Genomic DNA, 144,179 nt, shown 5'->3' with positions numbered 1-144,179 from the left:
TTGTACAGCTATAACATACGTAGATAGCTGCAAACATACACCAGTGTATTCCGTTCAAGCCATGCGCTAGATTAATAATGAGCAAACTGTTTTAGAAGAGGGCGGAAAAAAGAAATGGAAGTGGTAGCTCATCTAGTTCTTCTCCCTCTAATTGAACTTACTTTTCTTTTGTCCCTACGCTTCTTATTTAAGCTATCATCTCTTAATCCTTCCAATCATCCATTACATTTAACACACTCTTCATCCATACATCCAATCTCCTCAATAATTCCCTACTCTATTGGCTTGTAATTTCATTCACGTTTACTTTCAGCATTTTACTTTCATCTTAACAACCGCATTTTTTTATTTCACACTTATATGATCACACATTCACTACTTGCCCTCATTCATTTTTTGCAAGATTTCCCTTAGATATTTGCACTCGTTCAAATTTTCGTTCCGTTTTCTTGTCACACTACAGCACATTGTCCTTGTTAATTCTTTTCGTACCATCAGCCAACTTATACAGTTAAGAATATTGTGTCCTTGATCCTTTGCCTTGAATATGAATTCAAAGACTTTAGTTTTTTGCCGATATTTCCTTTTCCCATAGGTTCTTGAGACGAAAGTTACTGATTTTTTTTAAAGAATCTTATTCATAGCAAGAACTAAAGAAAAATGATTAGTATTTAAGAAAGCCATCACATTAGTTATCTATTATTGTATTTTTTTGATAATGGAATCACCTTCTGCTTCTTTTAATTTCAGTCCAACTAAGAGCCATGAAGTAATATGTTGTTAATGAAGAAGAGGTGTGGCATCTATTGCTATTTATCTTTTGGTCAACTTACATTTAAAAAAAAAGAAGAGAATAGCAAGTTAAAGCACTTCCTTTCTCTGTTTTTGGCTTGTCTGAATGTTGCCATAACCTGCAAATCAGGTTATTCTGAAGGAAGGTCAGGGCAAGAAGGCAGATGGCAAATACAAAGATACTTCTCTTTATAATATACATATTTGACGAGTCTTGTTTCTTTGTCCAAATGAGGATAAGTAAGTTTTTTGGTGTTATATGTTTACAATAGACACGTTGTAATATCAACTGTCTGTTTAATACATGTATTATTATATGTCCCAAAAGAAAATGCATGTTTCTCGCGGGATAGTATCTTTTGTCCCTTACTATGAGAACGAAGTTGGTACGAACACCTTTCTACTATCTCGCGACTTAATTAAATGTTTTAAAGGCCCGACCTCTAACAAAATTGATAAATGAGTTATCTTTCTTTACAGTTCACACAAGACACTATAAAACTATCATGAAACTCAATAAAAAGAAGAAAATAAAACAACGTTCTTTCACAGCTTGTCACATATTTACAGAGTACATAAGCTGTGATACATGTTATTTCGTGGCTCATTGGATTTGTATAGGACTCTGTTCGAATCTTCGTCGCGCTTTGAGCTTTTGTTTTTCATATTTATCATTAAGACAACGGCAAAAAGAAAAATATGACTACAGGAAAGTGACTCTTTCCTTTCCTTGAGTATATCATATATATACATACATATATATATATATATATATATATAATAAAACACAGTTCTGACCAGAGCAGAATGAAATATATTAAAAACTATACTTACAATGTGTTACAGTTTCAAGGACCTAACGTCCTCTTCATCAGACACACACATTCACTGACTTACTGAAACTGTAACACATTGTAAGTATAGTTTTTAATATATTTCATTCTGCTCTGGTCAGAACTGTGTTTTATTTGTTACTCTACTTATCCAGAGCCATGGAGTTTGTTCATATATATATATATATATATATATATATATATATATATATATCTTGTGATGTTATACTGTATATCCGTTAAGGTGGGCCGTATACTTCGAAAGGTTAGAAAACACTAGTTTCAAGGACAGAAGTATTAAAATATTAAAATAATTGTGACTGTTATGGCACTGCTTTAAAATTTATTACGTCACTATCACTAAATGTATGTCATCATTTTGTTAAAAGAAACATTATAATGCTCATGTTTGCGCATCTCCATTCACATTTACGTTTCTATAACATTAATGATACGACTACGAATTTTCTACAACGATTACAACTCAAGTGTGTACATAAGACAGTTATAAATGTTTGTGTGAACGATTTTTTTGGCATTTTTTTTTTTTGACTTGCTCAAAATATTTTTAAAAAATAAAACAAATTCTTCGCTACCATTATAGGAAATGGGAAAGTTCGCAAGAGGAGAAAAATTCAGAAAAGTCATTACGATATTGAATAAAGTAATACTTATGTGGAAATAAAATGATCAGCAGAGAGTCATAGTGGTAGGGGCCACAAGTGAAATTGACACTAATCAACATATATCAAATTAGTCCCGAAACCAACAACGAGTTGTAGAGTCTCGGTAGGTAAAATATTTTTCGCCAATTTGTCGTGTACATCCAATATAATATCTGTAAATTGTCTTTCACCAAATGTCTTGATAACTTCTTTGTCCTGTTCACGTGAACCATTGAATCTGGAGTCGAATGTTAAGGACAGTCAGATGAAGTTTTGCATGTCATCCATAAAAGGAAGAAAAAAGAGAAGGAAGATCAATTCATCAAAAGGCACCGCCAGATGGATTAACAATTACCTCAAGATAATTTGTCATTGACAATGGTGCTTTCTTTTTGTTCTTGTCTTTCTCAAGCCTGATTCTTTGCATCATTGGTACTCGAGATTAGTTAATCTTCTTTACATTAAAGAAAAAGATAAAGTTGATGATGATAATGATGATGGAAAAAAGAAATTATTGTGCAAATCAAAGGAGACATTAGCCATTTCACTTTTTTTCTTTCTTTCTTTTTCTACAACTTTCGGATTACTGAAGAAAAGACCTGAAAATTACCTCACCGTTACAGCTGTTGCATTTTTACTCAGTTGCCCTTGATGATTTGAGACGTGACTGCGCTGCCTCGCCCCTCAATTACGTCACGTGACAGGAAGTGTTTCCTAGTTCCGGACGTGACTGTCACCATAGATCGTTACGTCACATGAACATTTTTGATCGTTTACGGATCAGTGATAGTTCACATTAGAATGATAAAGATAGAAATGTTATTGCGGGGCTACGGGGGGAGAGCGAAGAATGTTATAAGTTGCCCTGCTGTCCATTTTTATCAGTCATCAGGATGATGATCAGAGATTATTATATATTGCATAGCTGTACTTCTACACAGTTCACGCATTCAGTAATTCAGTAACACACTTCTAGCTGCAGCGTATTTTAAATTAAATCTACGATAAGAAAAATGATGAAGTAATTATTATTATTGTTGTTATTATTATTTTATATAATTCCTTTAAAAATACGAAACTATCAAAGAATTCGTGAATCCCTTAATTAAGCAATTATGGCTCAGTATGAAAATACATAATTGACGGCTCGGGTGAACATAACGGTATGTATGTATTTTCTAACTTTCGATTAAACTGAAAAAGAAGATTGAAAATTTCCATGCAATGCAATACATGACACATACATTGCCTCCTGCAGGTATACAGTGTGTTACATATTCCCCACATCAGAAAAGAAAGTTCGTATGGACCTGTGCTCAAAAGTGGATAGTTTCGGCGTTATAAGTTGCCAAAAACGTCAAATAAGTGAACATTAAAAGTTAATACTTATTAATAGCTCCAGTACTATGAGACCTATCGTAGTCGAGTCAAGACATCACTGAAGAACTGGTATATGAAGTATCCAAATATTCATGTTTAAGAATGATCCAGTTCTTGCATACCAACTTTTAGAGGTAGGTGGAGAGTGATCAAATGCTCCCAAACAGCCTCTCTATAAAGATTGTGCAACTACCGAAAGTTCTGAGAGATGAATATTTGGATAGTTCATATACCAGATCCTTAGTGATATCTTGATCCGACTACAATAGGTCCCATAGTAGTGGAACTACGAACTCTTAAAGTTCACTTATTTCACGTTTTCGGTACCCTGTAACTCAGAAACTATCCACTTTTGAGCACAGGTTCATATGAACTTTTTTTCTTGTTTTGATGTGAGGATTCTGTTCCCGAAATATTGTGAGACATTTATGTAACACCCTGTATTTCCAAATTTAAATTTCCTGCATACTCTTCCGTGGATCAATCACAATCCATTCCCTATAAATAGCCCAATTTCACCAGATGTGATGCCATTATTTTAGCTCAAGTTGCTCAATTATTGTATATCTATTTAATCAGATACCATTCTTTCTATTACCTTTACTCAATGAAAGACTGTTATCCTTTGAATTTGTTAATAACGAAAACATAAAATAGATGAAAGCGTTGATGGAATCAATGTCTTCCTTTCTAAATACAGCAAGTCCTCTTTAATCCTGCACGTTCGGAACCACAGTCGTGCCGAATTAGCGATTTTGCCGGATTATTATCGATCGTCAATATAGGTTTAACGGGAAAAGCAAAGGATAATATACATATTCACATACAAAAGCAATTTTTCAACGTAATCTACGTAAAAATTGTTCGATTTTAATAAAACAAATTGTGTGTGTATATACCGTATATTATTATTATTATTATTATTATTATTATTATTATTATTATTATTATTATTATTATTATTATTATTATTAAGGAATCTGAATTCTTTCCCATTGGTCACGGTTGGAATCGGACAAGGATATGCGGGTAAAAGGAGATAAGTTTCCCCAAACTTCATTTTCTTATTTATACAATGTGATTAGAAAATAATTTTCCTCGATAACTCATCAAAATTATTTGTTTTTTATACAATTGCTTGATGTTTGTCAAGAAGGAAAGGATGAATTCCCTCATTAAAAATATGATCTATATTAATTTTCGTGAATGTGTATATGTAATTTATTTTAAAACAGTATGGTGTATACTATATACTCCGTATCATCCCAGCTAAAAATAAAAAAAAAGACTCAAAATATTCTATTTTGGGGGAATAACTCGTATATTTTTATGAGACTTCCAAACAACCTCCACTGCTTGCGTTTAAAAGCAGTCTAGATTAAGTGAGTGAATTCACCGTTAAACATTTTTGATTTCTTAATAACATATTTAGTATATGTTCTATGAAGCTTTCCCACAGTCCCCTGCTTGGGGTACAAATCCGTCAATAATAAGGGAGTGAATTTACCTCCACTGATTTATGATACTGAAAGTTTTTTTTTTTTGTTTTTTATTTTATTTATATATTTGCTTTTGCAATGTGCAATATCACCAGTACTCAGTGGCGTATTTATGATTTTGTTTCGGGGGGAGGACTTTGCTAACTTTCGGGGGGCTTTGCCTGGAAATGTGAAAATTCTGCAAGATATTTCATTTATTTTACTATAGTAAGATTTCGGGGGGGTTTAAGCCCGGAAGCCCCCCTTATATACGCCACTGCCAGTACTATACGATTAGAATGCTATAGGTAGATCGTTCATAACATTCACTTCCGAGTTCATAAAAAATTTATGCACAATTATAAAAGTTTTACAGAAATGTTATTTACTTTGAGATTTAGAATCAAAACATTAAATAACTGACTCCTTTCCTCCAAAATGGCCGAAATATCCGCGTCTAACGTGATAGGGGTGGGCACGATTCCTAGTAGAATCTCATTAGTTAAGATTCCACATTTTTATATTACCTCGATATTGGAAAGAAATCGTAAACTCAGCTCTAAAATGCTTTATTATAACTCCAAGTTGTGTTCAAGTTTGGCAATTTGAATCAGCGGTTGGAAAAGTATCCTTTAAAAATTTATCAGTAACTACGTAATTATATTGTAGTGTCTTTTGTGACAGAGTAATAAATGTGGTGTTGTAAGTTTCCGTTTAATAGGTACTTTGAAATATGTAATAATCTGATGTAGTGTCATTTGAAGAATAGAATTTTTTTTAAGTTGGATTGGCAATACTGTTAATCTGGTGGTATTCCAAGGTATGGTATACGATTTCCCCTTGTCAATATTTAGTCAATTGATAAATGACTCAAGAGTTTCTATCTAATAGTTACGTTAGAAGGATATTTCAAGGTAAATAATCCACTTTTTATATTTTAAAAAGGAAATCGACATTGTCTGACTAATCATTAAGGGAAAATGGCTGAACATGAAAAAAAAAGTGTATCTTAGGGGCTTCTCATATTAAAAACATGAAACTCAATATAACGGGAAGGAAAAGAGAGCAATTTCTATTCTTCTTCTCTCCACGTTCAAATCAAAGTTGTCTGTTTGATGGAAAAACGGCTAAAAGAATGAAATTCATTTTAACACAAAGTTAGCACTGTTATAGAGTCTAACTTTTACCACATTGCTTACAATGAAAAGTGTATCGTAAGAAGACAGGGTTTAAAATATATGCCAAAAATGTCACTAACTCCTTATGTTAGGCTGAGATTAACTTGGTATTTAAACTTTTTATTAAAAGCAATTAGTCATGTGTCCCAACATTTTAGAAAATTCAAATTCTAAGAGGTGAAGGGATCCATGTCTATAATATATTATAGTGGTCCCGCGTAGCGTAATCCCTAAGGCTTTGATTTTTTGTGCAAGCGGTCCAGAGTTCACTGGAGGATGTCGAAAAGGTGTAATAGTTTTTTCAAGCCAGCCATCCTGATTGAGGTTTTCCTGGGTTTTCCTCATTCACACCAAGCAAATGCCGGGATGGTACCTAACATAATAGTTCCATGCCACTTCCTTCCTTCCCTATTTCTTTCTTCCTCTCCTGGACAGTATGATCACCGAGGGACGTCATCCCTCATATATGGATGGCTAACATGGCCTTAGATGCCGAAAGCCCAAAACTGTAATTCTTAATCCCTTAATAATTACAATATATTCTATGCTATCTGTCTCATTATCACAAGAAAACTGCTCAACCGTTTGAAATGAATATCGGAATACTATTATCTCTTGGCATGAGCCGGTATTCTATAAATATAATGTTAATTTCACTAAAATGTGTATCCTAAGGGAAAGGGCTTCAAATATAGCTTTCAAGTATGTTCTATAAACCTATTTCTTTGTTGTGAAAAGCGCGTTGTTATTTCATCTAGCTTTTCGAAGAGCGCGTTTCAGCTGTTTAATAGTATTAGAAATTCTCATTGTAGTTCACTTTTTTTCTGTTCCAGAGCAACATCAAAATGTATGGAGATGTGCAGTAAACACAACAGAGTAACATTTGGTATCATCTGTTTTTTTAATTATAATTCCATTATAACCGATATAAAATATCCTAAATCAGTAGTTCTCAAAGTGAGGTCCTAGTCAGGGGGTCTGCGACACCTAAAAATTGAAATGTGTTGTAATAAAATGGAACTCACAGCTGCTATGCAAGAAGTATTTTTTGTTACTAAAAAGAGGGCGATTAGAAATTATACCTAGTTTGTAAATTTAAATACTTTCCTACTTTACTAAATTTCTACCGTGTGAGTGTGAAGAGTTATCTAAAAAGGCATTGCAACATTTGGTGCCTTCCCCTACCACTTACTTATGTGAGCAGACCTTTTCTGCTCTTTGCAGGATTAAAATCTTAAAGCGAAATCGTCTTAATGTGGAACCGGACCTAAGATTGATGGTGACAAAACTTCCTGCTTTCAACACAATTATGGAAAGACACAAAGAATTTCATTCCTCACATTAGTGACCCTACATTTGAGAATGTATATATTCATTTTCAGTCTTGAAAGTTACGGTATTTTCAATTGAAATTTCGTTCCCTAGAAGACAATCATGTATCTTTAGAATAAATAACTTATTGCATTATTTTTCTTAATCTTTTTCTTATCAGTGGTAATTCTAATTAGTATATTTTTAATACCGTGTGAAATTTCAGATAGCATTGCAAGGGGGTCCACAAATCACGAATGAATAGGGAGTCCGCGTTATCGGAAAGTTTGAGAACCATTGTCCTAACTTTTCATCTAGGATTAGATATCTAGATTTTTCCAGATGTTAAAGTTCTTTGACTTATATTTAAGCAAACTCTTTATAATTCTTTTTCGTTAATTTCCTTAATCTTTTATAAGACTTATACAAAGTGGACCATTTATCTTGATACAACTTTGTATTTTTTAAACTAATAAACAAGAAACAATTAAATGTTGTACCATGATAATATCGGTAGGGAGACATTGTTTGGTGTACTCTATAATACACAAGGTTAACAATGTTGCCAACTGAACATATGTTTTTTCTTAAAAATAGCGCTATGTCAGGTTATTATTGTCTCAAATTTAGACGTTAAACGATTACTTACAATGTTACATTTAATATTCACTGTTGCAAATTAAGGACGCTAAAGTATCATAAACCTAGAAAAATAATAAAATTTTTAGAGGATTCTACAATACTAATATCGTAAGTCAGATGCACGGGTAATCCACATTCAAAGTACCTTTTAAATATTATGTGGATCATGTGACAAGGAGAAAGAATTACAAAAAATTTAAAATTTGACTTTTTTTTCAAAGAATTTTACTTTGAAAAACTGTTTAGATAAGTATCATATCGAATTACGTACGTGATGTTTCAATAAACATAATAATACTGTTTGTAGCAATTTAATATCTTAAACCTTCAGAAGTGTTAAGTTTTAATTTATATTTTATACAAAGCAAGGTATTATTTTAATTAACTTCCCAAATCTACTACAGTTTATCAATGAATTACAATACTACTTTCTTTACATTGTCAACCTTTAATTGACTTATACCACTACACTCAATTAAACAGGAACCTTCCTGTATCCCCCAAATTGTTACAATAACTATGACCACACTTGGCATTACCATAAACCACTAAAACATCAAATAAAAAAAAAACTCTTGGCTCATCAACCTAATATAAAAATATCCCCATTTGTCTCTTCAACCTAATTATCAACAGCCACATTTGGCTCTAACTCTCCTTAACATACAAAAGACTTCAGCCACTTATGGTTCTATTCCTACATCAACACGATTACACATTATTTACTTCTACATGTAACATCCTTCATTTGTTGTTACAATTTTCCAACACTTTGTCCGATTATTCCAAATTAACACCTTGACCGACTAATCAACATAACCCAACATTCTCCCGGGTATTGTCCGAAAACAAATTGACAAAATCATAGTACAAACCCAACATTCTCACGGGAATTACCGAAATAAAACAGCAAAAGAATTCAAGCTCTACTTAAATACAACAAAAGACCATCACTAATTCACGACCACATTTTTATTTTTTTTACAGTTCGTCGTTAGATTTCTTCCTTCTTTTTTAGGTTTCTCAAGCTTTTCCCCAGTTCATTAATCTTGTCACTCATCTTCTGTATCTTTCGATCTCTACACAATCACACACTATTTATAATAGATAGTAATGCTCTTCTTTTGTTGTTACAATGTTCCATCACTTTCTCCGGTTATTCCTAATCTCCGGTTATTCCATCACCTTGTCCGACTAATTAATCAACATAACCCATCAAGAAGGTATGAAAAAATTGGTAAAATTTGATATATTGCTTAAAATGGCATATTTGTAGGAACTTTTTAAAACAATTTTTGTTTTACTTTGCATCTATAGTATTTAAACTATTTAAACAATACTTTTTGGTAGGGGTAGTCACAGTAAGTTCTTGGAATTAAATAATTTTGTGCAGTGTTGCAAACTAATAAATGAAATTAAATGAAATCTTAAGTTTTAAGTCGCACTGTTATGCCGGTTAGGCTAAAGAAGACGGTGATGATGAGAGATGAGTGAAATAATAGAATGAAGAAAGTGGGAAGAAACGGGAGAACCCCGAGAAAACCCAGGAGCACGGTGTTTGTCCACCACAAAGTCTACACGGCGCGAGCTGGGATCGAACCAGGGACCCCAGACATCGGAGGTGGACGCTCTACTACTGAGCCACCGCGCCCCCATTGTAAACTTTAATAGATTTACCATATTTCTAGAATGATTTGAGATATCAAAGTAATATAAACGGTATTGTGATCTTCACATCTATTGAAAATCATCTATTCAATTGGATGAGGTACTTATCTGAGCAGTTTTTTTTTTCAAATAAAGGCTTTTTAAAAAGTCAAATTTTCATTCCCTGGTCACTTTGTTCGAATTCACTCGAAATCCGTCATATCATGATCATAATATTAGATACTAAAGTACTTTGAATGTGCATTGTCCCGGCCGTATCATTTAAGTTATTACTGCTGTAGAGGCCACAAAAATTTAGATATTTGTGATAAGGTAAAGTCCTTAGTTAGCAACACTGTATAACAAGTGTGATGTTGTATGTTTGCCTTTTAGATGTTGATTTGAAATTTGTAATAACTTAACGTTTCGTCATTTGAAAGAATGTAACTTTTTGTTGAGCTGGCAACACTGTTAACCTCGTGGTATAACAGAGTACAATAAATAATGTCCCTTGCCGATGTTTCTATGCTACAAAATCTCAGCGTTTTTTGTCCATTGGTATAAAAGTTACAAGGGCGTATCAAGATAACGGTCCACCCTGTATATGCGAGCTCTTCAGTGTTATCGATTTTTTTTCTTTTGAGCATAATTTTCCTCAAGTCTAACGTCCTGTGTAAAAATAACTCTGCTTCTAGATACACCTGATTCTAAGATAAAAATCGTGAAAATTCTTACTTTACGCCATCCCATGAAAGTAAACTAAGACTCTAACCCAAGCACATGCTTCTGTTTATGTTGCTGTATATCCTAAGTGAAGACAGAATATAGCAGTGGCGTTGTTAACATGATATGGATTCCTCACAAGCTCAATTGAGTCTTTATAACATTATACTGGTAGATCAGAGTTTCTTGATTTATTATTATTATTATTATTATTATTATTATTATTATTATTATTATTATTATTATTATTATTATTATTATTATTATTATTATTATTATTTGAGACTCACCTCGAAGTATGTTAATGTTCACAGGGACTACGTCTGATGCCAGGTTCAATTTCCGGTAGAAGTGTTTTGAAATTTAAATGCATTACGTTGATTTGGACTACACCGTGAACTGTAGGTCGATGTCTCATAGAGCCTCTGTTCCGAAAAGGGGCACTAAACCTTAATAAACAAAAAGCCCAGAAATGTAAACAAAATGTATCTGTTATTGCATAAACTAAATTTCTTTAATTAACCATGCTATAGTTTAAGATTAAATATCATTGCGCTTACTAACGAGTGGAATTGTTGAAATTCTTTGTTCCTTTTCGACTTTTAATAGATAAAGCTAATACTTTTTTTTGATCAGTGGAAGATCAACTCTTAAGTTTGACAATGTGCTCGCCTTTTTCTGTATTTGAATTTAACTTGAATCCAGAACACTTTATCTTGTTCCATCGAAACATGTCATGAAGAGTCACATGATCTGCTTAATGTTTCATCCGGAAATTCTCATTTATCTCCTAATGCCATCATAAAAGTTCTTAAACTTAACTATGGGAGTTTATTATTAAGAAAACTTCACACCCATCAAATATTGCCTCAAATTTCAGACCAGTGGGTCCAGATCGTAGATTGAGAATCAGTGCTATAGATGAATGTATTGCTTCTTCGTGCAGAGATTATTTTATGCTTCTTAACATATTGTCATAATAATCTAAATTGTAATTTACTTACCAACAAACAATATCTCACTATGACTTGCTCGCTGGCATAATTTAAAACTAAAGTTTAAAAAATAGTATTAAATAGCCATTATATAATCAAATGTAGAAGATATTAGGTAGACTAACTAAAGTGAACATTCTTCGCAAGGGGAAAATAGGCTTGTAAAAAGTTTCTGAACCCCTTCCTCCTTAGGGTACGTATGGAGAATGTATTTGAACTAAAACGTCATTAAAAGAGTAACTATTAACCTTAGTGAGCCCGAAAACTATGAATTGGAGATAGTAATATCGGTTATTTTCGATTATTTTTACATGTTACTCCCTTCTTCTTAGACGAGACTAACTAAAGTGAACATTCTTCGCAAGGGGAAAATAGGCTTGTAAAAAGTTTCTGAACCCCTTCCTCCTTAGGGTACGTATGGAGAATGTATTTGAACTAAAACGTCATTAAAAGAGTAACTATTAACCTTAGTGAGACCGAAAACTATGAATTGGAGATAGTAATATCGGTTATTTTCGATTATTTTTACATGTTACTCCCTTCTTCTTAGACGAAAATGTACTAACAATCAAAGTTAAGCAAGGGTCCACTTATGTACCAAAAACACCAAAATCGATGCAGTGTTAAATGTCAAACAATGTTACATGGATTTTTATTCATAGACAAACTGTTCCAAATAAATATCAACGCAATGTGCTTTGTTCTTTTATAAATTCAATTTTTTTAAAGTACTTCAGACATCAAGTCATTGCAGACGAACTATACTAAACCCTGCATTTTATTGTAGTGTTATTATACGCTAGTGACTAGACTGTAATTAAGCCAAAATTGCGAACATTTTAAAAACATTTTTGTTTCTTATATACACACTGTATTATACAACGCCTTTTTAATACTTAATCTACTTATTCAATGTCCACTTAAAACAGTGAGCAAGGCCACTCATGTAGATTAATATTGTGATTTTTTTGCAATAACAATAATAACACAAATTTTAATCATAATAGATTAAAGTTAGGGGATTACCAGCGCCATTATGTCTAGTTAGTCCACATTTCCTCGTACACGTTTCTTTTTTTTATTATTTTTTTTACATCCACAGTGCACCTGGAAAATAATATAAGAAAGAAGAAGAAGAAAGTATATTATGTTTGATGCGTGAGCCATTTTATGATTCCTTATTGAATGAGATTATCCCCTCCCCCCTTTCCCCCTCAGAACCTTTCTTACGAAATACAAAACTCACGGAAGGAGTTGGTTATACATATATACATATTATTATTCGTTCGTTCTATTTCGTTTTCTTCCTATGTAAACCGAGGTAAGAGAACACCTGCGAAGTGTTTGCTTGCTGGTCCGGGGCGGAGCAAAAACTTTCATTCAATTGGTAGACAGTAACCGAGCACCCAACAACACTACCAACAGAAGACTTGAATTGAAGGTCAGTCAGATTAATTCAAAAGAACGAAATTAAAAGGGAAAAAAAATCGTATCAACCTCTTGCGATCTAAATTGCATTCAGAGAAAGGTGTCAGCCAGAGATAATACCTAATTACTACTATTAGGTATTGTGTTAACAGGGTTGCACCTTCCATGAGCATATTTTCATTGATGCTTAATTAAAACTGCTGTTCTACTTGTTTCTTTGGATGAAAGAACAGGTGTTGGCATTAAAAACCAACAAAATGTAAGCCTTGTAATATTACTTAAGAAGCTGTTCATAAATTTGTAATTATTTATTAACACGTATACTGCATGTCTTATATCGACTTAAGATAATAAATGACGATGAGTGACCTTTGACCTCTCTTGACGTTCTGTGACAACTCAATCCTAAAATCAAGATACAACACACGTGTATGGAAGTGAATTCTCTGTGATTAGGCAGTTCTTCTTGGTGCACGGTATTGCACAAATTTTTCGAAGGATTAGATCATTGATAATCTCTGTAATCTATGACTTATTAAAGGGGAGCAGAAAGTGCTGAAATTGCGCAAATTTCCACCGCGACGTTGCCAACAACAGGATTCAGGAAATTGAGCGAAATTTTGCATCGAAATAAAAAGTATAAATGCCAATCCTTTCTGGGATATACTTGTATAGCATTCTAATATTTACAAAGCAAAATATATATTTATAGAACATTTCACGTTTACAGCTTAAAACCTTGGAATTCAAATAATACAACTTTTAAAAATGCCATACGCGTACGTGGCTTCTCATGATTTATCTGCGAATCCCTAAACTCAGCACATTTCCTCATGACGAACTCGCTACTTTTGACTTCTGCTGGTCTTTGGACCTTCTTAATTTACTATTTAAAGAAAAATGTGTATAGGTTTATTTCACTGGCAAAAATGTTATTATGGCTTACCTCATTTCTTAACAAAGTATAGGCCCAATTGAGTAACATAAATACCAATGAAGACATACACTTACGAAAGTATAGGAAAAATTGAGTAACATAAATATTAAAATAGGACCTAGCCACATATTTTAACAAAATATAGGCCCAACTGACCGACAAAACTACTAATATAACCTTATATTACTTAACAAAGTATAGAAGCAACTGAATGCCATAAATATGAATATAGGCTTACATCACATAACAAAATATAGGCCCAACTTCCTGACATAAATACTAATAGAGCCTTACATCTTTTAACAAAGTAGAGATCCTGTTGATTAGCATAAGTACTAATATAGGCTTACATTACTTACTAAAATATAGGTCACACTGACTTCTAAAAGTACTAAGTAGGCTTTGCATCACTTAATAAGATATAGGCCTACATACACACAAAAATTATGTACTACAGTAATTTACCTCCAATTTGAGGCTTTTTTACTTGACAATAAGGCTGTTGCTACCTCTTCGCCAAGTCGAGTTTTCCCCTATCTAATAACATTGCAACTTTTTTCGAATTTTTCTCAGTAAGCAATGAACAAATCCCTACAAAAATTTGCATGGAGTCAGGTCAATAATAAAGAATTCCTTATATGAGCTTATAATTTTACTAAAAGCCTCCAATTAAGTTATTCATTCCCCCCTTTTTTATCATGTGAAAATTAGCAACAACGCATTGACGACATTCGGTTCTCTCTTCTAGCAGGTTGCGGAGGGTTACTTTGAGGTTGAACATTGTCCACAGCTGCGAGGGGACCCTTTTCAAGAATGACATATTTATGGCATTTCAGTGAGGAGGCGTTGGAGTACGTTTTCTTTGCTGAAAGCAGAAAAAAAGAAATAAAAACAATGAGAACAAATCCATTCTTCTTTTACATTAGCTTTTCCCCCGTTCATGGATAGACAGTTGTAAGCAATTAGAAGCGAACTGTCTCTATTGAATAAAGATACTTTTAGTGTATACCAAAGCGAATATCACTTTATTATTATTATTATTATTATTATTATAACTTTTTTTCGAAACATGAATAGATATAACTTTCTTGATTCGAAATAATAGCATGCTAATAACCTTGTAACTTGCCCAGTCTATCTATATATGAGGTATTTATTAGTGAACTTTTAAAGTGGTAAAAGAAAAATTACTTCTATAGTAACGTATCTTGCTAGACAAACTATTTACATTTTATTTTATTTATTCGTTATATTTTATTGCATTTATTTACTTTATTTTATTCATTTTATTTATTATATTTCAATTTACAATAAATTGCAGGTTTTTAACAACGAATAGTGCTCAAAATAGTACAAAATAAAACCTATTACCATTCAACTTTAGATTTAGATCGAACATAATAATGAACGATAACGTCAATATATATTGTATACATTTATTTTTTATACTTTTATATTGTTTGCATTTTTTAATAAGCTGTTCAGCTTAGACTTATCCGAAGCCCAAATTTTCATCCAAACTTCCTATCAGCTTTCGGCTCCAACAAGTAGGAAAATAGCGAAGCTCCCTTCAAACTCAATGAGACAAAAGGACTTCAAAAGACTGAGCCTCTTTGTGCCATGCAGCCAATCACCGACATTCCCTCCAGTTAACTGGAATCTGGCTATTGTTTGTTAAAAATTTTACTCATTCTTCACTTAGAAGAAAAGCTGTATAGAGCAACTGGATTTTCGTGCAGTAGATAGTTTAGTTGATTTTTAATTGATAGTTTATCTATTTTATTTGATGTTGGAAGATGAATTCTGAGGAAGAAAAAATATCAAGAAGAAAGCGGAAAGCGACATACTCGATTCTTCCATTGAAGAAATCCCGCTCAAGTAGAAATCTTCAGAGGTACTGGAAAAAAAGAAGAGAATCTGAAGCAAGCCGGTAAGTAGTATATTTTTGTTTTAATTGTGTGCACTTTACGTTCTATAAACTAGGGATGGGGAGTCCGCAGTATTATGGATGTGCATGAGACGAGACAAGAAGAGATCGAGAAAATGTCTTGTCTCGAGGCGAGACAAAAATAATACTAGGTAAAATACGTAACAAAAATTTTAGTGTGGGGAAATTTGAAATATTCTGATAAACTTACCAAAGAACTGATAATTAGATGTGACAAAGACGATGACGAGGCAATATTTTTCTGACCCTTTAGGCTGGATTTTTTTCTTGTAAAATTCTGTTCTTTGGATACTATGAATGGTGTGACCACTTTTCCCATGTTTGAAAATATTGCGAAGGTAAAATTTCAGTAAAATATTTCTAAGTAATTATTTAGTACTTAGAAAATATCGTTTAGCGGAATTATTTGTGTTGCAAATATAGATAGAAGTTATATATATAGTTCTGGAAACATGGCCCTACGATTTCAATGTTTTAGATAATGAACAAAATAAGCACATAAACCATCTTAGAAACAGTGGGTTAGTTTAGTATTTTGTGTTCTCTAGCAGTGTCGTACCGTGGAAAATTAGCGCCCGGGGCGAGAATATACGATGGTGCCCACGTACATATAAGTGAAGTCGACAGACCAGCCGCGAAGCGCCATCATGCTTAGCACGAAGCGTAAGAAAATTTTCAAAATTAAACTCTGCTTTTCCTTGATTTTGAGCACATTTTATTACTTTTTTCCTTCCATTTTATATATGTGCACATGCAGTTTCTTGACATGAGTAACATTATAGGACACTTCCTAAAGCAGGATGAGGATTTAAGAACATACTCGTAACATTCCAAGTAATTTTTCGTCTCTTTTTTTCTATTTTTCTTTTCTTTTTTCCTCACGAATTTATTTTGCGCCCCCTTACTTGGGCGCCCGGGGCCGTCGCCCCGCTCGCCCCCTACGGCACGCCACTGTTCTCTAGAAAATTACAAAATGAAATTATATTATTCTTTCATTTCTGAACTATTTTGAAAAAAATGAAAGTTTTGGTTCACACCTAAGTTCGAATACGCAATCCGTATTTTACTACTAAGACACTGTTTTATACAAGTAAGTTCGATGTGACTATGCTTACTATGTCGCAAGTAGGTGTTTTGCACTACCATACACATAATCAATACATATAATGTAATGACATACATAGAGCTGTCTCAGGGCTATATGACTAGCATATTATGACCCGGATTCGATTCTCACTGTTAGTTCATATGGATTCTGGGATTCCACGTTACGCTGTAGGCTGTAGGCTTATATAGCATGAGTGTTGAGAGAAACGTTAAACTACAAAGTAATGTAACTAATATCGTCATTTAAATGTCTCGTGTAAATGGAATTTACAGTCATACTATACTCTGTATACCAATGTCAACAGAATTTCACCAAGGGTGTTCAAAGGCCGAAGATCATATCGCTTATATTTTAAACAGTAATAAAGTATTATTATGCATATATCAGGTATAATGTACCTGCACGTTATTATTTTTACATAATAAGTAATAAATATTTTCGAAATGTTAACTATTACGATTAAGATATTCTCTGCCATTTTAAAGTAATGGCTGGTGCTACTCGTTCCAATACAAATAGCTCTTTCTGTATAAATACTTCTTTCAAAATAATTTTAAAGATTAGAGTATTTAGAAACATTCAAGTCGAGACGATACATTTCACGAGCCGTCTTATCTGTATCGAAAGTTCAAGAGTCTCGAATTCCACAAAGGAGCCTTCTTGAATACCATCTAGTAGATGACATTAGACTCTAGGCATTCTCGTCTCGTGCATATCCGTACGTGGCATAGTCACGAAAGAAAGTATTCTTCAGTTGACAAAATTTCTTTCCCTAATAACTCAACAATAAATTAACCTATTAGAGTACCGACTTTGGCAAGTTGTCAACTTTTAACTATTCTAAGGATAACAATAAATACATCCAAATTAATTCATTTGTTCCCGAGATATTCGCAAAAGAAAAATGTCAAATACTTTCTTTCCCGTGTGTACAATACGTGCGACATTTTCTATTTCATCTTCTCGTAACTGTGTCTAATGATATAATCATTGTATGGCCCACAGTAATGAGAAGCAGGTGCGAAAGAAATTAGGAAAATTATTTTTACCTATGTACAGAATATTTTGTTGGCCGATTCGTACTGCATTGTTTTCCTTTGTTGTGATAGTTATTTTTCAAGTGTAAAATATTGATGTCTAATTTGGGGATTCTACTAACTGAATGTCCGAATGGCACTGGTGATGCGTGCGTGGATTGGCCATTCCTGTTCTTGGTTAGTGGCGAATTTCATCTTCAGAATGTTCCTAATCATTTGTATGAACGGAGATGAAAATGATGTTTCAAATATGAGATAATGATTCAGTTAGGTCTCAGTTTTAGGAAAATTTCTTACGGGGCTGTAATAATACAGGTATTTATTAAATTGAGTGGGTGTAAGGAAACGTGGTCCAGGGAAAACTTAACCTTTTAGGTGTTTTATACACAATACAAATAAGTATTTGAAGTGAAAGCAGTTTCATTTATTGTTTTTTCTTCAAAAGCTAAAGCGTAAAAAGAAAACGGGTACAGTGGACCCACATCTCATAAACCCCTTTCTTCAAAACAAATAGATGCATGCTCAAATTTTACGAAGAATTTTCCCCTTGGTTCACAAACGATGTTTCAAGGGTATGAACGTACACATATATTTGTATCCATAATCCCAAGCGCTCAATAATGCTGTAACACGTTCGCCATATATATTATTTGTTAGAGTGCTATATTCAAAATTTTTAATTTTTTAGACAGTCTCTTATGAAGTCAAATAGACAGTTGTGAAACTGTTACACGTTAATATTTTTTACAATAAATGTATTGTTTTGCTCAGCGAGTAGTTTAAATCAGATTTTAGATTTTGTTCCTTTTGCACTTTTTGTTGTTTTAGTACTCATTATGCCTAATTAAAGATAATTAAACTAATCAAGGATAATTTTATTTTTATTCTAATAACCTTCATCGCAAAAGAGAAAACATTAAAAAGGTAATAATAATAATAATAATAATAATAATAATAATAATAATAATAATAATAATAATAATAGTAGTAAATGTTTCTCTGTTAAAACAGATTAATTGTATTTATATTAAAATGAATGAAACAAATAATTTTAGTTCACGATCAGTCTTACGGAACGGAAGTTTGTAACTCGAGAGCAGGGACGTAGTGTCCATTGAGGCTATAAGGCGTAGCCTATCCATTTATTTATACATCAGCCTCAAATGTTGCTTTTGTATATTGCTACAATTAATTTTATTAAAATGGATTTATTTTTTAATACGCTGTTTAAACATCAAGCGAGTTGAAGCGAAGCTTCTGCAAGAACGCATTGAAGGCTATCGGCGGCTAAACTTCCACTTCTCTCGTGGAATTAGGAGAATGGGGCGGTGACAATCACTTTCCCGCCACCCTCAGCAGACGAAAACTTCTTGAGCTGTACACAAATTCATGGTGCAACGAAGGTGGATGAATGTTGACGAAAGGCTAGCCTATCGGGTGTTTGGCGAAACAAAAGCGATAGGATGCGGTCTTAGAAGAAAGTATAGAACAGAGACTATAAAAAATTTAGAACTCACATTCAGTAACGAGTTTTGACCAAGAAAGAAAAAAAAGAGAGAGACAGAGAGAATAAAAATGTTATGTTATTATGAATAGTATTCAGGGACCTTATTGCGCACTGGTTTGCGTTATCACAGCGTAAAATTTACATTTTAGTTTTCGATAATTGACATAGCAGTTATGTTGTATTTTTTGCGTTGCGTTGCTATCCGCAAGTTTTTCGAAGATCGATACTGAAGAAGACCTCAGATGATTTATAGTTTTCTTTTTTTATACTTTCAATCTAAAAATAGCTTTTTCTGTAAAAATCATCAATTGATTGTGAGCTACTGCTCCACTGTTTTCCATTAGTATGCTGATATGTGGTGTTGTGGGTGAAGTGCTTACGTTTGTCTATGATTTGGGGAAGTTACACTTAAGATCGTCCTATAGCTATCCGTTTTTATTTGTTTCTTTGAAACAGTAATATAGTGTATGTGTGATATGCGAGTATTGCATATGTAAGGAAACCGTATGTGTAAGGGAAATATGAAGCAGAACCACTCTTATACTTTTTCTTGCATTGTATGAAAAATAAATTGCATGAATTAGCATTTTTCTATCAAGTATTGCAGCGTAGTCAGAACACTAAGACGTGATCGTTTAAATAAGGGCGGGATAGTTTTTATTTGGGGGGGGGTTAACTTAAATTCACTTTACACTCATATATACATACAACAAAAATTGCAAGTTTCAGGGGATTGGGCCCTGTAACGAGAAACACCCTTAATCCCCCTTCTTCTTCAGAATGATCACCCCGGGCCAAAATCCATACCTGAATAGAATGAAAAAGAATAGCACACATCTAAACATTCAAATACAGACCCGCCCACCGGGGAAATAATCCTGAAAAAAAGCGAGGAGAGCTTTCGCCGGTACTGTATTAAAAGGCCGCGTAGCGCACCCAGAATATGTATAGGTATAACTCTCACCTTTAATTTACGAAAAATGGAAGCAAAAATTCTCAGTTGTTTTAAGGAATTAATTAGCAATGACAAAACCTACTATTTCAATTTTAACAAGGATAAACAATTTATTATAACAAAAAAAAGTAATAATAATAAAAAATAAAAAAAACAAATAGTACACAAAATATTAATAGTTCGATATTAATAGTAATAAGAAGAATAAACAATCTTACTGTTTCTGATGGAAAAACAGCCTAGCACACATTAAAAAAAAAAAAAAAAAGTCGCCATTCCAACATGGCTTACACCAACCACTATGTTTCGTCTTTTCAGTAATCTAACTTTTCAATCAGCAATATTTTACACTTGCTCGTGATTAAATATGACAATTCAGAAGTATTTATCATTTTTCAAATACCTTTATGAGTATACTCACGAAATTTCTGATGATAAATTTCACACCAATTTTCACAAAAAACAATAATTTAATTTAACAGATTTGAAAAAGAAACACTACGTACCTCGAAGAGTGACCAACTGACGATCTACGTCAGTTGATCCATGGCTTCCCTTCCGGGTTCAAAACCAACCAATCACAATCCGGATTTTACATCACGAGGACCTCGTCATATTACCTTACCAGCTGGTACCAGATCTTCATATATATTTTCTTACTATGACACAAACCTGATTTTGAGACCAAAAGGGTTGGATAGAAAAGGGTGAAGGGAGAATAAGGTCGTAAGTCTCCATAAAAATAAAAGATGGCGCCATCTATTTCTAAATAAATCCATAATAATAAGTGACCCACATATTTGTGACGATCCACGTCGTCACACATCCCCCTCCGTAGATGAAAAATTTTACCCAAAGAAATTTTTCATTACTGACCAATTTTCAATAAAATGAACAAATTAAATCATCTTAACCAAATTTGAGGAGTACTTTACACATTTTTCAATGAAGATGAAATGAAATGACGATGGAAAAAGTGTTAGTAGATGATTGATTGATTATGAAAGTGAACAATAACAACAAAATATACACACAAAACCGGTACCCTCACTTCTCATTATGCTTTTCAATTATCACTGATGTTATTAACATTTCTATGTTCTCTATATAATTTTGCTAAACTTGTATGGGTAACAACCATTTTACCATCTTCAGTCTTACATTGAAGTGTGTTAGCAGTAGGTTTAGATACGACTGTCATTGGCCCCCACCACTGTGGCATCAATGACTTTGTTATGTTATCTTTCAAGGAAGATTTTAACTGAGACTTAACCAACACCCTGTCTCCGACAGCAAACGTGACTGGAAGCATCCGCTTATTATACAACCGACGCCTTGCTTCCCATGCTTTGTCCATATTAACAAAAGCTTGCTCCCATATTTGGGCATTATTAGGTCCCTCCAAATCCTCAGGTGTAATACTCCACTTTACCATTAACGTATCCACCGGTTCTCTCCCAAAAAACAGACGAAATGGACTAAACTTAAGCTCCGCATGTTCCGCAGCATTAAGACAAAATTGAAGCTCATTCAGGAAACGCACCCATTTCTCCTGCTTACCATCCAGGTATGCCCGAAGGCTCGTTTTAACCAGTCTCACATATTTTTCAACTGCGTTCCCTCCTGGAAAATACGGAGAACAGCGTATGTGCTTTATCCCATTACCAAACAAAAATTGTCTGAAATATGCCGATGAAAAACAAGGGCCCCGATCCGTGGAGATAGCTCTAATAAATCCATATTTACAGAAAATATCATGTAACGCCTTAACTACTAACTTACTAGTAGCATTGCGTAACGGAACTAAATGTAGATAACGACTCGCATTATCTAAGCACAGAAGGACATACTGATACCCGAAACTAGAAGGCAACGGCCCCGCTAAATCTGCGTAATAGTGGGCGTTAACTTCCTTACAATATTCCGAAATTAGTTGTCCTTGCGGAAGAGTATTTCGTGCCTTTACTAATTGACACTCATGGCACGAACGAACGAAGTCCCGCACTTCGTTGAATATATTTGGCCAAGAAAAATATCTACAAATCTTTTTGTATACCTTCAACAAACCTAAGTGCCCGCCATTAGGCAATAAAGTATGATAATAACTTAGTAGTAGAGGTCTCAAAATACGTGGGACAAGTATTTTATAAGGAGACACCTTGGCCTTAGTTTTTATGTATAAAGTATCTCTCATTAACTTATATTGTTGATGCTCTCCGCCATGGCTCTTTACCATCTCATAAATATCCTTAGTATCTGCCTCTGATTGCTGATACTGTTTAATGTCCTCATGTGCTAGCGGTAAATTCCACAGACTATACATATATCCCTCTGAGTCATTAAAAGGACAAGGATCAACATCAATATCGTTCGGATTTATCTCATAAATCCTTGAAAGAAAATCTACCTGATAGTTCTTATAAGACGAGACATGCACTATTTTAAATCTGAACTCAAATAAGTTCTGCACAATATTGGCATATCTTCCTAAGTTCTTAGGGTTTCGCAGCATATTAACCAAGGCACTATTATCCGTGAAAATAGTAAACTCCGAACACAAGAACGGGCGAAATCTCATTACCGCATTATATATAGCAAGAAGTTCAAGTTGAAAAATAGTGCGATTAAAATCGGCTGGTTTCAAAGTTTTACTGTAGAACCATACAGGACGCAATAAACCATGCTCATCCTTTTGTGACAAAATAGCCGCTTGGCAACGTAAAGTTGCATCAGTATGCAAGTAAAAGCGCTTACTCATGTCTGGAATTCGCAAAATAATTTTTTCAGCAAAGGCCTCTTTTATTTGCGCAAGACTCGCATCCTGTAACGGACCCCACTCAAACTTCACCTTCGGAGATCTTAATCGATTCATCGGTTCTACGATACCTGCATAATTATCGCAGAATTTAGCGTAGAAATTTAAAAATCCTAACATTTTACACAACCCCCGGCGATTTACAGGCGGACGGAGATCCTGTATAGCTTGCAACCTATCTGGCAACATAGATATCTCACCATCTTTAATAAGAAACCCCAAAAATTCTATACTACTTCTCAAAAGTAAACATTTATCTGGTGAGATGGTTAAGCCCCTTTTCGCAAAACGCGATAAGACTTCTTCTAATAACCGATTATGTTCTTGGATTGTAGAACCAAAGATCGCAATGTCATCTGCATAGTATTCTACCCCGCGCCCACGTAAGTCTCCCAGGATCTCATCCAAGGCCCTCATAAGTGCTTGTACTCCGACACAGATACCCATGGGGATTCGCAAATATTCATATAATTTATCCTGTACGGCGAATGCTGTGAGCTTACGGCTATCGGGAGTCAACTGTAACTGGAAAAAAGCTTTTTTTCCATCTATCTTGCTTACATATTTAGCTTTAGCGAGCGAACTAATACATTCCTCTATATTAGGACATGGCAAGCCGTCCCCACAAATGAGCCGATTCAGTTTAGAGTAGTTGACTACTAATCGAGGTGACCCATCTTTATTACGCACTAGGAAGCACGGAGATCTATATTCAGACTTAGAAGGTTGTATCACACCATTTTCTAATAATTGTTCAATTAAGTTCGATAACTCTTGTTGCTGACTTTTCGAAAAAGGATATTGGCGCTCCCGAACTACTTCATCAGACTTTAATTGAATAGTGTATTCAAAGTCACTGATAGTACCAATTCGGTGGGTAATGACATTCGCATATTTATCTAATAAATATTCTACATACTGAACCAAAGTAAGATCTTGTTTCACCATATCCTCATCAATACCATTCAAAATCTTAACCTTTTCATCTGTACTAATTTCCCACTTTTCACTTTTACATTTGTTAAATGCTAATAGTAACGGATCCCCTTCCTGACCCAAAACATCAGAAAAATTATAATCTTCATTACTATAACAAGACGTTACATCATTATTAACACACTGTTTTTCTCCCTCTATTGGCATAGAACTAACAGAGCCACCTACATCCGCGACACTTTCTCGATTAGAATTAAAGCTGGAATTCTCTTTTAATTCCGCAACCGAATGTTTATTGTTTCTCCGACCATTTACTGTTTTATGTTGTTTCTTCCGGAATGAATGCTTTTTGTCAAACCTGTTATTGTCCTCTCCGTTACCAAACATCCTTGGACCACCAGACGAAGTTCCAATGTCGCTCTCCCTATCAGCAGTAGTTTCAGGAAAACTCGAGCGAGCGAAGACCAATTGCCTATTTACTCCACGTTTGTTCTTTCTTTTGCTCCAGGGCGTACCATTGGGACTAGAGAGATCTCCCAAAAATAGCCTAGCGGATGACCCTCCGTCGCCAGGACCCCTGGAATGACAAGAAGCCGCAGAAGAATTCGTTTGGAAAGATGAGGGGGAGGGGAAGTCAACAAGAGGGGTTGTAACATTTCCTTTGCCAAAAACAACCTTAGATTCATTGAAATCCACTAAAACTCCTTCCTGACGAAAACAGTCTAGTCCCATCAAAATGGGAAATTCCAATTCTTTAAACAAAAACAGTTTGCATTTAAAGGTGTAATTATTCACCGTAAACGGAACCAAAACTGAAGGTCTCAACACCATAGATTCGTTATTTATAGTCTTTCCTTTAAAACACTCTTTATAATTTACTTTCACATCACTAAAGTTTTTAATTTTATTGAAGAGCTCCAAATTCAAAAGATTAGCCACACACCCACTATCTAAACAACTATTCACTGCAATTCCACATACTTTAACTTCAATACACGCTGCATCATCTTTTTTATTTAAACGATTTAAGTTCCTATTAGTCTTATTTGAAAAAGAAGAAAATGTTTTCGAATTTTTGTTTTCTGGGCATAGCCTCACTGGATGTGGACCCTGACATTTGTAACAGCTTATAGTTCTACGAGAATTCTTAAAGTCACTCCCTACCGGAGCATCCGGCAACCCTGTTTGGGACCTCATTTTATAAGTAAACTGCTTCATATAAAGTTCATGATACCTGTATTCACTAACTAGTTTATTAAGTTCATCTATTGTCTGAGGTTTTCTTTGGTAAAACAACCGCTCCCTTATGTTTGGAAGAACGCCACTGGTAATGAAACTAATCAGCTTTTCATCCCCACAACGCAACTTCAAAAGTTTATCAACAGTGGTTACACGCTTTACAAAAGCTTTTAAATCCTCGTTATTCTCTTGATGACGATACATATATTCTACTATTATTCTCTGAATAGCACATTCTGATAATAAATTATGAAAAACAAAATCACGTGCAAAATCCCAGCTTTTACATGTATGTGGCAGCTCGTTCAGAATTTCCTGCAGTGGACCCTTAACTTTCCCACGCAATGAATACAAAACCGCAGAAAAAGGAAAACGCTCAATATTACAAAACTCATCAATCTTTTGAATAAATTGATACAATTTTAAGGGATCCGTACCATCACAATTCTCTAATGATTCCATGAATGAACGTAAAACCAAAAATGCTGACGATTGTTCCATCTTATTAAAACAACTATTTTGTGTCAATCCAGATAGAGTTTCAGCTCTAGCTCCTTCGTTCACCGAGCTAAAAGGTAAATGACCTGGCTGACTGCAAGCTGTTTGCACACACACACTTCTACCCGGCTGTGTGCTTGTGTTATCAGTGCCTCTACCTTGACCTACTACAACACCCGAACCAACAGGTGCAGACTTACTGTTAGCAGTTGTTATGGACAACAGCAGTTTTTTAGCATCACTTTCATTCATAGAAAATATTTTAGATTGCTTTTCTTCTATAGTCATATTCAAAAACGCATTAACATCCACAGGAATTTCATCTATAAACTCTTCATCAAGAAAGAAACTAGAATCACCACCTACAGCCATTGTTTTTATTTTTGGATACGATTCTATACTTATATACCAGATAGTATGGGTTCGATCCCCGGAACCAATTCCTTGAACTGCCGTACAAAGACTTCCTACAAGCTACCCAATTAATATATACGAGCAAGTAATTACATGCACAGCACTGACTTTATATGCCATTAACATGAAAGTAAACAACTGAATTTAAATTTAAATTTAATAAGTGAGAGTATTTTAACTGAGTTGGTCACTCTTCTGTAACGAAAAACACCCTTAATCCCCCTTCTTCTTCAGAATGATCACCCCGGGCCAAAATCCATACCTGAATAGAATGAAAAAGAATAGCACACATCTAAACATTCAAATACAGACCCGCCCACCGGGGAAATAATCCTGAAAAAAAGCGAGGAGAGCTTTCGCCGGTACTGTATTAAAAGGCCGCGTAGCGCACCCAGAATATGTATAGGTATAACTCTCACCTTTAATTTACGAAAAATGGAAGCAAAAATTCTCAGTTGTTTTAAGGAATTAATTAGCAATGACAAAACCTACTATTTCAATTTTAACAAGGATAAACAATTTATTATAACAAAAAAAAGTAATAATAATAAAAAATAAAAAAAACAAATAGTACACAAAATATTAATAGTTCGATATTAATAGTAATAAGAAGAATAAACAATCTTACTGTTTCTGATGGAAAAACAGCCTAGCACACATTAAAAAAAAAAAAAAAAGTCGCCATTCCAACATGGCTTACACCAACCACTATGTTTCGTCTTTTCAGTAATCTAACTTTTCAATCAGCAATATTTTACACTTGCTCGTGATTAAATATGACAATTCAGAAGTATTTATCATTTTTCAAATACCTTTATGAGTATACTCACGAAATTTCTGATGATAAATTTCACACCAATTTTCACAAAAAACAATAATTTAATTTAACAGATTTGAAAAAGAAACACTACGTACCTCGAAGAGTGACCAACTGACGATCTACGTCAGTTGATCCATGGCTTCCCTTCCGGGTTCAAAACCAACCAATCACAATCCGGATTTTACATCACGAGGACCTCGTCATATTACCTTACCAGCTGGTACCAGATCTTCATATATATTTTCTTACTATGACACAAACCTGATTTTGAGACCAAAAGGGTTGGATAGAAAAGGGTGAAGGGAGAATAAGGTCGTAAGTCTCCATAAAAATAAAAGATGGCGCCATCTATTTCTAAATAAATCCATAATAATAAGTGACCCACATATTTGTGACGATCCACGTCGTCACAGCCCCTCCTAGCCACCCTCTAGCTACGAATCTAATTTCAGCCTACCCATTTCAAAACTCCACGCTACGTTACTGCTCGAGAGTCCACTGTAGATAATTTCTTTGCATTCTCGTTCTCGTAGAATACATTTATTAATCGTAAGGTCTTTTTTTTTTTTTTTTTTAAGTTACCGTTATTTAGCTATTAGTGCTTTTCTTGTTATATACATAGGTGCAAGGAATATTATCAAGAGTTCATATTTAGGAAATAATTGTACGAAATGGAAAAATGAAACTGAAAAATTTAGTGTTCTACAAATATTAGAAACATAACCTTACAGTAACATAACCAGCCATGTTTGGATAAATTTATGTTTTTAATCGTGAAAATGATACCGAAAAAGGGTGAGATTTGTATTTGTTTTAAAGTTATAGAGGCAAAAAGAAATCCCAGCCGAGAAAACCAGGCAATTACACATTTTTGCGATTTTAATGGCGAAACTTCAATATGTTCACAAATCCTAGACATTCTTCATAGCCACGTATATTAAGAAATTCACACTGTGTTATTGACAAAGTTTATGCCATTATATTCGAAGAGAAATAAAAAATGCTACAAAAATGATCAGATTTCGTGATAAGTTTAGGAAAACTTTCCTTTTCTCCTTATGTTCGTAGCGTATTCTATCTCCCTTTGAATAAAGTGGCATACAAAACATATAAAAATAATACAAAGGCCATAATATGCGTGGCTGTGAAAAATGTGCAGAATTTGTGAAGTTCCCACATGAAAGTCGGAAAAATACATAAACCATTTCCTCCCTTTCCTCTGTAACATCAAAACAAGAAACCCCTTTGCCATTTTCGTCTTCAGCACCCTTATCCAATAATGTCTGCTTATGTCTCCGTTACACAATACCTACTAAAGTTTGGAGAATAGTGTAATTTTTAGATTCACCCTTTTCTCCTCGACAATTCAAAACAAAAGCTAATCTCGCTTTTTCAGTGATATTTTCGTGTTTAGCACTCTAAAATTGTCCAAAAATGGTTATTCATAACTCCATTAGAAAATCTATATTGAACAACGTTATTTACTAAAGCGTTTCTAGGAGCAGATTTTTATGTATAATCACTATATCTGTATCCGGTAACTGTTCTTTATCTTTTCTTTCCACCTGAAACAAATTTCAAATGCATTATTATCATATTTCATGCATAATATAAATTACTGCATATGTATAAATAACTGCCTTTGCAGTTATAGTCACAACTTCGTATACTATTTAAAAAAAAAAAAAAGTTGTTCCGCACTTTTATACTAATTAAACTCAAAGAAACTTAATGAAAACTACCATAGATTTCATATTACAGAAATAAAACTGTTAATTTGCCCACATCTCTAAGTATGTTGGGTAAGGTTACCATACATTAGCATTTTTACAGACATGTCCGCATTTTGAGAGTTAAAATTTCCATCCACATACATTTCCTGACCAATTTGTTTCGTTGTCTTGAACATGGCTAAATCTAGCCACACCGGGACTTTACTTCTTACTATTGTGTTTAGTATAAGCTTTCCGCATATTACCCAGGTAAGGAGGGGAGTACACGTAGAAGTATGCTCACATTTTGACATTTCAGAATATGGTAATCCTAAAATTGGCCATTGGCCCAACTTGACCTTAGTTTTGTAGAAGTTTCATTTTCTCATTGATCAAGACATTATTACACCGTGTAATAGATGTAATCTGTATGGGTGACATCTATTACCGTGTATGTAGCACACCGTGTGCTACCGTGTAAATTGATTATCTATCTATCTTGGGATTCGGCCGCATTGAAGCAGACTCATTTTCGGGTGTTCCTTACCTTTGTGCTCCTATTTACGTTTATATTGGGCACACGGTATAATATTTTCTTCATCTCTTAAAAACCTTGTACGAGAAGAACATCTATTACTGTTGTTTTCAAAGGTCAATAAATCAAAGGTAGAAAGAGGGAAAAGCTGCTCATTAAAACTAATTCTCCCAAAAATACGAGAGACGCTAGTAGTGTTCCTTGGTTTCTATGTCAACTGTAAGTGATTTTTGAACATAACGTTACCAATATTATACGACATTGCAAATAATTTTGTATTCCAGTTGAAATGGATTTATTGAGCTTTAGATAACCTATTATTTTCTTATTGGAAGACAATTCCGTCTGGAAAACTCAGGAAATTTATAACAAATAAGGGCCAGTTCATATTGCAAAACGAAATAAAGAAATTAACAGCATAGCTCCTTGTTGGTTATCTATCAAAAGTTGAAATGTTTCACAGTAGGGATCGCTGCTTTACGTACTTTGCTACTTAGATGGTGTTTCGAATTTCCCTTGAACCTGAGATCTTATTTGTATGTAGCGTTATACGCGGAAGAAAGGAAACTTTGAAAAAAGGATGTACCATAGATGTGATTTCTGGGTAATAGCATGTTATATACTTTCTACGTTCAAATCATCCCCAACGGGCTTCCTTGTACTTAAGCAGACAGTTTACCCTAACTGTATTCATAAATAACACTCGAAACAAGCTATAAACGGCACTAGCTAGGGATGCGCACGAGTCGAGACATGTCTCGAATCTCGACTCGAATTCGAGTCGACACACACTTTGCAAAATTCGAGACGAGTCAAGACAAACTTATTTCTCGACTCGAATTTTCGATTCGAGACACTATTCGGGTCGAGACTGCTCATAAAAATCTCGACTCGACTCTAATGTCTCGAAAATCTTTCTATAATTTGTTATATTATTTTGAAGAAAGTATTCACTCAGAAACAGTTTTGAAAACAATTTCTGGGAGCATCCATGTGTCTAGTGGAGCTCGAGCAAGGCACCACAACGGCCCAGGCTTCACACTACAGACTACGTACACCCCTTCATGACGACCATGTTTCCCAACGTTAGTGGCATTTTTCGACAAAACAATGCACCATGCCACAAGGCCGGGAGTGGGATAGAGTGGTTCGAAGATCACAGGGCGAGTTCCAAGTGATGCGCTAGCCGCCCAACTCGCCGGATCTACACCCAATCGAACACATCTGGGATGTGATTGAACGTGACGTCAGAGCGCATAGCCCCTTCCCCGGAATTTACGGGAATCAGGTGACCTGTGTGCATATGTGGTACCAACTCTCTCCAGAGATCTACCAAGGATCATTGCGTCTATACCAAGACGCGTCGCCGTTGTTATCCGTGCCAAAGGTGGACATACTGGCAATTAGGTAGATAGTCATAATGTTCTCGCTGATGTGTGTGTATATTTTAACTTGTACATTTTTTGTCTCGACTCGTATTTCGAGACGTCTCGTCTCGAATTCGAGTCGAGTCGAGACAAAAACATATTTTCGAGTCGAGACAACATTTTTTCGAGACGAGTGGAGACAGGCTTAAATCTCGACTTAACTCGACTCGTGCGCATCACTAGCACCAACGTATGTTGGCGGGTCGCGTGTTGGTATCGTTGTTAAAATGAATACACATTAAGAGTATCATTAACATAGAAAAATACTAACTTAGTCATTTTAAAGTAATCCAACATATTAAATAGCAAAATATGGAGCTATAAAGATTTAAAAAAAAGTGTTACATAAGTTTGTCCGTCACTTTCTGTTCAAAAGGGTAGAAAAATTGCAATGTTGCTTTCTTTCTAGCAAGCCAACCAAAAGACCACCTTCAACTAAGAGGACTTGTTGGAATATCCGTCTCATGTAACAAAGAAACATGTGGGTTACTTCAGTGCTGTTCCGGTTCCTTTGAAGCCGCCTGAGAATGATTTGACCGTGTCGACTACATTAAAATCATAGTCTGCTGATAGAAAACTGTGATGAATATTTTATTACATGTGATAGATATACTAAACATGTTTCATTTGGTCAGTTTATTTTTTAGTTTGTGTTCTGGGATGTTTCTATCAATTGGCTTTTTTTTTGTTATTCCAGTGCGCAAGATTTGAACGTTATACAACAAGCCATTGAACCTGAGATACCACAAGTGACTGAAGTTTTAACATCTGACATTCAGGATAGTGAGAGAAGTTCCAAGGTAAATTGCCAAGCTTATGAGTCGAAATCTGATACTGAGGACAATCTTCCTACGTTGTTAATCGAACAAGAGAAACTATTTAAAGAAACACCTATTCCAAGCAGTAGGAGAATAGTTGATCTTTCAGTGTTCGTTGACAAGATTCGTCTAGTGGAAAGACATTCAATGGAATGTAACTTCGGGGGATACATGGTACACGAATCCTCTCAACACTATGGTATGATTAGCATATTGAGATTTAGGTGCTGCAAAGAACTTTGCCCAAACACAGTATGTGTTCCCACGGCTTCACCGGAATCAATACATTTTGATGCAGTATGGGGAGCGATTAGTGTGGGGATAGGTCATTCCCAAAGTGAAGAGTTATTTGGTGTTCTTCAAGTTCCTTTCATGTCTGCCAAAACTTACCGTAAGTACGAAGAAGACTGCGGAAAATTAATGAAAGAACTAGAAATTTCGGTTTTGGAAAAGGCAATAGAGGAAGAAAAAGCAGAAGCCCTTGCTAAAGGAAATGTGGACGAAAATGGAAATGCTTTAATAAGTATAATTGTTGACGGAGGATGGAGTAAACGTTCCTATGGACATAGCTTTGATGCTAAAAGTGGTGTTGCAGTTATTATCGGCGACCACACAAAACGCGTACTTTATGCTGGTGTACGAAATAAATACTGTGTAGAATGCAAGACGGCGGAATGTAGAAACAGACCAGCAAAGGAGCACAGGTGTAATAGAAATTGGGATTCTTCATCTGCGGCAATGGAATCTGACATATTAGCCGAAGGAGTTAAGTGGCTTGCTGATGAACACAAAGTGTTGTGTACGCAAATAATCGGAGATGGTGATTCATCCTCAATTAAAAAGATTAGAGAGAAACTTGCTTTTGTGTCACGCCATGTTCCTCAAAAGATAGAATGTGCTAATCACGCAGTGCGAAATCTGCGGAAAAGACTCATTGCGATAAGTGAAAATTCCAAAGCATTTCCTGGCCAAACAGGTATAAAAGCAAGAAAAATAGTAAAATCCAAAGTAGACACGATTTCAGCGAAAGCTCGTGTTGTAATTAAACAGGCAATGTCGAAAGCAATCAACACAGCAGAAGAAAAACAAAAATTCAAGCAGATGCTTCATGCTATTCCACTGCATGAATTTGGAGACCACTCCTTGTGCAATGAGGAATCACACTCCACACATAGTGAAAGCGAGCAACCTGATATTCAGTTTTTGAAGAGTGCAGGTATTTACACTCAAGTACATGAAGCGATGATCCGACTGGTAGCTTTGTCAGACAGTCTAATATACAACAAAACAAATAATGCTGCTGAAACATTTATGTCACTTGTTTCCAAATGTGTTGGAGGAAAAAGGGTTGACTTTGGAAAAGGAAGAAGCTACACTAGAAGGATATCTGCAGCAGTTCTCTCCTATAATAGTCCAGGGCAGCAATGGCACAACGGGCTGTTAAGGAAAAAATATAACAGTAAAAAATGTTCACCATTGCAGAGACTTGTCTGCAGAAGAACTAACACACTTCTTAAAAGGAAAGAACGCACAGCTCGAAGAAAATTAAATTTAGAGAAAGATGAGCACCAAGTGGCTGGAAAAAACACCGCAGGAAATCGGCCAGCTCCTGATTTAGATTATGGAGCTTGTGACGCAACACCACAACAATTAAATGAGCTTTGCGAAAACTTTTTAGAATCGAGAATTCGAGTGAGTGCAACTGAACGAGAGGAGATAGAGAAGGATACAAGATTGCAAGCTAATTCGCAGAGATGGAAAGACGAAAGGGTTGTGCGAATCACAGCATCAAACGTGAAAAAAATTGCTTCAAGACGCAATACAACGCCATCAGCCCCATTAGTAAAATCATTACTATACTCTCCTGGTTATTCAAATCTTGCAATCAACTGGGGAAAAGAACATGAAAAAGTAGCAGTCGAGAAGTATGAAGACAAATATGGAGTAAAAGTGAATCCTTGTGGCTTATTTATAGATATTGATCACCCCTTTCTTGCATCTCCTGATGGCATAGTTCGGCAAGAGGGGAAGGAAGATTATATTATTGAGGTAAAATGTCCTTTTAAAGGTCGTTACTGCCAATCAATTTCTGAAGCCTGTAAATCGATCAAAGGGTTTCCATTGAAACTTACAAGTGACAACAATTTTATCCTTCCTTCGTCCCATCCATACTACCACCAAGTACAAACACAGCTTCAATGTGCGAATGTGAATCGCTGTGACTATATAGTATTCATAGAAAATGACTTGGAAGTTGTGTCTATCTACCGAGATCGAAAGTTTATGTCATCGATAATTCCGAAACTAGAGTCATTTTATATGACATGCTTGTTGCCTGAAATTGTAGATTCTCGAGCTCAGAGGTCACTACCTTTACGAGAACACGCGTGCATTTTAAATAGGAACTAACAGAAAAACACGGAAAAACAACTCATGGGGAAAAACAATGAACCCTGTCCCTTTCAGTGCATCCACATTTTTCATTGCTTTCCTTCTCGGTAACAGATTGTTCCAATATAATCACACATGAGAATAAGAAAATCGCTAAAGTTAATTCATTTACGTGAAAAAATGTACAAATATCTTATTATCGATTATGTGTATTTCCTAAGTAACAAAACAAATGAAACTCGAAGTAAATGCAATTCAAATAAGCAATAATGATGTTTTCATAGTAATGCATTAAAAGATGTGTGAACTTGTTTCGCGAGTAGAATTTTTGAGTTTGACAAAATTTAAACATTATGGTTAGAATAATAAATTTAAGTATGAATAATTGAAAATTGAGATACAAGGCTACGTATTGTATGGATAACAAATCTTTGCTTTGATAACAATTGCTTATTTGTTTACCGTGAAACTAAAATATAATTTAGGCAACTGATTAAGAATGAGAAAACGATAAGAGAATGATCAAGAATGAAGGTACAAAATGAGATAATTTAGGAAATCCATTGATCTAACTAAAGATTTGTTTAAATCTATCATATAGAATCTCTTTTAGATTTGCTTAATTTATTCTTGTTAACTGCAGATTTTTTAAAAATATATTTTTAATCTGTATTTGTATTCTTTCTTTACCCATTCATGAAGTATACGCAGAACTTTTCTAAAGTTTATTCTTAGATAAGTTTCGAGAGTTGTGAGCGAAATTTCGTTAATTTTTACCATCTTATTTGAGCTACTTTTTATCTAATGGAATGTGTACGTTTAGAGGACTTTGTAGTTTGATCTTACAATGTACATAGCATTATATATATATATATATATATATATATATATATATATATATATAGATAGATAGATAGATATATAGATAGATAGATAGATAGATAGATAGATACATACATACATACATACATACATACATACATACATACATACATATACTGTTACCTCACTTTAATTTGCCATAGTATATTTTTTCTGTCTTGTTTTGGGTAAAAATAATATTTGAAACCAAACTATTTGTTTTAAAACTTGCACATGGAAATGAAAATTAAGTTTTAAAAAATTATGACATACTCATTGTATAAATAAATGTGAAATATTAGTGTTTTGTTTTTTTTACTGTATGATGATAGTTGGTCTTTAATTTAAGCCAATATTTCGAGTGTAACTTTTGGCACCTATCAATGAAATTAAAAGGTAATAGAGTAGTATAATTTAAGAAGCTACTCACTTGATTTGAGACCTAACTGAGGGGGAGGGGTAGAAGTTTAACTAGTAATGTATTATTCTTTTTTGTATTTTTCTTTCCTGTATTTATGTTTAGCGTGATATTGTGAATTATGTTTACTTTTTTTTCATCGTAGAAGCTTGCCTATGGATTTTGGAATATGCTCATAGATATTTAAATTGTGAACAGTGCTTCGCTGTTATTTAGCATTTTAATTATACTGCTTGTTTATTTATTTTTCTAATAACTTCATTAATATGGTAGCTTGATGAAACAGTGTTCCATCAAATATTTTTATACTCATGCGAAAATGTTTTAGTTGAATAAGTATGACATTGAGAAACGGGTGTACTTCAATAAAAAGTAAGGCCTGTATTTTAAAATGAAGCATCAAAAGATAATGTATAAAATTAAAATTAATCTGTTAATAATATATGTTGTACTATTTGTATAATACTGTATGTGTTGTAGCCATATATGAAATTTCACTTTCACCGTTTGGAAATAAATATTCCATGTGTAGAATGCGTAAGTTTCAAGGTTATTATTATCAGATTACACTATATCCTGTAACCAAGAGATGAATCCCTATTCATATTTCGAAAAGTTATAATAATAGAAAATATTTGTATCTACATTAAAAATACCGATTTCATTATGTATATATGTCTTTCTTGTGTAATAAATCCCTGATACTACAGTTCACTTTCTCCTACAAATGCGCTCTGTAAGAAGGGTAATGTGTGGTCAGTTCCTCAATTTCCCAATTGATTCGCGATACTGAATCAATACCGAAAAATCTGTCATCACTAGGAATAGAATTCGACAGCATTCACGCTAAGAACAAATTTGTGTAACAAAAGAAAGTTTATTTCTAAATTTTCTTTGCATGTGGTAAAAAAAAAATTATTACTATTTAGCATAAAAATTCTATAATAGTATAAGCGATACATATTATAATTATAATTATTAGTCCAAAATGCTACCTTAACTGGTTTACCTGTTTTCGTGAGGTTACAAAAGTGAAAGAGCGCTAGTGTATTCAGTGTGAAAACCCAACTGGTGTCGGCACGGAAACAATGAATTGATGTTAACGTCCCTTTCAGCAGCGAGGCTATATGAAACGAGACTACTGATTAACGTGGATTCCGAACCACATGAGCTCCCGCCGGGAATCGAATAAGGATCTCCCACGCTAAAGGCGGCAGGGAAACGAGCATTACCGGCAAGGGAGAACCGATGTGGTGACCTCACATTTTAACTAGGTTACTAGTGTCAAAGCCGCACCGAGATTCCCTGCTCCTTACAGGATCTTGTTCCATGGATTCCCTATTATAATAATAATAATAATAATAATAATAATAATAATAATAATAATAATAATAATAATAATAATAATAATAATAATATTATTATTATTATTATTATTATTATTATTATTATTATTATTATTATTATTATTATTATTATTATTATTATTATTTCACACAGGAGATTGATCTGGTATCACAGCCGTCTGTTAATTTATATTTGTATAACCAATCACTAAATCTAACACTTTGAAATACACGAGATACAAAAGGCACCTTGCTATGTTTGAAAGTAACCACAGAAACTTCCAATAAGACTGGACGAATATACTATAAGCAATAGGTTCAGCAAAGAAAATAAAGAGCGCCCACTCTTCCTGGGTGCCATAAATCTGTCCTCGAAAAAGGCGACAGGGCTATAAACATTCATTCCGCAGATGCGTTATGGACAGAGTTTTAAAACCTGTTTTAAATGGCTAGCCCGAATTTCTCGCACGCTGCTAACACAAACAGGAAGAAAGAGAGATCGCACTGTTGCAAATCTTCACATGAAAAAAAGGGGGGAATGAATAACTTAATTGGAAGCTTTTAGTAAAATTATAAGCTCATATAAGGAATCCTTTATTGTTGACCTGACTCCATGCAAATTTTTGTAGGGATTTGTTTATTGCTTACTGAGAAAAATTCGAAAAAAGTTCCAATGTTATTAGATAGGGGAAAACTCGACTTGGCGAAGAGGTAGCAACAGCCTTAAAGCCCCTATTCATACACAAGATTCACCTTTCTCTGTTTTCGTCAATATAAACTCCTTCCTGAAAGTTTTACTAATGTTTCCCTAGTAATGATACACTTTTTATTTGTATTACCCTCCTCACTATTTACTATTATTTCTCGATCCTGATTGGCTCGTTGTGATTTTCATTCTTCATTGGCTTGTTACGAGGAATGTCCTTTCGTAAGTGTGGTTCTCTATGACAATTTTAAGCCCAATTATCGGCATTGGTAATTGCCCAAATCTCTGTTAGAATCTATTTATTCATCGTGTTTGAGTGAAGCTCAGTGAACATAACTAATTTCTGTTCGAGATTACAGTATTTCTGACTATATTGTTTCCACCTTTAATGAACCTATTTATTACATCTTGTTTAAGTCTATTTCCATGATACCATGATTCTTTGGATGTAGATATTCCATTATCTATTCATTTTCATATACTGCAAGAACAATACTTCATTATGGCGGCAAACTACATGGAATAGAATATAAAGTGTATGCTTGATCTTGTTTTGTTTAGTGTCTACTGAATGGCGGCAATGTTCATGAATCTGCTTCCTTATTTACAAACATTATTACAGTCATCTTTCTTACGACTGTGTTCATCCTTTGTTTGGTACTGATTTTTTCCCTTCTCTCTTACCCCGAAACAAGAAATGCAGTTGTTTCTATAGAAGCTAATCCTTGTATGAACACATGATGAGAAGTTTCTCTAACATGATGAAGTGTCTTTTTTCATTATTATTATTATTATTATTATTATTATTATTATTATTATTATTATTATTATTATTATTATTATTATTATTATTATTATTATTATTATTATTATTATTATTGTAAATACAGGATGATTCAAAATATCTTTGCAGTTTCCTAACGCCATGTTTCTGTAACAAATTACAACAAAGTATTAAACTGTAGTTGAATGGAAAGGATAACTGTCAAAGTTCTATTTCGTTTTGGGTGAAGGGCGTGGCTATCACTTCGTCCAAATAAATTTATTGAGCAAACAAGATGGCAACGCAAATGAAGAAGGCGTTTTTCATAATGGAATTTTGCAAAATAATAAATATAATAATAATAATAATAATAATAATAATAATTGTGCGACTGTAATATAAAGAAGATCTCGGATGTTGTATGCAAATGATTTTGTTATATTGCGTACGTTCCAGCAGCACTGAGAGATCTGTCGGACTTGACAATGAATTGTTAGTGTTATAATTAACCATATAATTAAGTATGATGTCCAATGGCTGGAAGTATTCAACTTTATAAATACATCGTCTCATTGAGTGCATGCAATCATGGAATGAAACTTTGACAGTGTTTCTCTCCAGTTCATTTGATTTGATTTTAAGTTTACCATCCCTTTCAGTAGCGAGGCCATATGAGACGTGGATCTATAGGTTAATGTTGAATCCGAACCAGATGAGCACCTCCCGAGAATCAAACCCGGGTCTCCCACGTCAAAGACGTGTGCGCTAACCGCTAAGCAGCGAGGAATCTCTACAGTACGTTCGTGAATTACATTTTTTTACATACGTTTGTAGAGGATCTAATTCAAATATGAAAGTGTAAAGATATTTCTCAATCTCGCCGTATAAGAATTATATTGACCAGTGTCTCCCCGTTTGGACTTTTCCCGTTTCGCCTTATGCCTGTTTCATGACTTCAGGCTATGATGCTAAGATACTGTATGTTAGTTTGATTGCAAGGCGAAACGGGAATTCCCGTTTCACCTTATACCAAAGAAGGAAATTTTCAAATTATGATAGGGAAATTTAGTGTCATTTTGCAAAACATTTGTAAGGTTAGTAATATTCACGTTTGAACGAATAAAACATCGTATAATCAAAGTAAGTATTCAGAGTAATGTATTATTTGCGTCAATACTTAAAAAAAAGTTTAATTAAACCTTAGTTCAAAGCTAGTGAGAGGTATGGTTATGTTATGACTATGTTGGCCAATAGTTTAGCAAAGACTTTTAATAAAATGTTAGCTGAACAAATACAAAGAAATAAACATAAGAATAAATATACTGTATAATACTTCTATTACTGTTTCGACGAACTACCTGCATCTTCTACAAACATACTGTATATTACACACTAAAGCAATTGCTCTTGCAGCCATGTATAAAGGTAACCAAGAAAGTTCTGTCGCTTTTTGTGAAGATCTGTGTTCAATTGACCCTCACACCGTGAGTTGAACGCGAATGGAGATAAGGTGAAGATCAGTTGTTGGTGTGGGTATATCCAACATACTACCTAGTTGTGGCAGTTCAGTTACACCGTGAACTTGCGTAAGGACAGAGTGAACATGGGACATCCACGTCGTGTCGTAAGAGCGTATATGCTGTACGAGTTCAAATTGGGGTCAAACGCCGCTGCAGCTGGCCGGAAGATATGCCAGGTCTTTGGTGATGGTGACGTGGCTACACGAACATTGCAGCGGTGGTTTAACAAGTTTAAGGACTGTGACGAAACACTCGAAGACGCCCCACGTGCTGGAAGACCAACACATGTATAAAATGAGAGATCTTTAGGCAGCAATTGAGGCGAACAATGGCTAGGCTCGTGATGAACTGGGACTACAATTCAGTGTGAGTGGAGAAACCATTTGGCAGCTCTTCCACCAACTTGGGAGGCACTACAAGTTAAGTCGAAGGGTACCATATGATTTGCCTCCCAGCCAAAATGCAACGCGAGCAGACACCTGTATTTCTTTGCTGTCTCGTCCGAGAAAGAAGTCATTACTGGACAGGGTGCTGACATATGATGAGAAATGGGTCCTGTACGAAGCTCCACGGTGCCGTCATTATTGGTTAGCATCCCATGAACCTGTTCCAAAACAGCCTTAAGCAGCAATACCAGAAGAAGATCCTGCTGTGTGTTTGGTGGACTACTCGCTGCATCGAGCATCGGAAACTGCTACTAACTGGTCAGAGCATCAATGCAACTGTATACTGTCAGCAGTTGAGCCGTGTTCAAGGAAAACTCAAGGGTTTCTCCTGTTACAGGACAACGCTAAGTCCCACGTGTCTAGGATGACTCGGGACACCATTCTACGCCCTGGATGGGAAACACTATTGCATCTGCCATACTCCCAGGACATTGCACCGTCCGATTATCACCCGTTCCATTCCTTGGACAATCATGTTAGAGGACGCCAGTTCAAATCCCTAGTAGAGGTACAAAATGGACTTCATACCTTCTTCGCTTAACGGCCCACCAACTTCTACCGCGATGGAATCCATGGCCTTCCAGAAGATTAGCAGAAGGTCCTTGATGCTGATGGGAATTATTTTTGATCTTAGAGGTGCGTCTTAGGTGACATATCAATGTTCGAAGGTGTTGGGTGAAAAAAAGACAGAACTTACTTGGTTACCTTTATATTTATACCTCAAATAAGAAATAAGAAATGATAATGAGATATGGAATGTACCTTGATCAAGTAGAATAGCATTTTCAATTATACGTTATGTTTTTATTGTTATTTATATATTTAATTCTACATATGTGGTTAATACTTTAATACTTGTTTATTTTAGACTTTAGAACAATGAAATTGATGTAATTTCATATATTGATGCATTGATGCTGTTTCATATTTTATCCACAAAGAAACTTGATATGCTATTTTGGGTGTGATCACAAAATTTATGTTCTTGTAAGACATTTGAGTTTAATTCGTCTGGAATAGAAAGGATGTTGCAGCTGAGAATAAAATAAATCCCTCTTTGTTACAGATACTGAATGATAATTCCCTTATATGTTATAAGGCGAAACGGGAATTCCCGTTCCGCCTCCTTATCGGTTATCTGTCAAAATATGTTTTGAGGGCATAAGGAGAAACGGGAAAAGGCCAAACGGGCATAAATCAGATTGACCACTGTCAAATAAATTGACTACTGGTCAAATAATCGTCATTTTCATGCTATATATTCTTGAGAAAGATACGGTGATGGTTACCCGTTGCCTTTTATAAGTAGGAATGCCGATACTCTACTAGGCTTCGCTGTTGCCCACTGCTATCGCATGCACCTTGACCTTTCCTGTAGACCGAGATCTTCAGTGCGAGGACCACTCGACAGGCCAAAGTAGCATTACTCAGGACTAGGCCTTAAGAGCCATGTGCAGTACCCTTGCACAGCTGAATCCACTAGACGGACGAATAAGGTATCAAATGAAATAGTATTGGAAAAAAGAAGTATATTAACGAATATTTCGAAATATGATATAGGATGATTTGACACATTATGAGACATCGAAGAATCGCGTTAGGTTACCAAACAGAAGAAGGGAATTGCAGGGGGAAAAATATCTAGTAGAAGGCTTCGATTGAAATATATAAAGACCGAACAATACAAGATGTAGGGAAGAAAATCTACAAAGAAATTGAAAATCTGACCCAAAGTAAGGAAGTGTGGCAGGCTGCGTCAAGCTAATTCAGAGATTGCTGACCTAAGACGATAATGAGTCAAATAAATTGTCATGAATTACAGAAGTCAACAATCTCCTATTCCAATGAAAATACCCATGGTTCCTAAATTGTTTCCTCATCAAATTCCAATCCATAGACTTTTACGAGGGTTTTTTTTTTTTTTTTTTTTGTTTCTTTTTTAAACAAATATGTGTCCATATTTGTAAACCATCTGCCAAAATACCTCAGTCTCTTTGTTCTCATTCATTAATTTCACAATTCGTCCTGTGGAGTTTCCGTCTTATCTTCCTCATCTCCTTGCTTTTGGTCCTGATCCTTGTCTTTACACACTGCAGACTCAGTTGCACTCTTACTATGTATGTTGCTCAACACACACCCTTTATGAAGAAACCTTTCCTAACTTGAGGAAGCAAGCAATAGACCTAGAATATATTGCTTCTTTTACCCCTTATCAACTCTCTACTAAATGTGATGAAACTCAGCCCACTTACTAATATTCCAGTGTTATTTACCTGTGCACACAATCGACTTTAAGATAACCTTTCTTTTTATATATACTAATATTTCTTTCGATATACCTAAAAGCTTTGATACCATAAATGCTGAATTGCTTTTTCTGTATATATATATAATGATGATATATAATGAAATCCTTCGTTCTTCACTGATATTTTCCTCTAAGATTTTCGTTCAAAGTTCCTCAAGAATGTTTTCTGTCTGCTTGAAAGTAGTGGCTAAATATCAAAATTATTGTCCATCTTCCGAGCTTTTATCATCTATTTCCTTCAATCGCTTCTGACAAAAGAACTGTTAAAACACACACACACACGTATTGAAATAAATAACAGTGTTGGAAGTATGTAAAGAACGAGAGAATACGAGAAAACAAACATTGTTATCTTCCGCTTCAATACTTAGAAGTAGGTCGCTAGATGTTATTTTTCTACTGACAGTGGGACCTGCTAATGTCCTAAAACCCATTGCCGGAACCAAAATAATGCTAGTTTTTTGTTTGTTTCTTTCTTTCTTGTCGTAGGCTATATACAGTGCATGAGAGCTTATGTAATAGGCCATCATTGAAATTCGTAATTGTGTTGGTGTTGTAACAACGGCAAGACAAACCCTTTCTTGGTATGTGATGATTAGGTATTTGCTAAACATATTCAGGAAAGAGAAACGTCTGTTTATTCTTCCATGTCTTGTAGATTGTGAATCCAATTATTTTGATATACTAGCACTGTCCTTTTTACAATTTTAGCCGAGGTGATGAAATATATCTGTATAGATGTTTAATAACTAGTGAAAGGTGAAATCATTTGCAAATTCATGTTACTTAGTGTTTACATACATCACAATAAAAATGAAATTTCAACAGCTCCTATGTTTGTAAGTGGGTGGAAACATCTACGGTTGAGGTAGCCAAAAGAACAGATGTGGGGATTCCCTGATATGCTCTTCAAGTTTTTGCCATGTTCTTTGTCAACAACTTATCTCACTTGACTACCAATATATGCATCATGCAAGGAACTGGAACACAGTTTACCTTAAGAAAGAACATGCCATAGTAGGATCAAACGAGTGGGCCTTATAAGATTGTAATATTATTGTATTATACTAGTGGGCCTTATAAGATTGTATATCATTAAAATCACCCCAGTAGGATTATGTTGGTGGATGCTATAAGATTGAAATATCATTAAGATCATGTTAGTGAATCTTATAAGATTGAAATGTTATTGCGATCATGGTAATGGATCTTATAAGATTGAATGTTATTAGGATCATGTTAGTGGATCTTATAAGACTGAAACGTTATTAGGATCACGCTAGATATGTAAAAATAAATAAAACTTAATAACTCTTGAACTAGCCGACCGAACTCAACCAAATTTTCAACATAGATGAAGTTCGCGCGTGGGATGGTTTTTATCAGTTCACTTTGCAACTTAGGGGAGGGGAAAATATTTTAAAATGATCTAAAATGACTGATTTTAGTGTCGAATCCATAGTCTTCGGGGTCGCTAGACGAACAGTGACACTTCCAATCCCGTTTAAACCCAAACTTAGCCCCGCAATTTGGGGGAGGGGAAGGGAATATATACAAATGATCGAAAATGACCGACATTAGTTTCGAATCCATAGTTTTCGGGATCGATGAGACGAACAGTGACACTTTCGATGTAGTTCAAATTCAGCTCTTTATGCCCAAAATGAAACGTATTCTTCCCATGCGAAGAACGGGTACTCTGCAAGTATTTCATAAATGCATATTACATTAACAATCCTACAGTGAAGAACAAGTCATTTTCCTTTTAAAAATCTACTAATTATAGTTTACTCTTTTTTTTAAGAAACGGCTTAGGCAATTTGTTCATATTTCAGAAGCAAATATTTCAATAATATTCCTGCAATATGGCATAAGTTGTATTTTGACTTGTGAAATGCTAGCGTGAAAGCCTAGTATTGGGGTCCTCATCTATTGGAAAATTCTCTCTCTCTCTCTCTCTCTCTCTCTATATATATATATATATATATATATATATATATTTGCACTACGTATGTATCTGTATAGGCTTCTTCTGTTGTGAGTCGTGTAATACAAAGTACACAATTAAAACAAGCAATTTTAAACAATTGTTTTAACACATGGCGAACAAAAGAATAGGTAGAAACACAAAAGAAGAAAAAAACACTTACACAAGATTCCAATTACAAATCATTTATTTGTTAGTTTCTCACGCGCTCTCATAACTGTAAGCTATTTCCGTATGAATCAAGGTAAAATTAATAATAACCCACTCGCATACAGTACGTGTTGTACGTACGTACAGGGTTCAAAGAAGCCTTGAGTATTATTTATATAAACAATTGTATTTATTATACAGAATTACGAAAAACTCAGTAAAAGATAACGGAATCTTATCTGATGATAGTTTATTACGTGTTTCTTGTACGTTATGGAAATAATATTTTCATATGTATGAATCAGCTAGCACAACATGAAAGATAAGATAACTAAGCAAAAAATAATATTCGTAGTGTATGTTTTCACCTGTACAATATGCCTTGAGGTAAAACAACCTTTCATTTCAATGAGGAGTGTTGTTCGTCCTCTCGTAAATACTCTTCTCAGTAGATACGCTATATTATCTATTTTAAAAAATGAAATGAAATGAAATCTTTGAGTTTTATGTCCCACGATTATGCCGGGTAGGTTAAAGGAGACGGTGATGATGAGAAATGAAGGAAATGGTGAAATGAAGAAAGTGGGAGGAAACGGGAGAACCCCAAGAAAACCCACGCACACGGTATTTATATATTACTATTTACAATTACTGTGTGCGCCACTGTTAGGATATTCTGTGTCATTGTTAGGAGTATGAGCATCACTGTTTGGATGTTCGTGTCACTGTTAGAATTACCTTTTGACTGTTAAGATTATTTGTGTCACTCACGGGATTATTTGTGACGCTATTCGGATTATTTGTGTCACTGTTAGGACTACTTGTATCAATGTTAGGAGTATCTATGTCACTGTTAGAGTTAATTGTACCTTTGTTAGAATTATTTGTCTCATTGTTAGGATTATTTGTGTCACTGTTAGGAGAGTGTGCGTAACTGTTAGGGTTATCTTGTTACCGTTAGGAGTATGTACGTCACTGTTAGTATTATCTGTGTCACTATTGGGAGTATATTTGACACTTTAGGAATATTACGTCCCTGTTAGGATTATGTCTGTCATTGTTAGGAGTATGTGAATCACTGCTAGAACTATGTGTCACTGTTAGGGATATGTGTGCATGTTACTGTTAGGATTATTTGTGTAACTTAGAAGTATATGCGTTCTGACAGTAAAAAATGAAATGAAATGACATCTTTGAATTTTACGTACCACGTTTATGCGGGCTAGGCTAAAGGAGATGGTGATGATAAGAAATGAATGAAATGGTGGAATAAGGAAAGTGGGAGGAAACGGGAGAATCCCGAGAAAACCCACATACAAGGTGTTTGTCCACCACAAAGTGCACTTGACGCGAGTTGGGATTGAACCAAGAACTCTATACAGCTTCTGTCAGGATCTTCTCTGTCACTGTCTCTGTCTCTGGAGTATGTGTCCGACTGTAAGAAGAAGATAAACAACGAAAGATGCAAATCTGCGACTTAAAAGTGCATTTTCATTTACATATACAGTACTTAATAAATAAATAAATAAATTGTTGCAGCAGAATGAAACTATCATTTATTATTGGGTAAGATCGACATACTATTGGGCTCCATGAAAGTCCATTTTTTTCTCAATTTTATTGAAACTGCGTTCGAGATTTTGCCCTCAGGCATATCATGTTCTTCAGGTCGGTGTGATTTCTCGACCCATATGAATCTTAACTTTCGACAATATTGTACATAAAAAAACAAAGAAAATGAAGTTTAGGAGTTAATAGTAATTTTGAAGCTTATCTCATGAAACATATTGTGTTACTGTCGTCTTGTGTATACGTCATAATGGCAAACTTGATGAAGATATACTCCAGTATATGTTTCATCTTTCGAATACTACACATAAGAATTGTTCAGATCAATTAGATATATCGATTGGCATATATCTGTTCTTTTGACATTTTCGTTATCCGTTATACATTGATAAGACTGATTTCTTACTGGCAAGTGTTAAAGTGTCTGTTCTTTGTCTGGAAAAAGATAAAATTAACGGATTTTTTTTTTTTTTTTGCAACATATACAACTACCAGATCTGTAGACAGAGAAATTGATATGAAGAGAAATGAAATCTTTAAGTTTTACGTCCCACGTTTATGCTTGCTAGGCTAAATAAGATGGGGATGATGAGAAATCAATGAAATGGTGGAATGAAGGAAGTGAGAGGAAACCAGAGAACCCCGAGAAAACCTATGCACACGGTGTCAGTTCACCACAAAGCTCACTTGGCACGAGCTGCGATCGAAGTGAACGCTCCACCACTGAGCTACCGCGGCCGCACAGAGAAATTTGTTGGAGCGAGTTCTAAATTAATGACGGCCTGGTACTCCCTATTCCTTTAACAACCTCTCTAAATTACAGATTATCAAAGTCCAGACCTGGCAAAATTACTTCTCGTACAGGAATATAACCCCTAAATGGCCCCCTAGTTATTTCCCTATGGTACGTTTTTCTTTTCTCGTGATGAGGAAAGAGGAAGGACATGTAATTCTTCTCTGAAAGCTTCTTTATTTGTTATCAACTAAGGTGTGCTTCTGCGATGAGAAGGGGTTCGTCAAACTTTGTCCTTTCATGTACCACCGAGATTTGAGGTCAGCACTAACGAAAGTCGAGCCCATTGCTAGTTTCCAGGCAGTTCCCTGGTTGATTTGGTCTCTGTCGAGCTGTGGTCATACGGTATTTGGTGGTATTGAGATGTTTCATGACGCCATTGGGAGTAAATATTTTGCCCTAACGCACCGAGACAGACACCAAATATGCCAGTAGGTTCCTATTCGCTACCTTTAGATATAAGTAAACACTCTTTATGCTAGCTTTTGAACTACATATAAATTAAATAAAAATAATACATGACCAAAGCAAATACATAATTAATTACTAACCTGTTTTATAATTTGGGCAATATATTTTTACCTTTAACGGCAATATATCAAGATATGCCTGCTGAAAGCAATGGCATATGGCCCGGGATTCTTACACAAATCAGTAATAATAAATGTTTGTTTTGGTAAGATTTTAAATTTATTTAGAAAACAATAACACAACAAAGTCTTCGGCTTATCATGCAGTGCTATATCGTATTACCCTAATTTGGAAAGTTATTAGTTACTTTCTTGGAAATGGCAACTGATTTGCTACATCATTCTATCTAGTGATTTACTGGTAGAAGGATCTGTTATCTTGTCGGGTTTTCGTGATGACATAATAGAACAAGGTACTAACTTATATGGTGAAGCTTGCAGCTACTCCACGGAAAGTGTCAATCATCACCTCAAATCGCAACCTTGCAAACGTAACTATATCTGATCCACCCCGTTTCATGGAAATCGTTAGACAATATAAACAATTGAATTACAAGAAAATATTTTTTACGATCCTTTAACAAGGTGATTTTTTTTCTTAATTAGAGTTTAACTCTTGAATTTAAAGTTCAAGCACTTTCCTACTAACTAGAGCTCTGAACTATTATACAGATAGGTAAACCCGACAGCAATTCAATATTTTCACATAATTTTTACCCTAAAGTTTATTCAAGGAACGTTCAGTACCTCATGTAAACAAATACACGTGGTGATTGTTTAATTTTATTGGTTAGAGAGCCTTAGAGCACCCATGTGGCAGAAAAAAATAGTCCTTGCTTAAAAGGCTCGTTACCAGAATTCCTTAGAATTAGACAACAGAAACAACACTTTATCTAAGAACTAAATTGAATTAATGCAATAAAAGAGAATACACATGCATTGAAAGTGGTTTTGACCCAACTTTAGCGCGAATCACAGTTAACAATATGGTCACATGCGGAGAATAAGTGAAACATCGACAGGGTACAAGCACATGCTTTTCGAAAGAAGCGCTTAGCGATAGCCAATCATCCGATGACTGGCGGAGTAATACAATTCTGCAATGTTTACATCAGGATCAGAAGGTTCGTTGAATGAACTTTAGCTTATTGTTTTATTATAGTATATAATTTATCAAGCGCCTGCTGCTTATGCAACCTACACTCTCATTCAAGACTGGCTGGTTGCAAACCACTAGGCGTTCTGTTCACTTCATATCACCAAATTGAGGCATTTTTATTTCCTCAATAACAACAAAGAAAATAATTGCCTTAATGCAATTAAGAATACTGAATAAAGAATAAATAAGATAATTGTATATATGTATTTTTGGGGTAAAATTAAGAAATTAGACAAAGACTAAAAGCGCTGGGTGCGTGTGAATCACTTCCCTTATACGCATATCAGGAAGAGCGCCTAGTGCTTTTAGTCTTGCAGTCCCATTTCTTCATTTTATCCCAACAAAAATAATATTGCACACCCGATGGAAGAGTATTACAACTCAAAAAATGGCAATTTTTAGTTATAGCCGCCATTAGATAGAGAGAAACGAGATCTACCTGTTCGTATTTTCGCATAAACGTAACTAAAACAATTAACCCCGAGATGGCAGAAATACCAGTATGCCAGGGGGCGATTTTGACGGAAAAACAAACTTCAAAATTCATTTTCCAACAAATGTGTATTTTTTTGGACTTGTAACAGTCTTCCACCGGGTGTGCGATATGTACCAGTATTTCCTCTTGTGTAGTCCATGTAAAACAACTCAAATTGATCAGCTTTTTTTCTCCTGAATTTTATTGTCAGAAACCAATGCCTTATCCATGAGATAACCAAAGTCAAGCAATATTGAAGTTGGTCAGTTTTTGGATGGATAACAATCGAGAAATAACATATGGTGTTGGCATTGCGGCTTTCACCGAGTATGACACTAATCACACATCTTTCAACTTAAATTAATCAAGAATCGGCTTCAATTTCTCGGAGCTTCGTAGTAGGGGGAGGTTGGCAAAAGAAAATCCGGGGATCAGGATAAATATTATCAGAAAAAAATAATTCATGTGATAGAGCGTTATTTATAGTGAAAATCAATAAAAATGAAATATTCAGATTTATTGGGGGGAAACCTAAAAAAATACGCATTAGTCAAAGGAAACTAATATCCTATGATATTACGTTGCCTTTATCAATCTGCTGTTGAAATACGAGAGATTTTACTACCATCTCTACAAAGAGAACGAATAAAGGAGTACGTAACACACTTACCAGCGACGTAATCAGCAAATTGTTCCAGGAGATGCCGGTTTCCGTGTAACTTTCAGGTGTGAGTTTCGTTGTCCGATATCCAAGTGAAGACATATATAGTAAACTCTCAATTATCCGCGAAATTAGGTGGCGCTGCAACCGTGGATAAGCGAATTCCGCAGATAGTCCGCTAAATGACCGAGAAAAGATTTTTAAAAATCTACACGAAAATGTTTTTGAACGATTTTTATTTACAGCTGGAGGCCTACATATATATGTACTACTACTGTTTATCAAGGAATAATTATATATATATATATAATTATTCCTTGATAAACAGTAGATTCCTGTATTTACAAGTTTGCTGGTTTAATTTCTCAAAATTTGATAAATTATTTTTTCTTCGTATTAAAATATCTTTTCTTTATTTGTGATATAGGTTTTTATAACGTACTGTAACTTATCGTCTCAGAGAAAGAAGAAAAAGAAAAGAAAGACTGCATATAGTCAAGAGTTTACTGTACAGAGATCCTGAAGCTCCAAGTAAATTTGGGAGGATCGGCACCCAGAATTAGCACCCTTTCTAGAAGCATGATGTTTTCAAGGGGGAGACCTATAAACCAAAAGAAAGAAAGGAAGAAGAAGAAAAACTTGAAGAGAAAATAACATCAAACTCAGACCCTTATGCAATTAATCGTACGTAGTAATAAATTCGCAACCCTCCCCCTCTCCTCCAGTTACGAAAATGTAAGTAACAAAGTATATTATGAACTTTTAGTTGTTTTACTTATTTTAAGGTGTTGTGGTATTTTAAAAATATGTTTCTTTAGTCTTCTATTATAACCATTCTTCATTTCCTATAAGTATTAAACAAGTTTAATGAAAAGAAACATTATAAACGAACTGCATAGAGGGAGGAGGGGGCAGGAAATCTGAATACGCGACAAAACGTACCACCGACAAAACGTACCACTTACCCTGAGGGATGCTTGTGAAGGGTTTTCTAAAAACACTTTAAATAATGACAAGCGACAAAACGTACCACTTGCCTGGAGGGCTATTTGTGAAGAGTCTTCTAATCAGTCATCAAATAATGACAGGCGACAAAACGTACCACTTGATAGGACAGCATATAAGTATATATATATTGGCCAAAATAAGGTTAAAAGTTGAACAGATTGGTGATGAGAAAAGTACCGATGCAAGACCAAGACTACGACTAAGGCTAAGACTAAGACCATACCTGCAAAATTCTCGCCAGACCAAGACCAGGAAGAATCTTGCATATGCAATATTTGAATATTTGCTGATTTCCATCACACTTTATCCAGGCTTTGTACCAGGGACGGATAGGTATTATTAGAGGGGCGCGGGTGCCTTCTCCCACAAGGGCCACCAGCATCTCAATGTCACAAATCAAGCTGCACAGTTTTATTTCTACAGTAAGTCAATAGTATTAACAATTGACAATTAAAACCTGATATTCTTTCATCAGTATATTATTCTGAATTGTTCAAAATATTATATGAAGTTCAAGGAGAACGTATACTATATTACAAAATTAGCAGATGTTTTAGTGTACTAGTTTTTGATGCTACTGTATCTATCACTTTTGCATTCGAAATATTTTTTTAATAAATCTTTTTCAATATACATCAACAAAATGTTTTCAAATGTTCCTGAGACATGGCACTCGTTAGCCTATTTTTAATGTATTTCAGTTTATTTCAGTTTTGAAAAATTTCTTTCACATGTTACCTGAGTTACGGGCAAAGTCAATAAAAATGTGTATGCTGGAAACCTCGATAAGTATTACTGCAAAATTAAAAAGCAGCACATTGGACAATTTTGCAACACGTTTTGCATTCGCTTTCCTTGTAAAGAAATGTATTTTCTCCTAATTCTGAATCACTTGCACCATCAGCACAGTCATTTTTTCTCGGTTGTACTCGTCATCAAGACTGACTTTCAAGAATATCCACGTCCGTCAAAAGTTCAAGAGAATACATTTATAGTATCCTTGGAAACTTCTTTACTGAAGTTTTTTTTTTTAAGAAAATATGTAAGTTTATCGAAAGGCACGTCTGGAAGTTCTGTTACTTGGTTGAAGTGTCTAGGGTCCAAATAATCCATAAAGTACATTGCTTCTTGAATCTTGAAGAAATACTCGAAACTACCATGTCCAATATTGTGTTGAATGCGTCGATGCAGTACCTGGTCATTGGATAAAAGCAGCTTCATCTTCATATTCACAGGAAAATCTTTGTCCATCTCTGAAGGCGAATTGTCGACAGGTCAATAGAAAAAAAATCACGTTCTAAGTCTTCAAATTTGTTATTGGCCCATTCTGCAAAGCTTAATGCTGCATTCTTAACGGATTCAAAATAATCTCTCCACTCTTTCACTTGGAACAGAGTAGTCTGCACCATCCGATAGGATTACACCAGCAGCACCCTCTTTTTGGAGATAGTTTGACAGAGAGGTCGTCACTTGAAATATCTTAAGGAACATTTGTGCTGTCCGAATTATTTTGAACTTGAGAAGATCTTTTATATATCCTTTCGTTTTACATTTAGCTTTTGGTTTGATATTTTCTGTAGAAGCAATTTTCTTAATTATTATGGTCAACTCTATATACAAAGCACTTTTTGGTTTCAAAAAATGACCAAACTTTTTCTGAAAAACAGTGTGTTTTCTACCATCTTGTTTCCGCAATAACTGTAAGACGCCTTTGTTAACATTTGATCTTCCAAATGTCCATTCGCTGATAAGACTCACGCATAAATATCGCACAGTCATTCAGCAGAACAATGATACAGAATCAATGCATTTTTTTTTTGTCAGATCACATATGACATGATTGAGTATATGAGCGTAACACCACACGTGTAACTGAGTTTCTTAGTGGTTAAGCGGTTAGCGTATGCGCCTTTGTCGTGGGAGTCCTGGGTTCGATTCCTGGCGGGAGCTCATGTGCTTCGGATTTCCCGTAAATCAGTATGTCCCGTCTCATATAGCCAGGCTGTTAAAAGGGCCGTTAAACTCAAAATTAACTGAATCACACTTGTAACTGATTATAGGTGAATTGAAAAAATCCGAATATTGTCCTTGCATGTTACGTGAGCCATCGGTTGAATTTCCAATACACTTCTTAATATCAAGGTTCAACTTCTGCAGAATTTCCAGCAGTAAACCGCAAGAACACTGGCCTGTGGTAGATATGCATTTTACAATGACAACAATACTTTGTTTAACAACCATTTTAACAACATACCGTAAAACAACAGAGCACTGGCGTGAAACTACTATATCTTGAGTAGTGTCTAATAGAACAGAAAATATTGAAGCTTGAGAGACTTCTTTCGAAATATCTTCTCTGATAAGTGTGTTGATAGCATTCAAAACATAATTCACCGTGTTTAGTAAAAGTTATGCGACCACTATCCTGCTTATTTCCTCGTATATGATTCTTCTCGGTGACCTCATCTAAATTACCTTTAAGCGGAAGATCAAATTTGCTTAAGAAAGGAATAATATCCAAAACGTTTCCATGATCTATAGCTGTGTCTTTCAGTTTATAGGCTGCTACATTTCCTCTGTAAATGAGCCCTCTTTTACCAATGAGTTTCTGCACTTTGACAATTCGATACATTACCTGTCTGTTTTTCTCAACCTTATACTGCTGTAGTTTTACCTGTTCATGAGGAAGTAGTGTCTGAACATTATGTTCTCTTTTGTTTGATATGTAAGCACCCACATTGGTCTAATGTATTTTGGAAGACTCGTGTTCTCTTACTCGCTGATAAACGTGTATAATGTTACGTTTGTCACATACAGAACCTTTAAGAGAAGTTTGTTCGATCTGGAGAATAATCTGTGAACACGCTGAAAAAAAAAATGCTTGAAGTGGTACGTTTTGTCGCGGATTAAATATCTGAAATGTTTTAATTAGTCCAAGACAGGTTGTAATTTATATAAGTGGTACGTTTTGTCGTGGAATAAATATCAGAAATGCTTTAATTAATCCATGGCAGGTTGTCATTTATGACAGGTCGTCAAAAGTGGTACGTTTTGTCGCGAAAATTCAAGTGGTACGTTTTGTCGCTGGTACGTTTTGTCGGGACACCAGGAAATCTTCGGCGGGTCGTGATCTCATCAACCCTCGCAGGTATATCTCTGTCATAGACATGCGTAAATATTGATTTAGTTTTGAGTGTAAGAAACAGTACCCTTGGTTATGATTCCAGTGACAAAAAGTTGATCGGGTTAATTAATCAGAGGAAATTTGAACTGATATATGTATAGGCCTAGAGGAAATACTTTTTAATAATAATAATAATAATAATAATAATAATAATAATAATAATAATAATAATAATAATAATAATAATAATAATAATAATAATAATAATAATGTAATGCGTGTATCTGTCATCAGCTTTTGGCATAGTAAGGAGCTATCTGGAGATACCACAGATAGATCTTCATAGGATGTAATCGCTTACGGAGCAGTTTTTATTAGATTTTAAGCTCGAAAGGAATTGTAAGGAGGGTCAAAATGTATGTAGATATCTGGCTTACAAGAATGCCTTGCAGTTATGCAATTCGTATTACGTATTTGTTGTGCGGGCTTACATAACAGAAGAGGATAAAGTTGCTATTTATTTACTTCACTTAATTCTTTATTTTTATATATTTTGCATAAATCTTACCCTCCCCGTGCGAAGAAAGTGCAATTCATCTAGTAAAAAAGTAAATTTAAAAATCTCTTCCTGTAGTTACGTGGTTAGAGTTTTAGCATTATCTGAGAAGACCCGAATTTGACTCCCAGTGGGAATTCATGTGATTCGAATATTTGTTAAGCTATGTGTCCACGTATCATATACCATTGGTTTTGAAAATAAGCTGCAAGAAAAAACAAGGAATCAATAAAGTAATATAATAAATAAGCATTATTTAAGAAAAACACAAAAAGGTAAAAACAAGGATTTTTAGGAACGATCCCAAAAATGGATCGAAAGACTGCGATCTTTCTCAATAATTAGTTTTTGGATTTTTGAACGGCCCCTAAATCGAATTTTCGTATTTTTTACGGAATAAGCACACCATATATGGGTTTGGCTACACTCTTTGGTGTTCTTCAGATATAAGTCGTACAAGAAAATTTTTGATTGAATGAAATATATTGGACCTTTTGGATCAAGGAATACAAAATTTTTTAATGGACCCAAAATCGATTTTTCACGGAACAAGTGCATCATATTGAGTTAAATGATAGTTTGGATTTCGCTATATTACATGTAGTTCTCCAGATATAAGAAGTACAAGGAAATTTTTGATTGAAACATATTGGATCTTTTATTTCAATAACTGTATCTTTTGAATATTCTAGTGCATTGTCATGTGTCTTATTATACATTTTCAGTCTGTAATTTCTCAATTTAACGTAAATTAATGCCTACTGTCCCGGTTTCGATCTTCGGTAGGAAATCTCGCATAAAAACCAGAATAGTGATTCAGATCCACTTTTTGTTGTAGTTTCCGAATCGAATCATTTAGTTTTGGAGTTAAGGAAAGGGAACATTAATCAAAGCCACCAACTGAGAAACATATGGTGAAAATCTACTGTGTATGAAGTGAAATTATTATTATTATTATTATTATTATTATTATTATTATTATTATTATTATTATTATTATTATTATTATTATTAGTTTAGCGTCCCACAGTTATGTCCTGCAGGCTAAAGGAGACGGATTATATTAATGAAAGTGAAATATCGTGAAATTTAATTTTTATACTCTCCCACTGGAAATCGAACTCGAGACTGTGCACCAAATACGCACACGCTAGCCACTAGATCAGCGGGTGCGAAAACGCTTATTTACTTTAAAATATTAGTTTATTCGTACTTTTACAGGTGCCAAAAGAAGTTTCCCACGTAGTCTAACGACTACGGCGTTTTGTGATGGTTTCATTTTATTTATTTATTCTGCCGGGTGACAGAATCCAGTATCGTGCCGTGAGGGGGGGGGGGTGAGCGGGGCGACAGTCTCTGGCGCCGAGGTAAGCGACGCAAAATTCGGGAGAGAAAAAAGGAAAAATTACTTGGAATATATGTATGGAGGCGCCGTCGTATACTCTCGCCCCGGGTGCTGATTTTCCACGGCGCGGCACTGACAGAATCTTTGGTGTTAACCTTTATCATGATTTAATTGTAAAGTTAATTGAATTAAAAATAGCAAACTTTGATCTATAAAGATAGAAGAAATGGCAATGGAAGCCAATCTATTGATCGAACAACATTAAATTTTAAACGGTATTGCCAGTCACTCACTAAACCTCTTGAGCTGTACAACCAGAGACTTAATTTTAGATACCACAAGAATTACAAGTCACAAGATAATATGACTAAATGTATAATGGGTTATGAACTGCAAAATTCCTTTCAACAACAATGTAGTTCCGCTCTTTAATAGTTATTGTATATTACGTAAGTGAAACTCGATTCATTCTGGCCGTTATCTGTAACTGCTCTGTAGATTTATTTCACGGCCACAGCATTTGTCTTCCGGACACAATACCTAATATAACCAATTATGTTTATTTCCTTCGTGGTTCGAACTAAAGTATCTTATTTTCAAGTTAACTGTTGTCCACATTCCCCAACACAAATGGTACAGTAACCGAGATTAGTATTTCATATACACTCTTTTTGGAAACATAAGCCCTTATTGGTTGTTCACTATCAATTGTTTTTCTAAACGTTCAATAATTTTCTCATAAAGGAAATCATTGAGCAACCTGTACAAGTTTTTACTATCACTACAACATTCTCTTTTCAAATCTGAAGCATATCCATCAAAGAGAGCATTTCCTTTCATTACATACCAACTTTTTTTTTTTTTTTTTTTTTTTTATGTGTATAATGCAAGTCTTCAGGCTTTTGAGGAAACGTCGGTGGTCCGTCGGGAATGGAATGAAACCAACTATAGTCTTCTGGCGAGCGCGCATGCGCAAGCCTTTGCTGACAGGTAAGCAAGTCACGTGAGTTCATGCCTAAGGCTAGCCGTGATCTTGGCAATGGCAACACAGCATAGAGGCCGAGGATTGTCTTTCAGTTGCCTCCAGAGTGTGAACGGTGCTAGAAGAAGCTAGCAGGTCTGTTTCATAGCGGTACCTTTGCTGGCCTAAAACTTAAGGAAAAAGAATGCTTCCGGATCTGTTTATATTGGAGTAGTTGTTAATAATATGTGACATCGTGTGACATTAGTAATAGTGATAGTGATTTAGTTTTTCTTTATGGAACAAGCGAGAAGATTATTTTGAAAGTGATTTTTTCCAATAACACCTGTGATTTATTTTTGGTAGGACTTTTTTTTTTTTCAACTGAATTTTTAAGTTTGGTCAATGTAGTGTTGGGATGCTTAACCGAAAGCCTCCCAAAGACCATATAATGGCCGTCGACGTCCTGCCTGACATTGTGCTTATTGTGTAGCAAAAAATTTGTTGGTTTTACCACAAATAATACAAAAAAGTGAAGAAACGTAATCAGTTTCGTTCATCACGGACTATATTTGAGTGTAATTGTTTGTCTTGTCTTGGAATTGACAACAATTAAATAACCAACAATGCCGAAAATATTCTTGATCAAGAACAGACTGCATCAGCAGCAGTTGAAGCTGCTGGAGTCTCAGAAGAGAGATACCAGTTGTGACAATGAATCTCAGAACCCTGGAGAAGCTTTGACACCACCGGGCTCGCCTCTTTCGGATTGCCAACCATTGTCTCTCATCGTCAATAAATCAGCAGGTAGGATTACAATTTCATTTTCTTTTGTATCACTTTTCTTTTCTTTAAAATAGAAGAATATCTTATAGTTTTTGTTTGCATGTACAAAAATAGTGTAAAAATCCGTTACCTCCGGTGTCTTCGTGAAGACGATGTGTGTCTTCATGTCCGAAGATGTCTTCAGCTGGTGTATTGCATATTTATGACTAGTGTGACACCTCTGTATTCTATCGTAGCTTCTCTTTTTTTCCTCCTAATATGACCAGACTTGTAGTGGCCTTTGATTTTGTATCAATAAAAAAGTTTTTTTTTTTTCTGATGTGTATAGAAATAGACAAATTCCTCGTCAGTGTCCACCAGGACCAACATTACATTTCATGGTTTCAGATTTTAAGTTAGCTTCAGAAAATGTTTTTAATTGCTACACAATGATTCATACTACATTCACAATGGGACTAAATTTGATTTAAAATCAAAACACTGACCTTGTAATAGGTAAAACTATGTAAACCATTGACAAACGGGATTTTTTGGACAAATCCCGTTAGTGTCCAAGTTTCCCTAGTGGTACGTGACAAAGTGCTCAAGACAACTTCCAATTTGAAAGATAGAACAACTCATGCAATACAATACTTTCATAATACAATAATAACGAAATATTTTTAGTTGCATGTCTCTTAGTAGATTTTCTTACCATCATAACTAAACTTGTAGTATTCTATATGGGACATCATACGAGATTAACAGTGGTAGTGATTTATTTTTCTCAGAAACAAGAGAGACTATTATTATTATTTTTAAGTGATTTTCTGTAGCACTTGTTGTTATTTATTTTTAGCAGACCATTTTATTCCTTTACATTTTAACTTAGAATCCTTCCATACACTTCTTGCAAATGAACATGGACTTAGCATATCTTTACATGATAAATCTTTGGAGAGAAGTTACAACAATCGCAAAATGATTCAAACGTTATGTTAGGCCAAGTGTCTTACGCTGAATGCAGTTACCCGTATACGCCTTTGATTTGATTCTGAAAAATGTTCCTTTATGACCCATACATGTTCTAGGAACCAGATTATTCACACATGGTGAAATTAAGAAATACGATATTTCCGTTATTAAAAAATAAATAAAAAACTTAACATGCGATTAGTCATACTATAATTTATTAAAAAAGTAATAATTTAAAAAAGACGCTTTGCTATGTAATCCTCTAGCGGTTTAGTGACGCATGTAAAAACTATTGACAATGAATGTTAAATAATTTCCATGTATATTTTTTTTCTACGAGTTACAAGAACTTGACGTAACTGGCATCCTTCTGTGAACATGTTATCACATATCTAACTCAGTAACTTATTTATAAGTTGATTTCGGAAGATGTTAACGTCAGGATATCTTGATTCACGGTATTGTTGAGTTCATCTCTAGTTCACCTAGCGCTGAAAGAACACAGCCCCTCCTGAAAAGAAGTCATAAAATGCGTGACTATGATCAATATATCTTCATATTTTTTTCCCTGAAATGTGTCTAATTTAAGACAGAATTTGAAAAGATTTATAATATTCATTAACCGGAAGACTTCCAATTAATACTGCCAAATGGAAGAATATGCCTTAAAGGATACTTGAGTACCATAAACCGGTATTTCTTCTACACTGTACAGAACATTTTAGACCTTGAATTAAAAATTATTTATTTTATTAAGAATTCCTAGAAACTTAATTGTTATTTTAACATTTCTCATACTGAAGACAAACTTGGTTATTGATCGGGAGAATGGTGGTTCACTGCAGTCAGGAGTCGATGGTTCGATCCCAGATCATCTTGAGTTTGTGGTGGATAATACCGTATTCATTAGTTTTCTCCGTGTTTCCTCGTAATTCTAAATCCACCAACTCTTTCACAATCATTCATATTCATTATTATCTATTTCATTTAGCACGAAGGCCATAATCGTGGAAACGTTAAATTAATTATTTCATTATGTTTTTACATTATATTTAATTTATTTACTGCACTCCAAAAGTTGTTTCTATTTTTGATATGTGATGTTTCTTTCTGTCACCAAGTGGAGCTACAATTTTACCGTGGAAACCGAATCCGTCGGCAGGAAGCGAACCCACGACACGTGCTAACTGCTCGGTTGCTCGAAAGTACTCTTGAAGTCGAAAACCTGATTTTTGATCTTCCTGTATTTTGATCATGCAATAGTGTAAAATCTATGATTAAGCATCGTAGAACATGCTTTGTAAATTTTAATAACTAAATTACAGTGAATATTCAAAAGCAAGATTTTTCCAAAAAGAATAAACAACTAAACAATGTTACAAAGGGCATATTTTTTTCTAAACAAAATAGGTTAAATTTAGGCAGTAAAACACATGGACATATGTTATTTAAAAGGAAAGATCTTCGATACTGACTTTTCTTTATATAAAATTTAGTGGCTTTCATATCCATTCCAATTATTTAATGTAATAATCTCAGATGAACTCTTAAATACTTACTACACTGCTATATAGACAACATTGGTTATCATGAATTCTTTTTAAAAGACCTCAAAGTCGAACACATGATTCGCTTATCTGAAAGAGTGTTTAGTTTTTCAGGACTATGACAGTCAAGCTAATAATTTAGTATGTGTATTATGTTGTATTAAGGAATGTTTTGTGATTCTATCTAATATACTAACCGGTGAAAATGCGATTAATTGGTTTCCATCTTCTAGCGGTTAAAACTAAATCCCTCTTATTAATTGTAGTCAATCTAAAGATATCCTGTTTTTTGTGGAGTTTAGAATATTGTGCTCTTAATGTAGGGAATGTAGTTCATATTTTCATTTTCAACAGAATTATTTTGTATTGCATACTAGTATTGAAACCGGCATCAAGAGAGTAATAAACTCAGACTCAAAAGAACTAAGCATAAAATATAAAAATGCAATAGTTGTATTGACAGGTGCTATTATAGGGCCGAATTTTGCTCAATAGTAAAGCACTAGCCTCTGGCGTTCGGGGTCCACTGGTTCGAACCCAGTTCCCGATAAGTGAGCATTGTGGTGGGCGAATACCATGTGTGTGAGTTTTTATCCATCTCATCACCACCGTCTCTGTTAGCTTTGGTGAATAATCGTGGGACGTTAGGTCCCCCCCCCCAAAAAAGTTTGAGCCCAAAAACAGGTTCTAACCTAATTACCCTGACGAAGGTAGATGGGATTGCTAAGTCAGCAGAGTTTTCTTTTCTATCTAGTTCAAAAAAGGGGTATGGTGTAACTGGAAATTAAAAGATGGAATGGAGGAATAGGCTAAAATTATAATTTTGGTATCATGTAGGCATATACAAGTACTATAATTTTGGCTTCATTACATATATAGACACTTTCACACGTCAACTGATATTCTTCCGATATAAAATGCTCTGATTCCCCATAGTGAAAAGGAGTAGGAATCTTCGCGAAATGTACATCAGGTACCTCAGGAAATATTTATAGGTGACTTAAAATCACCAATAAATATAAATAGATGAAAATTTACTTCTAAAAAAATGTCGTTACGCAGCATTGATATGCCAATTACATCTTTAAGTAGAACTGTTAGTAACAAGAATGTATTTTTAAAAAAATATAAATTACTGCGAAGCTAGTCAGCAGGCTGAGTTCTGCAAGAACTACTGACCCAGCTATTATCAGCGTTAAAACAAGTTTCAGTTGTTAGTACTTTAGCAAATAATTGTCTTGTGGGGAGATAAAATATTTGGTTTGTTTTAAAACGAGGTTTCCAAAGAGATAACAGTAGTCTTAAAGTCCTTTGACTAAACATGTTCTCTATATACTCCTTCCTATCTAATTGTCTTTCGTTTTAAGGTACAATGTGTCATTTCGAAGTAGCAGTGTGTGTGTATATATATACATATATTCTTTTAGTTTTATATACGTGCGTAAGAAAAAAAGCTTTTAATCTGAAAAAATGTCTAATTACGTAATCAGGAGAGCTCGTTCACTACAATTGTTACAAGGTTAAATATATATACGTATATACAGTGTCCCAAAATGAAATTGCAATGGGTTCTTTCTGTACTAAGTTAGATAATTAGTACTACACTTCGCTAATGACTTTACGTAGACTTTCTTACTTAGTGAACAGTTATTTAATCCGTATATAGTTAATTATTACTATAGTTAGATTCCCGAAATAGGGATTTTTCAAGTTATAAAAAATCACAGTATTTCTTCGTCTTGTTTTTGATAAGGCAGGATATTAAGACTGACAAAATTGTTTAGCATATTAATCTAAAGTTTCCAGAATTCATATCGAAAATTACAAAATTCCTGTTCAGACCGCATTGTAGAAGCATTAGACCACAGTGCATCAAAGAGTTAACTCGTCTTTCTTTACATGTGGATACAATACGAGTGTTGGTGCTTAATTGTGCATACTGATCCAACTTCGTTAGACAGTAGGAAAAAAGAACTACTTGAACTAACAGATAAGGAACTCGTCTTGCTAGCCGAAAATAGTAGGAATAAATTAACCACGCCTCACCAAAATAACAAGCCGTAAATCCTGCCAGAGCTTTCGTGAGCTGTAATCCCATCAGATTGGTTAGCTAGGTATTTATTTCATATAGCTTATTCATATAGCATAAGATTCTTCCAAATATGCAGGTACATTTTGTGTGAGTTTGTACAGAAAGAATGTGGAGTTCCTACTAAGATTGAAACTTGAAAGATTCCTTACAATCTTGATCCGGAATGAATAAATATCACATTAGAATTTGTTCAATACATCTAGAAAAAAAATCCTTAGAGCTAACTGTAGGTTGACATTGCTGTAGTGGAATAATTTGTATGCTCTTCAATTTTGCTGTACATGGTTTCTAGTTTCATTCTTAGTGAGAAGTTGGCAAATTGGCTTATTGTTAACACGGATGTACACAAATAATAATAATAATTATAAAGTTGTAGTATCACGCTCGGTTTTACAAACAGGATAGTCTAGGAACTTAAGTAATTATGCTAGAATAAACACTTTGGATTTCCCATCGCTGTACGAAGACGCTTCCAACTCTAACTGCCTATCACTTTAATAAATCTTAAATATGTGCTAAAAATAAAAATAATTTTTCTTCCAAGCAAACGAATATAATAATATGTACTTCCTTCACAATGTTCAACAGGTTTCATTTCAAGTATTATGCAAATAAATTTAGTAATTAAATCTTACTTTAAATGCGATTACAAGTACACATTTGTTGAATTTATCAGATTTCAGAAATCATGAAACCACGGCTCATTTACAAGAACGTATACGTACATAAATGCTTTGCATTTCAATGCTACATACACAACATTTGTTAAGTACGTTAATAGTGAAAAGAAAGAAGCTTTCGGTTTCCTTATACGCTGTAAACTCCCCCTCCTTCCCCCTCTCCCCACTTCACCAGCTTTGAGTTTCTGAAGCGTCGCTTGTGTTATGATGGATGGGTTGACGCTATGGCCATACTAAAGCAGCCAAGCTTATCGTTCGCTATATTCTTCAAGGTAACCGTTCCCTCCCCCACTAAGGAATGGCCGATTCCAAGGTCTCCATACGATTTTTTTTCTAACAAGGAAACTCTTATATAGCAGTATGCAAGTAACACCATCCAAAGGGTCATATAGAACATTTACACTTTGCTTCCACCTACGTCTGTCTATTCTTAACTAAGTAATATATTTGCCGTAGAGAAGGAAAAAAAAACAGCATAAATATTACCATTATTTTCACTTGGAAACGCGTGTACATACTTGGATTTGCATCTATCTGTATATTTTACACATCAACGTCCCAAATGGTAGAAAATATAAGGAAATATTTCAAGTAAAGAAGTGATCACATCTAGTTAACTCTTTTTTTCTTATATTCTTGTCGGCAAATTGTGAGATTTTGTAAATTTAACTAAATTTTTCCGTGTAACGCTTAGCGCACATGACTTTTTTGAACTTGCCCTGAGTTAGGTTTCTAATTGGGGCACATTTTCAGTTTTGATCCAAAACCATGAAGCTATTAGGGGACTTCTTGAATTGAGAAGAAGCGGGTTGTACAACAAAGCAAAAAATAATGATGTTTGAAGTCAATGTGTTGACCACGCATCATTCACTTGAATATGTCAATATTTGATTGACAAGGTAATGTCATTTTATGCTATTATTGTTAATAATATTAATTATAATTGTTTGAAGTCCATAGAGAGTGTCAAAAATTAATTCCAATACATTTCAAATTAGAAATTTCAATGACAAAAGCAATTACAAGAATAACAGTGCGTGCTTTGACCACCTTATTAGTACATGCGCTAGCCACTAGACTAAGGATGAGGGCCAATCACCAAGAACCAATAGCAATTACTTTGTTCTCAATGTTTTTTTTTTATTTTACTTTTTATTCTTATTTTATGCAACCAAATAACGTAAGAGATTTCAACAATCGATAGAAACAGTAGCACTAAATTTGAATTCTCTCCCTTCCCAAAAAAAAAAGCTACTTTATCTAAAAATTATTCTCACAATACCATCTACTAAGTTAATACAACCGACACCAATAGTGATTTCTTGTTTTTTGTTGTTGTTGTTTTATTTTCCGATTTATTTATTTATTTTTACCATAAAAAGGAAAAAAAATAAATCTTTGAGTATAACCTCCCACGATTATGCCTGTTAGGCCAAGGGAGACGATGATTAAAACAAGTGAATGATGATGGAAGAATTGGTGGAATAAGAAAGTGGGAGGAAACGGGAGGACTCCGAGAAAATCCACGAGCACGATATGTTGTCCACCACAAACTTACCTGGCCGGGGATCGAACCAGGAACCCGACGTACCACAGGTAAAAAAAAAGACCTATTCTATTATAAAATGAAAAGTAAATCCCAACAAATGTTGAATTTATACTCGTGTCCGTTGAATTGGGTATTCATGATTGAGTTAACAGTAAAATTAAGCCCATAAAATTAAGCTACATATCGTAAATATGATTAGTCAAAAACATAGACAAACAAGCGTCCGATTTGTCAATGGAAACCAAACTTTTTGAGGGCTTCTACTCCGAAAAAGAAATCCAATTAAGTAAAAAAGCGATCATATAACAAGACAATAACATAAATTAGTTTGGAGGACAAACCAATCAGGTAACAGGAAAAAGAAAAGAAAAAGATAGTAATATTGCTTATTTTTACACATTTTTCCGAAACTTGAATTAATTCCCGTTACAAAATCGTCTTTTTTTTATTATACACAAACGCACTTCCTAAGCGTTATTCGTATTGACCTTGCACTTTCATTACGTGAGAACTGCTTGTAGCGCTACGTGCTGTGGTGAAAGTGCATAGATTATAAAAGAAGAAGAAGAAGAAAAACAAAGTTGTAACCTTGCACTTGACATCAAACAAATGCGACGTTGTTATGACATAATTATGTCATTGCAGGAAACGTTTTCTCTTTTGCTTTTCTGGAGAATAAAAATATCCGGTTTTCCTTTTCTGTATTAAAAAAAAAGGGAATGCCCATTATTAAATGTGATACTTATCGTTTTCTTTGTAGTGTTCTAAAGTTTGATTAACTAATAACTTCCCTTAGATATATACCTTATCAATCAAAATACGGTTTTAAAAAAATAATGCTTGTTCAAACATTCTATTGAATTTGTTTCTCAGCAACCAAAATAGTAATTTGAAAGGTTTGTTACATTGCGAAGAGTTGAAGACGGGTATTGCGACGTGGCAGAAACAAAAATCGTCCATTTTTATTTTGTGTTTGTAGTAGCGTGAGTTGCCAGTCACGTTTTAATGAGAAGTCGCTCAGTGACATTGGTGGCTTTTGATGGAGTTTTATCTAGTTAAAAAAAATTGAAATTTTATCACATATAAGCTAAGAGAAGAAAGCTCTATATGGCTTCGGAAAGCTGTACACGATAGGTAGTATAGTGTATTTACTCAACAGAAGTGTAGTTCGGTAAATTTCTTTCAAGTTCCCATGCTGACTTTTACAACATTTCTTCTTCCCTATATCCCTCTTTTGACCGCATTTGCGGGGTTGCAACGTCTTAATACCCACTATCTCTATCTCTTCTTCCCAATACTATGGCTAATATGAAAGAGATGTCAGGCAATGTAAGAACAAGGAAGCTAGTCTTGGGAGTAGGGAATCGAACACTAACTTAAAGAACTAGAATTGTGGCAATCAAGACTCAACGGGGAGTTAACAAGCGATGGCCAATTGTTTGAAATGAGAGTTCTGGTTGGTCATTTAGTTATCTGGAGTGTTTTCCGCAAAAGATCCCTCGAACGATGATTTATTTATAACACGAGCCACCAATCGTAGAAGGCAGCATTCTTTATATATGAACTACACTCCGATTGAAGAAACGAACTAAATATTATATTAGTTTTCTTTCTTTAGCTTGTAGTGATAAATTGAAATCTTTAGCAATGTGTCTTCTCTCGAATACGCCATTGAGAGTCGTTTTCCAGTCAAAAATGTGTACAAAACCTTCCGAAATTAATCGTCATTTGAGTTAAAAGCACAGCAATTTTCAAATTTTACACTAGTTGCCCAAGAGCGGAGGCAGGGATGGCCTAAGATGTACCAACTTCATAAACGAAAAAGTATCATGACCTTAGAGTTAGTAATTCTTGCCTTATTAAGACACACAGTTCGAGTAGTTATTAGTTTGGTGCTAAAATACAGTTCTTGTTCAAGGAACAAAAAAACTTGAGCTTTATGTTCATTCCCGTTTTCTACATGTACATTTTCAAATAGCTTTAGAACTGTAAGCTCACTTCAAATCCTGTTTCCTTGACTTCCCTCCACGTGACCAGAAACCATACTCAAATGGGTTTCGACGTTCTTGGCAAAAGAACATATACGTATATGAGGCTGATAGGCTTCAAGTGATGTGTGCTTTACTACATAAAAAGTTTCTTGATTACGCTTATGTGCGTCCAAGTAATTGACTTTACTACGTAATAAGTTTCTTTGTGGCTCTAATATAGTCATGCAATAGAGTTTAGTATGTAAAAAGTTTCTTTATGACTAATGTTGTCAAGTAACGGATTTTACTGTGTAAAAAAATTTTTTTGGGCGCTGATACGAGACAAGTGGTGGTACTATGCATTAGTATTATTGATATTACTTTAGTTTTGACTACAATGACACAGTTGATGTGGAAGTCAAATAATGCGAATACGAATGAAGTGAGATGCTTAAATGAGTTTTTATCACTAATACCAAGAAATGTGGAAGAAATGTGATGCACAGCATTTGTGTCTTCCTTCCACTTTATCATTCCACAAATCCTTTCATTGTCATTACGTTCATATATAAGGCCATCTCCTTCAACCTGTAGAGATTAACTTAGAACATTAAATATTTCAATTCATTCTTATTTTAAGAAAAATGCAGCAAAATTGGTTCATAAACAATTATCGCGGATATTGTGACTGTAAAATGTATGTTTTTCGTTGCATAAATTGTAGTATCAATGCAGTAAAAAAAATACACTTTACGAGCGTTAGATTAGATTTAATTTTAGTTGAAAGTAGCTAGAAATGTCGAAATAATGCATAGTACAGCCGTACCACGCTGTGACATAAATAAGTGTCATTCATTGTTCTTTTTTTTAAAAAATAATGAAACAATTGCGGAAGAAAAAGCAAAAAAAGTACGCTTGAATACAACTCACAAGGTCATTTTTTAATATTATTATCGTGTTCATAAAGTATTACCTATATTTGCATATATTGATCAAACCGGAAGTTCTACAGTAATAAAAAGATTTCTTCAACCCTTGGGTGTGCCTTGTAGATATCAGAAAATAGGCTAATATAATCAATGCAAATTCTATTCGTTTTCGTCTTCCTTACAGCAAAATAGTAAAGAGTAATAATTTTGCTTCCGTTCCAGTATCATGTTATGGGGTCCAGCACATATAAGAGAGGGTAGCGTTCTTTTAGGTTCCACATATCCACACGAGACATGCAACAGGGTGCAGTTTTTTTTCTTTAGGTGTCCCGGGCAAAAGTCTCACGGAATAACTGCAAGTCGTGTAGTGTCTTGTTATTTCTTTTTGAATGCATGTTACAACAGGAAAAAATGTCTCTATATTCATAAAAAAAAAGAAGGAAAACAGTTGACAATTTATAAAATATGAGGGCGGTAGAGGAAAAGTATGAAATCATTGAATAAAATGTAGTTGAATGCTAAGTTATATATCAAAATTTCCGCTGGCGAACACGTTAACTTCTCGGTTTATAGAGGCGCAAAATAAAAAAGAATGATGTCGCTGTGCTGTTAAGAGGGGTGTTCTTTTTTCTTTTTCTTTTCTTTTCTTTTCTTTTTTTTTTTTTTTAATATAAGCAGGGAGAAATAAGTTGCTCCTTGATAGCTAAAAGCTAGTCACGATTTTTCCTCGATGGCCTCGGGACGAGACGCTACAGGAAAATAAAAATTTAAAAAAGCGAGAAACAAATGACTGCTATGCGGCGCACACAGCAACGGCGATTTCCACTATGAGCTCATCAATTTCTTCTTGAAGATTTCGCAATCTCTTCTCCTTCGCTCGCTTTTCAATGTTAATAATCAACTGCTCTTCGTCTGCTGTTATTTCGCTCAAGGCCTCCCTCCTCCATTCCTCCCTCCCCTCCCGACCTCCTACAATTACGGAGCTGCTCCTCTCCTAACGGGTTTACAATGGAAAATACTTTTTTTTTTTTAATTCTATGTCTTGTTCATATGCAATGCTTTTTCCCCTTCAACTGAGATTTATATTGGACTGCAGCCATAAATGAATATCCTTGTCTTTTTGAATTGTTCTATCAGAAAGCAAATTCTATCACATTTACTGATAGAGAGATAAGTACGACAGTTGATTAGTCACTCTAGTTCCTTTTCCTATGATCCAAATGGGTATATTTTCCAACTCCCATTTAGCTCACTCGAACTTGCACGGACATAGGCTCTTTATCCTTAAAGAGGATCACGCTCACTGATTTCAATGAGGCTCACACTAGTTCATGCTCACTATCCTCAATGTAGCTCGCGCTCAATTATGTCAATGAGGCTCATGCTAGTTCAAACTCACTATTCTCAATGGAGCTTGCGCTCACTAATCTCAATGAGGCTTACGCTAGTTTAGACTCATTATTTTGAACGGGACTCACACTCATCAATTGAGGCTCACGCTATCTCACTCAATCCTCAATGGGGCTCCCGCTCAGTAATCTCAATGAGGCTCACGCTAGCTCACTCCCTATTCTCAATAGATCTCTCGCTCACTAATCTCAATGAGGCTCACGCTAGCTCACTCCCCATTCTCAATAGATCTCTCGCTCACTAATCTCAATGAGGCTCATGCTAGCTTACTCATCATCCTCAGTGGGGTCCCGCTCACTAATCTGAATGTGACTCACAATAGCTCACTCACCAACCTCAATGGGGGTCCTGCTCACTAATCTCAATGAGGCTTATACTAGTTCGGACACCCTGTCCTTAATGAGGCTTGTGATCGCTCGAGCTCGTTTTCCACTTATAGAACTCGTACTCGCATGGACTTATGTTCGTTTATGGGCCTTGAACCCAATTGAAGTCGAGAGCTGGGGTCAAAAGTTTTGGCATCTCTTGTCAGAAACTGGAGATAGGAAAGCTGAAGCAAAGTAATAGAATGAGAATTAGAATTAGATATTTAGGTATACCGCATATAGAAGAACATAATAATTATGGACTTCAGACACAGATATTCACTTGCACCTCCAATGTAAGGCTCTCTTAACGTTTCATATTATTATCAAGAAGCCCAAACTCTAATCCATTTCTGCCATGAGTTGTTCACGTTGACATTATCTTTTTGTCTCGCAATATCCATAGCAACACAATAAATAATCATGTTGTGGTTCACTACTGGGAAATCACTTATATTTACACTAGATAGGGAAGTACAGTTAGTCAAATGAAGATAAACACATGTTTTGTTTGGTATAGTAATCCAACAAAAGTTGGCTTCGATAACTAAAAGAGTACACCAGTAATAGTTGTCTGACTGATAGAGACAGGGTTAAATTATATATTTCGTAAAAGCGAAATACAAATGAAGATATAATAAGTGAAGCAGAGGACTGTATATGTATATATTGATCCATCAAGACAGTAACTGTAAATCGTCTATAATAAGGCCGTATTCAGTGGCAGATACTGCGGGTCAGAAGTAGCCTAGTTCTTTTAAAACTATTCGAGAAATTATTATAACACCTTTCTGCTATTATTCGAGTATTCATTTTCAAAATATTCGAATGATTGCTCAAATATTCAATCAGGAATATTCGAAGAATCCATTTTGATGAACACTACTGGTCAGAACCCACGTTCGCCGAAATTTTAAAGCTCAATGAACTCTAGACATTCAGAATTTCTTTCTTTCTTTTTTTTAACAGCTTCAATTTAATTACAGTAATAACAATAAGAATCTAATGCAGAGTTCCCTTGTATACGTATGATTACCATAGCCGGGCTCGATTTCCAAGTGTTGTTGTTTAATTTGTTTATATGTTGAAGCGTCTTTTTTTTTCAGCACCGAGAACATATAAGACGTGGACCTGCAGTTTAAGATGGAATTCGAGCCACCGTAATGCGTTTAAATGTTAATGTTTTCTCACCGATAAACAAACCCACAACCGCATGCACCAAAGACGCACTCGCTAGCGACTAGACCAGTAGAGGAGGGTAGGAAACTCGAAGTGGTTCGAATCCCACGTTAAGCTGAAAATTTACGTTTCGTATACCTTCGATGTTAAAACTGACGTTAAACTCGAAATCAATCAAACCGCAACAACTCCTGCATCATTATTACAGCAGAACAAGAGTTACCTGTTTTGAAGACATTTTAATGTTCTTTCATTTCGTATATAAAAGTTGGCTCTTCGCCCTAAAGGATAAAAACCAATGTAATTTTAAGGTTTTAGTATACCATGACGTTACCTTAGCATCAATAATCCAGAAAGGGTGTTGAATATCGCTTAATTTACTCTATGAATTGATTCTGTATCTCTAGAATCATATTCTTCGTCATATTTAGAATGATTTGTAATTTGTCTTTCTTTATACGATGTGCCTTCGTATTTTTAACCAGTTTGACGAATCCTTGAAACAATTTCTAAGGCATGTTGCGTAACTCATTTCTAAGGCATGTCTATTTATCATCTGGCGTTAACTTTCCGAACTAACACTGTAACTTGTCCCAAATACTGTATGTACCATAAGTACAACTACTATTATCCAAATCAGGGCCGCCCACAGGGGGGTTGTATGGCGCAAGCTGCGCCATTGAGAAAAATTTTGGGGGGGATTTTACTCTACTTTCGAACTAGCAATTTTACTGTCGGAATAGCATTAAAACACGATTTTGAGAAGCTAGTCTTCAAAAATTTCCCGGGGTGAACTCCCTTATCCCCTGCTTCGATACTCGATGAATGAAGTACCGCGCGAGTAGCCGTATGAAAGGAAAGGTTGGATCGTTTTAAGAGAAGGGCCGCCCACAGGAGGGGTGAATAGCGCAAGTTGTGCCATCGAGAAAAAAATTGGGGGGGAATAAAAAAATTGGGGAAGAATTTTACTCTAATGTCGAATAAGTAATTTTACTGTCGTCAGAATAACATTGGAACACGATGCGATTTTTTTTTTTTTAAATCTCGAGAATGAATCCCCCTACCTCCTGCTTAGAAACTCTATGAATGAAGTACCGCACAAGTTGCTATATGAAAGGATGGCGCCAAGTTCTGGTGAACAACAGTTACAAACACTCAAGGAATCACTTTCAAATGTAGATTTGAAACTTGCCTATGTTGTCTGTTGAAAATTATAAAGTAGTTTGACATAGTTGTGAGCTAGTGGTAACCATACAGACAACAGCCGAGTTTCAAATCTAAATTTGAAAGTGATTCCTTGAGTGTTTGTAACTGTTGTCCACCAGAACTTGGCGCCTATTTTTGCCATTTCAATTCTTTTTAAGGCCACTCGTACTTGGCTCTTTTACAGGAATGTTTTTTGTTGGATATCACTTCTTTTTGTAGGCTAATTTCGAGGATAACATTTTCTTTTGGTATCAAACTCAATAATTTGTAACTTGCGTCTTACTTTTCGTGTACAAGGGAATTATATCAATATTTTGTAAAGAAAAAATAATACTACTAATTGTAAAAAAAAGAATACCTGTACCATACACAGTGTGTAGAAGTTTCTATACCCTTCAATATCCTTATAGAACATATTTAGTATTGTACACTACCAAGACTACTAATAAAAGTAATGCCATTTTTATAATTACTACTGCCCCTACTACTACTACAAGCATTCTATAATACTACTACTGGAAATAAAAACAACAAAAATAACAATTACTAGAACTATAAAAACTATTGCTATACTGTGCAATTGTTTTTAGAGGACTTGAGTTTTGAGGAGGGAAGAGATTATTAGTTTTGGGGGGGAGTGCGCCATCAGCTTTGGGGGGGATGGGCACCCCTGATCCAAATAACATACAAAGCAATTGAGAACGTACCTACATGATTAATTTTACTTTTGGTTTATGAGGCAGATATCTGGGTACAAGACAAGACGTCAACAATATGATGTAGCGTCATATAGAAGTGCAGTTTCAAAATCTGTTACCTTTTTATTATTATTAGGGTTATCTAATAATAATAATAAAAAGGTATACAATATATAGAAGACCTTGGCCTGTTTATACGTCCGCTAGTAAAAATGCCAACAATTGAAAAAAAAAAAAAAGATCCAAACTTGATAATGATGTTCTTTCAATTGTTACTGTGTCTTTTTTAAGGGGAGGGAGCGAAGAGGGGAAGAATTTGGTCCCTGGTACCTGTTTTATCTAACAATTACGCTATCGATTTCTTTATTGGACACTTTTGTTACACCGTTGCCCACACTTTTTTTTATGAGAAACTCTACTGTTCTTTTTCGATCGAGTTTTCACTTTCTTTTAGTGGGATTTTTTTTCGCATAGTTTAGACGTGAGGGTGGCTCTGATTCAAGGCCAGCTAGGTGTGTTGAGCTTCCAAAGAATGAATAACAAAAAAGTCATCACCATTCAACAAAACTAAATCGGTAGTAGTAGACAAGAAGTCCTCTTGTAAAAAAAAAAAAAAAAAAAAAAAAAAAAAAAAAAAATCAAGGTAAAGAAACAATATAGCTCACTCAGGTAAGGCTATATAGCTCATAAATCCTTTAAGAAACTTGACATTTGTTTTATCTTTATAGGCTTTATAAAAAGAAAGGACATTGACAAACTAATAAAAATTTCAACACGCATAAGGACTAGGCTAGTCGACAAAGCGTTACCCCCCACAGTGAACGCGGCCTAAGTGGCTAAACGGTAATTTTAGTTTCACCAAAGTTGTAAATCATACTATGAGCCAGTCAGGGTTTCCAGGTCTTTTCTTTTCATTTCCCGCGCCAGAAGTGGTAGACCTGGATTCGATTCTAGGCAGGAGCTTATGTGGTTAGGGTCCCACGTTGAGCTGTAGTTCACGTCTGATGTAGCCTCGCTGATATAGTCGAAAGAGACGAAGCAAGAGGCATTTTCTTAAAGATATCCTCTGTATCGAAAACAAATATTAGACCCCAATCAATAACTTCCAACATTTACACTACTTTATACTTTACTAGCTATGCACGTGCCTTTGGAGAATGGGGTTCGGGATTCGAATCCTGTGGGAGATCATTGAAAAGTTTCAGCGCATAAAGGTAGTTTAGATTCCACCTTAAACTGTAGGTTCACATCTTGTATAGCTTCGGTGCTGAAAGGACCGCTAAATTCCAAGCCACCAAGTATAAAATTTACATCATGATATTTTTAACCAATTCTCTGGTTTAATCTTTTAATTTTTTTCCTCTCATGATTTTGGCTTCTTCTGAAATTCCTACTCTCTTCCAATTTTAGCACCTTATTTTCAGTTTCAGAACAAAGTTGATAAAACACGAGCAGTTACAGTTAAAATAAATAAATAAAATAAAATAAACATATCTTTCCCAGGAATATTTCTAAGCTGCATGGAAAGAAATGTCTGGAAACTGAAACATTATGTGTTTGTTTTACAAAACTAAGTTTCGAAATAATTTGGCAACGTAGTTTTTCGGTCATTTCAAAGACTGGAAAGAGAATAAGATGTATTGAACCCCAATTTAAAATTATGGTCTTTGCTGTTTAAAACATTTTCGATATACCTAAGTACCAAACTATTAGAGGTGGCATTTTCCGCCTTTCTACTGTGCACACATCTATGGCTTAAACCATCTAAGGGCAATTGTTCCATCATCCACCACATAAAATGACGCATAGGCGACCCTGGCCCTTTCGGACTGTTGCGCCTGAAGGTTTGGTATATATTAGGTATATTGGAAGTTGGCACAACTTTAACAAAGTATTTATTATTATTATTATTATTATTATTATTATTATTATTATTATTATTATTATTATTATTATTATTATTATTATTATTATTATTATTATTCATAGTGAACATCAATTTGGCTCGATGTAGCTCTACTTAACAGTATTAAATGAAATCATAAAATAAGAATATTCTTACCTTCTTCATTCTGAGAATTCCGTTCCATTCCCTTTCAGTCTGGAACAAATATCGCAGCCACTTCTCTTCACATTTTTATTTTTAAGTCACGATTCATGTAGTTCGGATCTCTTAAATCATATAGGCATGGCATATTTTGTATTTCGATTATAAACGCCTCTGTGTTAAACACACTAACCATGACTGGATATGTACACAGGACACGTTTTCAAACACAACTGATAATTTCTCTTTGTGATTACACTTGTGGTTATCTGTTTGGGGGTGGAGTTCGAGCTTCGGAGATAGGGGCTCAAATTCAAGTTATTTCGTTGTTTCATCTTTTGCCTAAAGCCAAATATTTTGCTTATAGATTACCATGGCATCAGCTAACTGTCAATCAAGTGTATCACGAGAAATCACCCTATTGTGTTACATAGATTTTTCTGTAATTAGCTAATTTTTCGGAATTTCCTTCTATTTTTGTGAATTTTCTTTTGTTATACACACATACTTTATAATAGCAGAGTTCCATTCTCTGCACAAAGCGTCTTCCAAGCAGCTGTTTCTTGCTACAATCCCCTTGCCTGGCAACACGTCTTTCTTTTCTGTCCTTCCTTTTGAAATCTTTTAAACAGCAGGCGGTCTATTGTTCCGACCTGCACCAAATACGCTCGAGCCGGCGTTTTTTCAGCGATTTTATTGCTTTCGCGTTCATGTTTAGCCGCTCAGATTTAAATACATGGTCAGCGTATTTCAAGCATACGCAGGAGCAATAAATACGCTTTGCGATCGCTTAAAGTAGCCGGGGACTAAACCTGCCGTCTGATCTTCATTGTGATGTCAGTTCGGAAGTTTTTTTTTTCTTTCTTTCTTTACTGTTTCTTAATAGGCACCGGTTTTACTCTTATCTGCTTCCCCAATTCACTTTTAAAAACGAATGTTTAAGTATCACAGAAGTAAAGTCTCTAGTTGTATATCCTCAGTAACATTGCAACGCTAAACTGAAATTTCCTTTTGGCATACCATCAATATTAAAGTACATCCTAGTGAAAAAATGGAGATGATATTTAAATAAATTGATTGATATTTTAAATGATCATTGTTTATCTTAATATCAAATTTACTTATCTTCCTCTACATGTAATTGCACGGTAACAACAGCCCATGATTATAATGAAAAAGCCAATCTCCATAGATTTATTGTAATTTTACTGGAAAAACTTGTATTGTAATCCCGGGTTCGATATCTGGTGAACATCAAAGTATTTGCGATATTGATCCAAACTCTTGAAGCAATTGTCGATATACTGTTTATAAATCAAGAGACAACGAGCTCTGCTGAAGAAGGCCAGAAACAGCTACAATGAAAGCTCAGACTACACGCCAATCAATCAAAAGTCGTCTAAAACTCTTGGTTGTCTGCACCTATCTCTTCATGATAATTTTATCGAAGGAAAAAGTGCATAGAGTAAATAATAATTATAATAACCTCTTATAATTTTAACTAATATTTCGGTCACTTGACTAAATATAAAGTAACATACTTTTGTTCACGTTTTAAACTTTACAATCACTTACGAGTCGCGAAACAGTTGAAAATAAATTATGTAGGGCCCAATACTTTATGCATCCATCATAACCAAACAGAATGGATCGATATCTCTAGATGCAAAGGTCGTCTGATATATATATGCCTGAATCTTATGCAACTACACAATGTTTTGGTGTATGTTGGGTTGCATTGCTTCTAGGAAAAGTTGCTTAGAAAGTAGTTTCAGTATAATTAGCGTTTCTCAGAACAGATTTAGTTTGAATTTAGTGTCTCTTCAGCACCAAGGCTATACAAGATGTGGTTATACACTTCATATCGAATCTGAATCATGGACTCCTGCCAGGTATCGAACCTAGGTGACTACGAACGCTAATCAGTTAGTCGCGAGTGGGACCAATTTAGCTTTTTAATTTATATGGATGGAAATAATGCTATTCCGTATATTTTTTCAAGGAACACTGGTTTCAGCTTCCAATTACATTTTAAGTAGAGTAAAAAATAGTAAATATTTCATCCGTTAAATAAATTAACTTTTCTTTATGTGTACAAATCGAAGACTGATTACGCAAGTGCAAATAATTCAAGTACGTAGTAGCACCATGCGAAAGTTACGTTTCGTGTACGATTATCATTATTATTATTATTGGCAATAACAGTATATGATTCATTACAACTCTCACTCAATTTTCGGTCTTTTATTTATTACGTTTTCTTCATTGACGGAACTGATTCGGAAGCGCAATACTATTTTATTACGTATACGCATTCTTGTCCTTCGACTTAGTTATTACGGCATTAAGGGGCATGAATATCAAGGTGAGGAGGAAACTTCTCAATATATTATATTGCGGAAGCCAAACAGTATTAGCTTCCCTTTAGTCTATTTGATATGTCTGCTGTATATATTCAAGAAATACAGAAGAAAAAATTAAAAAGGAAGGACGTATTACATCAGAATAACTGTTTTTGTTACATAAACTAATAATGCTGTGTGTGTATATATATACGTATTTTTTCACACACAAAGTTTTTTTTACATCGTAAAAAAAAGGAATACAACTTCAGAAATCTTTAATGTTTATATTATACGTGTATTGTCTCTCTATGAAGGTTTTAGCTCCTTGCCACCAGAAATGGGTAGCCTCACTGATTTTGTCCTCATGAGGGCTGTCCTCATCCTCACTTCGGTGTATAAGAGTGAGTGTGAATGAGGCTGAGAATAGAAATGTTGATTTGAGGGTGAGGCCAGCAATGATATTTGAAGATAGTGAGTGTGAAGGAACTCATGAACATTATGAGTTTGGTTAAACTGATTCTGAAACTATCAATTTTTACAAGATGCTACAGTCGAATAACGTAATTTCTGAATTAAATAGCGGAGGGAAAAGGGTAGGGAGCAATTTATTTGTTTATGTATATCTTCGTTTGTTTAAGGAGAGTTATAGTTATCAGGAAAAAAATAAGCATATCATTATAGAAAATAATACAAGCATTGTACTCTCCATGTGGAGGCAATCGAAAATCTGGAGAGAATAAGTAAAGGACTGTGCATCAAGAAAGAAATGCCGATAATTGGGCTGGCCAAGCAGCTCATAATTTAAAGTGAATTTAGAAATAATGGTGTAAGATAGGTACCGGCTAACTTTTCATAAATCAAAACCCTGACATTTTTTGTAGGCTTATGTAGATTATGTTATATTCAATATATTTATGTTGATGGCTGAATTTCAGTAAAGAAAAATATGTTTATGAACTAGGTGCTTAGTTGTATCGGAGCTTAATGTCCGTCAAGTACCGAGGCTATATGAGACAGATCTATAGCTTAACATGGGATCTGAATCAGATATGATCATTATGAAATCGGTACTCACTTGGGCTCGTGCGATCTCAGGCTCACTATCCTTACTAGTCTCAATGAGGCTCACGCTAGCTTATAGTCACTCGTATTTGTTCGAGCTCGGGCTCATTCTTCTTAATGAGGCTCACGCTAGCTCATACTCGTATTTGTTCGTGCTCGGGCTCAGTCTTCTCAGTGAGGTTCACGCTAGCTCATACTCATATTTGTTCGTGCTCGGGCTCAGTCTTCTTAATGAGACTCACGTTAGCTCATACTCGTATTTGTTCGTGCTCGGGCTCAGTCTTCTCAGTGAGGTTCATGCTAGCTCATACTCGTATTTCTTCGCATTTGGGCTCACTTTTCGACGCTCGAACTAACTCAATCTCGCCCTCATTTACCTCATTGAGATAGACTCAGGTTTGCTATCCTCAATGGGGCTCACACTCGCTTGTGCTCGTGTTTAATAGTTTCATTGGGTCTTGCATTCATTCAGAATGATATTCTGTCTCTTTACACTGAGAAAAAATATATAGGTGGCGTACTTAAAAAGGTAGGTTACATGCGTAATTCCTGTAGTTTTTGGACTTAACGTACAGCGACGAATAATGAAAACGCAAGTTTTATAATACTTTCCGTATAAGTGTTCCATCTATACGTACTTTCCGTATGAAACAATATAGGCCATCAGGATCTCACAAACATACAATGGACGTATATAACATATAGCTGACGAATTTAACATAAGTATATGCATGTGATATACGGTAAACCGTTAGATGTCAGACATCCTGCAACGGCTTGATGTAACATCTAAGGGCAGTACATATGTAGCATATGGATAACGCATGCTTCATACTGATTTCTGTAATGAGCAAGAGGATTCCGTATATTTGTGCAATATACTGCTGTCCGGAAAACGGATTTTTTTCTCAGTATATGCACTTATAGCACGAGGTCGATTCAGCTGGGCTGGCGAGTTTGGGTATTTCTCATTTGAACCATATGCACTCTTACCGGAAATCGAATAATGGTCTCCCAAAAAAAATGGCGTACGATGACCATATACGCACGAGAGAACTCTACGACCTAGATGTATGAATAGAACCAAACATATTTGCTCAAACAATGTTAATCAAATAGAAGACTTGGATAATGCAATCTAAGTCCACATAGTATTGTTTTCCGGAATACATCGAAATTCCCATTCTGACATGTCCACTTTTCAGTGTTAAGTTGATAGGAAAACAACGAAATTATTTCTTTCCTTCTTCCCCTCAAACGAAATGACACTTGTTAACGAGGTCACGGCCATGGTCGCAACCATCAACTTGCATCACAGGTAGGTTCTTCAATGTCCTCTTTCTCAATTCATCTCTTTGCCCCTTTTCACAATACGTTTTCCTCTACAATGTTGCCAAGTCATGAAGGATCCAAAATGTCCTTCCTTATTAAATAACTTCAAGCAAAAAGGCATATTCTAAATATTTGGTTTAGTCCAAGGCTAATACCAGGAATTTCGCAATATTATAAATCATCATTCATGCCCATGTAAAAAGTTTTTAAATGCAAAAACGCGTATTGAAGCAGACGAGAAAAGATTTGTTCAAATATGTACGTGTGGAACTTGTATTAATATTCATTCATGCTGCAATTCGAAACTTAACAGATTATGTTCTTGGAAAAGTGTATTTATTAATGTACATAAATTGGTTTAACAATATTTGGTCTACATAATATATTTCATAACTGAATGCGCTTTCCTTATTTTGTACAGATTCACTATGGTCTGAATTATCGTAAGAATACTACACAGATAAGTGCCTCCCAATGCTGTGTGTATATTAGGATTAGGATTAGAAATTAGATTTCTGGATTTACGGCATCTATGGCCATGTTATTCTATCATGTATGGAGGATGATGTCCTTTGGCGATCACACTACCCGGAGAGTTGGGAAGGAAGAAAGGAATGGGAAATCGGTCTGGGAACATTATATTAGATACCATCCCGGTAATTTCTTGGTGTGAAAAAAAAGAAAACCCAGGAAAACTTCACTCAGGTTGGATGACCTGAAAAGGCTGCTACACCTCGGCCGAGTATCGCAATCGAGAATCGAACCCGGTACCTCTCGCACCAAAGGCGAGAGGGGTAGCGACTAGCATGCTATGCATATATCAATTCACAAAATTTCGATTTTTTGTGTAGTGCTTGTTGCATGTGTCTTTTAAAAAAACTGAACCCAGACGCTCTGAATTGTACAACACAGGAACATCAAAATTCTACAATAACATTAGCTCATAATTTGAAAAAAGATGTCAAGGGATAAATTGACAATCTCATTGAACCGAATAAATTGATATGCGTTAGGATAAATCTTCATGCGTATTTTTTTTTTTTTTTTTTTTTTTTTTTTTTTTTTTTTTTTTTTAGAAAATCGACAAATTATCCTTTATGGAGTTAAAAATATGTCATTCGTGGCCATTCGTGGCGTGCCAACTATGACACTAGGAAAAGGGATAATGACTTATAATAAATAGCAAATCTATCGTTAACTTTTAAACTTTAATTTTAAACATCTTTCAATTAAAATTTGAGAGCTGTGCATACTTCTAGAAAAGTAAATCTTAGAAGAAATTGGAGAAGTCAAGTTTTCAAACCTCCCAAATAATAAAAACAGCCAATAGAATGGCTTCAAAATGTTTATACATATGTTAAATATACTGTTATTGTCTTTTCTACATATAGCAGTTTCTGATTATCGGAAGTAAGCGGGAATATCAACACGAAATGCGGGCACCATGTTAGTATAAACCAAGATAACAATTCTTCGTATTATATTTCTTCCCTTTGGTGTATGCATTGGATTCCTGTTTCTTGTAAAAGTCCAACAAAAACTAAATAAACGTAAATCTACTAACTAACTAAATAAAGACAAATTAGTTCGTTTTATTATTGGGTAAGAAATCATATATATATATATATATATATATATATATATATATATATATATATATATATATATATATATAGAGAGAGAGAGAGAGAGAGTACATATAGTACAAATATACTGTATAATATGTTGCATGCACACACAGTTTTTTTCTTCTTTAATTACATGAAAGATTCTTGCACGATAAACTATTACGGCTACTAAGAAAGATGTATAATTAACTCCTTAATTCTGTCTTCCCTTTTTTAAATATTACACTCACTTTTCATGTAGAGAAACCCCCCACGTTACGTGATGGAAATAATTAATATTCATGTGTTTCTTTCTATCCCTTTCTTTTTTCTTTCTTTCATGTAATATTAATCGAAGAAAATAGAAATGAAGAAGACCTCAGTGACTTCAACATTCAAAAGAAAAAAAATCTTACAATAGTCACAAACTGTTTTTAAAATATATATATATAAAAAGTTACATATTTAATTTTTTCTTATTTTTTTTCTTACTTACGTTGTATACTGAAAAGGAACTGTACTGCTATGTTCCACTACATATATGTGAAAACGGACATGGCAATTTAGCAAAAATTAAAGAAAGAGAAACTAATTTACTCTATATTCGTAACTAATTAACTGTAATTATTGTGATTTCTCGAATGGAAAGTAAATTACGTGAAGACGAAGTTATTTTTTTCTTTAAAAAAAAATAGTCAGGAACCCAAAGTATTACATAACATTATAATAGTATAATTCTCCTTTGATTTAAAGCATATATATATATATATATATGTGCTTTAAATCAAAGGAAAATTATGCTTGGAAGATTCCAAAATTATTTAATTGAAATATGTATCTAATGAAAATAACGACTGACTAACAGACAATAGGAAAGCAACAAGTAATTTTAATTGTCAGAAGTGAGCAGATACACATCCTGACAAGAAAAGAAGACGAATACTGTCAAACGTAAAATAAAATACAAAAATTCAAGCAATTTTTATTTGACCATTTTTATTTAGGGAATAAAAAAATCTTATATTGTCTGCATAATGAAAAGACGAATATAATTTTGTAGGCTGTAGTGTATCCAATGCTCCATATTTTATGTATGAAATGTGAGATTTGTATACATGTAATAGAAATATGCCACTTACCTCCAACTCGCGTTGTCTGATTGATTGAGTAATGATATAAAAATCTCTTCCATGACCAATAAGAATAAGACATGAGAAAGAAAATAATTCTCTTTGAATTACACTCAAATGAGCAATTTTATTTGAAACGCATAGTTGTTTCCTCGTGAACCTGTCTTCAAATTGAAGATGGATGATCTAGTGTTTCCTATATAAGACTTCTATAATTAATTGTTTAAAAATAAAGGGATAAAACAAGAGAAAATTGTACATTCTTACCTAAAAATGTAAAATATATAATAAAAAAATCGAAAGTACAACGTTGGGCTAGGTTATGTTTTTAAATTCATTATTATGTACAAGAACTAACGATATTCAGAACATTAAAATACCACCCTCTATTATACAAACCCGCGCTTTGCACTGGAAAACCGGTCCACTACAAAACAGTTTTATTTTGCAAGGACATGCTTCAGTGTCATAACTTCCTTCTTATACGTACATAGAAATTTTTTTTGTACCTTTTAAAAGGTCACGTTCATTGCCAACCTGAGAAGTAAAATTAATAATCTAGATGAAATATATAGTGCATTTACACGCATATACTTACACTCTTCCGTAACATCATTCTTCATCTTAAGTTTTGTATTTCCAGTACTAAATACAAAATTGACCTTCAGACCTATCATTTATAATGTTTTTGCAGTTCCTACTCTTCTCCACATGTGCATACAAATTAAAGATTTTATCTCTCTCTCTCTCTCTCTCTCTCTCTCTCTCTCTCTATATATATATATATATATATATATATATATATATATATATATATATATATATATATATATATATATGTGTGTGTGTGTGTGTGTGTGTGTGTGTGTTGGTATACGAGGTCGTGGTTTTGGTATATATACGATTGGTGCATATGTTTTATCGTTGGACCATATTATAGTTTTAAAAATAATCAATTTAAAAATTAATCAGGGGACACCGTAGTCTAGTGGTTCCGAGTTCGATTCCCAGCCGGTACTTCCCAATTTTCGGCGTCCACCCAGCGTCGTGAGGTAAACTGGGGAGTCACGTGAATAAAGGACGTGACGGCCACTAGGTCTAGAAAGCTCCTGATATGTCTGCGCTGACCACATGTTCGTCGCTAGGCTAGACGTAGTTCAGCCGGTCGCTAGCAGATGGCATTGGAGCTGCTCAGGCCCACAAAGGGCTGTTGCACCAAGTCATTTGCTTAAGAATTAATCTCAATTTTGGGCTTATCCCATTAATAACCGTACTATGGCACTGTCATCTTGCCAATGACACAAGTTTGATGAAAGTATACTTTAAATATCAGTTTTATCTTAATAGGTGGTGTGCTTGTTGTAAAGCAACATTTTTTAGGATTATCATATGTAGTGACATCTGTTGGAGAAACGCCATACTACACAGTGTAGTGACAATTCAATTTAACTTCAAAAAACACGTGCAGATGTCTCTATTACATTGTATATACATTTTTGACAAACTCTGTATAGATATAAAATTTTAACCTAGCCGTAAAATGTAGTTCGTTTCGGAAAGAAGGGGAAGCTTATTTGCAATGTTCTAATGTGACATTGCTGTATACCATCTTAATGTGCCAATATTGACCAAAAACACGATAATAACAATCTTAGATAAATATTAAACCCTTCAACTTCTGAGTATGAGTATCTGTTTCTTTTCCTTTATCTGTGTAGTCTTTTAATCAAACAAACTACTGTTTATAGTAGCAAGAAGCAACAACAATCCGAGTGATTAATGGTTATAAAATATTGACACAAACTACGTCGCGCAAACTGAATTTATTTTTCGATTTTCCTTGTAAGTTAAAACAAAGTCTTAAAAGAATTAATACAACACACTCTTCGTGTCAGGAAAAGGAAAATTTCCACGAAGGTGTTTATATACCCTAGTTTTTCTGTGAATATGTAACCGGAAATGAAAACTACGAAAGAATTTACCCCTTGCTCTTTCTAGTGCCCTAGGCGTCCAGTTTCGTGTTAAATCTATTGTATGAATATGTTATGTAAGTTTAGAGGGTTTCCGGGTAGATTCTAGAATAAGAAAAATAGAATCTTCTTTATTTTCTTTCTTTATTTGTATGAATCACAATGTTTGCAGTTTAGAGAACTGCAAATAGCTTAATGCGTTATTATCTTTTTAAGCCTGTGGGATATATATATATACTCTGTTGGCATTATCTGTTTCAAACTTTCATCAGATTATAGTGCAGGAAAAACGCCAATAGGGCAATTTACCATATGCAAACAAACACACCACATGTTAACATCTCTTGTTTTTTTTTTTTTTTTTTTTTTTCATCTTGAGGCAAGACTGAGATTTCCGCAATTTATTGCTGTTTCTCAGAATTCAAATTTTGCCTTGTTTTTTGTTATAATTAAGCAGGTGTTTTGCCGTTAAACTATGAAGCTTATTTCATTTCCGGTTTTCAAGTACAGTTCAAGGCCTGTATACAGAATTGAAATGCATTAACTATATTTTTGTGTGTCAACAATTTTTGTTAGTGTTACTAAAATTGAGTGAAATATTAAGAAGAAAACAAAACACCTACGTATAACACCTTATTAATAGTAGCGTTTCAGAAAGTAGCTATGTAGACTCTGTCGTAGCTTCTATATCTCACTTCGATGCTTGTTTCAGAAGGATTTTAAATTCTTAGACCACCCTCTTGAGTAGTGCCTGCTCGTGATAGAAATTACACACAAAATAGGACATTACGTGCTCACGTAATATTCAAATGTTATTCTGTGTATTACCCTTATCTCACCTGTTATTCTGTGTATTACAGTGGATTATAAAGGAATCCACAAACCTAACTATAGAATCAAGCAATTCCAGAAATCTCCTTTAGCTCTTTGAGACCATTATATGAAAGCAGAATGTTAGTAGATTTTATAGTCGAACGTGGAACATTCCATTATCTCTTTCCATCAGACAATATAGTGTATTTATTGTGTCTTCTCTTTTAGTGTTTTTTTTCTTTTAATTCAAGGATTTCTTTCAGTAAAATGGATTCTTGATTAAAACAATGCATTTTGAAGGTTTAATCAACTTATTCTCTTATCTCACAGCAACTAATTGAAATACGTAGCTAAGGTCTTCGAACGGTCGCTAGCTTGGAATCTTAAACCTTAGATTTAGTTTCAGAGTTAACATTACTCTAGGAAACTAATAGTTGAATGCCAAAATGGTGTACTTACACACACACACACACACACACACACACACACACACACACACACACCTATCCTTACATAACCCAGAGCCATCAAGTTTCGTGCACCAACAAATCTTCACCAGATCTAATCGCGTACAAAGTCTTTTTTTTTAAATTTTTGACTCAAAGGAGAATTGAGGGGGTTACACATTCTGGAGGTTCAAAAAGGATGAGTGATCAGAAAATAAGGTTGCAAAGCCTGAAGTGAAACGTATATAAATTATTTCATGCAATTAATACAGCCAACAGTGTCGCGTCGTGGGATGAGTTTGAAAATTCCCTAATGGCAAAAATCCTGTCCTTCCGTTTTTAGCTACGTTGTCACAAAGCGAAGTGAAGCGACGACCTCCGAGGTGCTCCTTGAACTGCGATAACAGATGAAAGTCGCTTGGAGTGAGGTCTGGGCTGTAGGGAGTGTGGTCAATGATGCCCCAGCGAAACTGCTTCAACAGCGTGATCGGTACTTTCCATCGCTGATGTTTTCTCCACTAGCCACAAATTTTCGACATCATTCTGCGAGATGCTGTCGAGACATTAGTCTCTCCGTAAACCGAAATTATCTGCTGATGAATTTCAGTCGCGGTTACTTATTTTGCTTACAGAAATCGAATAACTAAGCGGACTTCTTCAGTTTTCCAAACGAGTCGCCATTTGTGTTAACCTACAACTAGCGCTGGTGGCTGAAACTTTGCACAGTTGCCAGCTCCATATATTAAAATTACCGCTCACTCCTTACTCCCCTATAACAGAAGAAACTCCAGAAATATCGGTCTTGTAACCTTAGTTTCTGACCCTTCCTCGTATCTCAGACACTCCGAGTTGTATACTATTGAATCCGTGCTATGAACGATCTCTTCTAATAGTACATAATAGTGCCCAAAGTAGATACTAACAAAGAACATAGCAATGGACAGCATTTGATTTTCTGTTAGAACAAGATTTGAAAGGGGTATGTACCTTTACATAATAATGCAGTAAATAATATTCGGGAATTCATATGAACGTTTAAAAACAAATAGTATCAACATACCAACAGTAAATGATATAGTATACATCAGTACCTACAGTTAAAACCCAATGAAGCATTTTGATAAGCTCAAGAGAGGAAGGAAGGGGAAAAGGTTCTCACAAAAGCCAATTGTTCTTGAATTCCGGAAATGAACCGTTATATCAGAAGTCAGCTACAACGTCCTGTCACAGTATTTAACGTCCATCCACAAGCACAAGCACAATTGCACGAGCAGCTCCCATAAGAGATACCGGAAGCTCGAAAACCAGCTTCACCTGTGAATGGAATTCTCATCAAGTCTACTTCATTAATAATTATATTGCGTACATGTTTTTTCTCTTAATTTTTTTTATTCGTAATAATATTCATTTTTACTTATTTATTGTCGAAGTAATTTATGACTAGGGTGTGTCTTGTCTATTTACAACTAATTGACTTGTTCTGTTGTGTATAAATAATGAGGCAAGTTTTCGCGAAACTGCGATTTGCCAATAGAATTCAAGAATTACCATATGCATGTCTATATTTTTCTTTGATTGAGAAGTACGAAGTTTTCGGAGGTTAATAGTCGTATTTTTATACTTTTATTTTTCATGCTATTAAAAGTAACAGTTTTTGCAATCAGCGCTAGTTAATATCAAAGTGTACATTCGCGTGTACACTCCATTTAATTGGCAAGCATTGAAACATTATTATTGACACTCAAAGTATAATGTGAATACTTTCTGAATTAAATATCCATCCAAAATATACATAATAAGATATATTTAAAGTGGTATACTTCGCAAAGATAAAGTGTAGTTGATAAATACTTCCTAATATCTGTAATTGACGTAGGAGATTTCAACTTATGTGCAAGCAAGTAACATCCATCGCTGAGCCAGTTGGAAATTTCACTTATGTATGGAAAAGTAACCTCCATTGTTAAAGTAAATGCAGGCAGTTTCTGAAAACGTAGTGATTTTACCAATGGCCATAGATATCCACACATGAAGGGTAACGTCAAATATCAAATGACTCTCTCGCTACGAAACGATAAAGTTTGGACTTTTGCTTTAGCAATTATTTCAGTACCATCGAAAATGAATTTAGTAAAATAATAGTAACTAGAGCAATTCAAGTAAGTGAACCAACGTTTGCAAGTGATTTGTGAAAGATTCAAGTGTAATACCTGTTTATATTGCAGAGACAGTTGAAACAGGACGCTTGCATGACTTAAAAATGAACGAAACTGGTAGACGAAGGTGTGGTTTGTTTTCAAGACAATTGGAAGAAGTGCCGTTACATCTTCCAGTTACATTTTTTTCCCTTTGTTCTCAGATTTTTCTTAGTTACAATCTTTTCTTCAAAAAGTATTAGAGATAAAAGTTCCAGAAAGCGCTGTTATTTATATATATATATATATATATATATATATATATATATAATTCCTAATTTCCTTTTCGTTTTTTTATGTAACCGTTTTAACTTGGAGAATTTTTATGTAGCTTCATAGTAGTTAAAGTTGCTTCCCCTCTTCTCAAGTGCGGAGGAGTTGAAAACGAAAGAAGGGGAGGAATAGTTTCGCTCTGTTGATGAACCAATGCGGTTCTTTCTGTTCAGGCTGTGAATCCTTCTTCCCCTGTTGTGGAAGTTAGAAAGAAAAAAGTTCTTGAACGTTGAGGAATTTCGCCTTCAAGCTACCGTAGGATGAGTCCCTTTTGAAGTGGAGGAGAAAGAAGTATATAAAAAGTCAGCCATCTTAAGAGAAAAAGCTCAAGGTGACTCTTCTTGAAGCCTGAGGCAAAAGCTACCGGTTCCATCAGAGTAGATTTCTACCTCATCTTGTCCGTGGCTGTTTCTATACTATTTTGTTCATTTATACGTCGTAAATACTTCCTTTGTAGAATGCTTCATTGGTTCCTTCTCTCGTGTACAAGCACTGTGACACAATAATAATACAATACTTAAAACAATACACAAGTTAATCTATCGAAGACCATCTGTGTGCTGATGTATTACGTGAAATCAATTCGTGTCCAGCACTTACTTTCAATGTCAGGTTCACAACTTGCATTCTGCATACGAAATAAGCTCCTGGAATAACTACAGATAGTGATTTCGTAACCACACGAGAAGTCGTGCCTCATGCACTTGTGTTTATAAACTTGATTTCTTTTTCCCCGAATTTTTAAACAAAAACATTTTAAAACTATTCCATTAGTAACCCTATAATTAAGACATGTAAGAGCAGGGTCAGCGCCTCCAGGTGTCAGAAAAAAAAGACAAACATTTCCGGTTGAGCAGATATTAGCATTAATCTTCCCCAAGTTAACGGTGTGTAGCAAATAATATTTTTTTCTTTTTTAAAGGAAAAACAAACGGTTGGATAGTTCTCGTGAGAAAAGGAAATTACAATATTGTAAATGTAAAATGTATTTTCGTGTTGTTGATACATGTTAAAATATTAATGCGTGCAGTGGCGGGATAGTGTTTGTAGCTCCAGATTATTATACTATATATTCAGTTGTATTTTTTATATAATAATCTATTTCTATATGAGGGGTATTTGCAAAATATTTCTTTTTAGTTTAACTATAGTCCCACGACAATTTCCTAACGATCCACCGGGAATCGAACTCGAACTACGCACTAGCCACTAAGCCAGCGGTGAGGACACAAGTTATTTGCATTTCTCTTAATAACATTAAACGAGAACTCAAAATCTAAATGCATATAGGGACTAGAAATAATAGGGTACGTGTATGGAATTAACAACGGAGACCTCTGGCACTGATATCACTCAATGTTGTTCTAGGGACCTGGAAAAGTATATTTTTTTGTCGTCAAGACAACAGTCGAGTTTTGTGTGGTAATACAAAAAATTAAAGAAAATTTCCAGATATGACGTCTACCTAGATAAGGCCAATTTAACCTGGTATTAGTAATCTACAATAATAACACAAATTGAAAAGGTAGTGGAAAGAATTAGCATAGGACCTATGTTTAAAGGTATCATCCTGGTATTCGCCTGCTAAAACTGGGGAAAGCTCTGGCAGCCACCAGATTTGATTCCGCTCCCCCTCCCCCTGATTGCGAAGAAAGAACGCTAACCACTAGCTTACTCTCGCTTGGTACTCATGATTGATTCAAGAGACAGAACTCAGAACCGTTCGATCATGTTGAGGTGACATCTTTTCTTTCCCCTGTGCGAATAGCTATTTCCTTTAATTATAAAAATTAGTCTTCAAGAGATTTGCTAAAACTATGTCTTAGTTCTTTAATTGAAAGGATATGTTTTGTCTATAGTGCTGCCAAAATGTCTTGATCTGTGGCAAAATTGCGAACTAAAGCTTACCCTCGACACACCCACGCGTTGAGCCAATAAGGATTCAGCTGTTGCTAAGCGAGAGAGCCTTAGCGAAAGGGAGTGGAATTCCTTCAGTCGACAGCAGCGCTCGAAACGGAAAACTAGGTGTCAACTCAATGTTGTATATCTATAATCTTCTAGATGTAGTTTTATAGATTTCCTTAAAATCCATATAATCGTTTAAGTTGTTTTCTACATCCAGAGATGAATATAGGCCTCAAGCTTCCTAAATTTTGTTGGGGATACTACTATTAATATTATAGCTAATACCAATTAACATGGTAAATATATATTTAAAGTATATTAGACTTGGTTAAATGAATATATTTCACTAGTAATGAAGATGATACAACCAAGATTACAACATGAGATGACCACTACATTTAACATAGCCTTCTGTCAATATAGAGTAACTAAATATTTATCGAAATAAACATGTAAGTAATACATGAACAATTTCTCTGAGCGATGAGTTTCTTCAATCGGTGGTAATCCTTACCTGTAATAAGTATTTCGGTGACACACGCTCGCCTTCTCTCGTAGTGACAGACAAAAGTAATGAAAAAAACTAGTCGTGAGTCACTCATTCAACTAGCGCTACATGAAACCTAGAAAAATTGTGATCTAAAATAATAGATTCTACATTCCTGTGATCCATGAAAAACTTCTGGCCGAAGATATTCTCTTTGCTTCATATAACTAATATGAGGATAGTTTTGTAATAATGAACCAAGCTACTTATTGATGATTTCACTTATGTTGGATCACGTAGTAGTATATCTTCGCTTTTAGCAGAAAGTGATATAGTGAAAACACATAGAGCTAAAAGTAACAATTTGTTGTAAAGCCTTGAAATGATTTGTGGAGCATTGGAGAGAAGGTAATTTTGTCAACCACTCCGCCAACAATTCAAGCATGTTGATTCTCATAGCCGATTGTGATACGTTGCAATTCTAAATGAAGAATCAGAAGGTAATGTAACAAACGTAACCTTGAATAAAGGGACAAGAAAGAACTATGTATTTGGTATTCTTCTGGTTGTGCAAAACTTATATTTTATATGCAGAATGCACGTCCGGAAGCGTCGGTCTTCCAATGTCTTCTATTCTTCTTACCCAACTTGCATGCCATCACAGTCTCTGAAGACTAGTTCACTACAATAAGAGCGCCTTTTATGGATAACCAAAGATTTTACTTAATACAAATATTTGTCTCCATGCATTTAAAATAAAATTATGTGTACTGTGTCCAGACAATGCTATTTCATGCAACAACAATTAGTTTAGTTAAATTTACTGTTTGAAAGACTGTTTAACTGAGGAGAAAACAAGGCTATTTCTTTTCTTGTTTGGATCATTCTGATTTCTTAAATAATACCAGAGAGCAGAACAGTATGGTCACATATTCCCTGTTGCTTTCCACTTTCTTCAACAAACCTGTATGGAAATTCTAATATGAGTAATAAAAATTCATAGGAACATTTAATATTTGCTTGCATTACAATTACTTTATTTTTTTAATGTAAATTTAATGGCAAACAAAATAAAGGGAAATTAACACATCACTATAGCATATTAGAGTTCTTAAGAGTTCGCAAGAGTTCTCTCGCGACTGTATAGTTGGTGTACGCGCCTTTGGCGCAGGAGATCCGGGATCGATTCCCGGTTAGAGCTCACGTGGTCCGAATTCCACGTTAAGCAAGTAGATCTATATCTCATATAACCTGGGTCCCGAAAGGGACGTTAAATTCCACAATTATAACCATTATTATAACACACTCTTTTAAAAAAAATGATTCAAGATTGAAAAGTGTTTTGATCAATGTCATTTCAACAAAATTATATTACCAAACACTGCAAGTGTAACCTTTCACGTTATTGCAAGCAACACAATGTTGAATTAAATGTGTTTTAGGGTTTCAAATGTTGAACAGATGAGTCAAACATTCTGTTATAAATCAGCCAGCGAAAGGTTGGATACTAATACAAACTCTTTTTCTAAGAAATCAAATTTTTGAAACATAACATAGGGTTCTGCATAAAACACGAAGTGTATTAAAGTAGTACATATTTGTCCAATATTTTTGATAGGTTTTCTCTTTCTACTAGAAAATCCATTGCGATATTTCCGTAGTCAAGTTATCACAGAGTTCCGCGTTCGATTCCAAGACAACCAGTAGAATTTTTGTTGTCTCAAAGTTAACTGCGGTCTTGAAGTTCTGAAATAATTATGATGGTAGTTGATGCACTAATCCAACTAGAAACTGATTTCACGGCTCATAGCTTTTTGTGGGCTGTGACATCAGAAAGCTTTATTTTTTTATGTAATACATAGTAAAATTATTTCAAGTTTACATAATTTAAGTATTATATAGTAAGGATTATTCATTTAAACGTGATATTTTATGATAATAATTATAATATTGTGAATAATTTTCATTTAAGAAAGTACAAGCATGTAATATTTCAACTTAGGAATAAACAAAAAAAAAAAAAAGTTAATATATTTATGATACCATACTCCAAGTTTTTTTTTTTTTCACTTTCACCGAAATACTTGTCCCAACATTAAGAGCGATATTGTGACTTAGATAAAAATGTATTTACTTTCTTCTGGTATGTAAAGAAAACAACTTTTCTTGATATTACGTATAAACTAATACATTAATCAATAGAGAAAGTAAAACAACTTTTAAACTACAGTTTAACAACATGATATGAACGCATATGCAGACAATGTAAATGAAAAGTAAGTACCGATACTATTAATGTTCGATTTTTTTTTTAAAAAAAAAGATATTTTTGCAATGTCTTCATTGTGTCCACTTATCAGAATATCCTTAATATTTAAGTAGAAACTTTACTTTCACTACCAAAACACAGATAAGTTTCTTTCCAAATAAATAAATAATAACTATAAAGTTTGGTGTTCTTGTTTTAGTATGTAATAAATTATAATGTTTATCGCAAATTAGTTTCGTGAAATTGTCTCTTTAAATATAAGTTAAATAATAATTTGTATAATATTTTATCTGATGACCAAAGTGCCGGTCTGTGGTTATATATTAAAATAGGCGACTTCCGAATGGGTTTGATTCCTGGTGGAGGCTTACATATAGCCACAACCATTGATAAACGCCCCTTACCCATACCCTTCGTAAAATGCAGTCCCTTCCACAAGCACAACCACAAATGACCACAAAAGTCTTTTCTGCACGTGCTGAGAGACAAGGTTGTCACTTTTTTTTTTTTTTTTTTTTAATGTTTGGACACCATATGTTTTTCTCCTAGTGTATTAATGCATAGAATAATGCCATTTATCTAGTGCTGTTGAGGTAACCATTTCGGTTTCAATGTGTATGACATTGATTGCGAATGAGTTTGAAGAGTACGTATTCTTCTGGAACCAATATCACCTTAGGAGCTATTCTGGAGCAGATTTCTTTACACAAGTAATTCATAAGTAACGTTTGAAATATTAAGTATTTGTATATTATAAGGGAAACAAATGTTTCTTATAGAATGACCAGCTGAAAGAAAAAACTTTTCAGCCAATTAAACCAACAGTTAAAAGCTTAAAAAAAAAATGTGTATTTTGAATGGTTCTCTTTCTTCTTCTTCTATGCTGGATGAAGATGCACCTGAGAATATGGCTTTTACTGGCCGTTAGAAGACAACGTCACGTGTAGAAGATGCTCAGTACACGTGATGAAGAACGGTAACGGGCCATCATTAAGCGTTGGTCTAGGTCACGTGACGGATGAACAAATTGCTGAGGTGTTGTATAACAACATTGGGGCTGTTAGTTATTTTTTTTTCTTTTCATCGTTGATTTTTCTCTGGGAACTCCCTCTTCAATGACCATGACCTTGAAGAGCAGTGTTAAAAAGGATCGCCGGGTGTTGCGATGTGATGGAAGCAACAACTAACATAACGCCCACAATCATCAACCACAACCTATCCTCCTGTCCTTGAATATTTATTACCAGTTACATGCAAATTTGAATACACTTCAACCAATCGTTCACGTCATATCTTCTTGAAATATGAGTTTGGTTATGTTGAAGAAAACATATATATGTATGATCTTGTCTTCATTACTACGTTGATCATAATAGCAATGCTTATGTATTAACATCACCAGACTACACCACTCATATTTTATTTAACGGGTAAATTAACGTTTTATTACTTAAAACCTATACTTAGTTTATAATTGCTTACGCTAATATTATTTTTGGCAACAAAAGGTAACACGTTTTTCTTCAACTTAGCTTTTCATGAATATTATTAAGGATCCTGTTACGTGTAATCGCAAAAGATATAAATTACCATAATTTGATAGTTTTAGTAAATTTGTTTGTCAAATATGTTGTAAATAAAATTACTGAAGCTCGTTCTTCGCCCGGGAAAAATACCTTTATGGAATTATTATTTGCGACAAAAAAATTGAACTCTTTCACGCCGCTGCTCGGCTATTTATAAAACAACTAATCTTTTATTAAACAGAAAAAGGAATAAATTCTATCTATAGTGTAAAAGCGAAGTTATTTTCTAGAAGGTTCTTCAGTTTTATTTGTTCTATTCGACTAAACTTGGGCTTAAATGTCATCGAGATTGTCACCAATCAGTTTAGCAACTCCAAAATCTATGGATTAGTCACTAACATTCGTAGTTATTGATTATTTTTAGATGTTATCCCCTTCCTATTCTCACAATTAGGAGCGATGGGAATCTTACTCCAAATTATTATTATTATTATTATTATTATTATTATTATTATTATTATTATTATTATTATTATTATTATTATTATTAAGATTATAAGTCATATGTATACCAAGTTTAGTTAAGATAGTTCGATGCGTTCCAGAGTTATGCTGGAGTATATGTACAAAACATTTTTATATATACACAGTGTAAGATATTGTATGTAGTATAAAAATATATGAGTAATGGGATATAGAATAATGGAGTATATACTATTTACTCGCTGTATAATTTGTGTACAAAATGGTGCTGTAAAAATTCAAATATTAGTTTTTCGAATAAAATCCGTTATTGAAAAAAAAATTATCTGGATAACGAACAAATATTCGAATATACGAATAAATATTGGAATATTGATAACGGATTATTGAAATAATTTTAACAGTGTTAATATTTTAAATACTAATTAAAAATAACTAATAATTTAAAAAATACTGAGTATGCCAACTTGGAACACAAACTGGCACTTATAGCACTTCACAGCAAGAGGTTCGCACTAATTCACAAATCAAATGAAATAGAGGGAAGAAGCTGAGAAGACACACTGTTGAAACAAAAATCCATAAGAAATTCTCGCATTCACCCAGTGTTGTGAGGACAATTTAGGAGCCATGTAAAAGAAAGAGAAAGCGAGCGAACTCAAATCAAGAAAAGCATCAAGAACCAGATTGGCTGGCCCACACAAGTAAATTCCAGTTTGCTCGTTAGTCGGTGTTTTTCACCAGGGAGTTTTAATTTAGTTTACACCTTCTGTTTTCGCTGAATTTGGTCCTTACCTAGATAAAGGATTTTAGGATTGACTTTAAGTATTTTATGTTTATTATATAGCCAATCCAACAAATTACAAAAAGGAAGCCTAAAAGAGAAAAAGAAAGACCTTAAAATCAGGTTTCTTGGATAGTATTTACACGAGACACGAAAAATGCAAAAATATTTTCAATGGAAGATCATATTTCCGAAGCCCGAGTGTAGAAGTATTAGTGAAAGCAATAGGGATTTAGTCAAAACTTTAAGAAGAGTTGTCAAAACGTCAAAGAAGTTTCTTTTATTTCAAGAATAATACATAAGCGGATTGTGTTGAGAAAATAAGACAGATTTCAAGACAGATCTACCGAGAAATCACATTCTTTAATAATAATCCCTGCACTTGCTCTCAAACTAAAACAAATCAGGTCTTCCAGATTTCTTTAGCTAGTGAATATAATGAGCTGTCGTTGTCTTAAAAAGACCTCCTAGGTGGTTTTGGATCTAAACATTAAGAACATATCTGAAAAAATCTATTGTATAGAATATAAGCCAGACTAGTTTCTTTGTTACTTATGTCGCTGTCCGGGCTGCTTGACGTACGGGGAGTTTTTATTTGTATTGGTTCGCAAGTTGACTTGTACAAGCATAGCAACCATATAGTTAATACCAAGGAACAGAAAGGGGAGAAGAGAGTTTGTTTTGCTCTATTTTTCATGAAATTTATAAGAGAAGTTGGAATTCCAGAAGGACCTAAGTGTGCAAATATATTGTGTATGATTTACTTGTGAGATGCTCTGTTTTTGACATAAGTTACATGATAAAAACTGGGTCCGAGTCAAGTACTAAGCATGTTCTAAAATTCATTTCAGGCGGAGACATAGTGTCGATTTATATAGCGAACAAATATGCATATAGACTTTATAGACTTTAGCTTTTGTATATATATATATATATATATATATATATATATATATATATATATATATATATATATATTGTATAAGATTGCATCACATCCCATATATTAATTTACGTACACAATCTTCCATATTGCTGGTTCAAGACTCACGCGATATTTTAAGAAATATTCTGCATACATTTGCCTCCCTTCGCCAAAAAAGATACAAATTTGTATAGCACTCCGTTTCCTTATGCTACTTCTGGTTTTCCAGATTTTTACTACCATTAACAACACTTTCCTGACAGGATTTAACTGTTGATGCACCACAGGTGGTGTGGTAGGGTAGCCTCTTATTTTGTTGTTTGACCCCAATGTACAGTAGAATGGTTTCTTTCTATATTTGGATATTTTGTGAAGATTGAGGGCTGGGAAGGGGGAAAAGGTGGCCAACTCTTTAGTCACCGTTGCAGTTTGAGAACGAAGGATTTTAGTATTTACGACCTCAAAGTGTGACGGTCACAAGATATTTTCTTGGAAGGAAAGGTATTGTTTGACCTTGGCATTGCCCTAAAAGAAAAAGTTATCGAGAAACCATCTGTTCATGCTATAGTTTGCTCAAACAGAATTTCCAACTTTACAAGAAAAAGATCAATGTAGTACTCATGAGTGAAGGTTTAAATCAATGCATATGAAGTATTTCGTTTAGATCCTGCATACCATTTTCTTGCTTACAAAGTATCTGTCATGTTGTTGGAAATGTATAATGAAATAGTATAAAAGATTTATGCTGTATGTGTGTGTTTATGCAAATAAATGAAAAGTCAAAGTCACAAAAGCTGCTCAATAAGTGTACTCTATCACCTCCATCTTTGGAAAACACAAGTGAACGAATATACACAGGATAATACTTAACTATGCGCAATGAAATGAAAATAATGAGATGAAGAACGCTTAAGCCCTCGAGCTTCTGCCCTGGAAGGCATTGTAACGGGGCGGGGAAAGATGACAGTGAAAGGAACAGGCAACGGAAATTTATCAACGCAGCCGTAATTGGCTTTACTTCCATTCATTTGACTTTGAACTTTTTCTCTTTTTTCTTTTGTAATGCTTCGTCATGCTTTGTTTGATTTCTGATGCTCCACGCCCCTATTCACTAAATATATTTCCAGAAAAAGACGTTTACGTGTAGTGTATACAAGTTGCTGAGGAAAACTTCGGAGAAGGACATCAAATAATCACCTTTTTTCTTTACATAATTAATATTAACCAGAAAAATGTTATAGTCCTGTAACAAACTGTAAATGCAAACCCAGACTAAAATCATAGGATAACATTTTTTCATCAAGCCTTCATGTAATACAGCATTCCCAGAACGTGCACATTTGAGGATAATATAGATTCCTTCATTGTTGAACGTATATGTGGCCCGCCTTATGCTATATGATAAGAATATTGGTAGTAGACAAACAAATGTCTATATCTAGTAAAATATTAGGAGGGTAAGGTGGCTCAGTGGTAGAGCACTTACCTCTGTTGCGTGGGGTTCCTGGTCCGATCCCCGGCCAGATAAGTTTGGTGGACAATATCGTGCCCATGTGTTTTCTCGGGGTACTTCTATTTCCTCCCACTTTTTCATTCCACCAATTATTCCATCATCATTCACTTGCTTTAATCATCGTCTTCCTTAGCCTAAAGGGCTTAAACGTAGGGCGTTAAATGTAAACATTTCATTTCATTTCAATTTCTAGTAAAATATTCACGAAAATAAATATCTGTAAACTGATACCGGTATATCCCAAGGTTCTACTCTTTAGCTTCATTGAGACGATAAGAAATGAATAATAATGAATTATGGAAGGACACCCGTACCCTGAGCAAGATTCTAGCAAAACGGACAGGTCTAGAAACTGCTACGTATCATGCCATGCGGCTCCCTGCACTCTTGTTTTAAGAAAAGTTAAAAAGCTTGTTAAAAAATACTTACTTGAAGAAAAGTATTTATTGAAATGAGAATACAATGAGGTGTGGGGGGAGGGGGAATGAGAATACATTTTCAGAGGTGTAAAATGTTATTAAATTATTTACTATCTTCACTGATAACTTTAGTTTAGGGAATAAAGTTTTAGTTTATTGTAGTTTAATGTTCTATGTCAGCATCACGAAAGGTTTGCTTCTACAATTTAGTTTGAGTTTTTGTGCTTTGGAAAACCAAAGTTATGAAGAACGGCCCCTACTATATAAAGTGGATTCCCAACCACAACCGAGGGTTTGAAATCCGGCGTGGTTGGCTGATGCACAGATCATCATGCAAGGCTGTTCTCCACTACACTATCCTACAATTTAGCGTTGAATCCGAGCTACGAATACTTTCACCGGTAATCGAATTCGAATCTTCCATACAAATGACATAGATGTTAACAACCATTTACATACAAAGAAGCCATGGCTGGAGCCCTAGCACTGTATTTCGAAAACTCTTGACCATGGTTTGCTACACTAGTATTTTCGAACGCTCCTGTTGGTTTTGTCTCCAATTGGACTTTATGGGACTAAAATCCCGTGACCATTCGAAGAAAAAGCAACTGCTGTAAACGTGTAAATACAAAAGAGCACTCTTCCAAAGCAAAATAAAACCCTTTCCTTCGTCCAGTTGTTCCTTGTGTTTCCTTTTCTTTTATTGTTTCTCGTAGCCGAGCCTTGTCCACCCCCTGCCCTTCTTCAAATGTAAAGGCCAGCGTGGGTTTTCCTTATCTAGAAGAGGCATCTTTCCTTCAGTTTTACTGGTCAATGTTCACAGAAGCGGAAAGGCAAGGCGTTTGTGAATGGTACGGTATACTAAGTCCTTCTGCGAATGTAACGAAAACCTGGATTGGAGAAGGATTGTCTCCTCTATAATATTATTGGAGCTCGTAAATCTTTCCTTTTTTTCTTTCTTTCTGGACAAACGTGAAACGAACCTTGACGCATAAATGTTTTTGAGAATCATTTATTATTAACAGTCCTCTCTCCTTTCTAATAGTTTTGACTGTGTGCATATATTATCCATGATGTTACACACTGTGGAAGAACATAGGTGCGAACACGAAAATTCTTACATTCAAATGATTTCGTGAATAGTAGTAACTAGGGTATGATAGTACGGTTAAAATTATTCATATACATATTCGTTATTCAAATATTTTTTTCTACTTTTATTCGAATGATTGTACAGAATCTATATTCAAATATTTGAAGAATTTATTATTTGGAAAAACCTTTATTCTAATATTCTAAGAATCTGTTATTCGAATATTCTAAGAATCCATTATTCAAATATTAGAAAAATACATTATTCGAAGGGTCCATTATTCAAATATTGGAAGGATTCATTATAGTCTTGGTTCTATTTTTTCTAATTTAGTGTACTTTTTAAGAGCACTGCTTTTGATATTTTTTAAAATGATTATTCCAAGGATCTTATAAAATAGAGGATGTGTCCTTACAACAAAATCTTGAAGCCATACGTCACAGTTTCGCCACCCCTACTCTGCCCACTCCGCCCAATGGGATTGCAATGTTTTGAGCCAACAATCATGGCGGAAACGAAAGTAGCCAATCAGACTATGGTGGAAACGAGAGTAGCCAATCAGACGTGCCGATGCTCGGTTGTTTTTTGGCTTCATCGATTTAATAAGATGACGATACATATGGGCAGACCCTCTATTTATAACATCCTTGGGTTATTCTCTATTTAAAAAAAAATAACGAGGAAAATAATCTATTTACAGTAGAATATGTAGTTCATTTTCTTTTCCATCAGGTTCAAAATGATTATCATTGTTTCCTGAAAAAAATGTATTTTCATATTGTCTAACACCATCAGTTAGTGTGAAAATTCGTTGAAAAAAATTGAGCGCCTTTAGAAGTTGACCAGGGTGTTTAGAAAGGTGTCATTTCAAAATTGACTGATTTTACTAACGAAAAATATTAAGTCAATGTAGCGGGTCAGGATTTCGAATTCAGCATCTTTCAATTGCAAAACGAAAGTGTTCCTTTGATTTTCTTCAGTCATCTAAATTATTGGTCAAATAATGATCCTAAATTATACTGTAATATACCTGCTAAAGTTTCAAAATCCTGCTCTTCGTAAAATTTGCTGCTGAACGCGGATAAAAAATCATATTGGCTTGCGTGGAAAATTACATAGTTTCAGAGCTAGAGCAGTTCAAAAGCGTGAAAACCACACGTGTTATTTCGAAGGGGAAACGCGGAGTGGCCGTCCCTATTGGTGTAAAGGAAGTCACAAATACTTCAGAAATGTACAATGGATGCTTAAGAGATTCCCCACAGGGCATAATTCCTAGACATGCTTTCAAAATAATTCCTGTATATGCTCGGACTTAAAACTAGGTCCAATGTAGGCATAAAGTAAGCCTTGTCAACAGTAAACACGCAATACGTCGTCGGGAAGTTGGAAGTGCAAGAGACCACCAGCTCCATGATCCTCGTGTTCGAAATAATCATGCATGCAGCAATTTGTGTTTTCTGCGCTTATGGATGACCCTAACTCTGAATTTTTTAATATACATCCATTACATTGGGAAACGACCCACTTGAGAATGTTTGATGAAATTGCTCTACAACATTACAAATCAGTCTTTGGCAATGAATGATAGATTTGGCATTGCATACTTTTCCACATCTCTACTCCTGTATTCTTTATGCTGCGCATTAACTTTACATGTTTTTGCTTAATAACTTCCATTATTTTTCCACCACACTTATTCCATCTGGTAGATTGTTTGCATCCAGTGTTAAACTTTGATCTCTAAGATAGCTACTTTAATGCAGGTCTCTCGATTGCAAGTACACAGTAGAAGTAAGCATTTGTCATTTTGATGGCATTACTCTCAATTTCCAAATGACACATTCCACTTTTACAGATATATTTGTTTCTTTTGCTTGAGGAGGAAGGGTGACGATAATGCTGAGAGTCACCCTGATAAACCAACCAAAATTAGGGAAGTTACAAAATGTGCAAATCAGATTATTCGTACTCATAGCCAGTGACATAAAATACAGCGTAGGTCACCTGTTGCAAGAATATTTATATCTATCTATCTATTTGTATCGTCTTTTAATTAGGATAGATCATTACAATAGATAAATTAGAATAGATGAAATGTAGTGTGTAGTTAACCTTTAAAAAAATCAGAACGCCTGACTTGGGTTAAAATAAATCCATATTATTATTATTATTATTATTATTATTATTATTATTATTATTATTATTATTATTATTATTATTATTATTATTATTATTATTATTATTATTATTATTATTATTATAAAGATACGTGAATTTTGTAGGTCAGTGAATATGTGAGGTAAAAACCACCTGTAGTGGTGATTTCAGTTACTCGAATCAGCTGACAAGATTCTGGCTCTTCTGTCATTGCGGTAACAAAAAAAAAAAAAAAAAAAAACTGGGATTCCTGTATAAATATAGTTACTGAAGTACAAATACTAACTTATATATACACATTGCCACGTTGCCAAATTTAGTATATATGTATTTATGTGGTGCTACCATCCATATTACAAAATACATTTCCTGAACTAACCCACTGAAGCATGAAGATACAGAGGAGCGGGGGGAGACTTATGCCGTTGACCCGTTAATTTCTGTACTTCCCCCCTCGACACCTGTCAGATCAGTGAACAGAGAAACGAATATAGCCTAACGCTGCACAGGAATAGTCACAAACATTAGCAGAAAGAAATCGTCGGTCGTGACAGTGCCAGAGGGGGTATTTTTTTTTTCTGGTCATCCAACCATCAAGCGTTAATTTTCCTTTCCTGCACTTGTTAAAACATTTTACGTCTTTCCCCTGTGTCAGACTTGCTCGTAATTTTGCATTTTTTTTTCTAAAGTAAACTTTTTAACTTGGCAAAAGTAAATATACATTGAATTGTGACGAAATACCATTCACTTACATAATAATATCAAAGTTACAAGTTGTAATTCCAAATTTCTATTATTAATTAATAATGTAGATTGCATGTACTCTCAATCATAATAAGTTTATATTTTGACATGTGTATGAAGTAAAAAATACATGGATGGCATCCTGATTAACCTACCCCTCCTTGCAAAAGAAGTTTCTTTGAAACATACTGTGTTTAAAAAGTGAGTGTGAAATCTTTTGTAACTCTGCCTTGAAATTTTTGAATTTAACCCAGTAGTTTAGATGTTTTATACTTACGTGTCTGCCTTTGATGATAATGAAAATTAGAATCGCAAACACTGGCATCTTGAATCTGATACACCTGTGATCCAAAAAATCTGGGTTTGCCTATGCTGGTAATTCATTTTAGAAGAATTACATGGAGATACTTATAAAATGTTAAACGTTTTAGCTGTAAGATATTTACAAGCTTTCGTACTCAACAGTCCTCTGCATTCCTTATGATTATTTTGGGATAAGAGTCCTCTTTAAATATCATCCATTAACCTTACGTTCTTTTCCTTTATCATACTCTCTCCATATCTTTTTATAAACCACTTACTTCTCTAATAGTACAGTAGCCAATTTCTTTTCCTCTAATACTGTTACCCAACTTTTGCTTATATTTCTTCATTGGATTCATTCAATCTTTCTTCATATCCACATTTCCAACGTTATTATTATTATTATTAATTCATTCTGCTTCATACTAGAAATGTCCCAACTCGCGAACCAAACTCTTGGGTTCAGTAAATGAGTGCGGTCCTCATTTGAGGATTGCGAGTCCGTGCCCTTAGTAACCAAATCGCAATGAAATTAATAAGCGTGAGCCTTATTGAGATTATTGATCGCAACCCCTCATTTATTGTTTCTACCAGGCATACTTCCGGAGGGGATTTGTTTGCCAGGGTAGATCAACTGCTCCCCAACCCGGAGCTAAGACAAACTGTAATTTCATATTGTGCAGGGCTCATCCTTTAGCAAACAGTGTTACAGTACAGTCCCGTACATTTTGACTTTTACAATCCTCCCTCGAGCAAAAATTTTCTGGAAGAAGGCCTACTCGTATTGAGGATCGGAGCCTGAGGCCGTGAAAGCCCGAGTGAGTCCCTATTGCAAAATGACTATTTGTGGTTTGGTGTTCGAAGTTTCGGGTTCGATTCTCAGTGGGGAAAGCATAAAAAAACTACATTGACTCAGATCCCACTTTAAACTGAAGATTTTGTGGTATATAGTCTCACTGATGATAGAAGTCGTAAATGCAAATAAATCAGCCATGTAATCAAAGTTCTTTACTTTGCCTGAAACGTTTAATGGTCCTTTCTCATCTGCTAATAAGGACGTATATACAAATCAATCAACTAGGCAATCAAAATTATTCTTCACATGAAACGTTTGATGAACTCTTCTTATCTGCTGACAAGGGATGTAAATAAAAATCAATTAACTATGCAAGCAAAGTTCTAAGCTTTACACAAAATGTTTGGTGAATTATTCTCATCTGTTGATAAAAGATGTACATAAAAGCCAATCAACTATGTAATCAAAGTTCTAACCTTCACATGTAGCGTTTGATGAATCACTCTTCATTACACTTTTCCTCAATCACCACAAAATATGCTCAAAATATGCTTCTCTTTTGTAAGATATGTTTTATATTTTAGGTACTTTTTTCTAATACATTATTCTTGAATGTTACTAATACAAATTCATCTGATAATTTGAAACTAAAAAAAGTTTCATCCTCAAGTCTTTGCTTGCACTTTCTTAAACTTTTATTGCTTGCATATCGTCCATGTGTAACCCACCACCTGAAGTTCTACAAACCGTGTCTTCTTATTGCGTATAATTTGCATAAATAAATAAGTTGTGAAGCAAACATAAATAGAGGTCAAAGTCTCTTTTATTTTAATGCATTTGTTTGCAAATGACGATGGAAAGAGTCAATGAATGACATTCAAACTCAAACATCACGCCCTTTTAAGGACGACAGGTCATCAATATACAACACAGTTAATTCTTAAAAATTTCATTTCTTTTTCTTTGCTATTAAAAGAACTAGTTGTGTTTTCATGAATACTTGATTTTGATTGTTAAGTGTTAATGTATTGCATTCAACGAGCGGATAGGGTTTTAATCAAAACAATGCCATAGTCTGGGTTAATTAGGCTGGCGCTATGAATTACTTGGCCTACAAGTTGAAAGCATAGTCTATATATCCTCTACATCGTATTTTATTATTTATTATTATTATTACTCGTTTAGATACTTGGCATAAAGTGCAAAGTTAAGATTGCAGAATGCCTCCTCAGAGTATATGCCGAACTACAGGAAAAAAATTCGAATAAAACTCTAATTTAAGACATTTGTATGAAAAATTTATAAGCAAGAATCTTCCATACAGAGTTCAACCTGCAAAATACTAGCATTTTTAAAGCGAAAATTATTATTATTATTATTATTATTATTATTATTATTATTATTATTATTATTATTATTATTATTATTATTATTATTATTATTATTATTATTATTATTATTGGTAGTAGTAGTAGTAGTAGTAGTAGTAGTAGTAGTATGAGTAGTATGAGTAGTAGTAGTAGAAGTAGGAGGAGGAGGAGGAGTGGTAGTTCATATTAGTCCATGTTGTTCATATTACTTCATTTTGAAAATCAGAGCTGAAAATGACAGTAACTTTTTTCATTACTATCTTTACATTTTAAAATGGAATTTCTTTTCACAGAAAGAGATAATGTACCACAATGTAAACTAATTATTCTACCACTAATATACTGTATCTTTATTACTTTCTAAAGGCTTTTGTATATAAAATATTGTTAATGTAAATGTATCTCTCTAGATTTCTTCAAAAATTTCTTTGTATTTAATATCCCACCTTCCCTATTTGGAAGCCACACTTTAGCAACTATACAGCCCAATTGGCAAAAGAACAATTATACTTTTCTACATATAAAAATTACAATTGTCTATATTAGATATGTGTGAAAGCACCTGATAAAAATACGCATAAAATCAGTTCACAAGTCAAATTCTATTGGCACTGTTCTTCTAACATGGCATCAACAATGCGAGCCTAACCATTTCGTTAATCTTCAAATACACTATAGACGGTATACACTGTACACGGTCTGAATGCTATTGAATTCTTTGAATGGGTGTGCATGTATATGTAGTAGTATTCAACATCAACACTACAATAATGCAGGTGCTACTATTTATACTGTGAAGTAACCACTTGGGTAGGGATGGGGAGGTTACATTGATGTAGTAAAAAAACTGGTTTTCTTTTATTTATTTTTTTCCACCTTACCTCAATGAACATCTACCTTACAACAAAATACATCTTGGAGGTTTATTGTTGTTTGACACTTAACTATCTCAAGTGCTATAATAATAATAATAATAATAATAATAATAATAATAATAATAATAATAATAATAATAATAATAATAATAATGTAAAATTTCTACCGGGACAGAAAAAAAACTGACGTAATCGATTGTATTAGCAGAACTGTGGTCTCAGGTAGGATGAAATATTTAGACTTTTAAAATCCAAACGGGAGGTTACTGAAATTCCCTCCCACTCTTAAGAAAACTTGTCAAATATAGACTACACTAAATATTATATATTCGAATTTTAATTCCCTATAATAGTTCTTCTTGTTTACGTAAACAATCACAGAGTTTATCATAGTTTGCACATGAAAAATAACAAAATAGTGAAAATATTTGAATGTACATTAAACTAACCTTACATATGGAAGAGAAATTAACTAAATCTTAAAATACAAGTAATAAATTCTTCCATTGATTTAACAAAACATTAATTTCTCACATAACTGAAGTTTCTGACTAAGATATCGAAGCCTATTTTTGAATTTTGTAGTGTTCTTTCTGATTATTTTTGACAACTGATTTTTGCATGTATGTGTGCGGTGAAGAAATGGGATACAAAGCTTCAATTAGTATAAAAGCATTTGTCTAACATTTTTTTTTGCGTAGTTTTATTAGTTTTTCTTCCAATTGGAAAAAATATTCTTATTGTCACATGGGCCCCATAAGAGATCTGTTTTTTTTTTTTTTTTTTTTTTTCATTGGAGGTTATTAAGAGTCACGACCCTATGATACACAAAAATAATTGATGTAACTATTTTTATATTTGATTCACACTTTTCTCACGAGTAATTTACAGGAAATAAAATGACAGACCGAAGTCTCACAGAAATATCAAATTAGTTCGTCATTTTGTATTTTTTTTAATTAAGCACGAAAAATAGCAATTAATCACCTTCCCCTTCCCCCAAAAAGTTTAGCACAGTGCGACAATCCTTATATAGAATTTCCTCGAAAAATGTCTTTTCGTGTCATTATTGTAGTACTCGTAATATTACTCACTATTTAGATACTATTGAAAGCACAGTTTTCATATGTATACATTCAGTTACTACTGTTATTGTTAATTAAAAAAAAATAACGTCCATGGTCAGAAATAACATTAGACTATATTAAGACAAATATCATCTTTTGTAACCTAACATTTTGTACTTAAAATGTATTCTTGGTGTTTATTTACTCAGACGCCTTGCAACTCATAATGATTCTTAGATGGCATTTGTAATCAACAGCGTAGCAAATTACCTCTTTATCAAAAAGTTTGCACAATGAACTAATTGTGGTATACGTCTCATTTCCCTTTCTGTAGGGAGCTAATAAAATAAAAGAAAAAGACTGAAATATGTACAGGTTTATCTTCTTTTTCAAAAAAAAAAAAAAAACATTAAAAATAGCATAATGATTAAAATTAACCACACAGCTTATTTGTAGCATATCTCAACCGAGCAATGTCAGTGGCCAAAATGTATGAACTGAACTAGAAGATACTAATTTGAACGATTTTTTAAAACAAAAAATAATGACTTTCCACAAAGTAAACACATGCTTTACATACTATGCATGGTATCAAAATACTGGTGCTGCCATCTAGAAGTTGAGTAAGCTTACTTACTTTTTTCCACTGAGTTGAGGATATTAAAACTATCTTAATGTTTTCGCTCTATCCTCTTCGTTATTTCTTCAAGAGGGAAGTCTGGAGAGGGTATTTATAAGAATAAAACATTGCATAAATGGATTAACAGTCCAATATTTGCAGTATTGACTTAAGAAAATCGGACAATTACGGAAACAAAAACAATATGATATAGAATATAACATATTCTCTCAACTTTTGATGTAATTGACCAAAATCAACAAGGAAAGAAATTAAAAAAGTGTTACTTCTTAAATATTTTGTACGATTTTTATCATTGATTAACCATTGCGTAAGAAATGTCTTAAATTACTTATTTATGCATTTATTGTAGACAATTATTAATTATTTTTGATACATGATAACTTGCTATAATGTGGTGTTTTCTTCTATCTTTCAGATAAAAGCAAAGATGATGAGAAGTTCTCCAGACCACTTACTCCAGAGAGTAACAGGTCCAGTTCACCATCAAACAATGAAACACCAAGTCCGAAACAGGCTGAAGTGGCTCCATCACCTCCACGTCGATTTATTTCATCCATTCTTGGAGGAGATGTCCCTTACGGCAGCAGATGGCATATCCCAACTCGAGCAGAGCGGAAGGAGTACATTTCAGTGCCAGCTCCACCAAAACCAGCGGTTTTACCTCCTCCACCAAAACCTGTGGTTCGTTGTCAGCAAGTTTCTGTCATACAGAGAACGCCATCGACACCGTCCAAGGAACTAGGGCCCCCAGGAGGACGTCCATTTCCTCCTGTACACCAATCTAGGGAAATGGAACCTGTTCAGGAAGCACCAATAGATTATCACATACCAAAGAACAGTAGAAAGCCTGATGTTCAGGAGGAAGCCAAACAAAGTGGGAAAACGGTTCCCATCACTACTTCTTCAAATACTACGACCTCGTCCTCATCGTCCTCATCATCGTCGTCTTCATCGTCTTCGTCTGCTGGAAGTGGTTCAACAAACAATCCTCCTTCGTCCTCAGCGTCTTCAATGTCCACACATTCGTCTGGATACGGAGGAGGTGGTGGTGGTGGGGGTATGGGTTTACAGCCAGGGGGAGGGGGTGGTATGGGTGGAGGAAGACAGAATTATGGACCTAGTAGCCCTCCAACAGGCTCGCTTCCTCCGTTCTATGAGTCCCTCAAGAATAACTACATGGCACCGATGCCTATGGAATGTGATACTGGACAAGGACATCAAACCTATGATACACTACGGAGTCCCAAGCAATACCAAATTCTACAAAATGCATCCTATGGACTAACAAATGAGTTAGACGATACGGCGTATACGCCAAAATTACCTCCACATCCAGAGCCGCGGGACCAAGGAGGGTCGCCAAATTTTGAAAATGGAGTTCGGATTAAATATGACCCGGACCAACTTCCGACCTCCAGCGACCCTCTACCGCCGGTCCATATTATTGGGGGTGGAGGGGGTGGAAATGGTTTAGGTGGTGGTGGTTATCTACAAAGGTTTAACGATACTCAGAGGTTCGACGGTATAGGAGATAGTTCGGATCCCATGATGGACATTACTTCAGCGGATCCGCTACAGTTCACAGCAACGCTAACATTCTCTAGCCCTTCGGATCATGCTCTGTTGGAAAGTCTTACCGATGCAGCAGACTTATTTTTGCAAAGAATTCCTCCTGAGCACGATCCTCTTGCTTCCCCACCTGAACCTCCTCCAATTCCAAATGCCATCGAACCATCTGTTCAAGCTTTTCCGGAGCACTGCCAAAATGTTCTATCCAGAGTATTTGACACGTCGCGAAACTATGCAGCACCTTCTCATTTCACGAAAATGTTTCAGGACAATACCACGACTACAACTAACAACTCGAACGGTTATCACAATATTCCGAAAGAGCGAGCGGAACTTGCACTGCACATTTCTCATTCACAAACGCATCAGCAACAACAACAACAACAACAACAGTCCCAACAACAACAGCAAATGCAACAACTTCAACAACAAATGCAACAACAACAACCGCAGTTGCAACAATTACAAATCCAAGTTCAAGTTCAAAATGGACAATCTCAACAGCAACCACAATCTCACCCGTCCCCTCTTTTGTCACCTGGCTTATCGTTTGCGGGTAGTGGTTTGGACTTAACTCCTACCTCTTTGGACTCACCCACGATGTCCCTTCCGTCACCGGGTAGTGTGGAGAATCCTGATACTCCAGGCAGCGTTGGAAGTCACGGACGAAGAGACTCAGGATCTAACTCGGTTGCTGGTGATATCAGCAATATTCCATCACTTCAAGTCAGGGTGTCTATTCTCCAGCAAAGGGTAAGTTAAGTTCTCAGTAATTGTGTGATATATATACAAACATAATGTGATGTATGGCAAAATGGATTCTGGCAGTATCTGAGGAATCTTTTACAAAGTGAGATCAAATTCTTTGAATTTCAGTGTCACATTTCACAAACTATGATATTCATTCGTGATGTAAAGTTATTCAAAACAGTGATTGAGACATTGATATATTACCCTATAAGAACTTGAAAGTAACAAAGAAGAAATATCTAGGTAAAAGCCCAACTGAATATGAGAAAAAGTCCAGAAACATATGAATTCAAATTTTATATATATATATATATATATATATATATATATATATATATATGATAATATATATATATATATATATATATATATATATATATATATATATATATATATGATAATATATATATATATATATATATATATGATATTGAAGAAAGTGATCAGATATGTTCTAAATACAATTCAATCTGAAATCATTAACAAATGAAATTGCGTAACAAAGTTTACATGTTATTTTGTATGAGATATATTATTAGGCTCATAAGAATATTTAGGGAATCCAGTGTCTCTTATCTTTCTCAAGAATGTCTATGTTCAAGTATTCATATCGACTGAAAATATTTCTTGATATGATAGTGTTGGGTTCTCACTTTTTCTTATAAAACTTCGGTTTCATAAAAGATATTAAACTCCAACAATCAACAAATTTTGTTTTCATAGCATGAACCTTCTTGCTTTTTTAAACCAGGAGTAAAATTAGTTCCATCCCCTTAAATAACTTAATTCTCGCTTAGTGTTTGAGAAATCAGGCGTTGAGAACACAATTGATTCAAATGTGATCATTTTGGATATATTTCATATTATTAACGTCTCTACCTGAAGCTCTGTTCAGCGCTTAAGGTTCAGGTATTGTAACTTTTATAGCGTATAAAACAATATTCACTTTTTTTGTGTGTGTATTTAAGTGTGGCGTAAACTTTATGACTCTGTTTCCGAAAATTTCCACACTACATTCTTTCCGAGCTTTAGATTAGAGTTCAAGATATCCAAGATTAGTAGAGAATTGCATTAATTTGAATATGAATCATTCATTTCCTTTGCTATACACAAAATTAATCATTTTATCAGTTAATAATATTAGTTGCAATATAAACTTTATTTAATTCAAATACATACATGCATTAACAAAACAGAGTAATTGACTTAACAATTTTTATTCCTTATTTATATCATTGTTTCTCTTAACACAGTTGGGATTGCCAGGAGACGTTCCAATAGAATTTGTCAATGGTGGACATGGAATAAAGAATCCATTGGCCAATCACGAACGAGCGCCGGGAGAGCCGGAAAAGCTTCCACCAGTGGTATGCGAAGACGACCCATCAAAGTTTGTATGTAGAATCTGTTCCAAAATGTTTACCCTTCAAAGACTTCTCAATCGACATATGAAATGCCACAGCGATGTCAAACGATATCTGTGCACTTTCTGTGGGAAAGGGTTCAATGACACCTTCGATCTGAAAAGGCACACCAGAACACATACAGGTAAGTTTCCAATTGTTAATTTAGGTATCTTTTTTAATTCGTGAAGTAGTAATATCAAGACATTTCAGACAAGAAGAACGACTATTACGATATTATGTTGTATAGACCGAAATTCCAACTTGCAAAACATGTTGATAGCAGACTGGGTCTTCCCTTAGAAATAGTAAACAGTATCATGATTTGCTCCTCCTTATTGAAGAAATATTACCAATCCTGTATTGAACACCATTAGACAGAAATCTAATTCTAAAACAGATGAATACTTTTCACGTTTCTCAATTTAGTGTTCATTTTGCTGCTAAATATATTGTCATAATTTATTTAACAGTTTAGTTAATACAAAACAATTGCGTGGGATTGTAACACCATGTGAGAGCATAAAAGTGTTAGTCTTAGAAGTATTTCTGTATAAGAATAAAATCATATTATATTAGTTATATGTTACCCTATTATGCTCAGGTATCTTATTGTACTACTATAATACATAATATACATATTTTATTATATAATTCCATAAAAATTGAAATGTTTCATACCATTCTTATCTCTATGACATTTTTTGCTGTCACTAGAATACTTTTAAAAAATCTAATCAAAACTTAAACCAATGAAAGAAATCCTAACAATAGTAGCAATTTCAGTATAGACTACTGCATGTTATAACTGTACATAATGGAACACAGAGGAAACTTAATATTTTTCTTTTGAATTTCATGTTTTGAAATGGAATATTACTGAAGACCTCTATGGTGAACTGTGGCGCCTTGTTGCGGATCAATAGAAATATAATACCATATGTTGACTAGTCAATATTTGTCTCATTTTCCAGTTTACCATAACTGACAATATTGTTTGTAATTACCGTGTTCTGTCACCTTTGTAGCCTGAGGGAACAATCCTAACTAATGAGACCAATACAAAATGACTTGGTCAGGTCATGTTCTTTAATCTTCTCTTGCACGATTTCTCACTGATACGATAGTAATCTCCTCAGCGCTATTTTATATATTAACAAAACATACAATAAAATCTTGTCATTTCTTGTCCAATTATATGCTCAAGAAACTAACATTGCGTAAGAACGTAGTTGCAGTATATGTATAAAGAAGATATATAATTATACGTAGCCCAACAGAAAACTGCCTTCGTGACCAGTAACACAGGGAGTTCCATTTATACTCATAATTTGAATGCACAAGTTTATTGTCTTGTGAGATAAGACAAAAGGATAATATGTACTTTGATTCTACTGTTGTCCTGAAAATCTTACAGAAAACCCTGGAAAGAACAAAAATAACCTAATGGAATTATTGTTCCTTGGTTTTTTCATTCCCTATATCGTATATATCTCGCCAACTTTATTTAGATTTTTGTTATATAAGATATAGAACCTAATTAACATCACTAGTAATTAAAAAGAAGTATTCAAAGTCATATAATTGCTTTTTTATTTTAATTCAACACTTGCCTGGTGAATCTTCTTTCCTTATCAAGATCTAGTGCGGATTTCTTCTTTTTTTAATGTGTCTTTAAGAGAAGCTAGTTAACAAGGTCAAGTCTCTACAGTGTTAAAAAGGTTGAATAACAGTTAAATGCGTGAAGATTCAATGTGATTAATCTAAGTAATGGTTTAATGAGCATGTTAAGGAAAACTATAACTTGTTCTAATTGTCACACCATTTGTATTTTATTAGGCAACATTGTTGATAAAAGTTATTTTGCAAGTTCAGCTTCAATTACTAACGAAGTTCTTTATCATATTAAGAATTACAGTGTATTTTTAACAATAGTTTTTAAAAATTTTTTGTGAAGTCTGTTTCGTGAAACTAAAACGTAAACGAAACACCAAATCCCACCCATCTCCAGCAGTATTTTTAATATCTGCCTTCACCAGGATCTAATGTGGATTTAGTTAGAAACTATCAATATGACTTTATTCAGAAATTATCATAGTTATTTAACTTTTAAGATAGGTTTCCTTACTTTTTTTCAGTTTATTTATGAAATTAAACAGAATTCACCACAAATCTAATATAATTGCAATGTATTCATTTGTTATATTTTACAAGAAAAAAACATGTATCTTGGCTAAGATCGGTTCCACGCCAAATCTGAAAACAAATGTTAACTTGATGGCATTTTAAGGCATTCCATTTTAATGTCTTGAAACTAAAAGACTAAATATTATCCAAGTTCTGTTTTAGGTCTTGATCTAATTTTATTTTGAAGTAGTGAGAAATAAGTGACTTGATAATCTATATACATAGTTGAAAGCGTTACTCTTGTTGTCACAAAATGGAATGCACCAATACTTGTATAACTAAAAGAGAAAAAGTCATTTTATGTACACAATCTAATATTAGGGTCGGTTCTAGTAGAACAATTCCGATAAATACCAAAATACAAATGTTGGAGAAAAGTTCAGATTGTGAGATATTTAGAAGTGTATATAGTCAATTCGTATATTGTACGAAAGAGATGAACATACGAAGAAACGTCTCAACAAGATCTTAAAAAAGGTTGAATATCATGAGACCCATAAACGAATAGATCTTAAATGTTGACACTCCTATACATGTACTATGGCCTTGTACTGTAAATGTACTCTATTTTATCTATAGTGCGTCCAGTAAGAGAACGTCTCTGACAGCTCGCAGTGACATTGCCACTACTCGCGTGTCAAGGTTTTCTTCAGTGCAACTGTAGTGGCAATTTAATTAATGGTATAAGACAGAGTGATCGTGGTTGGTAACACTGATATCAAAGTAGGGGCTGCAATGTTCCACCGCATGTGGTAAGAAACGTCAGAGACCATCTCTTGTTGGCCGTGCTATAGTGCCCAAAAATGGATGATAAAATTAAATATACGAATTTATGCTTATTTATTTATTTTTATTTTTTTATTATTTTTTTTTTTTAATTTTGATGTGCTTGGAAGATCTGACTATCATGAACACATTATTTCAAATTTTATTAACCCTTGACTTTGCAGTGTGATAAGCTGTTTGCCTTTGACTGTCAATTTTTTAAAATAAATTTAATACAGCTGTTTTTACAATCATAATTTTTTCCTTGTTTTTTTCTCTTTTCAGGTGTCCGCCCATATAAATGCAATCTCTGTGAAAAGTCATTTACCCAGAGGTGTTCGCTAGAGTCACATTGTCTGAAGGTGCACGGAGTTCAACACCAATACGCGTATAAGGAAAGAAGATCGAAGGTAAAAATCTTTTACCTCTCAGAAACAATCTACCATATATTTTTTTAAAATATCATAATCATCTCTACTAATAACCTCAAGTATAGAATTTTGATTATTTTATTACTTGAAATGATTATGAAAATGATTTCTTATTTGTGATTAAAAAAAAAAAAAAAATATGTTCACGAAGTTAGGAAGGTAAAACCTGGAAGTTAAAGAGGTCAGTTTATCATTATCTTTAGTAATGTTACTTTTCACAAACTCGTGCTTAACATTTTTATGTCGTAACACTCTGAGAATGTAAGAGGAGCATGACTGGTGTTCTAAACTTCGGAATAATTCTGTTTAGTGGGCTTTCTCGAAGATGGGAAGAGTTAATAAAAAAGAAAGTTAGGTATAAAAAGTTAATATTTTATAATATGAAAAATGAATATCACAGGACCGATTCATGATTGCCGAATGTACAAACTTAATCAATAATGTATTCTGCCTCAGTATAGACTCGCCATCATCAATAAGTCTGGACATCTATCATATCTGGATTTTATTCTTTATGTCTTGGAAAATGTTAATAGACTAAATCGTATACATACAGAAATAGCCTTAATTAAAATCTGAACAAAGCAAAACATTGTAAACAAAGGTGAAACAATTTCGACAATGTATTATTGCCTTCATCAAACATGTTCTAAAATAAAATCTAAATGCTATAGCTAATTTATCTCAAAGGATGAGATGAAATCACTCCTAAGAACCAATGAGATCCTTCCTTTCGTTTGTTAAAAGTATTAAAAGTGAAAAAGTGTTACTTTGCCAAAACTGTAACACTATTATTTATTAAAAGTGATTGGCTTTGCTCATATTTTTTTCTTAATTCATGTGTGTCTGTCTTCAGGATATAAAATATTATTTTGCTGGTCTTTATCAGTTAAATTTTTTATTCGACCGATGAGAAACTCCATAGGAGCAAGCCAGTTAAGTTATCTGTCGTAAATATTTTTCATCTACTCTCAACACTATAATTTTGAACAAAACAAAATAGGTACAAACTTTTAAAACCATTTTCATGCTCTAGCTCGATTCTGTATTACCAAAGCGTGTAAAATTAGACACACAAACTATGCTCCTCTAGTATTAACTTAGTCCAGACACCTTTAATTGTCTTCCTATAATTTATTTCTTGCATGATAAAAAAAAAAAAATATCAAGTACCAGTGCTTTACACAAACAGATTTGTGGCCGTTCCAATTGGTTCTATTGCAAAGAATAAAGATGGAATAATACAGAAAATTCTGGTCACTGGATAAGTGGGAACTAAACTGTCGATCTTCCTCTTACTTGAAGATTGATTTGCGAATAAAGATTGGGAAAATAAATCACAGATAATCTGATCTCATTTGCTAATACATCAATTAGCAGAACAACTGCTCATAAAGGGAACATGAGAGTTTGAATCTTAGTTCAGCGACTTTTTTTTTTCGTATTACTTCATCGATATATACCCTAGTTTATAACTTAATTTTCATAAGTGTACTAAATGCTTCTACAGTGCAAATTGAATATTTTTCCCGGGGAAAGGGGGGGATAAGTTTCTCCCATATACGCATCCAACTATCACACACACATACATACATATAACCCGAAGTGAATATGAGTGAATGTACAGCATAGAAGGCATACGGTTTGAGTGAATAAACGGCACACAAGGTTACTTCTCCAAGAATTGCAGACCTAAACATTTAGTGGCCTTTCCACACCCTTGAAGTCTCTTTAGCTCCCTGCTGACAAATATACACATAAACAGTTAAATATTTTTTTTAAATAAAAAAAGTTTGTAATTCTAACTACTACAAAAAGATTGGGAAGACAAATGTTACATAAATTGTTTTTAATTAAATATGCTTTTTATCTAAAATGCTTTTCTAGTTTGGCTACACACACATACACACACAAATTATTCCTTGTTTCTATCTTCAAGACTTTGAAAAAATCTAGAGGGGGGAGTGATGTTATCCCTGCAAAGGATGAAAATTTTCTTCTCGAGGGAAGGATAAATTTTTGGCAAAAGAGAGATCCCGTCAATTCGCACAGTGGGCGGAAGTATAGTTTTACATAGCTATCAGCACATTCCTAAAACAATATCTGACATTGATCATGTTCTCAGCTTGCTCCAGTAAATCTAATAGTACCTTGCAGGCGATAGTATCTTTGAAAAGCAAAATAGCACCTAAGATGTTTCATTTGTCACTGTCTCTGGATAATTAATTAAATTCAATTACAACGTCAAAAAATACATTTACCTAATACAATGCTTAGAGAGTAATAAGTTGTCGATTAATACTTCTTTAAAATATATTATTGAGTACTAATGGACTACCTTATTTCCACTAATATATTCCATATCACTTACTTTTACTTACAATATTATTGTATATTTTTTTTCAGATGTACGTATGTGAAGAATGTGGTCACACGACTGGAGAACCTGAAGTACACTACGTCCATCTTAAGGAAAACCATCCTTATAGTCCTGCACTTCTTAAATTCTATGACAAAAGGCATTTTAAATTTACTAACAGCAATTTTGCAAACATGCTTCTTCAAGTGAGATCCTGAATAGCTTGTTTTTTCAATAATAGCTGAATGACTGTTATTTGTATATTCTGTCAAGACGTATTTCAATATTGTTGATAATTGTTATTATTATTACTATTATTATTATTATTATTATTATTACTTCTTCCTGCCTACAGTGTGCACGTGTAACACAAATCAACTTATGGTGCATTCCAAAGTTGCAGTTGTGTGTGTTCTTTTTTTTTATGTGTGTGTGCTTTAACATCATCTAGCCATTTTCTCGAGCTGAAAGTTAATAACAAAGAAGCACTGTTCTCATTGTTATCTCCTCAAGATGGTTAACATGAGAAAACTAAACTTATACTTGTTCACAATGTCGTATATACATTTGTATAACTATATATATTATTGTTAAGTCAAATATTTAATTGTTAAAAATATGTAATACTATTCTTACTCAGGTCATAAATGTGTAATGAATTTTTAATATCAAAAAGAATGTTAAAAAGGAAAGTAACTAAAATACGGACAAGTATTATCAACATAATGTACATATATATATATAAACATATACGTATATAAACATATACATATTTTGAGTGTGTGCACTTGTTCTGTTTAGATTTAATTAAGAGCGTATTGATGTTAGTTTTAATAAATATACACAACACCGCAAAACAAAACAGTTCTATAATACAAAGATAATAAATTCCTATAGTAAAATTTCTTTCGATTCCGAAAGATTTGTAGAAATACCTTGTAGAAATTTTCATGTAAGGAAAATATATTTATCAGACATCATTTGGACATCTTTCAGATATGGTATGCTTTCTGTGAGTTTAAAGAGAAAAAAATCCATGACAAATGTGGGAATTCTGTATTCATTGAATTGAACAACAATATAGTGTTTTTTACAATTGAATTAAAAGAAATCATTTGTAAAAAAAGTATCGATTGCACAAAGGGGTAAAAAAAAAATATGTATAAATTTGATTAAACTATCAAGGCGAAATGTCCCTTGTATATCAATTGACGTAAAGAAAGTACGGAAATTTTTGTTGTATAAAGCGGTTATTATATATTATATAACATATATAATCAGTTTATACTACAAAAATTTCCGTACTTCTTCACACACACACACACACACACAACATTATGTTACAATTTTATGCATTACTGTATTACTGTATTAGACTAACAGAAGACTGAGATAATAATAAGGAAAAAAGAATAAAACTTACTAGTGCAAATTAAGCCACACACAATATACACACAGACAATACGAGATGGAAAAAAATTAATAATGACTGATCTCAAAATATGACGCACATAATGCAGGAAAAAGTTAAAAACAAAGAGGTGTATGGTCGCACCAAACGAAGTTTGTTGAAGTGGAGGAAAATTTAATTTCTTTTTTCTTATTAGAAAAAAGAAATTCAATTCCAATTTTGTCTCAAGAAGTGGTTGTCATCTTAGTGCGTGTATGGACAATATGATTATTGGACTGAGTATATATATATATATATATACTTAATAGTAGAACATTAGGAAAAATTAATTTATTCACATAATTATCTCAAGTGATATCACAAGAAGACGAAAAACGGTTGTTAAGGAAAAAAAATTGGGGTAATAAAAAATATATGTGAGAAATGCATCCATGGATGTTGTTGATGATGATAATAATAATAACATTGTGGCTTGTCTTTATATAAAAAAGAATGCTAGTGCGAATGTGTGCGATGTTAAGTGTAGATATACAATATTTGTTCCACTTTCCTCCTATGTACTTTGTATACACACAAATAAATACATATAAATATATAAATATAGATTTTTAGGTCTTTCTAAAATAATTATTGAATAACTAAAAAAAATAGCAAAATGTATGCACCATTACTTTAAAGGAGAAAAAAGCGAACAGGTTAAAAAAACGTAGTCTCATATATAATTTAATTATTATATATTAATGATTTATTATTGTGATTACAAGATACTGTTCTTTGTTTTATGTCTAGGTACCTGTGATATGAAGTAATCAAGTACAATCCAGAGAGTATAGCTGGTATTTTTCAGTAGGTGTTTGCTGGGAGGGTATATATTTTTTCAGAGGTGTTATATATATTATATTATATTATATTATTATTATTAATTAATACATAAGTTTTCTCCCCTCAGTTAGAAACTACGGGTCAAATAAGAACAAAGGCAAAATATTTTTAGATGGGAAATGGTATTTAAGGCAACTGCAATTGATGGCGTAAAACAAAAGCAAAAGAAATCACACATTCATGTTTGTATTTTTAAGAAAAAAATTGCATATATATATAAAATTATAGGCGTTTATAGAATGTCCATTGTATGTATTGTAAAATCTGTCTATGTTGACCACACTATCGGTTCCATAAGGATTAGTTTAACTTACACAACGTAATTTGATGACAAAATAATTAATAATAAAACTGACAAATCCACTCGCGCTCTGCCATTGCTAAGGAAAAAGCAGTGATAATTGCTCTTTGTAAGAAGCATAAGAAGTTCATTGTTATCACCTGAAGAAAGTATTAGCAAGGAGTGTGAGGAGCGTGTCTTGGCAAATGAAGGTAGTGGCTGCAGATGGTCTAAGGATTATTAGCCTTTTAAAGAACACATTACTGAAAGCTGAAGCAGCGTGTTACTTCAAAGCTGATATTCTAATATTGGTTCATCATCTTATTAAGTGAAAATCCGCGACAGTACGGCCAGATTTAGGTGGCCAACATTGCAGGTTCTACTATATAATAATGAATGAAATAATAATAATAAAAAGAAACATGCAAAGTAACTGGTTAGGACTGTTAAACTCTCGTGCTGTGATTATTTTATTGTTTTATTTTTCTAGTTCAATTTTGAAATAAAATAACATATTTCCTTTCCCCATTTTTTGGCCACTTGTCACTAATTTTAGTATTACTTTGTGCAATCTTGTTTATCAAATAATGTCCATGCATATAATGATATATATATATATACATACACACGGCTCGATCAAACTGAGAAAATACCAAACAATTACAAAGTAAATAGGCAAAAAAATAGTTGTTTTTCTATAGGTAAAATTTAATAATTGGCAAATATGTTTGGATGGTCGAGTTTCAAAAAATTATTACACTAAAGTAATATTCCTAAATCTATATATGTATAAAGTTCTAATGTTCTATATATATTAGAACATTCATTGTACATATTTCGTAAACTTTCAGATGAAAATTTTGGCTTCTACATGAAGAAATATATTATTTGTGTAAGTAGCGTAAAAGTCAAATATGTTTTTAAGGTATTTTCTCATGGGAGACGAGCAGCAATATCTTATATCTTAATTTTCCTACCCTCACATACATATTTATCACCTCTTCTTGCACCAAAACAACGGATTATTTGTGGGGAATAGGTGAAATTGTGCAATTTGTTATCAATTTAGTTCTAACTAAAGTAATTTTGTTTTCTTTAAAAAAACTGAATTTTTGTTATTGAAAAATGAACTTAAATCGATTTGTATATTTAAATAAACAAAATATAGACTAAAAGCAACAATTAAAGTGAAATCTCTCAATAAAATTATGCATATATGTCCCAACATTGATGTCTTGGTTCTTTCCACCCTCTTGTCTTCTGTTATTTCTGGGAGATAGGGTATAAAGCTTATGAATAATTTTCTTTCATGGGGATAGAGGTGGTATGTATCCTTCTGCTATACGAAGGAATAAACGCTAGAAAAAGTGATAATGTCTTTTATGGCAGGGAATTCCTTATTTCATAAAAACTATTCATTAAAAGAAAATCATTGGTACACTGCATCTTGTTAATGAAGCATCTTTTCATAATTCTCTCCTCTGTGGGGTATTCTTTTCACATTGATATCCTTTACATTCCCATTTGTTATTGTTATTTGTTGGATTTTTTTTGTATGTGTAATATGTACTGTATTTTTGTACATAATAATAATAATGATAAAATGAATTACAATTACTATACTTAGTCACAATTTTTTCATGTAGAGGTGCTGTTTCTGCTGCCTATATTACTTTGGGTTGCCAGTAATGTTTTACATTTCAGTATTTTTTTTTTTTTCATCTTATTTAATGATCCATCTCATTTTCCTCAATGTTTATAATGGCCTTAATGAGAGAATATTGTGCGTGAGTGACTGTACATATTGAGAGACTGAAAAATAAAAGGCAAGGTAATTTAAGAAATTTTCACTTGTTTTTATTTGTTTTAATTATTTATGATATAACCCTATAATCCACAAAACCTTATAGATGGGTCTTGAAGACCTGCCCAATGGATTTAAGATCTGTGTATAAACATATTTGAAATGAGGGTCTAAAAGAAAGAGAACGAGAATCATATGGTAGAGAAACTAACGAGCATGCCAATAGTAAAAAAGTATTGGATATATTTCTAATTGTGCTTTTCATATTAATTTGAGAATCCTGAATCTAATGAAAGTACTTATATTTTCATACATATTTGTCCATAGAGTAACGCGAAAAATTGGGATATATATGGGTACTTTCATTAGATTCAGGATCCTCAAATTAATATGAAAAGCACAATTTTATACAGGCGCGGATCCAAAAGGAGGCTATAGGAGCTATAGCCCCACCTTGACGCTCAAGTATACACTGGATAAAATGGGCTTCAATCCTACTTTCTTTACTACACTCGATAAAGCGGCAAACTATGGTTTAGCCTCCCCCTTGATCATATACTGGATCCGCGGCTGTTAGCAGTTACATCGACTCTTCCAAGATCACAGTTAAAGTAAATAAACGTTGGCAAAGCATAACATATTAGCGTAACAACCGATGTAATTGCTTGATGGATTCCTAAAGCAATGTTAATGATTACAAGTTAATCTGCGACGTTGCCACATAATGAAACTTTTGATTTCCCATAGCGGATGAAGGAGGCTCCAGAGGGTATACCATTATATAGCATGTTGGCCTTATTTTGACCTGGAAACAGTTCCATTAGATTCACTGTCCTTAAAGCGCAATTAGAAATGTATCCAAACGTGGGGCTTTTTACTATTGACTTAGGCAATACTTCAAATATCTCAATTTTTGAGGTCATTATTTGTGGTGATTCCATGGACGGATATGTTTTTAAATAGTTCATTGGATTCATCATCCTCAAAACTAGAATGAAAACTACAATAAGAAATTTATCCAAGCATGAACACTTTACAATAGTGGCAAATTGTTTGTTCTTTGCAGCTGCGTTACCTCTATATGGGATTACTTGAGTTACAGATTGATTAAAATTTACCTCTGTGTTGGATTACTTGAGTTGCAGATTGATTAAAAAACGAAATGAAATGAAATCTTTGAGTTTAACGTCCCTCGATTATGTTCTGTAAGCTAAAGAAGATGATGATTAAAAGAGTTAATGATGATGGAAGAATTGGTGGAATGAGAAAGTGGGAGGAAATGGGAGTGCCCTGAGAAAACCTACGGTGACGATGTCCACCACTAACTTACTTGATCGGAAATCGAACTAGGGACCCCACCCACCAGAGGTAAGAGCTCTACTACTGAGTCACTGTAGTTTGACTGATTGTACTGAGTCACTGTCACCTCTGTATGGGATTACTTGATTTACAGATTGATTCAACTTTACCTCCATATGGGATTACTTGAATTACAGATTGATTCAAGTTTACCTCTATGTTTGATTACTTGAGGTACAGGTTGATTAAAGTTTAACTCTATATGAGATTACTTGTATTAGAGATTGATGTAAAGTTTACCTCGATATGACATTACTTGAATTACAGATTGATTTAACTTTACCTCTATATAGGATTACTTGAATTACAGATTGATTTAACTTTACCTCTATATGGGATTACTTGAATTACAGATTGATTACAATTTACCTCTATATGGGATTACTTGAGTTACAGATTGCTTGAAGTTTAGCTTTGTATGGGATTGCTTGAGTTACAGGTTGATTCAAGTTTACCTCTGTACGGGATTACTTGAGTTTAGATTGCTTGAAGTTCACCTCTGTATGAGATTACTTGAGTTACAGATGGATGTAAAGTTCATCTCTATATAGGATTACTTAAGTTAGATTGATTTAAGTTAACCTCTATATGGGATTACTTGAGTTACAGATTGATTACAGCACGTAAAATGTAATAAAAATTTTAGGAACTGCCAAAATATAATCAATATGATGTCGACTTCATATGCTACTGATTTCTATGCGACTGTGACAAATAACTTGAAGCAACACTGACGATATTTTTCAATATTCCCATAGGAAGCTCCTATTCATCTGAAACAGAACATCCTCGTTATACATCTTGCATAACATGGCACGTTTAGTGCACAAGGGAGTCAAGTCCGTTTTATTAATATTATTATTATTATTATAAGATTTCCGTCTGAATCTTCTTTCTGAGCTTAAAAGAGGCATGTTGAGATATACAGTGAAAAATAGTGTTAAATTGTCCATGTGCTTAAACATTCTGTTCAAAACTTTTTTCTCTCTTAATTTTATTGAAATTGATTCCCTTGTGCTCTGAACGCCTCATATATGAATATAGAATCACAACTCTCTCAATATAAATCAACTCTTGCTCTCATATCAAATACATTTTAAAAGCTAATCTATAAATACAGTCTTCACTCTTCAACACATATAGATTTAGACATTGCAAACATCTAACCCAAAACTAGTCCGCGATCAGAACTCTTTTCAACGGCTAGAGCCAGACTAGTCCTCAGGAAAAAACGCAGATTTAAAGCGCACCCCCTGAAATGGAGTTTTATCATAAACTTTCCGTGGAAATTTGCCAAACAACAAAGAAAATGTCATTTTGTTGATTTTGTATTGTCCTCTATTATTTTCCAACAATGTTTTACTTCCATCTCTTCTTTATCTTCTTACTTATCAGAACCTCGATATTTTCATCCTTATGCAGCGCACATGCGAAATATTTTTCCTTTTTTTTTCTCTCTCTCTCTCTTACCTTTAAAAGCTTGTATATAATCTTTTCTCCCTCTTTTGTTCCCAGAATGTGCACAACTCATCATAATCCTTGCATTTTCTACACTAAATGTCTCCTTGGCGTTCTTCTTCGCTTCCTTATAATCCATCAAATCTAATTGATTGCCAGTATTCTGTCATTTTTTGTAGACTGCTCAGCACGACAGCACCATAAACGAAGCTAAATGTCCGTCAGAGCATCCTAACATCTTTTAAGAAGAACAAATAAAAATTTAAAAAAAAACGCATAAATAACAAACTATTAGGAGCAAATTTTAAAATTTTATAACAAATTAGGAAAACAGATGTTTTGGAAAAAGGGAGAGGAACATTGCAAGGCATAGAATAAAAGTTAGTTGAGTTCGAGGAGTGATACACACAAGTGCTTCATAAATCATACATACATACGCACACTTCAGCGCAGAATTTCATTTTTTAACGTGCTGACAAACTGTACACAATCAGAAGATAAAATAAAATTAATAGTGCCATGTAACAAGCTCAATCATTACGCTAAGCGAAGTTCTCATATATATATATACTTATTTTGACGCAGAAAACCTGTGAAAAGAGGTCCAGAAATGAGAAAGAACCTAGATGTCGAAGTCTGATGACGATACACCAATCGAAAATCCAGAGAAAGCCATACATTCAGAGGAGACAGAGGAGGAGAGAATTTGGCAGATGTACACATCTCAGAAATCGAACGGCATACTGCGATCACAGAAGCTCAGAGGTTACCTCACTGATTGAAAAAGAAAATTGCAACCTGACCGTAGTATGTTAATTATTGCTAAATAAAAGTTGTATATATATATATATATATATATATATATATATATATATATATATATATATATATATATATATATATATATATATATATATATATATATATATCGAAGATTAAACTGCGACAATGGAAGTCTACTGGAAGGTGGGACAAAACCTTTTCATTATTTCCTTAATTTTGAAGTTGTGGCCACATCACCCGTGGACAATCACATCCTCTTAACTTGGCCAAATTTATCAATAAATTGAGACGTGAATTGAATTGTAATAATCCGGCATTGATGGACTGAACAGCTATCCTTTATTTTTCTTAACCAGAACTATGACTTTTTTTTGTCTACTTTTGTTATTACCTTTTTCATTTCATTCTTACAATTCAATACTCAGTCATCTTATTAATATTATCAGATTCAGAGAGTTATCTTTTTAATTATGAAAATTGGTGATAGTGTAAAGCCATTAAAATATGACAGAACTAGATTGAGGTTTCGGAAAACAGTTACTGTACAGGTGTTAACTGGATGGAATGATCTTTATTTCGTTATATTTTTTACTATGAAAGGATTTTGTGTGTGTGTGTTAACCATTTAGATACCCAAGGGCTCGCAATCGTAAGTTGAAAGACGAGTGTCATTTTATTATTGGAGTGGCTCATTCATTTTCTTGCCTTTGTATCGACAGAATAAATTTAAATTGAGAGAGATAAAATACGCATTCTTGCTCCAAGTATTTAAATGAAAAAAGCATTGTTAGGGCAATACGAACTAATCTGTAACTAGGTAACTTGTCAAGAAAACATTTGTCTGCGCAAATGCCGCACAGATTGATCTTCATAATTATGATAATTATGAAGTAAAATATTACGCAAAGTTAAATAAGAGGAAAATACAAGGTATCAACGTTATAAGTAAATATTGGCTAATCTGGTTATTAATATTTATCATAAATACATATGTTCTGATAAAAATTATGTATCTACAACCATCTCTTATATACTGTATATGCAAATATAGATGATTATATTTGTTTGAGGTTTTATATCATTATTAGCTATTGCTATTATGTTATACCTATACATGTGTAAAGAATTTCCGATGTAAAATTGGCAGTAGAAGTTAAATCAGTGCACTGCTCAAACTGAAATCTCATTATCCTTTCACCTTTGATTAATCTAAATAGCATTCGAAATCATCAAACTTCCCTCTTCGTCAATTATCTATTCATCTAGCTTAGTTATTTACTTATTTCCTTCTCAGAGTTGTTAAATAAAACAATGTCTTGTGGACCAAATAGTTTGCTCAGTATTATAGGGTTGCACAATAAAGGTACTTTGTAATTTGTATATTTAACTTCTACCTGAATATCTGGAATATCCATCTTAAAAAAGTGAAAAATAAGAAATATTGTTTGCGGTTTATGTGATCCTTTTTGCAGCTACTAAAGAAATTTGTGAAATTCTCATAAAAATAAAACCATTGTTATTTAAAGGTGCAAACTAATTTTCTTTTCTTAACAAAATGAGAAATAGGAACCCTCCAGATTCTCCAGTTAACGTGTTTAATGCTTTCATTATTTACTTAAGTGACATTTGTCTCATAATTAATTTCAGATTAAAATCATTATGTAGTTTCATTTTTACTGCACGTGTTTTGAATAACTAAAATTTTATTACTGTAGCCTAAACTTTGTGTTGCCTTGTCACTATGAAAATGATTCAGATTTTAAAACCCATTTCAGACCAATTAAAGAATTTTCTTGTAATATTGTTTCTTAATAATTGGGAACCTAACTGAACTGACCCTCACAGGTACAGTTACTATTATTAATAGTTGGCCTTCATTTTTACGTTTATTTAAATTTCATTGCTCTGGTATTCAAATTAATTTGCTTGCCAGTTTAATTTGTCTGCCGGAGTGACGGTCAATACAGCTATTTCCTATCAAAGATCACAGTGGCTTTATTTCAGCTATGCAGCATGTGAATATCTCTTGGAATCTCTACGTATTTGCTGAATACGTCCTAACTAACTATGTATCTATTTTCTTAGAGCTTTCGAATACCGTGTGAGGAAAATAGGATTCTGCGAGTCTACACGGTGATTACTATTTTTATATTTATATATTTGACATCTATAGCTGCTTATCAGGTTTGGAGGCATGAGATTCGAGCCTCGTGAGGTATAACTTAGTTTCTCAAGGACCAGTCCATGTAAATTCAGATCACAACTCATTAGACAGGTTGCAAAACAGGGCAGAGCTGAGACAAGCACGTAGCCAGGATTTTGTAATAAGGGGGAGGTCCGTGACGAAATACTGCGGTTATCACACCAGGGCTCGATCATTTTAAACTATTTTACTGGAAACATATTGGTTCATTTAGTCAGGATTTTGTAAAGGGGGGGGGGGCATGACATGAAATACTTTGATTACACACCAGGGGCTCGATCTATCTAAACTACTGGTACTTTACTGGCAACATACCTACATTGGTTTGTTAGGACAATATCCTAATTTTATTGTCCTAACAAACCAATATAGGTATTCTAATAGTATTTTAATAACAAACTATGAAGAATATCGAGTAAAAGAATATAACAAAAAGTATTGAAAAAGATGAAATCTTCCGAGTTTCTTAAGTTCTTCTGAGAGTATATCTGATCGAACTGGAATATCGATCGTCATTTGTAGTCCATAGGATTAGCATGGAGCTAGATGGAATTCGGAATGCTCCGTTACAATAATATCTATTTTCAGCTTGACTCCCTGTTTCCCTACACAAAAGCCCCTCATAAGAAAAAGTAACCAAACGCTTGCTGTAGCTTCATAATTTTAACGCTGATTCTTATTTTTCTTGTTTATTTTTGTTTCATCCTTCCTTAATCTTTTACATTTCTGGTTCCGAAGGAGGGAGGTCCGGACCCCCCAAACCGTCCCCTTGGCTACGTGCCTGGCTTGGAACAAATATGTAAAATCAATTTGCGTATTCATAAATAGTTATTTGGCGAAACCGAACTTAATTTTTATAGTTTTGGCAATTTTCCACTGCCTTCATGAGACACATTATCTTATATATTCGGACTGATGAAGATAATAATATATTACCGAAACTGAAATACAGAATAGTAATAATAAGGGTTTGTTTTGGTCAGCCAATTTCGTAGTAGGCTATATACTACATTTAGAAATTTTCGTACCTCGGATTTTGCCTAACAAAGGCGAAGGCGAACTAAGTGTTCGAAGAATCTATTTCGCCTCCATTCTGATTACTGTGCTAAAGCCGGAAGTAGCAGAAATTCTGGTATCAATATCAATTAAGAAAATATCACGCCATATAAACCAAAATCCTTCATGTGGTACACGTGACATTGCTATTTGTTTAATACTAAATAATTACATACAAAAAAATAATAATATTTGAATAGAAATTTGAAAAGAAAGAAAAAAAGAAAATAGATCCTTGTCGTCATTTCTGTCCAAATATTTTCACTTAAAAAAAAAAACAAATATTGCAGAAAGAAAGGAATAAAACAAATTAGAATTTCTCTCCGTGACTTTCTAGTAAGTACAGAATTATCAGTCAGTAGTGTTTTCAAAATAGCTTTCAATCTTAGCCAGTTCGTCGTCTAAGACAGGCTTTTCCAAGTGTTATGTCGCGATACAGCAGTTTGTCTGAAGCCCATAGGGTGTAGGATCGCGAAATTTTAAGAATTTTAGAATAAATTTTATGCTACTCAAATATCTATAAGTCTAGGATTTAAATGACACATTTAATTTTTAGTATAAAACCATTTATAGATAGGTTAAGTCAATTTTGAGGCAGAGCTGATTAAGTCGCGATGTCGTGGGCATGTAGTAATGTGTGCTGTAAATCTCCCCCTCCACCTTAAAAATTAAGAAAGTTAAGAGACACTTGTCTAAGCCTAAGAAGGTATGTATTTCTATACATACTTTTTTTTATTTTTTGTGAAATGAAGAACATTAACATCAGTGTGATTAGAAAAATATTCAAAATCAAATTGACAACAGTATGCACTTCCATTTGCAATGCCGCTCATAGGATTTAATGGATTCCCAGTCAAATTGTCTGAGAGGGTCTTCCAAACTTTTCTATGCCTCACCTTCAAAAACATGGTTGACAACTTCGTTTTTATGAAAATAGCGAACAAACAATTCAAAGATCGATAATTTTTTTCCTATATTATAGATGGACTAAACTTTATTCCTATCGCTGAAAGGTTGGAAATCCCAAACTAAATAATAATAATAATAATAATAATAATAATAATAATAATAATAATAATAATAATAATAATAATAATAATAATAATAATCATAATCATAATCATAATAATAATAATAAAATAAAAACTAAAAACAAAGACATTTTCTCACAGACTCTCCAATGACCTGTGTCTCATTAATCGTCGGTCCTGCTAATTGACTACCGAAAGAATGTTGGTACAACGATCTCCGTACAAAATTATGAGGTCTCAAGTTTGAGTTCTACGGTCGCCATTCAGACAGAGTTTTCTTTCTTCTCTCTCTCTCAATGTTACTATGATTAGATCACATTTATATATACCTAGGTAGAGTCCTTCTCTTTCTTCAAAATTTATTCCCATGGTTTGATGGTAATTGTTTTTTCATTGTAAAGTGTTTTCACCGGTTTATTTCCAAATGTGTCTTAAATCAACAAAAATAAATAAAAATACAGGCGTAATATAATCTAATGCACGAAAAAATCTAAATGAGCTACAATTGAGGGGGTGAGTGCAACAGTGGTCTAACACACATTTTTAAAAATGGAGAAAAAATAAACACATGTGCCTTTTGTACAATATACCAAAAGCAACCACAAGTGGCTGAATGTGTCATACATTGTACATCCTGTATATATTGTACAAAAAACCACATGTGTTTAACTTTATTTTTCTCCATTTTTAAAAATGTGGGTTAGACTAGTTTCGCTCACCCCCTCAATTATAGAAGAGGACTTCCACTTATTCATCTTGATATAATAATTTTATTTATAAAATACAAACATGTGAGTTCGTCATGCTAATCCCTAATAGCAAATAGTCTCGCTAATAGATGTCGCTAGCGTCCAAGTAATCTCCAGATTTAAAACTATTGTGATATTTAATAGCAATTTAAAAATTGCATTGTTTCAAGATAATTATTTCAACGTAGAACAAGGGCTGTCGCCAAATTTAGATTTGAGCATTAATATTTGAGTAACTCTAAGTTAATTAGTAGGCAAACTTTAAAAAAAAGAAAGAAAGTTAAATTTTAATCTTTAACATACAGGAAGCCGAAACCTCAGGCGCCATAACTAGTATCATCAAAACTGAAAAGTAAACTATAGTTCATGTCGAACATTAGAAAATACAAGTATGATATTGTTGTATGATGTGAAAGGACACCATGAGTGGTTTTGTATTCGATCCCTGCTATCACCGTCAAACTATCATCACAGCTCTTATTTCCATGTTTATTGCACACTCAGCAACAGGCTCGCAACCAGCCACAGAGGTTTGGGGGGAGGGGCATGAATATGTTACGGGGGCCAAGTCATCAAAAGTTCTCTTACAAATATCTATTTTTTTTTTTTTTGAATTAATAATAGAATTTTGTATTGAGGTCTGGCGGGGCAATGAAAAGTTTAGGGGGGCCAGGACCCCTAGCCCCATTCTGGTTGCGGGCCTGCTCAGCAATACATTTTCTACAGTAGCAAGACAATTTGAATACAACAAAGAAAACTTGGAAAGGAAACATCTGAAATGAAAATGTAACGAACTAGTAGAAGCAGTGAAGAAATAATAATTGTATTTCTTATTTACCCAAAAAGTTTACCCAAAAAATCTTGTTGCCTAGTGTTGCGAAGCATAGAAAGAAACTCAGTGTGAAGTGAACAACATCGAGTCTGGGAATTTTCTCGGAGTACTTCCGTTTCCTCCTACAGTCTCATTCTACCAATTATTTCAATACCATTCACTTGTCTTAATCATTCGGCTCCCTTAGTCTAACGGGCATAATCGTGAAACGTTAAACTGAAAAGAAAGAATCTGTACTAACGGAATTACAAATAACCATTCTACATTCATTTGTAATTATTAATTCTTTCTTCACCGGGGCGGATAAAAGGGGGGCTATACGGGCTATAGCTCCCCCCTTGACGCTCAGGTATACACTGGATAAAATGAGCTTCAATCCTGCTTTACACCGGATAAAACGGCAAACTATGGTTTAGCCCTCCCTTGATCATATCCTGGATCTGCCAATATATATATGAACAAGATTGAAGAAGCGAACGTGAAGAAACGGAAGAATCCACACGCACGGTATTTGTCTAGCACAAAGCAAACTTGATCGAACCAAAAATCGAACCATTAGAGATAATAAGTACTCTACCACTGAGTCACTGCTACTCCCCCTCTTATTCAAGTTACAAAGGTTAGAAAACCTTTGACATAGCCTACTATTCAATTGAGGAGCAAATGAAATAATAAACTATAAGAAATTGATGTCCACAATCAAGACCAATTCAGAAATGTTCTTATATGATTGAGTTGTTTACTCTATGAAATTGTTAGCACTTTTTCCATTATACTTAGAAATAAACTTTGTCGTTTTTAAGATTAAGCAAATAAATAAATAAATAAATCTGAGGTCTATCAATACTATAGATTTTTCTTGCCTTCTCTATTGCTATTCGGGAGGTTTCACCTTTGTTTGCTGAGAAGGAAACTTAATATTGTTCCACGAAATGTCTAGTCTCGATAACGAGACGATATTCGAGATTACAAGTACATTTTTGATTCGCGACGAGACGAGAAATTTTTCGTGTCTCGTAGATAACACACTTTGAGTAGCCATGTCTAGATTTCTCGTAGACAATAGATTTTATTGCCCCCTTAATTGCTTTATTACCTAACGACTTTCGATGTCAATATGGCCGTGTCGGCCTTGGGGAGACCGGTCCCCGGGCTTGGGGGAAGTTTCTGGGGGAAGTGGTTTTATTACTTGTGCAATAGAGGTTGTTTGGAAAAGTGGAATGACCTTCTTTCTTGTTGAAACACGCTCCTATACGATTCCTGAATCGAAATTATAATCAAATTAGAATTAAAAACATGATTTAGATAATTAGAGCATTGGTATACGTCATTGAACGCGATCCCTAGCTTCAAACATGAAACAACACGATTTTTGATTGAGGATACGGCTTTGAATGCTGTTCTTAGCTTTAAACATGATTTAATACGTTTATTGAATCGAAATTATAATCAAATTAGAATTAAAAACATGATTTAGATAATTAGAGCATTGGTATACGGCTTTGAATGCGATCCAACACGATTTTTGATTGAGGATACGGCTTTGAACACTGTTCCTAGCTTTAAACATGATTTAATACGTTTATTGAATCGAAATTATAATCAAATTAGAATTAAAAACATGATTTAGATAATTAGAGCATTGGTATACGGCTTTGAATGCGATCCAACACGATTTTTGATTGAGGATACGGCTTTGAACACTGTTCCTAGCTTTAAACATGATTTAATACGTTTCTTGAATCGAAATTATATTCAAATTAGAATTAAAACTACGATTTAGATAATTAGAGCAACGGTATACGTCATTGAACGCAATTCCTAGCTTCAAACGCGATCCAACACGATTTTGATTGAGGATACGGCTTTGAATGCTGTTCCTAGCTTTAAACATGATTTAATACGTTTTTGAATTGAAATTATAATTAAATTAGAATTAAAACTACGATTTAGATAATTAGAGCAATGGTATACGTTATTGAACGCGGTCCTTATTTCCCACAAGGTTTTTCCCCATTAATTTAATTATGATCTGACTTGTAAAGCTCGTAACTAATTGAACACTCTTATTTGAACTAGAAAATTATGAATAATGAATATGATTACACCCTTTAAGCTCCAATGTTTAGCAACGATTTTTAATGGTGCGTTGTTTTACGGAGTAAAGTATTAAGATAGGAAAAAGGAAGGAAAGGAAGAAATATTTATTTATTTTCATTTATTTTTCTTGTTGCGAACTGCACTTCTTTCGTTTAGCTTGCTTGGCTCTTAAATGACAGACTTAACTTTGCTATTTTTCAGCGGCGCTCAGTACGAAATTCGCAGATACGCAAGGTTCTGTGTTCTCTCCAAGCGCCATTGCAATACTGAGGGTGAAGATTGAAGTTCAGTTTCTCACACCCTATGCAAACAACCTTGCGATATGATTGGCCAGGAAAAACCAGTTTGCTCCGCCTGCAATGTTTAACCATGGGAGCCAATCACTCCCTCTAGTTTGAGTGAACGAGAGAACCAACCCTTCCCCCAACCTCTCTTTCCATCATCAATGTTTTGTGTGAACAAGTTTCTACCCGCTCCCCACCCTTCCCCCGCATCTCTTGACCGCATTCTGTGTGATCAGGTTTTTACCCTGCGACAAGTGACACACATTTTTTCCCCACCCCTCACTGCCACTCTTTGGTTGCATCCTGTGTGAACATGCTTATACCTTCTCTCCCCCAACGGCGATAACTGACACATTTTTCCTCACAAAGGGTGTTTTTCAAACCACTTGTGGTGGATGGTTTGCGGACAACAACCTCTTCCCCGCCCATTTAGACAAACAAACAAGTAGGATGTCCTTGTACTCATTGCCAATAACCTGATGAATAAATGGTTGTCCTTCATTTTGATTTTGCAAAACAACACACACAAAAAAGAACCTGTAGAATTACCACATACAATAATTGTCCTGTTCTTTTCGGCAAGATACAGGTTATTGAAACAGTTGTTGAAATGATAGCTATCTAGCTTACTGAATAAAGCCGGAATTTTAAAATTTAGGAACATTGTTGCCTGAACCCAACTAACGAATTTTATTGCTTGGTAAACAACTATTTGCTGTGAAAAATACGACAATTTGGCGTCTTTAAGGTATGAATTGAGACATGATGGCGATGTTTTTCAAACTTTAGGCATTGTGTGAAAATTCCTTGCTATTACCTCTATAGAAAAGAAATATTTCCTTCGATTCGGCAAGAGACCGACAAAGGAATTCTTTTTGATTCTTTGCAGAGCGAGGCAATGCTGTATTACAAGGCAAATTCATTTACTTTATTTTTTCTCCCCCTATTCCATTCCCCTTATGTTAATGAATAAATAAAAAATATATTATATAAATGGAGTACACATTTCCTGTATTAACAATTTTGCTCGTGAAGGCTTCTGCCTTGCTTCTTTAAAGTGTTTTTCTGGATTTTTTTTCTGTGTTTTGTTCAAAGAAGATATTATATTCAAGTAAGTTTTATATCATTATAATTGATTAGATATATTTGCATAAGTATCGAATGGTGGGACTCCTCCTAGAAAATTAACACATATTGTTTTTCTTATGAAAATAATTAACACGGTGTAGAAACGAGCTATGAGTTTGCCAATATGTTTCAACTTGTGGGGAGCATAACGCCCCGAACCTTAGGGATTCGCGTCTGACTTACATTCCCTTACGTGTTTGCCAAACAGGGGAAACCATACATGGGGCATAGCCCCCAAAACTGAGGGAACCGCGTTTGACTTATATTGTCTTATGTGTTTACCGAAAACCGAGGGGAAGCATACATGGGGGCATAGCCCCCAAACCTGTGGGAACCGCGTTTGACTTATAACGCCTTATGTGTTTACCGAAAACCGATGGGGAAGCATACATGGGGGCATAGCCCCCAAACCTGAGGGAATCGCGTCCGACTTATATCGCCTTTTGTGTTTGCCAAACAGTGGGTTTACCAACACCGGAAAAGCTAGCTTCCTGAACGGTCAGCACGAAGGAACGAAATATATATATATATATTTTTTTTTTAAATTGTTTGAATACTATGTTTGAGTTTTGATTCCGTTTCGGTTGTGTTTTTGGACAAGTTAACCACAGGAAAGAGTGAAGAATGGAACTAGCATTATTATTATAGTTAAGAATATGTGGGGACACGAAAAATATCTTGGCAGTGTTAATCTTTTTAGAGAAAAAATGCGTAGTGACATCCCTTAAGAATCGCTATTGACGGACGGACTTATAGTTTTAGAAATGTATGGGGACATCCCTTAAGAATTGCCAATGACGGTTGGACTTATAGTTTTAGAAATGCGTGGTGATGTCCCTTAAGAATCGCCAATGACGGTTGGACTTATAGTTTTAGAAATGCGTGGTGATGTCCCTTAAGATCCGTCAATGAGATACTTTATAGTTTTAGAAATGCGTGGTGACATCCCTTAAGAACCGCCACTGATGGACTTTACGGCAAAAAATCAAGTGTGCAATTTCTTTGAATCTTTATAACTGAAATTGTGATTAAACTGAATTGCGTACTGTCCAATATTTTTGATGGTAGATTTTATATAAATACATTGTGTCTGAATGATTTGTCATGAATCTGTATTCATATTGGGATGTCTATTCGGAAAATAAGCAATTTACACATAAAGAACACTTTTAGAACAGATACATATTCAATATTTACTACAGATAATGTTCAAAATATATTGTTTAGTGTAAAATAATAAAGTTCAACAGAAAAGATAGACATTTGTCTTGCTTGTATCCCTAATATTTAGAAAATCAGTCAGTATTAAGTGTTTTTTTTTATATATATATATAAAGAGTTCTTAGTTGTAGTGGATGCAATTTTCCAAGATACATGCGAATATTGCAATTTTACGTAAATGTGTAGACTTTTCTTTCCCACAGTTAGACTCGAAAGAAAAGAACTACGTTCATTGATTCATTTTGAATCATAGCAACGGACTTTTCCCTTTGAATTCGTGTTAGAATAGCTTGGCTATCACGAAACGTAGTGAATACTCAAATGGATCTTTTTCCAAGACATGAGGAATAAACGAATATAATTGAGTGAGAAGTGTTGGGAATATATTTGAAAAATGAACTTGCGTATTTTTAACATGTGTTGCAGTATTCAGAATCTTAATCATATGGTAGTCACATGGTTTTTGTACATACTAACTCTATATTAAGCAAGGTAATGAGTGAGAAAAAATAAATATTGGCTTTGTAAAAATGAAATGAAATACGAAATATTTTGTTAGGGATGCAGAAAGAGAATCCAATGCAGTGTGAACGCGCTCTTTTGCGTGGAGGAAAAGGGGGGCTATACCCGGAGTGAATTTCCCCTCATAACTTTTCCAAATAGTGAACGCGCTCTGTTGCGTGGAGAAGAGGGGACACTATACCCGGAGTGAATTCCCCTCATAACTTTTAATTACTGAATGCACTCTTTTTTGCGTAGAGAAAAGGGGGTATACCAGTCTTTAAGAGTAATGCCTCCCATTACTGAACGTTACTTGTTTTATATATGGATTTGGAGTGAGAGATCTCGGTTTTATCCCGTCTTTTTAGCACTAGGATTTTAATGTAAACGTATGCAGCAGTACTAGTAGAGGGGGTTATCCCCCTGAAAGACTGGGGTTCATATCCCAGAAATGATGTGGTACCGCACCACTTAAGTAAATATTTGCTCTGTCACTGAAAGACTTGGGTTTATATTCCTTATTTAACCCAATAGTTTTACTTATACCTGCTTGATTTTCAATACTTTGATAGAATATTAAGACCAACAGAATATACAAACATGTGCTATAATTTATTACACATTGAAAACATATATACTATACTCACCTGAGAAATATACGGAACTTTGTCGCACACGCGTCAGCACTGCGGGACTTTCAACGCACAACTAATCTTTAATTATGACTTTTGCCGATAGGTGTCACTAGTAGTTCTATTAAAATAGTATTAAATCACTATTGCTAATGTACTGGTTCTGATTTTTTTTTTCTTGGAAAACATATTGGTAGTATTAGTATAAAAAGTATAAGGAATCCGCAGAAATAGTGTTTGTTCAGTTGGTATGACCTAGGATTGAACTACAGACCCCCTAAACATATAAAGTGAACACCTTACCACTTTTAAATAAATAAATAATTTTGTATGAATTCCGTTTTATAACATGTTGTTGGAGTGGAGTCATATAAGTTTTTTTTTTATCGGGATTGAGATATAGGATTTTACAAGTGCAAGAGTTTTTGCGGGTGAATTAGATTTATCTTTTATACGATGATGAAAGATTGATTTGATTTTATATTTCCGATCTTTAAACATTTTATCCTGTGAGATCAGACAATTTTCAGCAAGCATACTATTCGTGAAAAGAGGGAAATTAGGTATCACGCAAGACATTTGTTTGGTGTAAATGAGAAAATCATTATTATTATTTTTGACTGAATGCCACGTCGGTAATTGGACCAGAACCGTTTGCTTTGAATGCGTTTTCGGGTACGTCCGCGTCGCGACACCTTTATACCGGGAATCGGGCCCGGGGCCGCTCACATTGAACGCAAAAGCGAAAGCAAGTACGCTACGCGGAACCATCCGCATTAAAGCCAAAACGCGTTAGCGACTACGTTGTGAGGGAACACTAGTTCCCCTACCGGGAATTGAACCCGGTGGTGCTTGCACTGAATGCAAGAGCGTTAGCAATTATATTGTGAGGGGAACAATAGTTCCCCTACCGGGAATTGAACCCGGTGGTGCTCGCACTGAATGCAAGAACGTTACCGATTATATTGTGAGGGAACACTAGATTTGATCTTAAGTTATTGGTACGTTCAGCTTTGGGTTTTACACAGCACAGATAGTTTGCTTGTACAGATTTATTGAGAATTCGAAAATGTATAAAGTACTTTGCCAGAATTCTACATAGCTTTTGCAAACTATAGGCTAAAAGAAACTGATTTTGTACGTGGATAGAATAACAGAATTTTTATTTCTATTAAGTATAATTTGCACTATTTTGGTAAAATTATGTTGTACTAATAACATTTTTTTTTATTATTTTCCAGAAGAAATGGAGTCCCAACACCAACCATCAACATCATCATCCGCTTCTTCCTCCTCCCTTAACCATATCGAGTGGTTTGAAAAAATACATAATTTATTAGATGTAGCAGAGGGAAAGAAAAGGAGAAGAGATGAGGGGACATCACAAAGGACGAAAAAGACGCGCTACTCACCAGTGGTAGAAGTGGTTCAAAAAAGAAAAGAAACTACACCAGTGGAAGAAGTAACAGTGCCACTAACTCAAGAAAGAAAAGAACTTCGACCAGTGGAAGAAGTAGCAGTGGAAATAGTGGGGGAGCGGGGTAATAGCGGGGCAGCGAATGAAGCTGATATATATTTGAACGATGGGGAAGATTGGGTTATAGTGAAGGCAGGGGAAAAGTGGGATCGATTAGAGAAGGCAAGAAAATTGAAAGAAAAATTTTTGAAATAAATAAGTTGTATATATATTTGTAAATAAATTGTGTGTTTTTGTTGAATGGGTGCTGGGAAATTTGTGTTTTCTTTCCTCTGAATTTTTAAAACCTTTCCAACTTTTAACAGTGCTGAGGTATTTTGATAATAGTCTCAATAACTAATGTGCAAACATATAAGGTTTCTTATTCCTTTATATATACTTGAAATTAATGCAGGTTCTATTTTGATGAATGGTTGAATTTTGAGTTTATTTTTCAGCAAGAAGTCTCTATTTTTTTTTCTAAATTCTTAGAACATTCCTTGTAAGAATTAATCTGTTGTCACATGACCTATCTTCGGGAATCGAATCCTTGACGAGTGATATTAGAAAATGTTTTCGTACAAATAAAAATATTAAATGTCCAACACTGATGTACTATTCAGTTAGCCAAGACGATCATACTAACCACTTGGTCATGAAACAATTTTAGTTGGTACAGTAGAAAACAAACTGTACACGGAACTATACTGTACAAACCTTGAAGATTTCAAAACAATTGAAAAGAGAGAAAGAAAATTGCTTATTTGATTTTTCACCAGTAATATTTCTCTTTGTCTTGTGGTAAACTTGGATAGGCTAAAGGAGACAGTAATTATGAGAAATGAATGAATGATTTAATGTTGTTTCGTCTTGAAAAAACTCCAAGAGAGTTCACTACAAGTCTAACTGGTGGTACTACCACTGACCCACTGATGTCTTATATTGAAATTTGAAATCATATTCTTTACTAATTAAATAAATAATTAGTGGTCTCTCTTCGCTATGTATTGAAATGATTTCCCCTTGACTGTGTATTAAAATGAAATGTGATACCTCACAATTATTTTGTTTAGGATAAAGCAATTGGTAAAATGAAGAAACTCTGAGGGGAACGCTTGGAAAAGTTACAGACACAATATGTTCAGTCATAATTTTAGTTGGTCAACCCGGAATCTCAACCATCTAAGGTGAAGTTTGGTTCCACAATTAGTTTGAAAATATGTATTCGTGAGGATAGAACAGTAAGCAAGTGTATGTCAAGTCTCATTTTAACATTTAATTGGTGTAAACCTCCCTTGGTTTTGAATTTGTGAGCGTAATGTGAAAACAATCTTATTTTATTTGACATCACATTTGCGTGGCACGATTAAGGAAAACTTTACGTAAGATAGTCATGATACGTATGAATTTGTTTGGAGTTTGCCATCATCAAAGCTATTTTCTTTGTAGTCCTTAGACAGTAAACTGATAGACTTTGAAGTTCTTTTAAACATTCTACTTGGGAATCGAATCCTCTTATTACTTATTCTTTTGAGTATTTCTTGTATTGGATTATCGGCTTTGCGGTATGTATTTTGACTTACCAATTACATTTTTAACGAATCGCTTGTTCAAGCTCTGCTTTTGTGTTATTTCGTTTTTATTAAAACTCAGCTTTTGAATTCTTTCGTGTTATTTATAATAACACTAAAGTCTATGACTATATTAAGAGCTACTTGTGAAATAAATGGAAAATGATATTAGAAAACTATAAGTACGAATAAAATTTAGATGTCAAAGACATGTACGCTATCCGCTTAACCATACAAACTTTTGTTTCATCTCGTCTCATCTCATAGGCAAGATAGAACAAAGAGAAAAACTATTCTTATTACTTTTAGTAGTGAGGTTATATGAGACATGAAATCGATACATTGATCATTTAGTGTAATCTCCTTTCCTTATGCTCTGTAAGCTAAGAGAAATGAATAATGCTGACAATCAAAACAAAACAAAATGTACATTTAGAGGAAGAGAGAGAGAGAGGTCCAGAGATGGAGGGAGAGAGATGTACAGAGAGGGAAGGAGGGAGAGAGAGGAAGGGAGAGAGAGGAAGAGAAGGATAGAGAGAGGTACAGAGATGGTGGGAGAGAGAGAAGTTCAGAGATGGAGAGAAAGGTACAGATAGGAAGATAGGGAGAGAGAGATGAAGAGAAAGATAGAGAGAGAGAGGTACAGAGATGGTGGGAGAGAGAGAAGTTCAGAGATGGAGAGAAAGGTACAGATAGGAAGATAGGGAGAGAGAGATGAAGAGAAAGATAGAGAGAGGTACAGAGATGGAGATAGGGAGAGAAATAGGATGTACACTACAAGAACTTTGTATTCAATAATCTTCATGGTTTTGCGAAATATGTTCCTATCTTTCTTCCCAACATTACGATCTTCAGAGCCAACTGAATTCATCATAAGCAATACGAAGCTAGAACTAACCTAATGATGGATTTGTCAACAATTTCATAGTTCTCACTGTAATTTTTCGTATTATTTTAGAGAACATATGCGTAGCAGACTCCTTGTTAAAATTGTTTGAACACTAAATAATGATAAGTAAGCACTTCAAAATTAGACCTGATATATAGCTGAAGCTATTAAATACCAACAAGTTGAATGGCTCAAGTCAGAAAGTATACTTGAACTGAAATCTTTATTTCTAGTGGGTATGAAGAACACCTCTTAAGACATGTGGGTGAATAAATGAAGGAAAACATGGGTGTTGGGAATCGAATCACAAACTACCACATCAGAGATGTGTACCCTATTACATATAAAGCTATTTGATTGTACAACAGATAAATAAATAGGCGATATACCACACTTTATCCGTAAAATAAATTCCAAATTCATGAAACGTAAGAAGGAAAGGGGGCAGAGGCTGATGTTGGAAACTTTTATAATTTGCTCAGTTTACTATAAATATTATTAGGAATTAGATTTTTTTCTTTCTTTGTTTGAGCTTATCAGTATTTAAGGACATGTTAGCTATGAAGGTCTCAGTATCTATTTATCTATAAAAAGTGTACTGCGCTGTGATCAATATCGTCACTCGGAGATTTATCAACTGAATATGAGAATTTGTATAAGTTTGTAGCAAAATAGCTGATTTGGACAGCGAGTACATCTGCAACATATATTCGCAACCTACACTAAACAATGCTGACAAACATTCTCGTTCTCCTTAAACAATGAAATAAATGAAATCTTTGAGTATTACGTACCACATTTATGTCGGTTAGGCTAAAGGAAATGAATAAAACTATGAGGGAAAACGGGGAAAATTCCCAAGAAAAGTTACGAACACAATATTGTCCGGCACAAAGTTCACTTCTCAGATCCTTAAACAATTTATTACTCCCATTTGATCTTTCCTATGACCAATATTATTTTAGATATTGTTTGTTGTACTTATCTGCCCACATACTTTTCTGCATTAGTAGAGCAACTACCCACATCCGGTTGACAACTCTGATGAATTTTACGCTGGAACCAAGTCAAAAGCAATACCGAATGCAAATAGAAATGGGGAGTAAACCGCTAAGGCTTCAATGGGTATTAGGATGGGAGGAGTGTGGACAAAGTAGGAAACTCAGCATAAGAGAGAGACTGGTCAAAAGTAAGAAAATGATAATTAGATACAGCTTAAGATAATCATTATTGGAAAATAACAAGAGCAAAGGACTACTTAAGAATCGGAAAATCTAGTAGACATTGTTAAAATCTTCCCTTTAACTTTTAAAGGGATTATTTATGGATCAAATCAAACTGTCACATTGCGTTGGAATCCAATAGTCTAATTAAAACAAACACATGCAAAGGATCTATTGGTGTTCAGGTATCGTGATTTCTAATTATTAATTTAAATGTTAGTATATAGAAATTCAAGCAAGCGCGGGTAAACGGGATGGGTGACTTTGTCAGTTATAAGAAAACTGTTGCAAAGATGTGATATTCAAGCAAGCGCGGGTAAATGGCATGGGTGACTTTATCTGTTTTAAAAAACTGTTGCAAAGATGAAATATTCAAGTTAATTTGAATATAAGAATCACTTCATAATCATAAAAGAATAGCAGTTAAAACTAATGGGGGTGGAAACTATGAGTTTCAGGTCTACCTTAAACTTGTTCAAACCTGTTTTCATTGGTTAATCCAGATAATACAATACATCCTACGGCGAAACGTATAAATACCAGAGTTAACAAAGGTACATATAATAATCTTGTGCCGTTGTAGTCGATGAAAAAGATTTCTTCTCCGTATGGTGGGCAGTGAAAATATTTGTGCCTAGTGTTTTAGAAATACATAAAAACAATATTTTCAAACTGTTGAAAATTTGAACTGAAAAATGTCTAATGCTGAAAACGTATGGTTTTGTTTCTGCGATAACATTCGCATAACCACGCAGTGCTTAATAAATGCGTTTCAAGTGTGGGAATCTAAAAGAAGAAGTATGCTTCTTTGCAGTGGATGTGCACGCGGATTAAAAGACGCAATAAACCATGACTGTATTCTGTTAGATAAAAATATATTGAAAACAAAAGTACTAAGCATTGTTATGGATATTGATACACAGGATGAAATTTGGCATGAGTTTCAAAAGATGCACGGCAATACTTTTAATAAATTAGAACAGTTTTTTCATATATATGATGATGCCATTCATAATGATACATTTCTTAATCAACTGATAGAAATATTCTTGCAGAAAGATTTTAAGAAATTCTTAATTTGGAATAAAAACCATAGTGATAGTGATAGTGTTTGTGATTGAAAAATATGAAGAAATATAAAGAAATAATAGACGTATGGATGAAAATGTTACTCCTCTGTAGACGTATTACACATACAAAGTGTAAAAAAGGATTTGGTATGACTTGATTTCTTCTGTGAACGTAAAAACTGATAACAAATGAATCTAACTGCTGTAATTCTCTAAGAAAGTTGACAATAGTTACTGCATAGTTCGGTATAGTGCGATAATTTTAAACATATGTTTGATAATGATGAAAAGAATGTGGTAAATTGCAAAGAACTGATTAACACCAATACAAATGAAAACTATGTACAAGTCAATTTAAAAATAATGAAAGATACGCTTCTGCTAGAATTATTTGGGAAATAAGTAATAGTAAGATATTCACTATAATACATGTAAGATCCTACAAACAATAACCACAAAAACGTTGGGTTACAAACGTTTATGTATGTTAGTTATCAATTGGTTCTCATACAAGGTGTAAATTTTGTTTGCCGTCTTTAATTCACGGGTATATTATACTCTTAACTCATTTGTTCTTCTCATAAATAATAATTATCTGGTGTTCAGAGGCTAGTTTGTTTTCGAACTTCTTCGCATCTGCATTAGTACAACCATGTTAATGGTCAATACTAACATTGGGATCAATGCACAAATCCTTAATCTGTTTTAATACTAGCTCAGGATAATTCTTTAGTTTGTACATGCAGTTACGACGTTGATCAGTCTTACCCATTCCGAGGATGACAATATACATTGTTTCTTCATTGGGATGGAACACTTTTCCAAAGCGTTACATAATCTTCATATTTGGCTGAACCATGGGTTCGACCCTTTCCCTTGCGTGGATCTCCCTTCTTTCCAAATGTTCATTAGTATTTAAAACATTTTCAACTATATGGAACGATATATTGGGATTCAATTCCTTTTTAGGATGTCATGTCATGTACATCGTTTGTTTAATTTTGACGCGAACTTTCAATAGTAATACCGATAAAAATATCATCATCATTGACGTCATTTAGTGTATGTTCTTGTACAAATTCGAATAATGAACGAACATATGTTTGCGGTTCTTCGATACCACTAGTGTGCATACATTCAATGGTAACTTCCTTTCCACGCAGACCAAAATAAGGATATTGCATAGTTTTACTATTAACAATGCGAAAGTATTCCCGACTGCCTGTACCATACAATGTAGAACATATACTATGTTCTGGTGCAAAACTCGTGCTAACCTCCCGAAAAAACACCCATTAACTCGTCGGAATCATCGGTAGTTAAGACCGTAGTCTTCCCTACAGACACAAATTCACTAATTTTTTCACACGTAGCTTTCAGCATATTGTCTTGACGAAAGAAGCCCACACAGTACAAATCAATAATATCTTTTGCGGACGTGCAACTTTTCAACATAATAGTCGGTACACAGCCAAAATGCAGGAATGCTGCCTGCAGTAAGTTTACATATGTTTACCCTCAGACCCGTAGCATAGCGTTGCGTTAACACCAAGTAAAACAAAATCTTTTGTTTTGCAATAAGTGTGATCGTTATGTCCATTTTCCGTGCAATGAAGTGTAGATTGTTTCATGCATGGGTTCATCCTAATGTTATCTTCCATTAATTCTATTCCTTCATATACATGATACTCTTTCATGTATTTTTCTTTGTCTCCTTTGATTTGACATAAGGTAAAATCTTAAAGCTTCCTGATATATTTAACCCTTAATTAGTCGCATGCGGAATTTTGTTCCGCACTTTTACATTTTTCTTTCTGTTTTCCTTACTTTCGATCGTATGCTTTTGAACTTTTGTCTAGCTGCCTTTTAAAGTTTCATGATTAAACAACAATACATATTTGAATTGTTGCCCAAGCCACTAGTGAATATTTTGTTATTTATTTTGGAGTGGTGCATTTTGCGGAGCAAAGTTCCGCGCGCGACTAAATAAGTTACCCTTTTTTTCTCCTACAAATGTTAAGCTTTCTTTCAGTTTATTGGTTTTAGCCGACAA

At 34.2% G+C, this 144,179-nt stretch overlaps 1 protein-coding gene across 1 annotated transcript; it reads left to right on the top strand.

The window, feature by feature from the left end:
• The first annotated feature begins 56,878 nt into the window (after positions 1-56,878).
• LOC145680747 (uncharacterized) lies at positions 56,879-120,620 on the top strand. Its single transcript, XM_081751718.1, has 5 exons — positions 56,879-57,602; positions 107,155-109,061; positions 110,312-110,606; positions 113,699-113,823; positions 116,251-120,620. The coding sequence occupies exons 1-5, from the start codon at positions 57,422-57,424 to the stop codon at positions 116,419-116,421; spliced, it is 2,679 nt and encodes an 892-aa protein (XP_081607844.1). The 5' UTR covers positions 56,879-57,421; the 3' UTR covers positions 116,422-120,620.
• The last annotated feature ends 23,559 nt before the right edge of the window (positions 120,621-144,179 follow it).

This window comes from Thermobia domestica, chromosome 3 (genome assembly GCF_964235325.1).
Source record: "Thermobia domestica chromosome 3, izTheDome1.hap1.1, whole genome shotgun sequence".
NCBI lineage: Eukaryota > Metazoa > Arthropoda > Insecta > Zygentoma > Lepismatidae > Thermobia > Thermobia domestica.
Note: the sequence above shows the minus strand (reverse complement) of the source record. Positions and strands in the feature narration are given on the sequence as shown.

Coding starts and splice junctions, on each gene's coding strand:
- LOC145680747 (XM_081751718.1), top strand. CDS start 57,422: ATGCCGAAAATATTCTTGATCAAGAACAGACTGCATCAGCAGCAGTTG. Junction 109,062..110,311: donor TGTCTATTCTCCAGCAAAGG/GTAAGTTAAGTT, acceptor CTCTTAACACAG/TTGGGATTGCCAGGAGACGT. Junction 110,607..113,698: donor GCACACCAGAACACATACAG/GTAAGTTTCCAA, acceptor TTCTCTTTTCAG/GTGTCCGCCCATATAAATGC.